Raw genomic sequence first — 121,896 nt, 5'->3', positions numbered from 1 at the left:
TCGGATGATTTGTGATGCTGGCACCCACGGGGAGAACGATGAGAGAGTGCGAATGCAAGAGTTGACTGTCAAGGGCCGCAAATTGCAGGACATTTTGGGGCTTAGTTAAGATGCATTTTGTGCAAAGATCAAAGCTCACCTCTTTTAATAAATATAGATATAAAAAGCCAAATGGAAACAAACAAAGACAGGTTAACAAAGAACGATTTATGTATTTCTGAAAAAGGGTGTAGATACATTTAACGCACACGCCCCTTTAAATCCAACGTTGGATAAAGGCCTCTCACCACAACGTGTCGATGATGGAGTTTGTTTGACCACTCTTTGTGACGCTGATCATTGCATGTTGGTGAAGGCGGGCGGGAGGGGTCGGAAAGGACTTGTTCAGATCACTCCCTGCTGACGTGAGCTATGGTTGGGAATAAAACCCAGGCCACTACGTTCGTAACGCAGTGCGATAACCACTGCGCCACCGCTCCGCGTACACGTGGGACAAATCTTCTTGGTTCTTTCGGTAAAGTCACGTAGAATGGAAATAATAAAATAATAAAAATAAAACATAATAAAATAATTCTCACGACGTTTCTATGTTTTGTTTTTATTATTTTATTATTTCCATTCTACATGACTTTACCGAAAGAACCAAGAAGATGAATCCCTGCAGTCACGAAAGCTTTACATCGAAACGTGGGGCAAAATCAATCCCATGGCTCCACTGCCACATTGGGCGACCTTTTTGCTTCACCCAACCAACTCCGCCGACGGCCGCCTTGCCTCTCAAGGTTGAACAATGCTTTCCCAGGCTCACGAGTTCATTCCACGCTGCTGCCTACGGGCCCTGCCGTGTTGGTGCTAGGCCTCGGCAAGGTAAGGTAAATTACCTTTATTACCGGGTAAAAGGGCTAAAGGTAAAGGGTAAAGGTTTCGACATGCCAAGGGGTAAGGTAAAGAGTAGGGTAAAGGTAGCTCAGAAGAATTACCCGGTAAATACAGTACCTTGTTTACCGCTAAAAGTTCCGTGGCGCAGTGACGCAGTCCGTGGCCTCCATTTTAAAGTGATGGCGGAGCACATGGAGACGGTCCACGTTCTTGAGGTCGAGGTACTAGAGGACGAGGATGCCAGCAACGGCTTTTTGGGGTTGCTGCGAACAGCAATCGAAAGAGGCAGCGGTATGCGTTCCCGTGGGAGCACACACACGATTGGATGGAGGGTGATCCGCATGTACAGCAAGGGAAGTGGCAGTGCGTGCACTGCCGCAAGTGGTTTTCCACCCACACGAACGCGTCGGGGTGGAAAGCCCACCTCAAGAAACACAACGTGCTCGCCCCAGGCAGCAAGGTCGGGACGTCGGCGTCGGCGAGCCGCCTAATACAGCAAACGCTGAGCCGGCCAGCAATCCCGGATCGCCTCCTGGTAAAGTTTGAGAACGCGGTGGTGTATTTTGTTATCAAAGGTGCAATCTCTTTGCGAGCCGCCGGCAGCGACAAGTTCAAGACCTTGGTCAACACATTGACGCAGGGATACGAGGGCCCATCGACCCGCACCATCATCCGCAGGATTGTCGAGCATCACGCCATCATGCTGCCCATCGTCGGGGCATTCTTCTCCAACCTGGACGTCGCCATCTCGATCACCATCGACGGGTGGTCGAACCGCAACCTGAAGGGATTTTGGATGGTCACGGTGCACTGGATCGACAGCAAATCTGGTGCGTCAAAATCCATGCTGCTGACAATCCTCGATGTGCAGTCCGGAAGGGGTGTCGACAAGCGCATTGGGGCCGCTCTGTTTGAGCACCTCCAAAGCCTCGGGCACAATATCTCGACCAAGCTGCTCGCTGTCACCAGCGACAATGGCTCCAATGCGAACAGTGCTGTCAAGACGTTGTTCGCCCTGGTCAACGTGGACGCCGGATATGAGCAGTTGCGGGCTTGCCACCATATTCGATGTGCGGATCATTCCGTCCAGATCGGTGTCGTCCAAGTTCTAAAACTTATCAAGTCAACAAATGCCGAACTGCGCAAGGCGCTCGTCAATATCAGGTGCAGCAAGGTCGTCCGGCAGTCGTACCGCCGCGAGGCTGAGATCGCCAAGCTCGCCAGCAAGGAGCCGACGCACCAGGACTCGCCGACCAGGTGGCATTCGACGTTTGACATGGGCGACGACGCCATCAAGAAGCGTGTCCCATTGGACATTATCATGGCGCGCTTCCAGGATGTGATCGGTGTCGGTGCTTTATCTGAACTGCAGTGGGCAAACATCGAGGGCGTGACAGCATTCCTGCGAATGCCGCGCCAGGTCATGGCCTCGTTGTCGGTGGACCACAATTCGACATTGGATCTCGTGCCGGTGACGATGGAGCACCTCGTCCGTCATTGCGATCATGGTGAAGCCGCCCTTAGAGCGATCGATGAGCCCTTGACTGCGACGGGGATGAAGGCCGAACTGGTGCGGTACCGCCACCTACTGGTTCAGGAACCCGCCATTGTGGCATCCTACTTGAATCCACAGCTGCCGAAAACGACAGACCAAGACGAGCTGGATACACTGAAGGCCACGATCCGCTCTGTCCTGCAGCAGCGCTACTCGGACGTGCTCACGATCTCGCCGACGGCAGTTGCTGCCCATATGGAGGAGCGGTCGCTGTTCAGCACCCTGTTCAGCAACGTCGGCAACTCCATAGACGACGGCGATGAAGTCGATCGTTTTCTGAGCCTGGGCATCACGACCGCCAGCGCCTTCATTGACGTAATGCAGTGGTGGTTTCTCCGCAAAGAGCTGCTCCCCGCCCACTACAAGATGGCCTGCGACTACTAGGGAGCGCCGGCGACGTCAACTCCCTGTGAACGTGTGTATAGTGGAGCCGGGCGGGAGTTCACATGTGTTCGCCAGTCGCTCATGGATCACGGCCGGCTGCCTGAAGGTTCCGTCTAACTGGGCTGGTGCGGCGCAGGATTTTATTGCCTGTCGTCCGTCCAAGGATGATGGCAATGACGAACTTGATCAGGTTGTTGATGAGATCGCCATCAACCAAGACGACTGGGACGAGGAGGTTATGGTTCTTTCGGTAAAGTCACGTAGAATGGAAATAATAAAATAAAAAAATAAAAAAAAAAATAAAATAATTCTCACGACGTTTCGGCCACAACGCAAGCAGCCGTCCTCAGGTGAAGCCCAGGTCTGTTGGGGAGACAGCGTCTGAATGAAACAGCACCATGCTTGGAGCGTATATTTAATCTGGGTTGGAAGGGGGGGAAAGGGCGCCTTGACAAAATAATTTGCATATCAAGAGGAATTTAGCATATTTATGGGAAATGCAGATATGTGATTAGTACTACTTATGCCCGTGCATTATGCAGGATTAGCAGCATCAAAGGGAGGGGATATGGGAAATGCAGGTATGTGATTAGTACTACTCATGCCCGTGCATTATGCAGGATTAGCAGCATCAAAGGGAGGGGATATGGGAAATGCAGGTATGTGATTAGTGCTACTTATGCCCTGCATTATGCAGGATTAGCAGCATCAAAGGGAGGGGATATGGGAAATGCAGGTATGTGATTAGTACTACTTATGCCCGTGCATTATGCAGGATTAGCAGCATCAAAAGGAGGGGATATGGGAAATGCAGGTATGTGATTAGTACTACTTATGCCCTGCATTATGCAGGATTAACAGCATCAAAGAGAGGGGATATGGGAAATGCAGGTATGTGATTAGTACTACTTATGCCCATGCATTATGCAGGATTAGCAGCATCAAAAGGAGGGGATAGGGGTAGCATTAATAAAGGGAAGGAGTGTTAATAGTATGTAGCTGCAGTAACTAAAACCACCACGTAAACAACTAAAGCATAAACTACATAGTATCATCAGTATACTAAATATACTCTACAATAAGCTGAGTTACTAACAGTAAGTAATACATTACAATTCTACGTCGTAAAACATATAATATGCTTCCATCTAAACTGTTTTCTCTTACATCACACGAGTCTACACCATACTATATACTGCCATAGACAAACCCAACATTAAATTATATACTGTATTGCTATAAACCAGACAAACTCCACACTACATCCTGGCACCAGACAAACTCCACTCTACATCCTGGCACCAGACAAACTCCACTCTACATCCTGGCACCATACAAACTCCACTCTACATCCTGGCACTAGACAAAGTCCACTCTACATCCTGGCCCCAGACAAACTCCACACTACATCCTGACACGAGACAAACTCCACTCAACATCCTGGCACCAGACAAACTCCACTCAACATCCTGGCACCAGACAAACTCCACTCTACATCCTGGCACCAGACAAACTCCACTCTACATCCTGGCACCAGACAAACTCCACTCTACATCCTGGCACCAGACAAACTCCACTCTACATCCTGGCACCAGACAAACTCCACTCTACATCCTGGCACCAGACAAACTCCACTCTACATCCTGGCACCAGACAAACTCCACTCTACATCCTGGCACCAGACAAACTCCATACTACATCCTGGCACCAGACAAACTCCACTCTACATCCTGGCACCAGACAAACTCCACTCTACATCCTGGCACCAGACAACCTCCACTCTACATCCTTCACTATACAATTACGATACTATATATTACTTTGTACATTGTATTAATCATATACATTTTATACTATTTGTTATTATACACTGTACCATATACAGCAGTGTGATATACAATAGGGTGTGTAGAATAATACATAGTGTAATATTACAATGTGGTTTATAGCAATACAGTATATCATTTAATGTTGGGTTTGTCTATGGCCGTATATAGTACAGTGTAGACTCGTGTGATGTAAAGAATAAAGTTTAGATGGAAGCATATTAAATTTTTTACGACGTAGAATTGTAATGTATTACTTACTGTTAGTAACTCAGCTTATTGTAGAGTATATTTAGTATACTGATGATACTATGTAGTTTATACTTTAGTTGTTTACATGGTGGTTTTAGTTACTGCAGCTACATACTATTAACACTCCTTCCCTTTATTAATGCTACCCGTATCCCCTCCTTTTGATGCTGTTAATCCTGCATAATGCACGGGCATAAGTAGTACTAATCACATACCTGCATTTCCCATATCCCCTCCCTTTGATGCTGCTAATCCTGCATAATGCACGGGCATAAGTAGTACTAATCACATACCTGCATTTCCCATATCCCCTCCCGTTAATGCTGCTAATCCTGCATAATGCACGGGCATAAGTAGTACTAATCACATACCTGCATTTCCCATATCCCCTCCCGTTAATGCTGCTAATCCTGCATAATGCACGGGCATAAGTAGTACTAATCACATACCTGCATTTCCCATATCCCCTCCCGTTAATGCTGCTAATCCTGCATAATGCACGGGCATAAGTAGTACTAATCACATACCTGCATTTCCCATATCCCCTCCCGTTAATGCTGCTAATCCTGCATAATGCACGGGCATAAGTAGTACTAATCACATACCTGCATTTCCCATAAATATGCTAAATTCCTCTTGATATGCAAAATCTTTTGTCAAGGCGCTCTTTCCCCCCCTTCCAACCCAGATTAAATATACTCTACAAGCATGGTGCTGTTTCATTCAGACGCTGTCTCCCCGACAGACCTGGTCTTCACCTGAGGACGGCTGCTTGCGTTGTGGCCGAAACGTCGTGAGAATTATTTTATTATGTTTTATTTTTATTATTTTATTATTTCCATTCTACGTGACTTTACCGAAAGAACCAAGAAGATGAATCCCTGCAGTCACGAAAGCTTTAAATCGAAAAATGAATAAAGCGCTCTAACTAGCATTTATCGTTTTAAAAAATTCCATGTTTTTTACCCCAGTAATTACCCTGTAATCGCGAAATTTGTATGGGATAAGGGTAAAAGGTAACGTAAAGGTAGGCTCGCTATTTTTTTACCTTTTACCTTACCTGCTAAAGGGTAAAAGGTAGGGTAGCGCGAATGTATTGTGGTAAGGTAAAAGGTAGGGTAAAGTTTCTCTTGTGTTTTTTTACCGTTTAACTTATACCTTACCTTGCCGAGGCCTAGTTAGTGCCATGGACCACAAAGGGCCCCTTCGAAGCTAGGGCTTGAACGATGAATCGATTTCAAATCGAAATCGCAATTTGAAACAATGCGATTAGCAAATCGCAAAGGCTGCGATTTTTTTGCGGTTTGAAAAGTCCCGTTACTTTCTTATTGGAATTGTTTTATTTTTTATTATTATAACTTAATTTATTTAACTGAACAATTGTTCTATGTCAATGAAAACATTTTAATAAATACATGTTGGAAGCGATTAATATCTTTTAAGTTCTCATCCTTGCATTAGAATATATAGAGCAGCTCATATTTTGATGGTATCATGTGGTAATGCTCCATCACATGTTTTAAATATATTACACAGTGAATATTGAACTGAAGCTTGATTTAATTTTAATCACAAATCGCAATATCTGTCAGAAAAGTCACAATTAGATATTTTCCCCAAATCGTTCAGCTCTACTTCGAACGAGGCAAGGCGGCGGTCGGGGCGGGGGGGGGGCTCGCGAGTTGTCGCCTTTTGGCTGTTGCTTGGCAGAGACTCAAAAGGCCCCAGACCCCGTGAGAGTTGCTCTTTTTTTTATTACACGCTTCTTAACACATTCCTGCGGAGGGAGCTGGTAGAAACGTTGGGTTGCTCGGTCAATGGCCAGGGTCAACGGCGGCGTGGTGTATTCCGCAAATATGCCCGACTGTGAGGGCGGGCACAAGCCGGCGTGAGTAGGTGAAACGTTGAGTTTTATAAGGGCACCACGGGGTGACCAGCCCCTCCCAACCCAACCCCTCCCCACCCAGCCCCTCCCCACCCAGCCCCTTCCCACCTAGCCCCTCCCCACCCTCCCCACCCTCCTCTCTCCACCCAGCCCCACCCATTTTTGGATGCACGACGGACGGACACAATAATCCCCTGTGGGCTGGTGTAACCAGGTTCCTACCAGTATTAACTCACTGTCTGTTGTATCCTCAAATCTTGCAACTCTATTTTTACCCACTTCCCAATGTGGTATCGACTGCAAACTTGGTATACTTATGTCATACTGATGACAATACTATATTCTATCATTAAAAAAATATATTTTTTTAAACTTTTTTTTTATCTGTTATGTTTCGGCTTGGGTCTAATTGTCCACGCTCAACTGACGTTGGCTGTAAATCACCACGGTCCCTTACGTTATGGCAAGCTTCGGGGCCACTTCCTGGAGTTTTTCCATTACTAGTACGGTACATTTCATGAAAGCGTGTTTTTAAAATAGTTTTTGTTAAATATTACTTATTAATGTGGGAGAAGCTTGAGGGGGTTCCCATCATTTTTCTCTCCCATACAATTCCTTCCAAATGTTTTTTTCTTAATATGACACCAATGCCGATTTTTTTATTGATGTTTGTTACCCGTGCTTTACGACAATAACCCGAGCTAGAATGCAATGGATCTCAACAAGATTTGGAATGTCTTAACCATGCCCTTGATTCGTTGTGCACGATTGACACGCTCTGAACAAGGGCGCGGACCGACTGTGGTGGATAATAATTTCGTGACACCAGAGTACGACAATCAATGCACGAATGTTCAATTAACCCCCCTCCCCCCCCATTATCACAACTTATATATAACTAGCTTTTTTGCCCGTCCATGGACGGGTGTATATTGCAGTAAATCTGAAATATTCAAGAGAAAAATTGTTCAGCTCATAATCATGAGCGGGTGACGTCACTCCACATGCCGCACCCCTCCCCAATAACCATTAGCACGTCACTCCACATGGGGCAACCACCCCCTCATTAATAATCATGAGCTGAACAATTTTTCTATTGAATATTTCAGATTTACTGCAATATACACCCGTCATTGTACGGGCAAAAAAAGCTGGTGAGGATATAATCTCGGCAGCGCACCAAGAAAACAGGAGGCTCGTGTAACGTATCGCCTTGCCAGCTGCTTAAAGAGCTGCAACACTGCGACTTTGATAAGGAGCGCCCCCGACCGGAGCAGCCACTTGATTTATGTTTAGATGGCAGTCTTTGTTTACAAATGGATTTATTACAACCCGAGCTCGTTGAAAAAGTATCGTCGTCTTATTTTTGCGCCCACCATGGTGTCAAAAAATAACTTGGGGCATTAACTAAAGAAATCCTTCTGTAGTAGTAGTCGTTTATGTATTCGTCATCATCAACCATGATCAATCCACTGCTGGATGAAGGCCTCCCCACAACGGTCAATGCGCACGATCCTGCGATGTAAGAATGCACTTGGCACCAACACGAGTTGATTTCATCTCCCCCCCCTCCTCGCCCCCGCCGCCGGATATCCCTTCTTTGAATTGATCGTACACGAATTTGACAACATGGGGTGCGACAACGGATTCGGGCTGCATCCCTATGCACCTAAAGAGGACCGGACCCTTCCCCCCCCCACCACGTAGCGTCGCAAGTCAAGACGACGCGTGTGTCACGCTACCAAAGATAGGGTAATTGATGGCAAGAACACATCCGGTCCTTGAGGAACGTGCAAGGAGGATGTGGTGGGATCGTGCGTTCCAAGGACTTCTTCCGGGAGAATGTCATCTCCCCGAGGAGGCGTTAAGGAAATAGAAGCGCCGAGGTCGGGTTCGAGACACCGCCGCGTGACCTGTTTCACCTCCCGATGAGGTTTGTGCTTCTGCCGTAAAGAATCGGTGGTTCTGTCAAAACAGGAATAATTTTTTTTCTTCTTCCTTTATTGTTTCTGGGTGGAGTAGCCAGGGGTTGACTGCGAGAGAACAGCGCGTTTCTTTGCACAATGTTATGCTAAGAATATAACGGTGTGTGAATTTGAAAACAAATGTTACGCACATATTTCGGTTCGCTTTTTTTGGCCACGTTGCCGGGACACAATGGACGGTTTGAGAATCGTCGTGGGACGCTTCACTTTTTTGTATGCCTCAAATCGCCGGGGGATGTTGAGACGGGACACTCGAGTTGATGAACTCTGACAAAACAAGGCCAGGAAAAGTGTGGAGCACGCCAACACCGCGCTTGATGGGGGCTGTGCTGAACACAAAACACACGGTCATATTTGCCTGTTTAAATCGTTGCAATTCAATACAACCCGAAATGCACGTGAGTTCTCCTTTGGCCAGACGAACCAAGCGCGACGCCTTCGATGCACCCAATTTTGTTCGATTTCCAAAGCTAAGGTTTGAGCTTCCATAGCACCTCTGATTCGCACGGTTGGCGACTTACGCACGGTGCCGAAAGGAGTTCAACAGTGTACGCACGCTATAAACTACGGAGGTTATTTCGTCAGCAGATGGCAGAGCAGCAACACCCACAGCTGCAACGTGCGTGGTATGACCGAATGGTACTGGTAGGAACCTCCTGGTTACACCAGCCCACAGGAGATTATTGTGTCCGTCCGTCGTGCAGGGGGGGGCTGGGTGGGGCTGGGTGAGGAGGGGCTGGTCACCCCGCGGTGCCCTGATAAAACTCAACGTTTAACCTACTCACGCCGGCTTGTGCCCGCCCTCAGTCGGGCATATTTGCGGAATACACCACGCCGCCGTTGACCCTGGCCATTGAGCGAGCAACCCAACGTTCCTACCAGCTCCCTCCGCAGGAATGTGTTGTAATGGTCCTCACCTTCAGATGTTAACTGCCTCGCCTAGTATACCGGTCGTGGGTTGGATCCCCACGCTGCTGATGCCTGGAAATTTGGAGTTTGCATGTTCACGTGGATTTTTGGGGCCGTCCACAAATGACGTCACGCGACTTTGGACGATTTTTGACCCCCCCCCCCCTTCGTCACACGGCGTCACAAAAAATCAGACCCCCCCCCCTCAAATATAAAAAACATGCTTCAAATTGCTTTAAACTATTGTCATTGTAGTGCGTATTTAATCTGTAGAAGAAAACATTAAAAAGTCTATTTAACTAAGTATAACGTGTTGTCTGTATTTATTTAAAGTTGCGCATTTTTACGTGACGTCACATTTCTCAAACCCCCCCCCCTCCCCATCGTCACAAATGTCTGACGCCCCCCCCCCCCCCCTAGGTGCGTGACGTCATTTATGGACGGCCCCTTTATGCGGATCCTCCAATTTTCCCCTCCACATATAGAATCAACGTGCGTTTAGAGCAACTTGGCCAAGATCAATTTCCACACGATGAACCACTCCCCGTTGAGCTGTCATGTGGCCAGGTCGCCTCTGAAAAAGAGCTCTACCAAGTCAGTGGGCCTTACCTGGTAAAATACAAAGTTTAGTTTAGGATTGATAGAGAGGGCTATGAATGTACATTTATCGGCCGAGCATTAGCCGCGTGAAGTGGCCGCAGTGTGTTTCAATCATCTTCAGGTAACACGCAAAGGTCGTCGCATTCACAACCTCCTTCTCATGAACGCTGAACACAAGGGAAGGGGGGGGAGGAGCAGCAGTCAGCAATACATGCATCTCTTTTATTGAAGCATGTTTCCAATAAATCTTCGCTAACACATCCAAGGTCTCCGTTTTAAATCAAATGTACAGTACACACAGTATGTATGCATTACATTGCTCGTCACAGCTATCAAAAACCTCTGCGTTGTGCACGCACAAATTGTACAACTACATACAGCCCAGAGAGAACCCAAGAGAAAGGAGGAAATGGATTGTTGGTGTACCGCGTGTGTGGTTAACGGGAGAAACCAAACGTAAAGCCGACAAAACGACGAGTGAGCACAGCAGTTGGATTAAATCGTACGTGCTTGCCATTTGGACGGTGTTTTAATAGGAAAGAGGGTGGATTCGTTTCCCATGCGTTACACAAGAGAGGTTTGCGTGACTCCGTAAAGTGTGCAGGAATTACATGTACGATCGGAGAACAGCGATGCATGGCTACAGACGTGGCCAAAGCGTTAAGTTAACTGGGCACTGCGATGTAGGGATTTAGTTAACATGGATGCTAAATCTTGACTTAAAGCTTTCGTGACTGCAGGAATTCATATTTTTGGGGTCTTTCGGTAAAAATAATAAAATTATTATTATTTTTCTATCTACGTGGCTTTACCAAAAGACCCAAATAATTTGGATGCTAAAGTACGCACCCAAAACACATTTTTTAAATGTTCTAATTTTGTTTCAAGTAAACTCAAACGTACAGGTTATATCAACCGTCCGTAGCATGCGCCAGTGTATGGTATCACAAAGAAATAAAAACGAAATCAGATCAACATTAAAAATTTTACGAACCTGAAATGATAAAACATCACACTGTATTCTTTCAAAATACAAAACGCGAACATGATACAAATGTAAAAAATAGATATCAAATGCTCAAATAAGTGTATTATTAATTTAAGTTTAAGAAGCACAGTGAAAACAAATCACGTGATGTAAACTATCTTAGCAAAAAAGCTTCTCACTTCCCGACTCCCAACCCCCCCCAATAAAAGATTACTGCAGAAGGCATCTCAAATGACAAGTGCCTGTGGCCAGAACCAGAACAGTTGAAGAGATGAGCGCGAGGTGGACAGGAGGAGCAAACACGTCGCCACATTGCCAGAAACTTGGCTCCAGGAGACCGCATGGGGCTCGACAAGTCATGTGATCACAGTCATGTGATCACAGTTGTGTTAACATGTTCCCCCATTGTCTTCGTAATCTCGGCAAGGGTGGAACGTTTTTAGTTTCTTATTTAGTCACAATGGTTAAATGATGAACAATTCTTAATGAGGTCATTTACTGAAGTTTTGCCTGCAGTGAGACCCAGTGCTGTAAGATATACAAACGTGCTGTTGAAACGAAAATGGTTGTTGTGGGCCAAAATTGTCTTCTTGGTTGACAGAAGAAATCCTTGACTGGTAGTAGCGGATTCATGTGCCAAAGTTATCTAATGTGTGATCTTCCCCATTCACACTTGACCTGCAGTAGTAATGCCTCACCATTGGTTAAATTTAAATTATTAAATAAACGGTCTTATATTAAACTACAGATATGTAAAACGATCAACAACATTTAATGACCGAAATCTGGTCTCATTTGAATGAAAACCAAAACTTTAAAACAACAACAGTAAAGCACCAACTATTTCAGTAAGAGCCCATGATTGACTTGATCAACATCCATATTTCCTTCGTCAAAATTGCCAATGATTTGCCTTGTTGATATTTTCCACCTCGGGAGGGTGATACCCGTGTAGATTTGTAACACACTCCCGAGCTGCTTGCGACAAATATTCTTTGACGTCAGGTCTACACTGCGGTCGTATCACAAGGGCCGTTCCAAAGATCTGCATGCCAAATTGGGCTCAACAACGACCATTAAGGAACGTGAGCACAAGATGCCCCCAACTACGCTCGAAGCGAAATCCATGATCCATAACTTTTGAGATTTTTTTTTTTTGGTAAAATATCGATGACATCCTTTCCTGTTATGAGCTGATCATAATTTACAAGACATTAAATATTTTAAAAAGTGAGCGATAACTTAAATACGTATAGACTGCAAATAAAAATACTTAAAAGGCATTTATGAACAACACAATCATCATGAAATGCTCGCAAGCAAACCTGGATTCTCGAACATTACATATAAAATAATTTCAATTTCCATTACATGGTAAACCAAGGCATGGACATGTAATTAAATTGTGCAGATATAACTATGTATATGAAATGTTTATCTTATAGTTACAGTAAATTGTTTGCATTGTACACGAAGTGGCTATATTTACTTTTTTTTTTAATCCGTCTCTATTCAATAATGTTAGCTCATAAAATATGACCCATCGAATAGACGATGCCCTCCCATCCGCATCGTCTACATATCGGCAATCTGGCACAGGCCTGCTTAGCTATACACAATGACCTTAAAAACACACACAGACTGCAAAAAAATATAAAATAAACATTCTTAAAATAAAAAAAGCTAAATAAATACATATATAATTTATTAAAGAATAGAGATAGTAGCTACTTTTGTGTATTCAAACAAAATAAGATTTTTCTGATGTAAAAATTGTGCAAACCACAACCTACTCCCTCTTCTTCCATTCGCGAAGTATATATTTTTTCTTTTTTTTTTGCGTTCCAGCAAGATAAAGGTTAAGATAATAACACAAGACAACTTCACATTATTGTCATGTAGCGGAACAAGCGACGATGCAGACTATGGCTGTAAATAAAGTGCTTGGAATATTTACAGGCGCTCCAATAGGGTTTTAGGGAAACTGGCGATCAGAAACTCCACGCACGTTTCTTGTTGAACAAAGTGCCTTTTTTGACGAAGCATATGCTTACATGTGCGCGAAAGTTCACACTCTTATCTTACCTTATTTTTAAGTGAAATTATCACGCCGAATTTGTCACGACATTTGTTTTTTGAAATACTCTACTATAAAATAACGTTGCTTTGAGTCACATTACGGGGAAACTTTTCCGAAACATGCCAAATAAATTGGTTACATATTGGGGAGTACAAAATAAATGTCATTATTTTCTTACCGAGTTGGATGCCGAATCGTTGCCGATCATCAGCAACGATTATGATCATCGTACATTGTCGATCATCATGTGACTGAACGTGATACTGCAAAGGCAGGACAGTTCACAAGCCCAACATCCACATGTTGCATTGGATAGGAAGAGTTCCACATCCAGTGAACCTCACAATTTCAACCTTTGCTCATCCCGATCCCAACATTGGGCTTAAGTCACCAGGAATCTAGGACATGTCGAGAGCAATCCTCCACGTCGGGGGAAGACTGCGGCCGACATTAAATCGGGACATTAACACACCGAGGCTACGTAGAACTGACTGCATGTATAGGATTGAATGTAAACAAAACTGCACGGAAAATAAACTCTAAAGGCTAAGTTATGTTTTTCCTTTTTAACAATGAAAACAAAAAATATTGCCTTATCTGACTTTTAAATACATTCATCCCAGACACCCACACATCATCGTCACTAGCACAATAAGCTTCCGACATGCATTTTTTTTTGCTACAGTTAGGAAATTTACAGAAAAAAATGTGAAGAAACTATAGGCTAGGTGCAAAGTGCAGTTAAATCACTAGTCCAATCTCCCTGTAAGTTTGACAACATTGACCTATACATAATTTATATATATTTTTTTAATATACTATCTTTAAATTAAACCTTTTTTTAAAGTTATTAAAGACATCTATGGCAGAAATAAAATAAAAACCCTGTTAATTATTGCATTAACTAAGTGAATGGAAATTAATGTACCATTACTTAAAGACCTCACTGAACACGTCACCTTAAATAAATATATAAAAATATCACCTGTGACTAAATCGCTGATAAACATGCTATCCATTTCCAGGATGCACTAGGTTATAAAAACAAAACAGAAATGATAACTCCCAACATTCATAAATATGTAACAGTGACATCATTGGGATATTGGACATCTGGACCCATACCACACTTTACACAGCCTAGAGACCACCCACTAGCAACTAAAAACCTCACGTAGCTTCAGATGATGTGGTCTGCTTTAGCCGAGCTGAGACTCGGTGGGTTGTTAATCGTGCCGGCTCTCCTGAGCCCCGTTTCCCGTCTTCGATTGACGGCCCTCACCTCCGGCCCCTGACCTCCGGTCCCATGACCCTTGCCCTCCCTCCCCTGCTCGACACACCAGTCCCAGGGCAGCAGAGCGGGGGAGCGCTGCGTGCGGTGGCGGTGCCTCTCCGTCTGCCGGCGAAGGGGCCATTCACTTGAAAGCCGCAAACTCTCCTGTGGAGGTTTTAGCGAACAGAACAGGGGGGAAGGAAGGAAAAGCGGTAATTTTAGATGGCGCAAGAATGCATAGATTAAAATCGACTACATAGGCTGGATCGTGCGAGTGAGAATCGACGCTTCTCTAATCATGTCATATTTTGTAAACGGTTCAATACGACCGCTGCTGCCACTAGAACTAGCTACGTTCCCCACAATGAAAAAATATTCTTCAAATCGAAGTTTAACCTCAAATCATAATTCAATTAATTGGAAAGGGGTAAAATGTTCAAAGATTATAACCAACTTTAATTACAAGCGCACAGTGAGTTGCTGTGACAACAAGACTTTTGGTGCCAGGACCTCAGATTATTGAGCTCCTGGCCACTTGAGCCGTTTGCTGCAATAACTGTAATGTCAGAGCATTACCAATGTGTAGGGTAGGAGGATATGCAATCGTAAAAAATCAGGTGGGGGAGGGGGCACAACAAGGCATGAAAATAGAGCTGGTGATTTTACTTATCGGCACAAACAGGAGCTGTTAAAATGTTATTTACATTTGGATCTTGTTAGTGTTTTAAATCCACATTCGATAAACATTAGAATCATCTTCACTTAACACAGCTTTAAAATATGACTCCTTTATTCAAATCACACAAAACTTTACTTCCATTGCGCTTGCCAAACCTGATTACGCGCGTGTTCGCTCACTGCAAAGAGTAAAATAAAAGGACGGGGAGAGAATTAATAACGCCAAGGCAACAGTTGGTCCCGTGTGCGAAAGCGGCGCAAGCAGAGGGGGTCGCTGCGGTGAGCGCGCAGACAGGGAAGCCAGGGCAGCGCCTATTGGCCACCGAGGCCTCCCGCAGGCCCCGTTGCGGCCCCAGCCGTAGAAGCTGAGGCCGAGGGGGCACTGCGGCACGAGTGTACGACTGCGCTGACCGTATCCGCCCGCCTGGATCGGGGTCCTCGGAGAAGCGCACGTGTAGGAGCTGAAGTCGTCCGTCTGGAAGCCGGCGCGGTTGAGCGACGGCTCCGACGCGCTGCGGTGGATCTTGGGCAGCGACCGTGCCAGCTGTTCGATGGATGCCAAAATCTGCGACGGTGGGAGAAAAAGTTGGGGGGGGTAGTTTTGGGTGAAGGCGGACCAGTTGTGGGGTCAAGGATGATAGTTCAAGTCAAGTTTGTCAGCAGGGCAGTCTGTCAGGGTCACTGCATGAGTACTGCCTGGTGCAAAACCACACATCGCAAAGCCAACGTAGATTTTTCTTTCCAAGAATAAACTAGGCCACGTCATCATGTGTATAAAAATAATAATAGCGCTTAGATGGTTGGAGATTGAGAGTAAAAATGGAGTGGTAGCCAGAGGAAGGAACTCGCTGGAGAGAATGTCCACCGACATGGGGCTACGGCATCAGACATGAAGAGCTCTCCTCTATGTGAACCACCGAAACTTGCCTCCAAGGCCCCGGATTACTGGCGTGTGTGTGCCACTACAAAACGCACCTGTGGGAAGAGCGGGCGGTCTTCGCGCTTCTTCTTCAAGCAGTCGATCATGAGCCGCTTCATCGTTTTGGGGCAGTTGCTGCGCACCTTGCTGAGGTCGGGCGAGAGGTATCCGCGCCCCACCATGAAGATGATCTGGTCACGGTTGTTGATGCTGCAGTAGGGCAGCTGGCAGGACATGAGCTCGAACAGGACGATGCCGAATGCATACACATCCGACTGGAAGCTGTAAGGATTCCGTTCCTTCATTCGTATCACCTCCGGTGCCTGCCAGGTGGGGATTATAGTGAATAATGTTGTTTATATTCAATGACGAATGCAATGACGATTCAATTGTTACTAGTGAAATGGGGTGCGGCGGAGGTGCAGTGGTTAATGCACTGCACCAAACTTCAGTGGTGAGTTATACATGATCCAATCCTGGGTACCCCCCCATCACCAGCCAGAATAGACAAGTGTGGTAAAGTATGGTGAAACCCCATGACCAAAAGGTGTGTGGGGAGGCATTCATCCAGCAGTGCATTGATACAGGGATAAACATTACATTACTCGTGAAGTTATGGTGATGAAACTGATGTGTACAGGAAAATAATCAAATTACATCGGCAAATTTACGGTGCTGTACTCACAGCAGTGCAGACTTGTGCATGCTATTGTGAATTATGATCTTGTGCTGTTTGACAAATTGGGAGCATTGTGCAGTGGTAAAGTGTGCGCTGTACACACTGTATGTGCAGTGGTGCGGTGTGTGAAGTCTTGTTGCATGGTGACACGCTACATGTGGTGGTTCCCCATATAATATTGCACTTTATTCGTGCGACACTGCGTGTTTGTACAACGTGATCGGAAGTGCAGGTGGTGATATCAGCCTCGTGTGTAGCTGATAGTGCGGGTTTTATTGGGGCTGCTGGTGCTTCTGGTGGTGGTATTATGGGGAGCGGTAGTGTGGTGATTAGGGCACTGCTCTATGAACCCAGCGGCCCGAGTTCGATTCTCGCTCACGGCCAACACCAGTGACGATTATCTGAACCGGTTCTGGGCCTCCCCTAGGTCGACTCGGTCTCAAATGAGTACCTGGTGTGGTGTGTAAACAAAGGCGGCCGGGCGTGTAGCTGGCCACCCACTGCCTCGTGTGCCGTTGCCAGCCTTCAGGAGTTGCTCGCTAACAGCACTTACCCCAGCAGCCTACTCGGACTATACGGGGGATTTTTGTCTTTTTGTTTGGTATAGGTGGTGCCAGTGGTGCTGGTAGTGAAGTAGTGCTACCATCCAAAGGATGGACCCAGACGGCTGCTCCAGTTGGTGAGAGCCGCTCCACCGAGCTTTCACTGTGGCCAGGCCAAAGTCTCCAATCTTCACCGTCAAGTCGTCGTGCAGGAAGATGTCTGTTCGGCAGCACATCATGGAAAAGTCCACTATTTTGCGACAGTGGGGAGTGTCAACACCACGTACTCATCCATCTACTCACTAACTCACCCAGCCGGGCACCTACTCACTCACCCACTTTCAGATCAACTTACCCTGCCACTAACTCAATTTATAACCCACCTACTCACCCACCCAACCACCCGCCGACTCCCTCAGCCACTCAGCCACTACCCACATTATTACTGACCCACCCACTAATTTAATCACCTACTAACGTAACCACCCACTAACTCAACCACTGAGTCACTCGAACTTACCCACTAACCAAGCCACCCACTAAATCTCAAATCCACACTCATGCACGCACCCACCCGCACACTCACCAACACCCTTAACTAAATCTAAATTATGTTTTTTTTCCCAGGTAAGGCCCACTGAGCTATATAGATTGTTTTGAGAAGCAGGGTTTGGATCGAACCTACGAACTTAAAAATACCAGGCAAGGTAGTTAACAATTTGCCAACATGGCACTCCACTTTCTGACTCTCCCACCCACGAACCCACACACTCAAAACACCCACCCACTAACTCAACCATCCATTCATTTCAACCACTCTTCTTCTTAAACGGTCACACCGGCAAAAGTGGCAACAGCAACTCTCGCGACTCTTTTGCAGCTGGCTGGTGTGACCCAGAAATATCCAATACCCATTTAAAATGTGTGCATTGTAAGAGGTGGCAGGTGGCTTCGAGGTCAGTCAGATGAGGGGACCCCACCGAGATCCTGGACTAAAATCTGGGCAGACACCCATTGCGCACCTCCGATTAGCACGGTTGGCTACATACGGTGCGAAAGAAGTTCAACATGACACGTACATACACTGTATTCTCATGCGTGGTTTGTTGATGGTCTCAAACATCACATTACATGTAATTTTGAACTTCATTTGATAAAGTTTAAGCTCTGGGAATTAAACATATCCGTTTGGCTGTCATGCGATGAACATTTCCGTGTAGCGTGGTGTGGCGGAACGTGCTGCCCCCCTAGGTCTGTGGATAAGAGGTCACCTGCATAATTCCGAAGCAGTTCTGACATCTCGTTCTGCGAACCGCTGTGCAACACGGCGTTAAGTACCGCTCTCCAAGCGTTCCGATTGGCTATTCGCGTCATGCCACCATTACGACTGAATAGGAATAAAATTGGTAAAAAAAAGACAAACTAAATATGTAAATGTGTGTATTACATCCTGTCCTCTATATTGCATACAACGTGCAAATTTGTTACATTCGTAGAAAAAATAAAACTTTGCCACTTAACCTACTACCACCACCTGCTGGCAAAACCCTCGCACAAACAAATATAACAAACTAGCTGTACTACCCGGCTTCGCCCGGGACTTGGATTCACCACACCCGGCCGCCTTTGTCTCCCCAGTGGCGATGTTCACACACCACACCAGTTACTCGTTTGTGGCTGAGTCGACCTAGGGGAGGCCCAAGACCGGTTAAAATAATCGTCACCGGTGGTGGCCGTGAGCGGGAATCGAACTCGGGTCGCCGGGTTCGTAGCGCAGCGCACTAACCACTACACTACAATGTGTTACGCTTCCACATGCGCGGGTCACGTGACAGATTTTACGTCACAGCTCACTTGCCATGCAAAAAATATATGCATTATTGAGTTCCCACCTCCCCCCCCAAAAAAAATAAAGTGTATTTTTATAATTTTTGCATGGTGTACAGTCTGGAAAGTACCCACATGGCAAATTTCCAGTTTGTTGCATGTCGGGAAGTACGTTAAACATTTTGAACAGACACATAATCACAACTTTGCCTTTTATATATATGGAGATGACACACATTTGCATTAACAAACCAGATTTCTTGTAGTGCAGGTTAAACAGTGACTGTCTGGTTTACTCGGTAACTGGTTAAAATAAAAAAATGTCTTGAGTCCAGCCTCAAAGGTCCACACCGTCAGTAAGTTCACATGACCTTTAAAGTGTCCAGCAAGGTCCCCGCTTAAACACAAATTCAGACTTAAATCAGTTATTAATGTTCATCTTGCGAGTACATAGATCCCTAATATGCAATGCATCATCGCAGAAAGGATACTATTCGACTTCAAATCTCGGTGGATGATGGATTTTGCGTGCAAATAACTGGGAAAAGAGAACACACGCACATAAGTATTACCATTCCAAAACAAGCATTCATATAAAATCCTTTTCAAGGACTTATTTAAGTTCATAACTAATAATTGGGACATTATTTCAAAAACGATAGAATAAGCCACACTCGATAGCTCGTGTGCAGGTGTCAGTTACATCGCAGGATGGTGAGAGATGGCACTTGCTGGGGAATGATGCCTTCATCAATTGATTGTGATCAATGCATGATGGTGATCACGATACAGCAGCTCAGTTACAATGTTATAGCAAGGCTTCGATTGTGCATTGCTATCAGCAAGTCTTTTATTTAAAGCCTTGCAGCTCGCTCCTCCATGAAGAGGATGAAAACAACGTTGCTGATTCTGAACGATTGTTCACTGCCGCCAAGCGTAACCCAATGTGTGGTTTTACGGCGAGTCCTCGCTTTACGCGTGGCGTTCACACAACGCGTTGTCGCTATAATGCGGTTCCTTCCCTTGGGGAACACTTTACGCACAATGCGGAAAGCGCACCGTTATAACGCGTATTCTGCGCGGTCGGCGATTAACTACTTTCGTGAGCTACACGGCCGAGTGGTGCGATACAGTACGCGGCGATGCACATTCAAACGAGTTCTCTGTCCCTCCATGGGATGACCGCAAAGGCTGATTTTATTGCGCAAATGTGACTACAAATTTTATTTATGCCCCGTAATGTATGTGCAGTAATTCCTCGCGTAATGTGGCACTTTGCAGGAATGCATCTAGGGTGTAAAAACGAGGAATAACTGTACGTGTGGCGAGATGTTAACTACCTCGCCTGGTATACAAGAGGTCGTGGATCCCCACCCTGACACCTGTATATCTGGAGTTAGCATATCCTCCCTGTGGTTGTGTGGATTTGTCTCCAAGTCCTCCGGTTTTTCCCTTCACGTTTAAAAACATACGTTCAGAGTATATGGCTGCTATAAATGTCCACATGATAAGCCACTTCGTTGGGCAATCTTTTGTGGCCAGGTCGCTTCTGAAAAAGAGCTATATAGCTCAGTGGGCCTTACCTGGTAAAATAAAAAGTGTATTATTTTATTTTAGTATCATATGTACAAGGCCATTTCCCCCCCACCCCGCCACTTTCCCCAACACGTCGCACTTACTCCATGCCCTGGGCCGTCTGGCGAGCGATGTCAATGAGCTGGAAGATCTCAAACTTGGTCTCGAGGATGTGCAGGTGGCGGTAGAGGCTTGAGCCCTCGCACCACTGCGTCACGATGGCCAGCTGTGGCTTGGTGGTATAGCCCATGAAGAGCAGAATGTTGACGTGGCGAGTTTTTCTGCCATTGGAACAACAACAACAATGTACGCATGCTGGGCTTCTTTTCCACCGTACGTAGCCAATAGTGCTAATCGGAGGGTGCAGAGGAAGAACACACTAAACACAAAAAGCAGTGGTAAAGAAATGAGTTTTCAATCGTGATCAATCGACGAAAGTCATTGCGGCATTCTGTCTCGCGATTGTAAGGTATTTTAGATGTAACAATGGCAACAATTAATCATTGAAATTGATTTGTAAGCTTGTGATAAATCATAAATGTAATAAGGGATTATGCTATTTGTAGTTGTATTTCATTTGTTTATATTAACCATGCAACCAATAGTAGAGGAAATACATTCACCACAATGAATATAAATAATCAGTTCTGGAATTCAATAGTGGTTAACCCCAAATGGTTATTTGCCAACATTTAAAAAAGTTTTTTCTTAAAAAATATTTCTGCACCACATTCCTACATTTGAAATAAATGTATCTGAATTTTCTGCAAAACAGCTCCAGATGTTGATCTGAAATAAAGCTAAGCTACAATTCAAGTGACACACGTTTTTATTACCAGCGAAATAGACGGGAATGTATGTATTTATGTTGAACATCTTTCGCAGCGTACGTAGCCAAACGTGCTAATCGTTTGGCTACGTACGTAAGGTGTGGGGGGGGGGGGAACAACAAAACTGTTTAACACGTAGTCGGCATTCGCGACCAAATATTATCCGTAAGTTTTTTTTGGATTAGATGGCGTCAACTCAACAAAAAACCTCTATTATGGACAACCAAGCAAACGTAAACAATCAGGGAAACAAATCCAATGCATCTTCTTGGTTCTTTTGGTAAAGTCACGTAGAAGGGAAATAATAAAATAATACAATTTCAACATAATAAAATACAATTCTCACGACGTTTCGGCCACAACGCAAGCAGCCGTCCTCAGGTGAAGAACAGGGATGCTGTCTTTCCGACAGCTCTGTTCTTCACCTGAGGACGGCTGCTTGTGTTGTAGCCGAAACGTCGTGAGAATTGTATTTTATTATGTTTTATTTTTATTATTTCCCTTCTACGTGACTTTACCGAAAGAACCAAGAAGATGAATCCCTGCAGTCGCGAAAGCTTTAAATCGTAATCCAATGCACACGTGCGCAAACTCTTAATTGGGCACGCTCACGACGTGTGATGGCACGTAACTCTCCAGCGAGCGACGGCGGTGCGTTTTATGCATTCCGCGGGAGACCCACCGGAGCACGCCGACCTCGTTCTTGAAGGCCTGAAGCTGCTGCGGGGTCGGGTCGGTGACGTTGAGCATCTTCACCGCGACGTCTCCTGCAAGCGCGGCACAACCACGGCACAGCGCACGGTTGCTTCCCCGTTTACCCCCAAGTTTCGCTCTTCCATCCTTAAAAATATTGATCGTAAAATTTACGTGCTGTGCCAAACCGATGCGAGCCAGTACTCGATGCCGACAGCAATGAAGATAGTGTGGATAAAGATACGATAAGGGTTGTCCTTCATGAACCTAGGTGCGACCTCAAAAAGATGTATCATCACGTTTGCCAAGGTCCTGGCTCATATAGAAGTAATTTAACTTTTGCACGTGGCTTTTGTAGGCAAATTCTAGTCAAAGAAGTTACTTTGTGGTTCTTGTCACACCTACTTTGCAGAAGGCACTTTGGATAATTCCCCACAATAAAATACCGACCCGACACGGGAATCGAAACTGCTGACCGTGTACAAATTGGCTTTGGGGAGGGGGATGGAAATGTTTTGAACCGCTGAGGCCATCCAGATTTTACCGTTACGACATTACATCGTCTCACCGTGCCACTTTCCCTTGTAGACCGTTCCAAAGGAGCCGGAGCCTATCCTTTGCCCAGCAGTGATCTGTCCCTCTGGGATCTCCCAGTCGTCGCTGGAGTCACGCCGCCCTATCTGTTTCTGTGGGGCCCCAAAGCAAAAGTGGAGGACAAAAAGAGTAGAGCACACTCCCAAGGTCAGCGACAAAAAACAACGCGTTCCCTCGCTGAACATTCGCGCGCACAATCGCACATCTAACGTTGGTGCCACGACAAAATCTTATTGTAAGGAAATCTATTTAAAAAATTCTGTATTTTTTTATTGAAACCGACTCCGCGAAACTTGCCCTGGCTGAGAAGGCACACATTAACAATAGAACAATAGTAAAATAATATCTATGTTAAAGAGTTGCCTGCTACACATTATTTTGTTTTCTTTATAAAAACCACAAGGTTGAGTTACCTGTAATGTGATGAGCTGCACGGCCTTATTCAGAGGCCAATGACCTTAGTCAAGTAAAACAGCCAATGCAATTCATGATTTCTAAATCAAAATCAAAATCTAAAATAAATACTTCAGAAGTATATCTTAAGAAAATGAACTTTATTAAATAAACTAAATGCAAAAAAAAAATACAAAATTATTCAACATCTTTTATGAAAAAAATTACTTTTGCTGGCACCAGCTAAGGTTAACATTTTTATCGTACAAACAATGGGAGCGCCGAGGGTCACTAACGACGCCAGCTCGTACCATCCTGGCTCGGTCCTCCGAGGACGCCGAGGGCTTCCTCTCTCGAGGTAGTGACTTGGAGGGGGGCTTGGTCATGGCGATGGTGCCGGGGAGCGTGGCAGGAGGGGTGGCAGACAAGCCTGCGTGCGCTGGCGAGGGAGTGCAGTATGGCAGGTGGGGGTAGGTACAGAGAGGCGTGTGAGGGCGGTAAGAGTCCTATTATTTACATGGGGGTCGGCTGCTCAGATTTTACTTTTCCAGTGCGATTCTATTTTGTGCTTCACATTCACTGTCCGTACAAAGGGACCCATACACTTACTGACCTACAAACTTGCACACACGTACATGATCCGTATATTTACATAAATAAACCATAGGTTTGCATAGAAACCCACCATAAGTCCAAATTATTGAATTGGGTCGGCTGCTCGGATTTTATCTCTCCATGCCCTTCTATTCTGCGCCTCTTCTACAATATTCACATCAACTATCCTCTCATCTCACCCCCGGTCTCCCTCTACTCCTTCCCTGCAGCAGCAGCATCTTTGGTAATCATGAGTGGGGTAATGTCACCGTTTTGAAACATCCGCACACTTGCGCCACCGACACCGTGTGTGGGTATTTCAGAAAGTCAATCTAGATCGAGGCAGGCCGCAAATCATACTGATTCACACACATTTCATTTGACACTACCTCTGTTTAATCCACTTCTATGGGCCGTTCTATCAGACTAAGGGCCGTACTGCTCTGCAAGTAATCTCAAATTGAAATCCATTTGTTTAATCTGTTTAATCAGGTGAGAAATCAAGAGACTACCAGGGAAGTCTAATTTACAAGAGTGACCTGGGTTAGCAAAATGCAAAAAAAAACAATAGTATGTACAGTCACTCCATCACGTGACATAACATCAATAGAGCACATGGGATATTGGTGAAAAAGACAAAAACTAAACAAATTAAAATTTAGCATCAGTTGAGTCCCACCAAAGAGGCAGACTTGTGAGGCGCGCATGTTTCACCTGAGCCAGTGCCTTGTGGTGCGTTCTGGCCCCTCCGCAGGTCCTAGGGTGAGGCACAACATCGGCTTAGCAAAACAACAACCAACGTGCAACCTGCTAGAACGGTCAAAGTTGGAAGCAAGAGCTTCAAGGTGACCAGGATATGGCAGGAAAGTAAATGGTTACACGAACGAGTGGTATCCGTTTTTATTCATGGGTATTTACAAATGTAAAAACTCTCCTTAAAATAGAATAACCCAAACACCCCAATGTGGAGCACTCATACGAAAAAGTCTGGAATCTCAGCAATGATTTACTGATTAAATTATACATTATGAGAAATTCTCTGCCACAATTCTAAACTTGGCATACATAGTGCGTGATGATGAAGTTGATGATGAAATGGCAAACAAGTTTTAGAAAACCATGCATGCATTTGTCTTTGTATTTACTCTGCAGAACGGGAGCTGACCTGTAAGCTAGACACAAATGCATTTGAACTTTTCCAAATAGTTTCTGTTTGCTCTGGTTTGCACCTCCAAAGTCTTGGGCAACCTTTTGATACATTTGGCGGTTTTCAAAAGGAAAAGTTCCCATTGACGACACAACTTTATCCCACGGGATATTTCATATTGAATAATTTTTACAAGCGTTTAGGTCCCACTCATTATGGGAAAAAACAAAACGAAAAACAGATGTAATGCATAAACACTTTCAACCTTAGTTGGAAAGTGTTAGAAACTACAAAATTAGTCTGCAAATTATAAAATGCTCCGGAAATAAAGATGCACGCAAACTTATAAAATTATACAAATCTGGTCACACATACAAACCTACCGGATTATAAAATCTAACCCAAACCTTTGTTTTAAATATACAGGGAAAGAGTATGCTTGATAATCTAGAGAATAAGGGTGTCCTTTTTGTTCTGGTTTGTGTCTCACGCATTGAAGGCAACATCAATTTGGCACCATTAGCAACAAAAAATAATCCCAAAGTTTCATCCATATTGAATCATCTTTACAAGAGTTACAGTGCCCCCCTCCCATTATGGTAAGGCAAACGAGTGGACAGATGGAGAGGTGGACGGAGCCGATGCATAAACCTTCGTTGGAAAGCTATAAAATATGATACTGCTCTATGTATGCATGTTTAACGTCTTCTTGGTTCTTTCGGTAAAGTCACGTAGAAGGGAAGTAATAAAATAATAAAAATAAAACACAATAAAATAATTCTCACGACGTTTCGGCCACAACGCAAGCAGCCGTCCTCAGGTGAAGACCAGGTCTGTTTAACGTCCTTTCGCACTTGACGTGCGGGGGAAGGAGAACAAACTAAACTCAAAAATCAGTTCGAAAGAAATGAGTTTTCAATTTAAAAGTGCATAGCTCCAGAGGCTTCCTAATACCGGAAGGAAGAGCTATCCAGACGGCCGCAGAAGCGCATCTGAAAGCGCGCGATGCGGTGACCGTCTTTGTTTGATGGTTTAGCAAAAGTGGCTGCTGTGACAATGACCGGAGTTTTGCGTGATGGCTTATGCTCCTTCACGAGATCAAGCAAGGTATCACAGTTCACTTGTGGCAAGCATCTTCTTGGTTCTTTCGGTAAGGTCACGTAGAAGAAAAGTAATAAAATAATAAAAATAAAACATAATAAAATAATTCTCACTATTATTTTATTATGTTTTTTTTTTATTATTTTATTACTTCCCTTCTACGTGACTTTACCGAAAGAACCAAGAAGATGAATCCCTGCAGTCACGAAAGCTTTAAATCGAAATTGTGGCAAGCACTTTATGTGTGTAACGAGCACGACCTCATTTCGCCACTGATTGCGTGCCCCACCTCGATGAGGCTGCTGTCGACGGGCCCGACCGTGCTGTTGATGTGCACGTTGGGTGCGGAGGTGGAGCGCTCGCGTGGGGTGAACTGGCCACGGTGGTCCTCCTCCCCGGCTGGCCGGCATGGCTGCGGGATCGGGATGGAGTGCGACGGCGACAATGGTGGCTTTGCCACGGGACTGCGGGACGAGATCGTGGCAAGGTGGGTGGGTGGGGGGAGTGGGGGGCGGGTTACGAAAAGGAAAGGGGACGTAAAACAATGACAGTGGTGGAAAGAGCACAGCAGTAAAGCGAGTAGGTTTGTAGACCCACCTGAAACGAGTTAAGGGCAATAGAGTTTGAAATGCATGAAATGTACACTACAGCCCTTTTGCTGCCCATTTACTGGGCATCTGGGAAAAAAGCTTCATAGCTCGTCAGATTCCTCCAGTCTAAATCAGAATTAAGACCTCCCAACGCCGTGTGGGTCGTGGTAGTTTGTTGGACAATACTTGACCATGCTGGTCAGTGCATATTGATGAAGTCATGGAGCATACATGTGGGAACTTAGCACAGTACAACATTAACTGGTGGCCCGCGGGCCAAGTGCAGGCTGCAAAGACAAGCTATGGCTCACGAAGAGCTATGGATCAGCGAGACATAACGAGCTCAACATAGTTATCCTCTGTAAAGATAAGAATTGGACTGTGGGATTCTGCATGTACGTATGTTGGAACTTCTTTCGCACCGTACGTAGCCAACTGTGCTCATCGGAGGTGTGGTGGAAGGACAAACTAAACACAAAAAGCAGTTCTAAAGAAATAATTTTTCAATTTAGATTTAAAAGTAGATAGCTACAATGGCCTCCTAATATCGGAACAGTGTTCCAGACCGCCACAGAAGCGTACCTGAAAGCAGACAATGCAGCGACTGTCTTCATTCCATGGTCGGCCAAAACCCACTGCTAGCGAGGATGACCGGAGTTCGCGTGATGATGGTTTATGCTCCTTGACAAGCGCTTTGTGTGTTTAATGAGCGCGACCTTACAGGTTGACAGTGGAGCAAGAGGAGAGGGGAAGGGGACAAGTACGAGGGAAGGCCGCCACCTTGTAGACGTCGCCGGAGCAGAGCTGGGCGCTGCCCCGGACGCAACGTGGTGGGGCGACACGGGTGTGGCGCTACCAGATGAGCCCTCTTCCGGAGCCACCGGCACAGTCTCCAAGAACCTGGGAAACAGCACGTGGGTACCCCGGTGAGACGACACCATCACTGATGAGTTACCCTTTACATAAACTAGGGGGTGTTCGAGTGGTAGCCCATGGGTCAGACGAATCTATGTAAGCCACCGAGGTCGTTACAGGTTTCTTTTATCATTCCTGTTTGCTCCGTGCCTCCTGTACCGTTCCTGTCCTGCTGTAATGTAAACCATTTTTTATTTTACCAGGTAAGGCCCACTTAGCTATATAGCTCTTTTTCAGAAGTGACCTGGCCATAAATGATAGCTCAAGATGTGGCTTATCAATGTGGAAATTTATACCAGCCAAATACTCTAAATACATGTTTCTAAAGGAGGGAAAAACCGAAGAATCTGGAAAAAGATCCATGCGACTGGAGAGAACATGCACACTCCAAATATACAAGCGTCAGTCGGGATCAAAGTGTAGTGATGCCTACTTTATTGAGAGTGATATTAGCAAATTACATAAAGATTGATTGATTGAAAGGCTCTTTAAATGGCCAGCTGTGATATTAAACTATACAGGTTTGTAAGATGAAAGATACATAAGGGATAGATATGAGTGAGCTGGAGATAAGCAATAACAATTAGTTAGTTGAAAGAGCTAAATAGAATCTGAATCTTTATTTACACTGAAGAATGAGCTCTACAGCTATTTTCACCGATGTCCAAGAGATGATAGACCTGGAGACAATAAATATAAATTATTTGCGGTTGGTAGATCCATCCCCTCTGCTATTCTCTCACCTCGGTAACCCAGCCCCGAGATCATAGCAGAGGATCTATACAGGAAAAACAATGTAAACAAACGGGCAAAACACTTATCACCGTGAAAACCTGGTACCAATGCGAGCGTTGAAAAGTGAACCCTGAAACAACTCACTCGAGGCGGTCGATGTTAACGCACATCATGGGCACCTCGGTGCTGCAGCGCTGGTGGAACTTGTAGCCACACGTTTGGCAGCGGAAACCTTGGAACAGCAGCTTCCGGCAGAAATCACAGAAGGCCAGCGTGAAGTAGGTCTTGCGTACCTAAGTGCACGACAATCGCAGCGGACAGGAAAACGATAACGATCACATCGATATTTTTCGTGCTTTCAATCAGGTCACGTGACATAATTGTCCGGTGTACAGACGTCATGACGGCTGTACGTGTGACCGCTAATCAGTACCTCTCCTCTATAGATCTTTTGTTTATCTTACTTTCATCTTAGCCATCTTTATCTCAAGTGTACAGCTATACTCTCTCTTGTTTATCTCTCATCTGACTAATCTGTTTCACCTTGTCGTTTGACAATCCATGTTTCTAGGTGGGCTATATATCCGGCAGCCGACTGCAAGAGTCTTACATGGGTCAGATGTGGCCTTGCGGATGTGGACAAGAGAAAAAAACACGTGGACGTGTGAGCTCACAGTCAACATTGCAGTGCTCGCAGAATGCGGAATATGCACCAAACAGACGGTGAATAAGCATGCTCGGCATGGGAATAAATGACCTCACGTGAGCCACTTGACATCAATGGTGGGTCGAGTTATTTGAGCAGCTGGCACACTGTAACCCTGTGCTACAAAAAGTCTCGTTCATAATGATAAATTATACACTACTCTTAATTGCACAAATAATATTATACTAATGATATAACACATATCTGCATGCTACTCTCCCACTTTTAATATCACAATGCTAACTAAACACGGCACCACAAATATTCCCTTACATGATATACTTTCCAACAATGGACACCAATTAAATATACGACCAAATATAAATATATGCATTTGTGTAAACGATATTACCACGACAAAGCATTGCAAAGGAGTAGAAGGGACGTTACTTTGTTACCGTAGACCGGGGATGGGAACCCATGACCCATGGCTGGATATGACCAAAGACTTCATTTCTTACGGTTCCGGCAACATACGGACAAGGCCTACCACTTCGGGAACGGCCTGCAAAAACGGCGTTTATCCACCACTCCGTGCATCTTAGCCACACTGATCGGGTAACTAGAGGGGAAAATATTGGACCCGGCGACACCGTTTTCCTAATACTCCTGCCTCGATGTTAAAAAGCGGCCCGCAAAAAAAGGTATTTCAAAGTCTTATTCGGCTCGGTCTGGAAAAAGGTTCCTTCATCCCTGGCGTAGACAGACGGGGCATCGCCATAACTCCATCCCACGTGGAGACCCGCAGTGACAGAGATGTGGGGGGGGGGGGCTCCGCACTTACGAAATTGTGTGTGGTCAGTGGCACGTGTTCCAGGACCTCCACGGTGAGCTCCTCCCCGATGAGCCACGACATGTCGGTGTTCCAATCTATGAGCAGCTTCTGGCTGCAGGAGGGCACAGCACAAGAAGGCAACGATGTGAGTCTCGCAACGTCTGCAGGGGTGGTAATATTTTTGAACGCTCGTCGACGCATTCCATCGGCCTGAAATGGCAGTCTGTACGTTGTCTGCGACGCTTAGGCTCGTTTGGAACAGGCAATGAGCAGGCACGTGCAGCTGACGAAGAGTGACGTGTGGGTAGGGAGAGCCGCTGAATCTCAGCGGGATTCCCAGGTGATAGTCAAGCGGGTTGATGACTTGTGAGTGGTGAATGTCTGACAAGGGTCAGTTGAGTGCCATGTGCCGTAAGACAGGCTGCCCACTCGTATAAAATAAAGCAATGAGAGTGCAATTTGTCAATAGCACAGAGGGATAGTTTGTAAATATCCCCACTGACTTTCTAACGACCATCTTAACAACAGGTGAGGGCTCTATGTCCTAGAGAAGAGTGATAAAGGATTGAATGGGTGTATTGAGATCTGCGCAAGACAGAGTTTTGAAATAAAATGTTGTTTTTCCACGTAATTTTTCTCTATTATTTTAGTGGGTGTCTTAACATGGATCATCTTGAATGTCTACTTTACAGTGGGGAAAATAAGGTGACGTAACCTGTGGGATAACCCTTGTACATCTGTATGTCACATACGCTATATATTTGTTGTAAAATAAGCTACAGCTCAATACCTGAACACGTAATCGCACACACGCATTTAGAGCATGCTCACGTCCACTTGGGACACAAAGGTGACGGGCGTGTCGTCCCCCGCAGTTTGGCCGAAGCATGAAAGCGGACGGCCGCATCAGTATCAAGCGCACACTCGGGAGATCCCCACTGAGGAGCAGCGGGCAGCGTTTCATCCCGCTGGGAGGAATACTGCGCTCCATACAACCGGGCAAACCAGCTCGCAACATTGAGAGACAGTCTATCCACTTTGTGAGCCATTGGTTACGGTCAGAATGTAACGTTCAGCCCTGTTGTCAATCCACCTGCTGTATAAAGACCTACCCATGCCGTGCGCGTCATACTAGCGATTGGACGCCGCTCAAAGTGGGTTTACTGAAACTGGAAAGCTAAGAAATGGTAGTATGGCAGTGCAGTACAACAATGTATTTTGCTGCCATTGCCCTCTGCTGACCACCCTGTAAGCACAACCCAGCAGCTACCTATAACAACCAAGTGTGCATGGTAGTCACCTACCCACTATTCAGGCACAACCGTGCTTAGCTTCTGATATCGCTGGAGACTGAGAGCATTCCAGGTGATTTAGTGGTAGGCTCTTACCTGCTATTAATTAAATGAATTTTATTATATTGCATTGTTAGTGTTGAATTGGAACAAGGTTTAGAAGCTGCACAAGATATTGGCTAAAGGTTATAAAAAATTCTATGGTTGTCATGCAACTTTTAATAAAGATAAGGTTTTTGAAATTACATTTTGAGGCCAACAACATCTGACTGCTAAAAACAAAATGAATGCTGCAAATTTACAGATATCGGGGGCGGGGGGGGGGGATGAAACGTTATTTTAAATTTGTTCATAAACAGCTTTGAAATAAAATGAACCCTGTTTGTACACTTGTGTAACGCAATGCATTAATAGCAACAATGGCATTTGAGTTATCTGAGCACATTGCTGCCCTAACAATGTGCTGAATTGAAGGACATTCTGTGAATATGCGTATACTGTTCTTTAGAGCTGTGCCAACATTACACCTACGGGTGGTCTGGAGCTTTTTTTTGTGCTGTACGTTGGAAACGTGCCAAAGTCGGGCAATTAAACGGGGCAATAACTCCGCATCGTGTTCTAGCATCAAACAGATGACGGAGCCGTCTGTAGTGAGACTCAAGTCTGCGCTGTATCATCACTCAAAATCCACTCAGAGGAAGACACAGGCATTATCAAGTTTGCATTGGAGTATAAGCATGTCACGCTTGGCGTTGGAACTAAACACCATTTAATACAAACATAAATAATTTAACAGATACTGGGAGGGGCACATCGAGCAATTTGCTCAACATAATTAACATATTAAAATACTTTATTGAGTGTCTGGTTTAAAGGTAGCATGGAACAAAATCATGATCAATACGTCGAGGGAAATCAAAAATGCCATCCTCAGTTCTAAAGTTGGTTTTAAAGGTAGCAGGGAACAAAATCATGATCAATACGTCGAGGGAAATCAAAAATGCCATCCTCAGTTCTAAAGTTGGTTTAAAGGTAGCAGGGAACAAAATCATGATCAATACGTCGAGGGAAATAAAAAATGCCATCCTCAGTTCTAAAGTTATGTGCTTTCACAAAGAATTTTATAAATTTTAAATATGCCATAAAATGAGGAAACGTGCGCAAGTTTTCCAACATTTACATTTCAAGGTTGACATCTACATTCTGTTCATACTTTTGTATTTCATCATGAAAATGTTGCTAACATTTCTTCAGGAACTTGTAAACCCTCAATTGTTATCTCTTTCTTATCCATTTTTTTACATTATTTCAAATGTCTTGACTTACATTTTTTACAATAAACTTTGAAAAATAACACCCATTTCAGACTGTTACCTTAATCTCATGACCCTTAAAGTCTACCAGAAACATTTGGACCACACACACTCGTGGTTTCTTTAGATTCATATTGTCTTCTCAGATGGTGCCTCATCTCCCACCAAATAACACATTTTGGACTACAGTGAGCATTTGTATTGAAAGAACTGGAAACACATCTGTGAGGAACAGCGTAGCAGTAGTTAGTGCACAGAACAATACACCTGGCAAACCTGTGTTTGATTTCTGGCCACGGCTCACACTAGTGGCGAGCGATATCTAAACCAGTCCCGTTCCACCAGCATAACACCCACCCATCTTCACCAACTCAACCGTCACAGCCTTCACCAACCAACACTGACCAATGTGGTAAAGTATGGTCAAACAACCCCAAATGACCTAACAACTGGAGGAGGCCTTGATCCAGCAATGGAATGACAAAGGGCCTGCATGTGTATAGATATATATGCATTTGTTTCCCCACATACATCACTTTCAAATCAAGGGACTTTCTTGTGAGTATATTTGGCACGCAAGCACATTTGCGTATGCCAGTAAACCGGTGGTCACAGGGTGCCTTATTAATCACCCTGTACGTGCTTTCAGCCTGGATGCTTCAGGCATCGTCTAAAAGTTTTCGCTTGGCGCGAGCGAGACATACTTCCCCTGCATGCGATGCACGGCGCAGCACTCTGCCGTGAGACCTCGCATCTTCAGCGCCTTGGCCAGGCTGTTCAGCACCGTCACGCCATTACGGGCAGGCACCTTCGCGATTAAACAAAAAACATTTTTTTAGCAACACGCGCAAACGCAAAAACACGACACACCGGCATGTATTATTACACGTGTTTAAAGACAGCGCTCATGTCGCCACACTTTAATTTTCGCTTTTGGCGACAACCATCTCGGTTTACGGTCAGCCCATGGTGGAAATTAGACATCCCATGGTCGGGACCAGTCTTTTCTTGGGAAAACTACTGCCGAGTTGCCACAAAGGAGTACATATTTTTTCAGACCCAGCAAAGATTTTGGGACCCACTCCACCCCCCAATCAGGATGTAAAGTTGTGACGTTCTGCTTTAATTTATACCTGTGCCATCGTCATATTTTGTTTTACATTAACAGGCATATAAGCTAATGAAGCTTAATGCATCTTAATGGTTCTTCTGTTTCATCATACAACGTGGTAAAGTCCTGCCAACAAATTGTGCAACGATGCCGCTACACTATGCGGTCGCGACGCACGACCCGTCCAGGCAAGCCGCGCTACCTGGTATGCATGCCATCCCATACAGGGCAACATGGCCTTTGTATAGTCTTCTTTGCAGAAAAATAATTAAGCTCTTCATTCTGGTGAGCAGAAATTCCTTTCTCTTACATTCTGGTGAAGAAAAAGGATCGAGGTTTCACGAAGCAGTAATAGTGGGCCAAATGAAGGAAACCTCGGCAGAAATTAATTCAGCCCCATCGACACCAATGGGCTGACGGACGGGAGAGATGATGATAGCAGTGATGGTCACATGGAAGTACTCGGAGTATCCACACTTTAATCCAACCACATGACCTATCAACCGAAAATAAACCTTGTACTTTTCAGCTTGGAACTGTAAAACTTTACTACCGCAAAGTAACTCTGCTTACTCGTGCAGGAGGCCTGCCCAGTCACGAGCGTCACGAGCATAGGCGCGTTTCATAATTTTACACCTTATTTAATTATTACCGTTACACAACCAATTTGGGCGTGGAGCGGTGACGCAGATGTAAATGCAATGCGCTATGAAACTAGCAACCTGAGCTTGACTCCCGCCCATGGCCAACATCAGTGGCATGTAACACATGAACTAGTCACCAAAACGCGATGACCAACACGCTGAGGACATTATCAAAGAACACCGATGACAAACAGCACGCAGAGGCCTTTATACAGTAGTTGACTGACAAATGGTGGTAGATAACGCGAAATCAAAGTCAAGCATAGGCATGAATAATGTAATGATGCATTTCTCCTCAAAAATATTTAATCAAACGATGATAATGGCAGCGCCGAAACCAGTACATCTGTAGGACACGGTGAGACAGTGGACTCGCAAAACTGCTCTGCCGGGGCAGGAGCGCGTAACTATATTATACATTTGGCAGGTTTTCTCGAATAACAGCGACACAACTTTATTATAAAGTTTCGTTCCATACTGGATGATAGTATAAAAGAGTTAGCATGCCACACCATTTTATAGATGGACGGACGGACAATCAGAAGGACAGAGCTAATGCAACACAATGCTTGAGATCGAAAGTCAGAAAGTGCACGCGCAAGCAAAAAAAGACACTAGTGGGACAAACCTACCACGGTCCTCTGCTTGTTTGGGAGAAACACGCGCACCACATGTCGTTGCGGGGACCTGGGCCCGGAACCCGAAGCCCCCTCGGGGTGGCCGGCGGACTGCCCGAATCCTTGCGACTGCGAGGAGGACAGCGACGGGTCGCCCGCCGAGACGGGGGTCTGCTGTTCCTCGGAGCAAATGCTCTCGGGTCGGCTGTTGCCCATGGACTCGAGCAGCTCTTGTTCCCGCTGCTGCAGCGCGTCCAGCTTGTTAGTGTACTCCTCGTACGCCTGCCACGCACGGGTGGGGAGGTATGTAAAGAACTCCAACTCGTTCCAACTCCGCCATGGTAGCAAGTAGCACCTTCAGTGTGGAGCCGGTAGTTGGAACTACAGTACTCTAGTGAGACACCATACGATGATCTAGCGTACAACTAAATCACCCTGAACAATCTCAATCGAACTCAGAGGCTACGCGGGGGTTAGTACTTTAGTAAGAGGCTGCCTGAGCTGCAAGGTGGTCAGGAGTTATCAGTATAGCAATGTATTTCTGAATCTGTCTATCTGTCCGTACAAACGAGAGATTCCACGTTGTTTAGCGAACGCAGTGCACGCTTTACAGACACGCCGCTCGTCTGGATATCACAAGCACGAGACAGCGGCAGCAAGGGGGAAATCACACACCTCGAGGTAGATCGACGGAGGATTGTGCTCGCCGCCAAACTTGTCCAGCAGAGCCGTCAGGTGCTCCTGCGTGAGCTTGATCATCTGTTGCAGGTTCCATACCTGGAAAAGGTAAACATCGATGCACCAACGTCAGCCACATTACAGGCCAGCTCAAACATTTTAACGAAATCCAAAATAAATGTATGTAGGTATGTGGAACTTCTTTCGCACAGTACGTAGCCAACCGTGCTAATCGGAGGTACAGGGGAAGGACAATAAACTAAACACAAAGAGCAGTTCTAAAGAAATTAGTTTTCAATCTAGATTTAAAAGTACATAGCTCCAGTGGCCTCCTAATATCGTGATACATTTTATAATTCTAAATTATGCTAAACCTGTTAAAGAAAAAAAAGCAAGCTTCTACGTCTCGTTCACTCTCACACCATAATGCGATTGAGCATGTAAATCCCCGACAAATCTGCTTTGCCGCGCGTGCTACAGCGATGCGTGCACAAGTCGGCCCGCAAGCCGCACTCCATTTGACAGAAGCAGATGGGAATTCATAATCCGCTTGCTCTCTTGGTGTACCAAAAACCGGACGGGCACTGCCCTCCAGACCTGGAACAAAATCGAATACAGCCAAACAAAACAGACAAATATAATCAACTCTTAAGCCCTCCCTCCCCCCGCTCCATGGAAATGAGATCAAACGACGCGGCCGGCAGCCAACTGATTACCATGAGCTTATCCAATTACTACAGACACAAAATGTTGCTATTTATAACGAAGCTGCACACAATTCAAGCTGGCATACAAGTTGGATGGTTGTCTCAACGGCGGCGTGCGACCTAATTTGTAACATAACTTCACAATAACTCAAACACGACTCCCAGTGTAAACACAGCAGCTTTGTTTATACAAATATAAATAAAGTGTTGCACATGCTGTATGTGGCATTTGTGTAAGTGTATAGAGAATTGAACACGTCGGTTTAAATATAAAGAACGTTTAAAAATGTATAACTGGCTGCGCACACACAGGTGGTGGATGTGTAATTGTGAAAAAAACATGTGCAACCTGCGCCTCGGGCACGTAACGACTCGTCAATCAGAATCGACTTGTTGCCTTCACGGCATATTCATCAAATAAAGCGTGCAATAAACGATTATTGATTAACCATGCAGATTTTGCGCAGATTTTTTTTCCGATTAGCTCGGTTGGCTACGTACGGTGCGAAAGAAGTGCAATGTATATACATACGTACAAATGATGGAATTATAAGGGCTATAGAGGCGTCACCGGTGCACAGCAGAAAGGTGTAAAGTGAAACCGAGGGTGAAACGGAAGAATGTGGTGGATCGAGGACACGATGAAGATAGTGGATGTAAACAAACTTGTAAGAAAGATGCACTATATTAAATTAAAGTACAGTGCACATTTCTATTGAGATGAGCTATGAATATCAATTTCAAAAAAAATTTTGTTTAATCATGCGAAACCTCAAAGAGAAAAAAAAAGTTTAGTTTTATTTGCATCTTTTTTGGTAATTTCTTTACCTTTCCTATACTTTTCACTCCTATCGTGAATTTGTATTGGTGTTGTTTTACGTTCTGACCCACCCCTCCTGGACACCTGTAAAAAAAAAGCTGTATATCTCACCATTCCTAAAGTAAAGAAAATATTCTAATTCAGATATGCAAGAGTTAGCGTGTTGCATTCGTATACCAGTAGGGGGCATTTGATTGCGACGTATCTCAATTGAGTCATTTGCGGTGTCACATTTATAATTTGCCCAAATTTTGACCCTCACGGCAGCACACGAACGAACTGTGCGAGATCTTTAATGCATTACAGTGATTACACACGCGGTCGTAATCAGGGTGGCCCTTGGAATCGAACCGTGAACCTCTGCAATATAGCGGCGAATATTAACTACCGATTCCCTTAAGAGATGTATGTGAAAACTTTAAGAGCTCGACTCTTCTTCATCTAACATATTCACGCGGAATGCTTTCGAAAAAAATATAACTCCGTATTAATGCTAGATATCTTGTTACATAATGTACGATGGAAATTCTTAATAAAGAAAAATACATAGGTTATGAACTGCGTAAATAAGCCAAACAAAATCAGGTTAATTTTATTTTATGCGAAAATCGCAGTCTAATTAAGAACCGACATTTACAACCCACTCACATTGTCCCACATCCATCAGCATTAGCCATGATCTACACACTGCTGAAGGAAGACCTCCCCACACCACCATCATCTTAAACAGAAATGTGATGTAACAATGCACCCAGCTTATTGCTCCTTCTCCACAGAATACATCTTGGGGTGTGTTTCCTCATTTGGCTGCTGCTCCATCGTTAGCCTCAACCACCGGATATCATCCCTTCTATGTCTGGCACAAGCCCACTTACATTTTTTAAGTCACTACGTCTCCGACTTACATATCTTCTCTAATCCACGTGTTGCTTTTTTCGCCTCTCAGTTTAATTTCTGCATGAACTTCTCTATGCTTTTTTGCGTGGACTTTTTAACTCGCACAAATATGTACACACACACAGACTTCAGGTGATTTTTTTTTGATGAGCCGCCCCATGCAGTCTTGCAGGCCTGAAGTCCAATCTCACACACACAGCTATTCAACATGCTATCCAAATTCTTCAACGCTACCCAAAAGAGCACCGTCACATTTTTAATGTAACATTTATAATTCCTGCACATTTATGGCAATAATTATCAAATGAGTCACACTGCATTACACCATGGATGCAGAAGCTAACATTTACTTACAACACTTAACTATGCAAATAAAAGCAATTACAGTACCCTACAATAAACAGCTGCACTTAATATATAGACTCAAATGAAAAATAGGTTTATGTTGAGTTTGTGGTGGAGTAGTGGTACAGTGGTTCACGCAACTTCGTTATGAACCTGGCAACCTGAGCCATGACTAACATCAGTGGCTGCTCCATCGTTAGCCTTGCTATATACCAATATAAATCCTGGGCCTCCCTTCATTCAACAGTGCATTGACATTGAATAATTATTTTACTCACTGTTGAGTTCATTTTAGTAGCATGTGAATGGATAAATGGCAATGTTAATACCTGATGTAAAAAAAAAATCACTTTATTTTATTTCAGCATCAAGGCAACAAGCCACAAGTGTGCCTACAGTGGTTAGGAACACATCACTTCACCGCTTGTGTCTTGGAATAAACAGCGAGCTGTATACCAAGTTGTAAGACAAGCAATGCACACACAATTCACAGGTAAAGGTGACACGGTGAGAATACATTTTGTCGAGCGACTTTACCAATGCAGGTTACTCACATTAATGCCTTCTGCCGGCGGTTTCCTTCACGGAACAATTTGAATAATGTTGTACTTGCAGTTGTCGTGGTTTGTTTTAAAATATTCTCACGGTTAAAAGATGTGCGTGAAAACAATTACAATTTCTCACACAAGACTAATTACCTGCATGCTACCTCGCAGACAATTTGAGAGAAACCTGTTCAAACATCTGTTCAACGTGTGGACTCGTTAAGTCATTTGCGGTGAAAGCAATCCTTTCTGATCCAACTACTTCCTCACACAATTGATCTGGATTACGCTGTGAAGTGCATACATTGTTCCTCAACAACTTTCAAGACAATGGTTGACTTGCATCCCCGATGCGGATTACATTTGCGTATTACAGGTGAGGGCATTAGATCAAATTCTGAATCTGCTTTTGTAAGACTATTACACAGTGGTACTGACGCTGAACATGAGCTCAATTTACTTCTCAATGGCAATACCGTTCCCTCGACTCCATTATGCACAGTGGCCTGTTTTGTTTTATGTGAGGAATAATGAAACTGGAAAATGAAATAATATAGTTGCAGACCAGGAATTAATCTGGGCCTCTATGGCAAAGCGATACACAATGTGTGCAGTGGTTTGCGTAGTGATAAAATATTATTATTGTTGGTTTAACTCCCTGCGAATGGTCAAAGATATTTGCAGTTAAAGAGGGGTCGCTCAACTCCGCTTCACCGATCATTCAAAAATAATTATCAAAATATGATATATAATGATATACAGTATATAGAATGTACAAGCCTATGCGTTGGCCATAATTTCAAGATCAACAAAGTGTCCCACGCATGTTACCGCACTGCTGTAACCTTTAGAATCAGGCCTGTAGCGGAACATCGCAAGAGGTATTCGCAGCACGCAAGGGAAAGGTGTCAATCATATTGGCCGACGTTAATGCAAACATCTCCTGCGGTAAGGATTGCAAGCCCCTGGTGCACGTCGTGCCTGCATGCGTATTTATGTATATGCTCATGTGTTTATGCGCGTATATAAGCGTGTATATTTGTGCACACGAGTACGTGTGTGTGAAGATGTGTATGTGCAGATGTGCGTGTGCGGGAGCAGTAGTGAAGTGGTTAGCGCGCTGCGCTACGAACCCGGCGACCCGAGTTCAATTTCCGTTCACGGTCAACACCGGTGACGGTTCATCTGAACCGGTCGTGGGCCTCCCCTAGGTCGACTCAGTCTTAAAATCAGTACCCGGTGCGGGGCGTAGTGAACATCGTCACTGGGGAGACAAAGGCGGTCGGGCGTGGTGTTGGCCACCCACCCCCTCGTGTGCCGTGCCGGCCTTCATAGGTGCTCGCTAACAGCACTTGCCCCTACAGTCTGTTGCAGGCTATACGGGGGATCTTTGTCTTTGTATGTTTGTGAAGATGTATGTGTGTACGTGCAGATGTGTGTGTGTACGTGCAGATGTATGTGTGTACGTGCAGATGTGTATGTGTATGTGCAGATGTGTGTGTGAAGATGTGTGTGTGAAGATGTGTGTGTGAAGATGTGTATGTGTGTACGTGCAGATGTTGTGTCCCCCCCCCCCTTGTGTGCGTATGCGTATGTATTGCAGATTTGTGTATGCGTGTGTACGTGTGCAGATGCGTTTGTGTATGCGTGTAGATGTGGTTACGTATGTGCATACGTGCACGCATATGTGAGTGCATGCATACGCGCGTGTGAGGTGCAATCCAAATGACAGCATTGCATAACTATAATTATACAAGAATATTGATAACCGTTGCAATCGCATTGGTTGTTATAAACAAAAACAGGAGCAACCATAAGATTGCCTCGCATAAACAAAAGCCCACAGAGCAGCGTCTGACAATCGCGTCTCATGAGGTAGCCGCAACGCTGTCTTTAAAAAAACAACAACACCCAAGACCAACACCTTTCGCGTGCAAACGTTTTAAAAATAACAACAAAAACAACACACAGCGACACGATTTAAGCGTGACCCCCCCCCCCCCGTTGAAGACCGACTAGGCCGCACGGAAGCCTACGGTCTTGCTTGAACGCTCAGCGGGGTCGAGTAAGCCAAGGGACGGGGGGGCCCGAGGGAGCCCGGGGGGGGGGGTGATGGTGGTAGGTGGTCACCTTGTACTGCGACCCGGCGTCGGGGGCCCTCGGAAGGGCGCCCGCCGGTTCGGGTCATCGTTACCGTGGGTGTTTATCGTTAGCATAGCGGCGGTCGTGCCTCACCTCCTCGGTGATCTGCGAGTCCTGCAGACCGCCGTTCCCGTTCACTCCAGCTTGCGGTATGGCTGTCGCCATTTTTTCGCCTCCAGCCCCCTTGGTCACGTGGGTCTTGGTGGAGGAGAGTGGTGGGCGAGGCGGGGCGGGGAGGGCAGTGGACCACGAGCTTCTGTTTGTGGTGGTGGTGGCGCGCGTGCGTTAAATGCACCCTAAACCCCAGCCGCCGAGAATCTTTGCAGACAGTGGTGATGATGATGGGCGCATGTCAATAGGCGTTGCGTTGGGGAGGCTTGGACGTTGAAAAGGCATACAGGTGTTGTTGATTACAAAGAGTCGACGAGGGTTTGGTTCTTCATCACGTGGGTGTCGTGCAAACGCGATATCGACGTTGATGCAACGGCCAATCGATTTTTAACGCTCACGACCCCGAGCGTGAATTTGAAGGGATAACAAACGATTGTTCCGCGTTGCGTTGAAAGTTAGCAAAGTGGACGTCGATAATAAAACAAATCAGGTTAATTTGTCGAACAGTAACGGAGACGATCCTAACGAGATGCGAAAAACAATACAAATCGATCGATCCGTGGAGCACGATTGCAACGCGAACCGTTGCATTTCGTCGAATCGCGTGGGTCAAATGCATCGTTGCGTGGCGACTGTTCCATACGAGCCGTGCACTAATGCAACGGTTCATAGATTATCTTGGAATCTTACACTCACAATGCACTCATTGTGCGACAACCGATTGACAACGGATGCAAATTGCATGTTAAAAGAAATACGCAATTTGCAGAAAGCAAAACGAGCAACGATTCTTTAATGGGACCGTACCCTTACAATTGCGATAATTCGGCTAATCGCTGAGTTGGTGGAAGGCTGCAATGTTTCGTTTAGAGCAGGGGTCGGCAACCAAAATAACAAGAAGAGCCATTTCTTTCCAATTCGGTACAAAATTCAGTATTTCAAGAGCCGCAATGCATCTGAGTACATACTGTACATACGTACATATCGTCAAGAAGCAGCCCGTAAAGAGCCGCATGCGGCTCCGGAGCCGTAGGTTGCCGACCCCTGGTTTAGAGTATTGGCTGCGACAATACATTTCCACGTGATAAGCCACATTTCGTGGAGCTATAATTTCTAACAACCAGGTAGGTGGCTTCTGAAAAGTAGCTAAATAGCGCAGTGAGCTTTACCTGGTAAAACAATCATACGTTTGAGTTTCCCTTACGATAAATTATCCATTCACCTTCATGCTGGTAGGTACAAGTCTGCAACTAAACTTCACCCTGCCATCCAATGCTGTCGATTTCTTGCTCATGGTTCGGGCTACTTTCTCCCCTCTGCATGACCGATTGCCTCGCTCAACAAAATAAATGTCCACCGGTTTCTGTTGAGTCTTGAGATGAGGTCACGGTTGCCGTGTTGTTGGTCTAGATAGGACACAGGCACTCACTGTTCGTTTTTTCACCCAGTGGTCCATCTTCACTCAAGTTGCTGCTGGTGCCAATGACCCCAAGCAGGGAGGTCGCCAGATGGCTCAAGACCCTGCCCGAGTTTGAATTCTGGCAGCTGCCCGCGATTAAACCCGGATTCTCAAGTGCAGTTCGCTGGGCCCTTGGCCAGTCACCGATGACTGCAAATAAATATCGCTTTTCATTTGGTGTTGAACTTGGTCTGGCTCAATTTGCTGCTCTGAGAATGATGAATATTTTGACAAAGAACACGGTTTCAGCTAAGAGGTCGCTTAAAAGAAGTAGCTCTCTTGGTATCTGCTTTCGTGGACATTAACATAAAGGGAAGCACTGTTGCGAGGAATCCAAAATGATAACTTCGTATCATGACTTAACACCAATAGCGGTGCAATGGGGTTAGACAACATGAACATTATTTACCCCAAAATGAGGGCGTGTTGTTGGAAGGGATCCTGAGCACGATTTAAAACAAAACTCTTTGAAGAGTGCTGTTGTTCCACTAACCAATCTGTATCCTGGGTAAAGACCATTTTAAAACACAATAATTAAACAGTGCTCGGCTCTATTGGTGGTCTCGAGTTTAGCGGCGTAACCTGTCATTTATCCAAAAGCGTTGCGCAGGAGACGGGGTGTCCCGTCTGCTGAGGAACTGCAGCCTCATCATGATACTCGAATAAGGTTCTGGATGGGGAAGGAGCTGAACCACAGGTCCACCAGGGAAAGCCAACCCGCATCAATAGGTTTGGATGGATACTAAGTTTTAATATTAAAAACAACACCGCACACACACTATTTTGTAATTTCAGGCATCATCATACCTAACCATGCAAGAGAAATGTGAAAACTGGGAACGGGGCAAGAGGCAATGACTGTACGGCACCGATAATTCCGAATAAGGGATAACACCGTTATGCATTCCTTTTGTGTCATTGCCCTGCTGCTGTCAAATAATGTGCACAAACTTGGGAAGTCCAAAACAGGACTGTGTAAATGACACATGCAATGCGGTGAGACCACGTGATACACAATGCACGATGAGAGTAAGGACTTTCATTTATCAAGCACTTAAATGCCCCTGAATTTCAGAGAACCTTCTATCAACATCTCAAAATGACAATGGCTATTGTTTTATTTTATCCGAGGTGATCCTCTGCCACTCAACAATGCATCGGAAAGTCTGTTCTCCTATGTCGAGTGTTTTCAGAACACAAATTGAATATAACACAATGTATTAGGGATTTTTTTATATATCGCAGATGCAAACTGTATATAACGCGATTGAATGAAAATCTAATGTCGCGCGAGTAGACAAATGGTTGTACGGCTGCCTTTGAGCAGCATCACAAGGCACCTCAGTCTTTGGTCAGCCTGCATATGCATCTGACGTGTTATCGCCAACTGCTTTACCCTATTTTATATAATTTATTATAACGCAATTTTTCCATAACATGGTGTTCTTCAGGAGCGCAACTACCGCGTAATAGAACAGACTGTTCTTGCAATGTGCCCTGTCCCCTACTACGACTGTTACACACCTCTTACCAATCTCTCCACGCATAAAACAGAAACAAAGGCCACTTGTTATTTACCTTTATTTACATGTTCACAGCCATTTTTTCCCCGCCACAGTGGCTTTTATTTACACAACACAGGTGGCTTGTGTCTTTAAAATAAAATCAACAAGTTCAATAAGTAAATTCGTACACCAGTTCGCTAAGCTACAGCTTAGGGGGCAAAAAAACCCTGCACAATGCATCTCCATTTGCAGCACTGAAACACACTTCTTCAAACGTGGTTAAACATTAAAGCACGCAAGTGTGTGGTTTATAAAAGTCTGTTATTTCAGGCTACCTCTCCATTTTACTTAGTCCTGATATTGCACTTGCTTGGCTAAACATACTTGAGACTACCTTTAAAGACTTGGCAACTTATCCGTCCAGTGACAGTGAAATTATTAGCTTTGCAACTCATCTTACAGTATGGTAACAATAGGGCTGTTAAGACAACACTGATAAGAAAAAAATTATTCCGCTCATTTACACAGGAAAACGTCACCCAGTCTCAATTATTTCTCAGGAGGGCCATGCCAAGTTTTCGCAGTAGACGCCAATGACTGCGATTTATATAATACAATGGGCCTACTCTTACAATCAACGATATGGGGATCTTTAACGTAAACTGTAAAAACGGCAAGTATTTCTACGGTTGATCCACCCGTACTTTTAATCAGGGGGACCTGCTGGATTCGAACCGTGACCCCTTCTGCAACACAAACGGCGAACGTGCTCACGCTACGCCATGTCCCCCCCCCCCCCCCCACAAATTTGGATTGACGCACATCGGATCGTTTAAACGCTGACTTGTACATGGTTGGCAGCATCGCTGTGATATTCCTATTAGTCTTGCGAACACTGCTGCGTCAGGAACCCTGTTGAAATGTGATATGCACCAGCCCCCCCACGCACGCGCACACACGCACACACACATACACGCGTGGACGCGCAACGGCTATTTCTCACGCAGGACACAGACGCCAGCGTCACAACGCTGGGTCCCCATGGAGGACACCACCTCCCAGGTGTCGATGATGGGGTCGTAGCACTCGATGCTGCTTAGCAGCGAGTTTCCATCGTAACTGCCGTGAAAAGTGGAAAGAGGTGTCAGCAACGTCTGGGTTTACAAATAAAAAATACCAATGCATACAAATTCATGTAGATCTTTTTTTTTTATGGAAACGCAATTTGAAATGGTCATTGATGTAGGGCACACAAATTTATATCGGAAATATTTGGAAGAGCCCATTGTGATCATTTTCCTACAATATTTTGAAACAAATACCTGTGACCAAAGTTCCATAGGGACAGTTACTTGTATTTTTATTTAGGGGTATTTTTTTTTACATTACACATACATCTCGATCCAATGCTGGATGAGGGTATCCCTGGGCCATGTGAGTCATAGGGATTATGTGACCATACTTCGCTAAACTGGTCAGTGTAGGTTGATGAGGAGGCAGGGTGGAGGTGGGTACGGACATAACTAGTTCAGATATCACTCCCCACTTACGTCAACTATGGCCAAGCTGAGGTCGCCAGGTTGAGGGCACAGTGCACTAACCACTCTAGTGACCGGTCAAAATAAAGGATTACTTGCTCTCGCTAAAGCTGGCGGAAGGACACCCACTAGCGGGGGGGGGGGGGAGTGTATCAAGAGCCCTCCTCAAGAAGGTATTTTTCGGCCTACTCTTCACAATGGGCAGACATTTTACAAAGAAGTGGGCATACCCCACTCTTTGCGCCACCACACGCGGACATGCCGATCGACTCAATGCCGTGTACCCATTTACACTGCGCATTGTTTTCAACGGTCGTGCCGCGAGATCGATTCGGGGACCTCTGGATACGCGCTAACAATTTCAGCACGGCAGCATCCACCGGTTAAAGTTTGCACAATTCATACACGGATAATACTTTTTTCACAGCGCGCTGTAGTGAAGCAATTTCCAAAAACGCAAAAAGGTTCGTGCCGTAAGCAGCGCGCGCGTCATCACCCGGCGATGGCGTAAAGGCGTCCGCGCAGCACGGCAGCGCCCACGTAGCAGCGCGGCGTGGTCATGCTCGTGATGCTGCTCCACGTGTCCGTGCGGATGTTGTACGACTCGACGGAGGCGAGGTGCGCGGCGCCGTCAAACCCCCCCACCACGTACACGTGGTCGTTCAGCAGTGCCACGCCAGCGCCTGCGTCGTCGCACACCGCCAGGCGGGGGGGGGGGGTGTCATTCGCGTAGCTTTTGTAAAAATAAAAAAGCAATGGATAAATCAGGAGCGAAATATGACGAGCTGTTCCATAAATGGCGAAATCGATGTGGGTTAATTTTAGGGGTGGGGTGCCCGGGTATATCCGATTTATGAACAAAACCCCATTAATTCTGCGAAGATCAAATTTAGCCCACCTAGAACTGGTCATGTTGTTTCTATCGATTTTTATATTATTATAAATATATTTTTGGTTATAAAAAACACCACACAAAAGTCACAAACAAATCCTATGCTACATTACTTACTGTAACATACAGTACTAAACCGTGACTGCCAAGAGCAGGACACTTATGCTCAGTGTGGAGACACACCACATAACAAGTGAGTATTACTTTGAACCTTTGGAGATTTTGACATTTCAGGAGTGATATTTTATATTTTTTCCGTTTAACATATAATGCACACTCTATTTTTATTTTTTTATTTTATTTAAAATAGAAAATCTAATTTTAGAGATCCCCCCCCCCCAAACTCCCCGTTATACGCAAATAATATCCTCAGGAAACACTATCTGGCCATGTTATTGAGGACAGACTGTGCTTGGAAGTGTTCAAGCAACACACATAACCTAAAAAAACTAGTATCTTTAATCTCATAGCTACACATAGGATGTGTTACTAGGCAGTGCAATGTGATTTGAAGCTTCATTAACAATATACTTTGGCAGTTATAGTCACGTATGACACTTTGGCACTTTAGTGATGTCATGCATATGCATTTCAATGCAACACCAATGCCTTCACATCCCGAGAGTTCTCTGGTAGCACATGTTCTTTTAATGTATTTTGTTTCTCTGATTAATGACTGTCATAACTCTTGTTTGGTGTTTGGGTTGCATCGACATTAAGAATTCCATCCTGGTTACGAGGCCACTTAGAGGAAATCATATTGCGTAAATTTACGTCAATTGTTTGAGTTCTGTCCCAGATCCTACATATTTTAAATTGGATATTTTTTTGGTGGACAAACTGAATACAAAGCGACATTGAAAGACAACTCGTCACTTACTCTAATTCTTATTTTGGTGGCCATTTTCTGTTAACATCTTACCGTGTCGTGGCAATTCTGACATGGATTTCGTCAAAGCTGTTGATGCCAAAACACCTTGCCAACACTTTCTACCTTCCGCCAGATCCCGCAGTGCTGCACAGTGACCTCCAAGATGTAATCTAATAATACCCATCACCTCATCTTAGGTCTTCCTCCCGGTCACCCCACACTCATGGAGACCACTCCACTGCCTAACTCAATAACCGACTCTCCGCCATCTTCCACACGTGCTCTATCCATAGAAAATGTTTTTCACCTAATTATAACTAGAACACTTACCAGCCATGTTACGTTCTCTTCTGGACTTATTCATAATTTCCTGTCTTGCCGTGAAATTCCTAGCATCTATCTCGGAAAATCAGTGCTCAAACAGCAACTTATTTTGAACTTCTAAGTTAGAGTGCAGCTCTCATGACCCATATTCACTCTGGATTTACACAGTGAATAATGCTCATTGTGACCTCACCACAAATCGCACACCTGAACATGCGGAGACCCCACTCCATACCTGCCTCGGTAACCTACCCCCCACCAACCCTGCACACGTCCTACCCAAAGAGGAAACGAGATGCCCCTGCATTCGCCACAATGTTTTAAACACCATTGTTGAATCCAGCTACGCGGCCAATAACCACTGTGCCTTATTTATAGAGTGAATTTTTGTCATCGCGACCTCGCCGTACGTCGCACCCCACGTGCGGCGAGTGTCATGGGAAAGCGGCGCTGGCATCGCTCCCACTGTGTTGCGTGCTCACCCGAGCGCTTCGTGGACATGGGGGAGACGTGCGACCAGTGGCCTGTGTGCGGGTCGAATCTCTCCACCGAGTTGAGGATGTTGATGCCGTCGTACCCTCCTGTTGCATCGTGCATGCGCACACACACCCCGCATTCCACATTAGCGGGCTGTTGGAAGCTTATGCCAGATGTAAATGTGTAAAGCCTTATTGCGAACTAAATTATGGAAACAAGAGGAAGGTAACGATCCATCCATTAAAATGGAGTCGCAAGATTGTGACACTTGAACTGCATCGAGTGTGGAGTAATCATTTATGAGTTACGGAAATTGTAGATAAATACCCTCTGACCATATCATCCAGAATCTGCCCGATTTATTCAGATGTCAGAAACTAAGAAAGATTGCGCCTGGATAGCACTTTGAAGGGTGACTACCAAGCATAAATCAGGTGTTGTAGGCTGCGGGGCTACGTCGTAGACAGCAGAGGCCATTGCAGCAAAATCCATTGCTATACTGTACAAACGTCCCACATCTATGCCCCACGCCTTCACCAAACCACCGACCAGCATGGTGAAGTATGTTTAACACGTAGGCTTTCGCGACCAATATTATTCATAATATAGGTTTTTGGGTCAGATTGCGTTATTTATAAATGTGTCGTAACCCTCTACCATCCGACAAGGCCAAACAGTAAAACATGTGTCACGTTTTTCAAAGGCTAAAGAAGTGAATTATTTTGTCCTTTGAAAAACGGACACATTTTTTACTGTTTGGCCGTGTCGGGTGGTGGAGGGTTACGACACATTTATAAATAACGCGATTTGACCCAAAAACCTATATTATGAATGGTGAAGTATGGTCAACGAACACTCACATCCCACACAGCATTGGGAGCTCCTCATCCAGCAGTGGATTGACAAGGGCTGTACATGTGCATGAACACGTAAGCAATATGCACGTAAAGTCATATTAAAATTTAGTATCACGTGCAGGATATGTGAATTGAATTTGCATAAAATAATCATATTTCACATTTGGAAATTATACATCAATATAACCCTGCAGACAATGGAAAGAATGATAGACCAAATGAGACAAGATAAGACAATACAAACAAGACAGTAGAAATTAGTAAAACAAAAATTACAGCTTGTTTAATTCAACGTGTAACCTTAAGTCATGACAATTCGTATCACAAACAACAATAATTCATTATGTGCCTAATACACAAACCGTAATATTCTACAACATCCAGCTCATAAGAAATAGCCACGTTCCATATGGAAAAATTACCATCATGAGGGACTTAAACAGTGCAGGTATAAGTAAGCCTTTGGTACATTTTATTGTAGCGCGGCAAGAAATTCGAAGCGAAAGGCACCTTTTTTTAAAGGCCTCGTAAGTGAGGGATGCCTCAAGTAATCAAGAGGTTGAATTCAAAGTGGAGACATAAGGATGATAATGCAACGAAGGCTGCTTTTGTGGTCACTACGCCTTCCCGACTCAACACCGACCTACGCAGAAGATGACGCCGTTGGCGACAACCAAGCCGGCGCCCTCACGTGCCGTGGCCATGTCTCCCAGCATGCTCCACTGGTCGATGTTGGGGTCGTACCGTTCCATGCTCGTGTGCCGCCGGCTGCCGTCGAACCCGCCTGCCACGTATATCATGTCTGCCCGCAGTCGCACAAGACGAACACGCATGGGGGGGAAAACATTTAGAAATGCTTTCCAACCAAGGTTGAGAGCGTTTTATGCATTATAGCTGTGCGTCCGGCCATCCCTCCGTTCGTAATGGGGGGCGGGGGGGGTGCTGTAACTCTCTTCAAGATGATCCAAAATTAATTAAGCTTTTGTTGCATTGTTATTAGGGACTCACCCGAAAAAAAGGCACCAAATCTAAGGGATTTTTTTCGTATGAAAACAAATATTTTTGGAGATGCAAACCTATTTGCAAATATGCAACACTGAATTTTGCCAGCTTATCTCATAGGGCTATCGTTTTGAAAATACGTCTGAGGACAAAACGTATGTTGGGGAGCGTTACATTTTCCAAGCATTTTCATGACTTGTTTGAATGAAGTTTGCTTGATTCCAAACGCAATGACAGTAATCATCCTTGGCCAAATCATTATATAGGACTGCCTTTATTTTGAAAAGAGAAAAAGGCCAAAACATGAAAAAGCCTCTAAAACACCGCTATCCTTTTTTAAAGTTACACAAAAGATTCTCAATGATAAAACTCTTTTTGCTGAAATGTTACACCTACATATCAACATACGTCACATTATTTCCACCAAATTGTCAAAATGCCTACTTTAAATTGCCAAACAATAATATATGGAAGACTGCGCTGGCTCCAGATCCTCATTTGGCATGGTTTTTGGGAATCCACCGGAAATTTTACAACTATTATTATTATCTTCTTGGTTCTTTCGGTAAAGTCACGTAGAAGGGAAATAATAAAATAATAAAAATAAAACATCGTACAATTATTTTATTATATTATTATGTTTTATTTTTATTATTTTATTACTTCCCTTCTACGTGACTTTACCGAAAGAACCAAGAAGATGAATCTCTGCAGTCACGAAAGCTTTAAATCGAAAAATATTATTATTATTTTACCATCACAAGCCCTCCAGGTTTTTCCCAATGGAGACCAGGGAAACAAAGAGCTGAAAAGGCAAATTAGCACTCCACAGGCATAGTCCCATGTTAATACAATCGGATAACGAGCAAATATGTTGATAAGCGCGATAGTCTTGACAGCAGTGCTGGCCAGGTTGTCATTCCTTTTTGCACAGCAACAAATAAATGGCTCTTAATTTATTTCTTAAAGGTCACTCTGCAATAGATCAGTTTGGTTTGAAATTTGACAATGATCACTGCGCAATTATGTGCAAGGGTGAGTTAATGTGTCTATATCTTAGCTAGAACCAAAGCCAAAATAATTAAGATTGCAGAAGCAAAATAAATGTATCAAACCCAAGTATGTGACAACAAGTGTCTTTCCGTGCACATCTAATGGAGAGTGGTGGTACAGTGAGTTGTGAAAGTGCTCCCCGCAGCCAGCAACCTGGGTCTGATTACCGGTAATGAATACGTCAGTGGTGTCCGAACATATCCTGGGACTCTTAATCGGTCAACTCAGCATTAACGAAGCACTCATTAATGCTGTACTCATCAGCGCAAGAGATAAACAAAGGCCGCTGGACGTGGTGCTAGCCACCCCACCCTCAATGGCCACGGACATGCCACAACAATTCCAGGGCATTGACTGCTAGTAATCGGTATCGGAAATGGCTTCTACAACATCGTCCATTGTGAAGCACTTCGTTTGCCCAAATTTGGAAATCTGATCGCTGCTCCCGATCACAGAGGGTCCCATGACTACCAAGGGTTGTGTGCTCTGTAAAAACCCAGAAAAGTTCAAAACACATTGTTTTCAGACAAACTCTGTTATCATTGGCTAAGGAGACTTCAGTAAGTCTATACCAGTGGGTTGGAAACCAAAATAGCAAGAGCAGCCTTTTTTTAATTCGGTAATAAAGTCAATATTTCAAGAGCCGCAATGCATGTGAATAACATCACAAAGTGGTACTTAAAAGAGCCGCAAGCGGCTCAGGAGCCGCAGGGTGCCGTCCCCTGGTCTTTACCATCGCAGTAAAGAGTTGTCATAGTTGCTCTCTGTAAACAAGTTGCTCATTACAATTCTTGGTAATGATTGCATTTCATTTGTCCCTTTTTCTTCCCTCCATTCTCTGGAGGTAGCCATTTACAAAGTAAACCTTTTTTTTACAATCACTTGTACACAATGCCCATCGTGTGAGCTCAACACATGTCATGAATACATCAGGGGTTGAGCGGTGTCCGAACCTGTACAGGCCCTCTTCTGTGTCAACTCAACTTTGATAAAGTACCTACTGCAGTGACCCAAAAGAGTAATTTTGCCGGCCAGGCAATTTCACACCTTCAGAAATCACGGTTGGACGCATGACGGCCTTAACAGCACTTGTGCGGACAGCACACGAGGATGAACGGTTGGAGGAACTTCTCTGCATTTTATCTCGTTGCAACGCATCTCAATGGGGCCCCCCCGTACCTCCGAGAGTCGTCGCCCCGGCCAGGCCGCGGCGCACGTTCATCGGCGCCACAGAGTACCAGACGCCGTCCTCGTCCGCCCCGTAGTCCAGGCACTCCACTGAGCTGAGGCGCGAGCGCCCATCATAGCCGCCCATCACGTACACGCGCTCGTTCAGGGACACCGTCGCCACGTAGCGCCGCTTGCGCGTGATGCTCTGAGGGCAGGCAGCAGAGGGGGATTAGCTCGAGCAAAGTAAGCGGGCATAAGCAGTGTGTTGCCTTACCATTGTGAGGGGCCAATTTAGGCCCTTGGGAGGCAGGAGTTTGCAGCACAGTGGAAGCTGTGCTTTTGGATAAACCATCAGGTCATGGTGCGTTATGTCAATGAATCATCATACAAACGGTGTTAGACCAGAGGACGCCTCTGTCGAAAGAAAGCTGTCTCTGGTGTGGACCAATCAGTTTCAAAGACAATGCAAATATTATCAGAGTATGTTTTTTTTGTTTCCATTCTGACCACAAGTATTGTGGTTAATGCAGACATGATTCCTTGTAAAAGATTTCAGTTTGTTGTTTTAACATCTTAACACCTTTTTTTGGTTGCCAGAAAAAAGGGGAAACCCTATTCTCATATTGTGATTCTAGTTTAGCAGCGAATTGGTTTATAGGGTTAGTTCATTTGTATTAGCACTGCAGAATTAGTGAAGATACATTGAAAAAATCCCCGTGACCCGAACGTTCTGGGGAGGCCCTCATCCAGCAGTGGATTAACGAAAAGGGCTGTACACGTACGTGCACCAGACCTGACAAGGAGCACTCACGGGCAGAAGACTCCAGTCTTGCGATTTAGGGTCGTATTTTTCCACCACGTCAATGGGAGACTGCTGGCTCCCAAAGCCCCCGATCACAAGCAGCACCTCGTTAGCCCCTGCGAGACCAGGCATCGGAAGCACTGTGTTAGTAAACACCAAAACGTCTGGAACGATGGCGTCTGTTATTATTGTTGTTGACATTGTAAGGATTAATTAGATATAAAATTTCGATTTAAAGCTTTCGTGACTGCAGGGATTCATCTTCTTGGTTCTTTCGGTAAAGTCACGTAGAAGGGAAATAATAAAATAATAAAAATAAAACATAATACAATTATTCTCACGACGTTTAGGCCACAACGCAAGCAGCCGTCCTCAGGTGAAAAACAGGTCTGTCGAGAAGACGGCCACAACGCAAGCAGCCGTCTGACCTGATTTTCACCTGAGGACGGCTGCTTGCGTTGTGGCCGAAACGTCGTGAGAATTATTTTATTATGTTTTATTTTTATTATTTTATTATTTCCCTTCTACATGACTTTACTGAAAGAACCAAGAAGATAGATATAAAATATTCAGCTGTGTACAAAACAACCGTTTTTTAATAAGCTTAACATCACTTTTCATTCCCCCTCTAAGATCTGTGCCATACAATTGTCACATCAGGCACATAAAGATTAAATGCATTATCAAGTATCATTTGATACTTATAATCACATGTGACATGCATCTAATTATGTAATAATTATTTAGTTTACAGGGTTATTTGACCAGATTTTAAATTGTCATTTGTTTATTACAGAAAAATAATCATGGATTTTGCTGCCCTCTATTGCTCACCACGTGGCCCCACAGCCGAATGACAAACGTGTGCATGGTGGCCAACCATCTATGCAGGCTCAAACTTGCTTAGCTTCAAATATCTGACAAGATCGGGCACATTCTTGATGATTTGGTCATGCAGGTGTCACGAACATTAAAAAAAACAAATAAAACCAATGAATCTCAGTCTTATTGTGCTCAGCATGAAGGAATGTCAACGCAATCTCAGCCCTCCTTTAGTCATCCAAACTGCTGCGTGTCACAGCCACAGCAGCACTCAATGTGCCAAAACACGCGGCGCGTCTCCATGGGCGCGATGCCAACTAAACTCTCAGCACTACCATGGAAAAGCAGCCTGTGTCTGTTCAAGATGTTTTTGTTTGAGAAATAATTAAATAAAGAAAAACAGTTGCGTTAAAAGTTATCAAGAGCCAAGATCAATGCCACAAGCACTCCACACCCATGAAAAACATTGCCTTTCAACTCAACTTTGGCACTTCATGGTACAGTGCAGGAGCAGTTGAGTCATTCTCATTGTGCATTTTGTCAAGCAAATACATTTTTAAATATATCTTTTGGGGAAGGGGGGTTATCAACATCTGTGCAAAGAACAATATTATTTCATGTTACTGGCCTTTAGGCAAACAAAAATGTATTTCCCATCATACGACTGTCAGGGAATCACTGGTCTTATTACTGAATGCATAAATATAACAGCACGGGCAATTTGCTGAATATCCTACAACAGGTCTACCAAACATTACACACTTATGTGGTTGTGCTGAATAACTTTCTCATTGCATATCTACCAATTAAGTAATCAGAGCTGGGAACTGAGTGACTTTGCAGAGACCATAAACTCACTAGGTTGAAAACCCCAGTTTTATGTTAGGTAACGTCCCAGGATTACAGCGGCACAGTTAGTGTGCAAGCAGTGCAAATTCACCAGGGCCCATTGGCCAGAGGTGCCAGGGTATGAAGAGGGGAAGAAATTGGATAGGGGCTCCCCATCTCATTTCTTTGACCAGGATGGGCCCATGTCAAACACGCTTTACCACTGCAGGATTCTAAACCGAGAGCTTGGCGGAGCTGGCTTAAGCTAAGTTAAAATGGCGCAACTTTCCTTGGCGTACATTCTGTTAGGTTTTTTTGTATAGTTGTGCAGAACCCTATACTGAATACGACAAGTTCCCTTTAATTTTGCAATACTGTTATACAATACCGTGCCAATATAGTCAATCACCGCCCCATTGTGTTAAGAGCACAGGCCTGGACAGTCAGCCCCCTAAGGAGCTCAATAACGCAAAGAAGATATCTAAGAATAAAAATATGCCCACGTGGGAAATGAAAAAAGGGGGAGTTTAGCATGTTAAATTAGTTAATGTGTGAAGAACTAAAGTGAGCATGACATGCACCTCCATAGACATCAATTCTGTTCTCCTATTCAGCATATTAATCCTGTTGTATATGAATATTCGTGTTCAATATGTGCTTCCTGTTTGCATTGACAACTCATTTGACCTTATCCAGCCAATCACAGATATGTTGCGAATTCAATAGGTTGCATGGTTAAGGCCGGCCATGCAATGATGTTTCTAAAATGTTGCAGTTCATAATAAACTGAGCAACGTTCACAAAAAAAACATCTTTGTCATCAACAACGCTGGAAAAATTTGTTGCACCACTAAAATTATCCTCTAGTCTTCTGACCTACCAGCACAGTATTATTCAAATTCAGCAGGCATCCCGAGTTAAGATCATTATTAAGCAAACGGATGCTATTTCCAATGCATTCACACTTTGCAACAGAAACATGTTGTTAACACTTAACAACCATATAACAATAGGGTTTACCCTTTCTGGCAAAAAAAAACAGGTGTCAGGATGTTAAAACACAAAACAGAATCCTTATTCAAGGAATCCTGTGTGCATTAACCACACGTACTTGTGGTGAACATGCAAACAGAAAACATGCTCTAATAATATATGCATTGTCCTTGAAACGGATTGGTCCACACCAGAGACAGCTTTCTTTAGTCTCAGTGTGAGATCTGAGAACGCCAAACGGCGAACAGCACAGAGACAATGCACTTAGGGCATTTACAAGCTCGGGGTGCACAGCTAAATAATGGGACAGAGCATGGTTTTGTTTGCATGTTCACCACAAGTACGTGTGGTTAATGCAGACAGGATTCCTGACACGTGTTTTATTGCAAGAAAGGGTAAAACCTATTGTCATATTTAATACTGGCAGCTGCTCACCCCGACTTAACAACCAACTTCTTCTTGGTTCTTTCGGTAAAGTCACGTAGATGGGAAATAATAAAATAATAAAAATAAAACATACAATATTATTTTATTATATTCATTTATTCTGGTTTACTTTTTTATTTTATTATTTCCCATCTACGTGACTTTACCGAAAGAACCAAGCAGATGAATCCCTGCAGTCACGAAATCTTTAAATCGAAATTTAACAACCAACTGTTGGTAAATGTGTGTTTGTGTGTTGTTGTTGTTGTTGTTGTTGTTTTGCAACCGACCCAGCCGGGGCTTCGTTCGTGGGCCCTGCATCTGTGCTCGGATCTCCGGCCGCAAGTGGAACTTCTTCGCTTCGTCTACGAGGTCTCTGCACTCCAGGCTCTTGTGAACGAGCGGCTGGAGACGAACACAAATGGCAGTGAAATTGTGGACGAGTTACGAGAAAGTGCAGAAGTAAACGTGAACATATACAGCCCCATTTGTCAATTAATTGACCATACCGCATCGCGATGGTCAGCACAGGTTGGTCAAAGTGCCGGACATTGACATGGCGGCATACAAGTACAACAGAAACATTTACTTTGCCCTCTGCCAGCTGCTGCATAGCACGGCCCAGCGGCTGCCTATAACAGCCTTGCGTGCATTGGTGATCAACCCTTCAGGCTCAACCGTGTCCGGCTTCCGATATCGGACGAGATCGGACGCATTGTGCTTGATTTGGTCAAATGAGGCATTAAGTAAATGCAATGGATATCCACGCTATCAAAAGTCCTGGAATGCATTTTTCTGTTTAATCACGCAATTCATAGTCACGTATTCAAGGGGTAAATTTTACATTGGCAAAAGTACACAATGTCACCCAAATTCCTTTCATCATCACTTTTTATTCATCAACACATCGTACGTGAAACCAAAGAGTCTGCGGAGATGGTACAAGGTGGGGCAAAAGGAGGTATAACCAAACAGTACTTAATTACATTTACCCACGTGATTACCTAGTCGGACCATGTGGTCACATACAGCAATCTCCGATTGAATAACCGTAAAGCCGGCCAATAATACTGTGTCGGCCAATACAATTCAACAAAAATTTAATTGGGTTCATGTATGTACTGTACGCAACCAACCGTGCAAATCGGAGGTGCGGGGGAAGGACAACAAACTAAACACTGTTAACAACGGGGCAGTTTCCCCACCTCGGTGTCGATGACGTCGGTGATGAAGCGAGGCGTGAGCAGTGGCATGCGCACATACTGCAGCAGCTCGGGCAGGAAGCGGCTGCGCACCGGCTCGTCGTACTTCACCCAGTTTATCACCGCCTCAAACACCGGCTCCTCCGAGTCCACCTGTCGAGCACAAACACACACGACATAGAGAGAGAGGATGCCGTTGCCAAAACGGGGGCCCCCCCAAAGGGGAACAATGCACCCAAGAGGATGACCACCGTGGAGCGATGAGACCAGCTGAAGTGTGAGAGTGCGATTCACAGAGGCAATCGCAAGACAATAAAGAACGATTAAATTAAGGAGAGGCCTTCAACTAGCAGTAGAGGTAACAGATGACGATGAATTTCATAGGATGTGCCACACCAACCAAATAACCACATACTACATGGCTCTAGGACAGTGGTTCTTAACCTGGGGTGCACACACCCCCTGGGAGTGCGAGATGCAGCACGTAAGTACAACTACTTTGTTTCATCAAACCTATTTATTAACATTATACATTTGTTAACTATTGGGAACCAAAGGGGTGCATGGCTGCAGTAATGGTTAAGAACCACTGCTCTTGGATAAGTGTGGAAATGGCGGCACTTAACTTTGACGTTGTTCTCCATCCAGTGGACAAACAAGGAATTGTATGGCACGGATATTTTTTTCATTATTAATTCATCGGCCAGTCGGCCTTTGTGATGACAGAAATTCCAGTCGCACGTCTAACAAGGACACTTTAAATGTCTTTACATACAGCAAGGTCTCTCACATATAACTTGATGTTGCTGCTGATGTGCAATGTGTGAATCTCGTGATCATCAGCCATGGTCAATCCACTGCTGGATAAAGGTATCCGCAAGCCGCCACAACCTGACACAATCCTGCGATGTAACAATCTGCCAGGCACCTCCAGATGAACTGATTTCATCGTTACATCTCTATGGTCTGTCAGACGCATTTGGGGTGCATGTGTTGTACATAGCGATGGTGAGAACAAGCTGTCCTGTCTGTCCCAATTATTCTTAGCACCCGCCTGCTCTCTGCCCTGACATCACAGTTGGTGGCTTCAGAGCGACCCGTAAAATATTCCTTGACCCCGGGACACATCAAAAGGTCACCTCTCGCTACAACTGTGGCTCGGAGTAGTCATCTGCTCCAGGTAGACCTCGGCAAGGTAAGGTAAAAGTTAAAAGGTAAAAACAACGAGCCTACCTTTACCCTCCCTTTTACCTTACCACAATACAATCACTCTACCCTACCTTTTACCCTTTAGCAGGTAAGGTAAAAGGTAAAAAGCAACGAGTCTACCTTTACCCTACCTTTTACCCTTACCCCATACAAATTACTTGATTACAGGGTAATTACTGGGGTACTACACATGAAAAGGTTTATAACGGTAAATGCTAGGTAGAGCGCTTCATTCATATAGAATACTCTCGATTATTACAATTTTACACGAACTCACTGTTTGTTGTTGTTGTTGTGTCCTCAAATTTTGTAACTCAAGTTTAACCCACTTCCCAATGTGGTATCGACTGCAAACTTGGTATACTTATGTCATAGTGATGACAATACTATATTCTATCATAAAAAATAGAAAACATATATTTTAAAACATTATTTTTTATGTTATGTTTCGGCTTGGCTCTAATTGTCCACGCTCAACTGACGTTGGCTGTAATTGGCCATGGTCCCTTACGTTATGGCAAGCTTCGGGGCCACTTCCTGGAGTCGTGGAGTTCTGCCATTACTAGTACATTTAATAAAAGCGTGTTAAAAAAAAGCTTTTTTTAAATATTACTTATTAAATGGAGGCCACGGACTGCGCCACGGAGCTTTTAGTGGTAAAGGTACCGTATTTACCGGGTAAATCTTCACGCTACCTTTACCCTACCGGGTAATTCTTCCGAGCTACCTTTACCCTACCCTTTACCTTACCCCTTGGCATGTCCACACCTTTACCCTTTTACCCGGTAAAAAGGGTAAATTACCTTACCTTGCCGAGGCCTAGCTCCAGGCTCGCCACGACCCGGGAAAATATTCATCATTGTCGTCGTCATCACCTGTATCTCGTCGCACTTGATGAGCTTCTGCACCTCGGGCTGGGGCAGCAGGCGGAACTCTTCGTTGTACACAACGTCGGGAAAGTGCTTGAGGCTGAAGAGCTCGGCCGCCTGCTGCAGATCCATGCAGCTGTGAGCCTCGGCAAACTCACGGATGCCGAGGCAGTTGGAAGGGTCCAGCTGGCTCTCCAGGAACTCGCAGCATGCCTGCTTCACGCCTGCGACGACGTGCGAGCGGTGCAGCGCAACAGTGGTGGGCGAGAGAAAATGTAATCGGTATTTATTGATTATAGAATACTTGTATGTACGTAGAACTTCTTTCGCAACGTAGGTAGCCACTCGTGCTAATCAGAGGTGCGGGAAAGGACAACAGAACACAAAATGCAAAACTAAAGAAAATAGTTTTCACTTCACGTGAATCAAGGTGTCTCAGAAAATTTAGCTTAAACTAAACCATTTTTATTTTACCAGGTAAGGCCCAGAAGAGATAAAAAGCTCTTTTTCAGAAGCAACCTGGCCACAAATTATATCCCAATGAAGTGGCTTATTACGTGGAAATTTATAGCAGCCAAATACTCTAAAAGCATGTTTCCAAATGTGGAGGGAAAAAAATCGGAGGAAGCAGAGAAAAACCCACACGACCATGGGGAAAACATACAAACTCCAAATATACAGGCATTAGGATCAGGATGGAACTTAGGACCTCCTGCATACCAGGCAAGGTAATTAACACATCTTGCCAAGAATGTATTGAATGAGACATTTATGTTAAAATAACAAAGGGAGGACGGAGAGGAAAACTACTATGTGGTCAAACGAGAAAAAGTGACGAAGTGAACATCAACCTAGGAGATGGAGCGATAAATTTAATTCACGTGCAGGTGCTATCTGGATTAATACATCACAGGATTGTGAGAGGTGGTGCCAACTTTGGACAGGCCTTCATCCAGAAGTAGATTGATCATGATAAGATGAAAGGAAATTCATCGGAGGTATATAAATATTTCTACCTCGGAGATGTACCAATGTGATTGGCTGGTGTGCAGGTCCTGGGGTGGGGATTGGTGCATCGCTGGACTGAAAGATTGGAGCAACTTTGGGAAGGCCTTTATCCAGCAGTGGATTGATCATGGCCAATGCTGACAATGACGCAGGAGAAAAACAGTGACATTGAGAGAATCGTATATTTTCAAGTGAAATTGATAATATAATAATTCACCCTTTAGCTGTAAAAGGCAGGCAGCCGGGAGCAGCTCCTGGACATTTTCCACCGTCACGTGAACGGTCTCCGTGTAGACAAAGTCCAGCAGAATTTCCATGGTGGCAGCTGTCAACCCTTGCAGGTCCACGCAAGGTTTGTCCTTCTCCGACAGCTGACAAACATACAGAGGACATGGCACAATTTTGGATTTGAAAATCTGCACATATTTATCACAACTCCCAAGTATTTAAACGGTCGCCAGAATAGATGTACACATCACACACTGAATCTTAGTTTTTGTATGGATATAATAAATTCACAGCATTTTTCAATCCACCAGTGGCTTAAGGCCTCCCCCCCATGCCGCGTCGGCCACAGCTGTCCATACTTCACCGTGCCGGTCATTGAGAATTGGTAAACAGGAGGACCCAAGACAAGTTCAGATATCACTCAGCACTAATGTTAGCCGTGGCCAGAATAGAAACCAAGTCGCAGAGTTCACAGCACAGGGTGTTAAGAACTCTGTCAGTACTTCACTTACACTTATTGACAAATGCACATCCCCAAATAATCTAAATACACAGCATATTCAAGTTAAAAAAAAAGGATTCATTCAAATAAACTTCAAAGCACATATCGATGAATCTATATGTACAGCATTTCAGATGTTGCTTGTACAGGCATTAATATAATTTTATCACGCTTTTCTATTTATTAGCATTTTATAAAACAACATAGGCCCATAACGCTCTAAATGACATAAAACCGGATGGGGACAAACTCGGGGCCCTCAGACCCGACCAGTCTATCCAAGTCGGGGGAATTGAACTGCGGGTGTAGGAAGGTGGGTAAACATCAATCCCTTCTTTCACACAAGGTAATCGCGGATGGTAAGGTAAAGAAGGGGTGGGGGTACATTCAACTTGTGGAGGGGTAGTCCCAGGCCTGCAGGGAAAGGAGGTGAGGGGGCCCAGGGGGAATTTGATCTCTCTTAACCAGGCCGAGCACGAACTCCACTCAGATAGCCTTACCAGTAGTAGAGCTGTTGTGTGGGTCACGATAGTAGTGATAAACCGCTAAACAGAATAAACTTGTGGCCTTGAGGGACATTTGGTGGTGCGGGGCCCATCCCAGCATCCTGCCCTCCCCTGACGCCAGCCCTGCTCTTAGAACTTTTGTTATCTCTTCATCGCTCACAACTACCATGGCCGTGAAATTCATGTCTCGATAACGACACCAATGTCAAGAACTCGCTCTATCAGATTGACCATTTCCTTTCATCCGTGCAGTGTTCAACTGAAATGATGCAGAACACAAAATTTCCCTTCCTCCTCCTTTCCTCACACTGCACAAACTGTGGACTTTCCCCCCTTCCTGTAACCTCATTCAACACAATACATGTACGAGTTATTATCTGCTATACTATCAGCAGTTGTCAGTTTCTGGTAGCTGCACATTATAGGACATTTGTTCTTTGCTTAGAAACTGCAATTATATAAATGTAATCCAGAATAAAATTGATACAATCATTCGAAGAGCTTATTTAATGGACATTGCACCGCACTGTCTCTGACGAAATCATGCAGAATACGCCAAATCTCTTCAGGTCTCAAGAGCAAGGTAGGCTTGAGCATGGTTAGTGCTTGAAATGGTGGCCATGCACCATGCATGGCAGGTCGTCAAAAGTACAGTAAAGCCTTGGATTGCGAGTAACTTGGTCTGCGAGTGTTTTGCAAGACGAGCAATTTTTTTTTATAAATATTAATTTGATAAACGAGCGAGGTCTTGCAATACGAGTAGTACGTGTATATGCTTTGTTTGCTGAACGTCACATGATCACAACTGATATACGAGTGGTTTGGATTACAAACACGTTTCCGGAACGAATTATGCTCGCAATCCAAGGTTTTACTGTAGTTGGTGGGTGGCAGTGGGCAGTGAGGAAAATTTATTATATTGCTCTATTATTTTCTAGAATCTCTGGTTCCCACCTACGCTAACTCGTGTTGACCAGCTCTGCACAGGCTGGTAAAACAACCACCACAAACCAAAGAGCCATGGGGATGCCCTCATCCAGTAGTGAATTGACGAAAGGCACTGCACACAACAAAAACCGCCATTCACCACGAAGTGGCGGTGACGTCACCACGCCACTTATGCCAGGGCTAGGTGCCCTTTGAGGTCACGTGAAACGTCCAAGGCAGGCAGTCACGGAACAGCCCCAGATGCCACAGGTTGCCCAACTGAGATGACTGGCAGATGCACACATTCAAAAGGTACCTCATTGGTGAACATGGCGCAGAAGTAGTCGCTGCAGGCGGCGAGGACGATCCGGTGAGCAGGGAAATCCATCTCGTCAACGCGGAGCGTCACGTCGCACAGCGTGTTGCTCTTGCGCAGTGCGTTCATGGCGTTCAAGATGGACTTGGCGTGCGAGTTGGTCATGATGTCTCGTGGGGCGATGCCGCCCGTCTTGCAGGTCGGCGGCTCTCCTTCACCAACCTGTGAGCGGGAAATTAGTTCAGTGGTGGCCGAAACATTTTTTTTATGTTTTACTATATTTGAAATCATTTGGCGAGAGACAATTCACGCATGTTATCTTGATGTGGTCTGGTACTGTCTTTGCTGTTGTTTTGATGCCTTGCCCAAGATTGGAATTTGGTGTACTTATGCAATTTGAACTTATATACTTTATCGAATTCATATATTTCATTTATAGTGATTTGCTTACCTTTCCCATACCTTGCGCTCCTATAGTTTTTTGTATCGTTTGTTGTTATAACTTTCCGACCAACTACAACTGAAAATCTGTGAAAAAGTGCTTCAAAGCTCATCGGATTTCTCCAAGATAAATAAAGCCTCTGATCATACTTAGACATGTATGCAAATTTACACATACAGTATAAACGACACTGGTGGAGTGCTATGAACCCAACCACCTGAGTTTCATTCCCTACCACAACTAACATCAATGGCGAGTAATATTCGAATCGGTCCTGGCCTCCCCCTTCACCAACCTGCACTGACCAGTGTTTTGATGTATGATCAAACAGCCCATATGACCAATATGATGTGTGCAGGCACCAGTGATTTGAAATAGGGCTGTACATATTGACATGTGCCTGTGACCAAATCACCCAGAATGCAGCCGATCCCTACAGATGTCATAAGTTGCACCTGGATAGTGCTCAAAACGGTGACCACCCTGCGTACCAGGTGTTATAGGCTTGCAGGGCTATATGATGGGCATCAAGTGGCAGAACAGATCATTAATTACCTATTGTTGTACTGTACTTCTATGCTTGAATCTATATGCTTCCCGTCATCAAACCACACAGGCTTGCTTGGTGAAGTTTGACAAAAAATTACCCCCACGAATGGCGCGAGGTGAGGAGTTCCCCACCCAGCATTGTATTGACGTCGGCTTGTACCAGTATTTAAAATCCATATTTATTACCCAACAGTCAAATGAAGAGGCATTTTAAAGGACATTTTTAAAAAACTCAAGCGCCACATACCTAAAATTATACTGTGTACTCAAATCTTTAAGTTAAATGTGCTCTTCCGTTTTCATCACAGCATTTAAATACTATACATCCTTTCCAGATGTTTATATATGCATGCTACGATTTAAAATGGCAATACCATTCATACTTGAGTGCAGACTTTGCACATCACGGAAATGGGGACAAGGTGGATCTCAGGGTTTACAAGACTTGATTGGGTGCATAATGAAGAGACGTGGAAGAAGACAAGAATACGACCCATCTCAGGCAAGCTCAAAGTCGGCTCGGATGGCTATAGGGCCTAAAAGAGTTGGTTTTGGAGTGGTGAATCAGGCTAAGAAGGAATGCGGAGTGGACATGGAGATGGCCCAGGCCTGATATGAGCGGTGGTGGACCAGGATGGCAGGGCCTCAAAAGTAGGGAAAGTAACAACATAAATGTACTGTAGTTCACATTGTGATCCTGGAGAAATTAATAAACATAGGACCATAATGTGATTCGCCAAACACAAGCGGGAAAGAGGTTTAACGTTTCATAACAATAATGTTTAGTCGAAAACTTTTAGTCATTACCCCGATTATAACAGGCCCAATTGTGACCTCTGTTGAAATGGTGGAACGAAATCAGCTCTTGTGCAGATGCTAGATTGTTACATTACAGGCCTCTGAAAGATACTGATGGCATGAAGGCCTTCATCAATCATATGAGGGGCAACTGCCAGTTTGATAAAACGTCGGACATAAATTTGACGAGCTTGTAATTCTCAAATTGAGAAACTATGTAAAAAAAAAGTCCACTTAAAAGTGTTTCTTGGCTATATGTTAAAGTCCCACATGTTTTCAAGTTGGGCATCACCGTGTCTCTAAAATATGGTTAAGTGTCCCACGTAGTTCAGCTCAAAAGCCCACGAAGCAAATTTCAGAGAAAGTTCATGACACTTGTATTTGCTCTATAAAAGTATACCCTACTGTAATACTTAATGTAATGTACAGTCATGTATTAATCCACTTAAATTCAGGCCTGCCAATAGCCAGCACCAACTGGCGTAAATTATAATTAAAACCTTTATTATTATATCTTAACTTGACCAAACGTCTCAATATATGACCTTCCTGGAAGTGTTCAGACTCGACTCTCGTGGTTAAATAAATGCTTTCATCAATAAACATGAAAATATTACTAAACTTGGCGTTGACCTGTCTCTTTACTGTATCGACTGTTAAAGCCCCCTTTTGTCACCCAAGGAAGAGTGTGTGTCCAGACCGTGCGGGTGGGTCGTGGGGGGGTTTTAACCATATTTGACCATACTTCACCAACGGTGGTGAGTGCGGGTTGAAGGCGGGGAGCATAGACGTGGGATGAGAGTACAACATAACAATTGAAGATTCTGCAATGACCCTCTGCTGCCCACGTATTTGTGTTACTACAGGAGGCATTTAAATTTCGATTTAAAGCTTTCGTGACTGCAGGGATTCATCTTCTTGGTTCTTTCGGTAAAGTCACGTAGAATGGAAATAATGAAATAAAAAAAATACTACATTATAAAAAAAATATAATAAAGTAATATAATATTATATAATATTGTTTTATTTTTATTATTTTATTATTTCCATTCTACGTGACTTTACCGAAAGAACCAAGAAGAGGAGGCATTTAATTCCTTTCCACAAACACGTGGGTTGTTATCCTTACCGCAAACACCGTGCATGGTCTAACAAAAGCACACGCAATCACGTGAATATCTCCCTACGAGGTATATCATCGCATTACGTTCAACCACGAAATTTACTTATAACAAGTATAAAAATAACACGCCCAATAATAACCATCATGCTCCTTAACACCACACGCAGCCACGTGGCGGGGTTCGGTATTGCGTCTCAGGCACAATCACCAACCCATTCCCATCGTGACTACCGTCACCTGCTTTCTCTGGGAAACATTAACAATGCATCTTAATAACTCAGACATTTAGCAAATCCACTGCTGGATGACCGGGCCCTATCCCCTCCTCTCCCACGTGGATCTTAGGGGTTATTTAACCATACTTCACCACGTTAGGTCAGGGCGAGGCTGGTGAAAGGGAGTCCATCTATGAAATTGAGATATCTCTGGCCACAGACGTTAACCGGCGGCCGAGATGGAATAGACCCGTGGTCTCCACGTCCATAGCTAACCGCTGCACCACCGCTCTACTAAACATACAAAAACCCGAACAAATCGCGCGTGTTGATAAGAGGCGACATTGGTAAATGGTACAACATCGCAGGGACGGCGAGAGACGGTGATGGCGATGGAATACAGCCGTGAGGAGTGGAGAGGGGGGCCCTCATCCAGCAGTCTGGCACGGCCACAGCTGACGAATTCCGACGACGACGATCATGATGGTAGCGGTAAAGAAACTTTACCGCCACCCACAACGATGGACTGTTTGACATTTACCGTGGCCTCTGCCATCGTCGAGGCCGCTGCTTGACGTCTCAGAACAACCCCATGAGGAGGAGGAGGAGGCAGGAGGTGGTGGTGGTGGTCGATGGGTCAAGGCCCTCTCCTCTCGGCGGCCCGCGGCCCTACTGGGAGGGGGGGGCCGAAGCGGTCCCCAGATTCCAAGTGGCCGGCACGGGATCCGGATCCCTGTAATGCGGAATGGAGTCGGCAGGGGGGGGGGTGGAGTCTGATCTCATTGGTTAACGCCCACTTTTCTCACCGCCCCGCCCTCTGCACCGCCCGTTTCGATTGGCCCCGCACGTGACCTTTAAACTCGTTATTGAACAGGCAAATGCAAAGCTTCTTCTTGGTTCTTTCGGTAAAGTCACGTAGAAGGGAAATAATAAAATAATAAAAATAAAACATTATAAAATAATTCTCACGACGTTTCGGCCACAACGCAAGCAGCCGTCCTCAGGTGACGAACAGGTCTGTCGGGAAAACAGCGTCTGAATGAAACACCCCAGGCTTGGAGCGTATATTTAAGCTGGGTTGGAGGGGGAAAAGAGCCTTGACAAAAGAATTTGCATATCAAGAGGAATTTAGCATATTTATGGGAAATGCAGATATGGGATTAGTCACTACTTGTGAAATGCGTAGGAGGTGGGCGGGGGGTTTCAAAGTCATATTATGCCCGTACATTATGCATCTGGTTATAAGCTCAGAGCTTCACTGGTACATCTCCAGGCTCACCCTTGCCAGGGATTCGGCTTTGCCCAGAGGGCTCTTCTCTTCAGGGCTCCAGGTTGTTCTTCAGTCTTCAGCCGGACGATACTGAGCTGAGGCGTTCAGGGCCCTGGCTTATACTGGTAGGAACCTCCTGGTTACACCAACCCACAGGGGATTATTGTGTCCGTCCGTCGTGCATCCAAAAATTGGAGGGGTGGGGCTGGGTGGAGAGGGGAGGGTGGGGAGGAGCTGGGTGGGGAGGGTGGGGCTGGGTGGGAGGGGTGGGGCTGGGTGGGGAGGGGTTGGTCACCCCGTGGTGCCCATATCAAACTCAACGTTTAACCTACTCACGCCGGCTTGTGCCCGCCCTCACAGTCGGTCATATTTGCAGGATACACCACGCTGCCGTTGACCCTGACCATTGGCCGAGCAACCCAACGTTCCTACCAGCTCCCTCCGCAGGACAATGTGTTTTACAGGGTCCCGGGCTCACTCCGCCCCTGACCACGCCTCCCTTCCAGAACCTTCGAAGGCCCTGGAGAATGACCTCATCCCCCAGCCCCCTTCCGGGCCCCTTGGGTCCCAACCGTTGGTCCCGATGCTTCTCCCCAGGGATTGCCTCGGGCCAACTGCCACTCATCATCACTCTTGGGCAGGTCCCGCCTCCCTTCTGCTCTCTACTGGCCTGAGCTAGTACTGCCGGCTATGAGTAGGCGATCGTGGCCAACCATGCCACGACATGTACGTTGAACTTCTTTCTCACCGTACACAGCGAACCGTGCTAATCAGAGGTCCAGGGGGGGGGGGGGCAACAAATGTTTTGTTACACGGAAAATCCCGTTCAGCCCCTTTTAGTGGCAACGGAGCCGCAACCACTTCAACAATAGACTCATTGTTGGGCTGGAGAGGAGCCCAGCCAGCAACCAGCCAGTAAACTCGAGGGAGATATTTGTTGTATTGTTACAAACTATTAGTGTGGTGTGTACGTCTTTAAAATTAAAATAAATTATTTTCTGGTGCTTGCTTTGACAGTGTGGTTGTGCACAAGATCAATTAAGAAAAAAAACACTAAACACGTCCCATCAAAAACAACACTGGCCTTAAATATATATAATAAGTGACGTTTCAGGTAAAAGCCCTTCTTACTAACAGAGAAACCAGAGCGTTGATAATAAGAGTTGGAGACTGCACTATACACTATGGGGCCTGAAAAGAATTGAAAAATCAGTTTTGACTGCACGATGTATATATTCTTTGGTTAATATTTTAAAGGTATTTATTTGTATGAAATATAATTTACATAGGCTCCGCCTATCCCTCCATGGTATTGCCCTATCTTATCCATACCTGTCAACCCCTTATCAGTGCCCTACCTTATTACAGACCAATTCAGACCTTATTGGTTACGCCGTGCCCTTATACATCTCAACGTTCATCCTACAAAGTTCCATCACAAAGGAGAAACACAAACAAATAGACAACATATTTTTTCTTGCCCGTATTTAAACGGCTGTTGGCCGTATGGGCCTGAAAACTCAATTTCCCTGTACAAAAATACGGGGTAAACCGTATGGGTTGACATGTATGCTTAGCTCGCTTCTCCTATTTCTGACTACTCTGTCCCATTCCGTGCCCCAACACTCCCAATCTCTACCCTCGCTCTCCGTGCCTCCCCAGCCCTGCGCCCAGTCGCTTCTTCGTACCTTTTCCCTTCTTGACCCCCTTCGCTTGAACCAACTTCCCACTGCACATGAAGAAATAATCTCCACAAACCTGCTTCCGATCCTCCCTTAAAACAACCCCCATCTTTTCTCCCCTTGCCTCTGTTGCAATGCTTCCCCTACCCCCCAGCTACGACCAGGCTTACCCCAACCCCTATCACTACCCCAACCCCTATCACTACCTCTATCACTACCCCAACCCCTATCACTACCCCAACCCCTATCACTACCTCTATCACTACCCCAACCCCTATCACTACCCCAACCTCTATCACTACCCCAACCCCTATCACTACCTCTATCACTACCCCAACCCCTATCACTACCCCAACCCCTATCACTACCTCTATCACTACCCCAACCACTATCACTACCCCAACCTCGATCACTACCCCAACCCCTATCACAACCTCTATCACTACCCATAACCCTACCCCTATCACTACCCCAACCCCTATCACAACCTCTATCACTACCCATAGCCCTAGCCCAACCCCTATCACTACCCCAACCCCTATCACAACCTCTATCACTACACATAACCCTACCCCTATCACTACCCCAACCCCTATCACTTCCCCTATCACTACCCATAACCCTACCCCAACCCATATCACTACCCCAACCCTTATCACTAGCCCAAACCTTGCATAACCACTTCCACCTATCCTAACTGTCATCGTAACTACACCACCACTTTAAATAAACCCACTCTTTATATCAAACACTATAATCTCATGTGCAATTGTATTATTTCTGTAATTCACCATGGAATAAGACGCTCAATAAATCTATATGAGATAGATAACTCAAGGACCGTCCCATCTTCCGTTCCTCTCTGCCTGAGCAAGCACGAAGTTACCAGCTGGAGTCACCAATAGGGGCGCTATTGACAAGTGCATGGCCGATACCATGCCTCGGTACGTGCGCTTTTAACAATTACTGTTCTAACAAAGATGCTGTGTCGTTAAACCCGCCACCACCCGACACAGCCAATTAGTAAGGTTTGTCACGTAAACAGAACATGCCGATTCATTCCTGGTACAGGACACCGGTGTGTTGGAGAGCAAATCCACAACATTTACAATCTGAGTACTACGTTTCGTCAGTAATTACAATTAGCATTATCAGGTGGACAGCCAGATTTGTGGGGGAAAACCCCCATATTATGGATGATTTTGGTCGCGAAAGTCTATGTGTTAAACGAACAAAGATGTTGTTCAATCATATTTAGTATCTAAATTGCAAAAAGGTATTTAAGCAAAGTCGTAGTAGATTTATTTTAGTGAAATGTAAAAAATAACTTACTCTGATATGTTTGATAGAATATTACATACAAAAAAACCTAGAAACTATATTTTTTATTTTACCAGCTAAGGCCCACTGAGCTATTTAGCTATTTTTCATCAGCCACCTGGCCACAATTGATAGATCAACGAAGTGGCTTATCACGTGGAAATGTATAGCGGCCAAATCATCTAAACGCTCGTTGATTTTAAATGTGGTGGGAAAAAATATGCAAACTCTAAATATACAGCAGGCGCCAGGGTCGGCATCGAACCCAGGACATCCTGTATACCAGGCGAGGTAATTAACATCTGACGCCCTAATATATTTTATATATTTTCGTGAAGAAAAAAAACGACGGTACTGTAAGTGAAGTATTCAAAATCTATGAAATAAATAAATAGGATGTGGTAGAAACACGAAGCTCCCCCCCCCCCATGGTAAATAATGCCTAAGGTGGACATTGTTCGTGGTAGACTCATCCCATGGTGAACACGGCGCTTAGGGGCCGTCCATAAATGACGTCACGCACCTAGGGGGGCGGGGAGTTCAGACATTTGTGACGATGTGTGACGAGGGGGGGGGGTTTGAGAAATCTGACGTCACGTGAAAATGCGCAACTTTAAATAAATATAGACAACACGTTCTACTTAATTAAATAGACTTTTAATAAATGTGTTCTCCTACAACATCAGAGTGCAGCGCCACATTAAATACGCACTACAATGACAATAATTGAAAGCGATTTTAAGCATGTTTTATTTTCTTTTTGGGGGGGGGGGGGGGCAGAGCGTTGTGACGTCATATTTGAAGGGGGGGTCTGACTTTTTGTGACACCGTGTGACGAGGGGGGGGGGGGTCAAAAATCGTCCAAAATCGCGTGACGTCATTTATGGACGGCCCCGTAATTGATTCTTCAGTGGATGGGGGTGTGCGTTTTACGTTATTTCTCTCTGAAGGGTGACTGGTGCGGTGTGCAGTTGGTTGCTATGTCCACTAGGGGGATGAATAGCAAATTCTTAGGATTTTTCGGTAAAGTGACGTAGGTAAAACATTTAAATTAATAGAAAGTACTTTAATTTTAATTTTTTACCTACGTGACTTTACCGAAAAAACCTAAGAATATGAATCCTTGCAGTCACGAAAGCTTCAAATCTAGGATGAATAGCAGACAGTTTCATGGGAGTACAACGTGGTCCAGATGTCTTGTGACCTCCAATGAATTGAACCCTGACATTTTTTCTCCTTTACTTATTCATTTTTGTTTTCACACCCATTGGTATGCAAACAAATATTAAGTTTCACAGAATGAAATGGGGGTGTCACAAGACCTCTGGATCACCATTTACAGTATTTATGCATATGTAGTGACGTTAAGCGTGTCACTGTGGTGTTAGCGCCAGGCACTGTCACAAGAATGCTACTGTGCGTCTGGAACCTCTCTCTGGGGCCAGAGTGAGGACTAAATGCAAGTGGGCCCTAGGGGGCATAGTCCTGGTGGCGGCCTGAGAGAGGGCAAGTGAGGACATGGTAGTCTGCGTGAACCCGAGAGGGCACGTGACCGGACAGGGTAGTGAGGTAGGCCTCGGCAAGGTAAGGTAATTTACCCTTTTTACCGGGTAAAAGGGTAAAGGTGAAGGGTAAAGGTGTCGACATGCCAAGGGGTAAGGTAAAGGTAAAGGTAGCTCGGAAGAATTACCCGGTAGGGTAAAGGTAGGCTCGTTGTTTTTACATTTGAACTTTTACCTTACCTTGCCGAGGCCTATAGTGAGGGGGTGCCCGAGGGGGGGGGGGGCTTGAGGGACACGTGACGCTCCGTCCAGATCCTTCGAGAAAGGTCTTGAAGGGGGCGTGGCCGAAGGCGGAGCGAGAGCGTTCTTGGCTGTTCTCTGGAATACATTTTGGCTCCACGTCTCTCCAGTCTTCGGTCTCCGCTCGGCATCGTGGGTCAGTCAGGTCGTTACTGACTGACCCAGTTATGTAGTTACCCAGTTAAAGTAGCGCCGTTACCCTGTTAGGGTCTAGAGTGTACGTTTATGTATTCTAGATTTGAAGCTTTCGTGACTGCAAGGATTCATACTCTTACCGAAAAAACCTAAGAGTACGTTTATGTAGTTAGCCCAGTTGGGCTGTGTAATAAACGTGTTGCCTCCAAGTCAAGTGTGTGCATCCGTGTTGAGCACTAGACATACATTACATTCAACTTGCGACAGCAGCGAGAGGCAGAACCATTCAATGCTGTGCATGATCTTGCAAAAGGCAACCTGCGACCTCAGAGATGTGCTTGCCACTGGAAGGACATTTGGCTTTGGTGGACGGACACGAAAATAAGAATTGGGGCTACCTTGAAGGGCGGCTCTCGGGCAGTTGGACGACCCATGGACACGCCGTTTCTCTGTTATAAACAGAGCCCTCTGCTGCACTTATTCTGATAGGGGGGCAAACTTTACGCCGATAAGACATCGTCAGTGTGAGGGCCGCCACACATTTGAAACCATTGGGTTTGACATCACGATGGGGTGTTTTCGCATTTGCGTGTTGTCGGGGGTCGCACGTCAGGTGCTGCACTAAAGGTTACCAGGAGCCGCCAGTGGCCCGTGGGCCTTGCAATGAAGAACGCTGCTCTGCTGGTATCATGAAGGCCTTTCTGCTGGATCTACGAATGCCAACATGTATTCGGGACAAGTGCCAGGTTGAATTCAACACAGAAGATGAGGAAGCTGAACACGACGAATTTTATAACAACCTCAGTTCCCCGAAATGTCTAACTCGGGCCCCTACCTTTCACAATTGATCCCAGGCCAGGAGGAAAGTCAGGGCTGACCCTTGTTACACAAACTTATTACATCGTTCCATATCTCTGGTTGACATCAACTCAGGCACGTTCCATCCCATGGATACCATTCAATCGCTATTCTTGACCAACGGTCACCATCCCTTGTAGTGACGGCATAACCCGCCCAGACAAATTTGGGTTTTTGTCTTTGCGTATGAACAAATAGCAAAAGTATCGTAAACTGGTAGGTTTACATGTGAACAAAGAGAAGGCCCATTTGGTGCAGTTCTCTTTTGACAGGTTGGTTGGTGAGCTGGTAGGTACGTGAGCTTTGTTTAAACAATTAATACAATAAAGTAGACCTGGGTAAATGCAGAGAGAATTAGAGGTACAGGACAATGCTTGTCATATTTTGGACAAACCGCATTGAAAGGTGTACAGTACATGTCTACAATATCTACCTTTAACGAAATCACCTGAAATGTACCCAATCCCATCAAATCTCAAAAGCTAATCAGCAATTTGAGCCTGGGTAATTCTTGGATTGGTGACCACCATACACACCGGTGCGAAATAAGTTCAACACAAAACATTTACAATAGAGAATTGATCAGTGATCGCTCCACTGTCGGATCAATCTCAAATAGCAAGCATCCCCCTACAGTCCTGCAATGCAAAAAAATACACTCGGCATCGACACAGGAGCCTATCCCTATGGCTCTATCTGCACGATGAACATCATCGGGTACTTTAGCTCCTGTGGCTGCCGTAGCAATATTTATTCGTCAACAATATTGCAACACAATCGCACCATTTCGCTTTGGACCACGATGTAAAGTCAAATATTTAATTTGCCGCACAGCTTCTGACACAGACGAGTCGTCGCAGTAAGAACACCACGCCACGTAATACAGACAGCATGGCCAACGGTGAATAATTCAGTGGAACTACGATATTATGTGAGCCGGCAAAGTGGCTGCCTGTCACACGAACAATCGCTCGAAGGGAAAAGATGCATTAGAGTATTTGTTCTGTCGTCATGCGCTTACATGCCCTGCCTCTGCCACGACTGTGGAGCAAAACGAATGCAGCACAAAGGACTGGAAGGTGTATCTCAGTGTTTATACTGGTAGGAACCTCCTGGTTATACCAGCCCACAGGGGATTATTGTGTCCGTCCGTCCGTCGTGCAGGGAGGGGCTGGGTGGGGAGGGAGGGGCTGGGTGGGGAGGGTGGGTGGGGCTGGGTGGGGAGGGAGGGGCTGGGTGGGAGGTGGGAGGGGTGGGGCTGGGTGGGGAGGGGCTGGTCACCCCGTGGTGCCCTTATAAACTCAACGTTTAACCTACTCACGCCGGTTTGTGCCCGCCCTCACAGTCGGGCATATTTGCGGAATACACCACGCCGCCGTTGACCCTGGCCATTGACTGAGCAACCCAACGTTCCTACTAGCTCCCTCCGCAGGAATTTGTTGTGTTACAGGTTCATCTCATACATCACCCAAATTAATCATTATGGTTAGTGGCTCTTTGTTAATCCACGGCTGGATAAAGGCCTCCCCATGTCATGTCGATCACTACTGGGGGTTGTTCAACCACGCTTTATGCTGATAAGCTTGGGTTAATAGAGGGGTTATAGAGGTGCATGATTGTTTGAGACGTAACTCGCCACTGATATTAGCCCTGGCTGGGAATAAAACTCTCGTCACTGGCTTTGTAGAGCAGTACATGAGATACTAGGCCACTGCTCCCACTCATAAAAAAATAATTGTACAAATCTTAAGCAACAGGGTAGTTTTTGGCAACGGTATACTCCACTCTACGTATTCTATCGGATAACTAGTTTCAGTACAGTATAATAAAGATGTGGTTTCTTGTTTTCAGTTTGCGATGGCAACCGGTGCACGAAAGATATAAAAGAGGAAGACTTAGAAGCAGGTGGGAAGACAGTAGACAGAGACTTGGCACAATTGTATCAAATAATTTATACAGTGAGTAACATGGCGAAAGCTTGAAAGAAATAGAGGGAACTCGTATCGACAGTATAATGCTACCTGATGATGATACCTTTACAATTTTTTATTTAAAAAATTTCGACGTTCATTATTTTTTGCTGTTTATTAAAAATGAAAAATATTCAATACTGTACATTCTTTCTTTTTTATAATAACATTGATTTCAAAAAACATAATGGACACACAAAATTAAATGCAGGAAGTACCCAAATACATATTGAAATAGGAGTCCGTTTTCGCCACGAAAAAACTTGCTGTGCTTGAAACATATCATTTTTTCCCATGGGGCAGCTTTCGAAATTTTCTGAAAATAAACCATTTTAAATATGATGTGTGAATTCAAAATCTGTTCCGATACAAATGTAGCAATTCATGTTGTGTGTTTCATCTCCACAGAAGTGCAGAAACACTTAACGGCTTATCTCACATTCCCATTAATAATGTATAAGAGGCTGTTTCAATCTAGGCAAACATCCAATGGAATAGCTGGTCAAAGGAATTTGTTAAATGTGAAATGTTTTGTATATTCCGCACGTATCACTGCAGCATCTTTTCCACAGATTAGTCAAATGTTGTATATGTGTGTGTGCAATCATTATTTCACAGAAGGCCACAAAGGAGATTAAAACTTTAATAGACCTGCCTGTGTTTCATTTTAAAGCCGAAAAAGAAATGTCTTATTTGACGATTTGCTCCATGTGCTTTGGCTGGCAGGGTTGTGGCACTGAGATACTGTAAATCCTTGTAGCATTGGTTTGAATATCAAAGTATTCGGAAACCTTTTGATACATTTTGGTCGATTTTCTAAAGGGGGTAAGTTCCTAATAGCAACACAACTTATATAATACAGTTTTGTTCGTATTGGATTATCTTTTTGCGAGAGTTATCATGCTCCCACGTTTTGTTATTTCTTCTATGGTTTGAAATGTGGTGAACACTCGTGCCTGGGTTTCCCTCTTCATCAACCCGCACTGATTTGCATGGTGAAATATGGTAAAACAAAAACATAACTGAAAGGACATGGGTTGGCCTTCATACAACAGTGCAGTGACAAAGGGCTCTAGATGAAAATAAATAATCACTCTTTGTTGGGCGATTAAAAGGTGGCCATGCGAAGTGACTTCATAACTATTCCTGAGGTCATCTTCAGGGGCCATTCTCTAACACACCTTGGTGCACTGCTCACTGAAAATGTTTCACATGGATGTCTTCAAATGATAACAAGCTGCTACCAAGCACAATTATAATTGAGTTGTAAAAGCGAGGACACTTTTAAACTCAGTACCTCAGGTAGCAGAAATGCATGTCCGCAGAGGTGCAAGAGTGTTATTTACAAACCATTTAATGTCTAAAGGGCCAACTTCGTTACACTAAAAGCATTACCTCTACATATGTCGTGTGCATAAATAAACGCGATGTAAAATTCCAGAGTTGGCGTCCCTTCGTTTGTAGGACATCTGAAGAGTTGTGAAGCCAAACACGCTTGTCCAAACAAGTGGACACAGACACGTTTTATACTCTTTGGTTCTTTCGGTAAAGTCACGTAGTTAGAAATAAAATAAAACGAATCACGACATTTCGATCGCAACACCGCTTGTGTGACTTTACCGAAAGAACCAAAAAGTATGGATTCCTGCAGTCACGAAAGCTTCAAATCAAGACAAGTTTTACGTTTTATTTTAATACGCTTTCATGCTAACAATAATCAACATAACATTCTCTGACATTTGCTGGCAAAGCGTTTAAGGAATGATGGATCTTGCTCCGCGTTGATTTGGTGTTCCTGTGAAAAGTTTAAAATATATACTACAACTTTACACTACTGCTTTTTTTTACTAAATTTCCAAACAGTTCCCCAAAGAGACAACAGGCTCGCGTAAATGTTCCAGTAAACTCAGCACTGTACAATAAAGTTTTTTTTTTAATGTAGGCAAGATATTAATGTGGAATGGACCTTGCTGGACAACCTAGTTTAACCTTCAAGCCTTAATCATTGGAAACCTTAACATCTGCCTGTGGTTTGTGTGGATGGGCTTTGCCATAGAGATCCCCTATTTTAATTTCTTGGGAACTTAATGAGCCCCCTTCATTTGGAACCCTAGTGAAACTAAAATAACCCTGATCCCGAATGATACCAAAATAACCCTTGGGGTCCAATGATCCCTAAGTTGAAACCACTGAGGTAAAGGATAATCCAAGCCTGTTTAATGTACAGTACTGTATACAGCAATCCATTTCACGTGGGTTACTTGAATGTGCCGTAGCACACTGCTTGGATATTACTGGTAGGAACCCACTGGTTCCGCCAGCCCACAGGGGATTATTGTGTCCGTCCGTCCGTCGTGCAGGAGGGGGCTGGGTGGGAAGGGGAGTGTGGGGAGGGTGGGGCTGGGTGGGGAGGGGAGGAGAGGGGCTGGGTGGGGAGGGGCTCGGTGGGAATGGTGGGGCTAGGTGGGGGGTGGGAGGGGTGGTGCTGGGTGGGGAGGGGCTGGTCACCCCGTGGTGCCCTTATAAAACTCAACGTTTAACCTACTCACGCCGGCTTGTGCCCGCCCTCACAGTCGGCCATATTTGCGGAATACACCACGCCGCCGTTGACCCTGGCCATTGACCGAGCAACTCAACGTTCCTACCAGCTCCCTCCGCAGGAATGTGTTTGACCATATTTCACCGCGTTTGTCAGTACGGATCAGTAAAGGTGGGCAGCATAAATGTGGAAGCCTAGTACTGTACAGCAATAGCAATGGATTTTATAGCACTTCCGTCTGTTGACAACGACGCCACGTAACAGCCTGTAACACCTGCACCCATGCAAGCACAATCCAGACTCCTACCTGCTTAGCTTTGGAGGTCTGATGAGATTGGGTGCACCAAGCGGGAGTTGCTAACACATTCCACATTGGGTTGGTTACAGGAAGAAGAAAAAATATGTTTTTACAAGATCCTGTAAAGTGCTTTAGCATTGTAATAAACGACCATCCAGACATTTTACTGCCATGCCATTAAGTAGCTCCAAGATATACGTTATTATTCCATGCAATTTATTTATGAACTTTAATGTTTCAATATTTTAGTCCAAATTGTCGAGTCATTATGGCCGTTTATGAACGCCTTTTTCAATCTACTGGTGGATGAAGGCCTCCCCATGGCCTTTCAGTTATGGAGGCTGTTTGACCATACTTCGCCATGCTGGTCAGTGTGGGTTGGTGAATGGGAACCCCAGTACCAGGTCAAACTTGCCATTCATGTTAGCCGTTGCTGGGAAACTGACTCAGGTCACAGGTTCATCGGGCAGTGCACAAATCGCTGCACCACAGCTCGAGTTGAAACTTTTATCCAGTTGAAACTTTTCACGGAATGTGAGGATGTATTTCACAAAGATGTCTCACATTGCAAGCCTTATTTTCATGTTTAAATCAGATTCCTCTTTTCACATCCTCAAAATATATATATTTTTTAAATGTGCGTGTGCAATAACTGGCCAAAGCAGAAATGTAAACGAACAAATATTTGTTTAAAGAGCGGATGTTTACGCGATACTACCCAAATAAATAACGTGCTGACTGAAATCCCTGGACAGTACATACGTGTACACAAAATAATCTCTGAATTTTGCATCAAACTAAATCTGTAACAATTACTACAGCTCTCCTGCACTCTAACACATTAGATATATTGCTTCTATAGGACATTTTTTATGCCAGTAGAGTATCAAAATAATGACGAGAATATGTTTTACCCTTTCTGGTAATGAAACAGGAGATATTAATGAGCCCAAACACCAAATAGATACATCTTGCAAGGCATCAAGTCTGCATTAACCACACGTACTTGTGGCAAAGCATGCAAACAAACATCCTCTGATATAGACAATCCATGATAGAGATTATTGGGTTAGATCACTTAATAAAAATGTGTCGTTAAACACGCCACCACCCGACACAGCCAATTAGTAAGGGTTGTCACGTTAACAGGAACATGCCAATTCGTTACTAGTGCAGCACACCGGTGTGTTGGAGAGTAAATGCACAACATTTGCAATTTGAGTACGACGTTTCGGCAGTAATTACAACCGGCATCATCAGGCGACAGCCAGATTTGTGGAGAAATCCTCCTGTTTCGTTCTTGAATAGAGGGATAGATGTGATGTCCTCACTTGTGAGCCTATGTGTTAAACATTCCGGTAAGGGTTGGGGTTGTGACAAGGTTTGTTTAACTTTATTGTTGTAACGGTCTGACCTGCCTCGACTGGACATCTGTGAAAAGAGCTTTATAGCTCATCCTCTGGTATAAATAAATATTCGTATTATTATTATTGACACCGGGAACAAGTTTGTGGTGCGTCTTCCCTGAACGTCAAATAATCTGGATTATACAATACAGTACATTTAAACATCGATCCTCACACGAGTTTCAAAGCATGTGTCATGAGTTTAAGGATCGGTGTGCGTTATTACACACTGCTGCTGTCACAAGATTTTCCAAACCTCCAGTCCTCGCGGCCCCACTGATGACCAACACCGACCGATCCGCTCGGATATGAAAGATACGAATCCTTAAGCCGTTACACGCCGCACGCGCCTGGGTGGCTGTAAGATCAGAAGTTGATCAGGATTGACTCTTGAAAGCCTTACTCTGCTGATGAGATGTGCATGTCGAAACTGGTCCAGAGTTTTGCTTCTATTTGAATAAATTCAACCACAGAAGGCCCGGCGGCTGATGGGTTGTCAAATATAAAACAAAAATTACAGTGTATTTTTGTGGAGACAGATGTGCAATATTGCGTATTTTGCAGCGAAGGACCATTGGCCGAAACGTCGCCTGTTAAATTCTTACATTTAACGCAGTGTTATTTGTTTCGTGCTTGAGCACCACTGCCAACACATCACCAAATGTCACGTTAAAACCGGTTTCCCGTGATCGAGGGCTTCATTGTACAAATGGTAGCACGGATTACTTTTTATTTTAAAATGCTCTGGTAAAATGTGTCAAGGTATACCACTAGGGCATGTATACGCAGAACCGGACACATATACATGCTTTAGTCCATTAGCCTTTAACTGCCAGACTAATATTATCAGCATAAATATAAATGCGTCGTTAAACCCGCCACCACCCGACAAAGCCAATTAGTAAGGTTTGTCACGTAAAAAAAATATGCCAATTCGTTACCAGTTCAGCACACCAATGTGTTGCAGAGTAAACCCAATTTCAATTTAAAATTGTTTTGTTTAAGTGACAAACATAAATAATTGTTCTGTGATCTAACCCAAAAACCTCTATTACGGATAACATTTGTCATGAAAACCGACGTGTTAAAATGCCCTGAAAATGTGTTGTCTTTGAAACTGAGTCAGCCTTCTTTGAAATACTTTATACAGATATGCTCACAATTCTCATCACCACTATAGGATCCTGTGCAAAAACTCGCCACTCTCTCTTCAACCTCCATCCCACAACTGAGACTCCTCCACAGTGGATATATGATCCTCTCATATCTATTTTCCACTATACGTACAACCGAGCTGCGTTGGGACTGTGCCAGGTCAGGAAGCTCCAAATAATGTTTTCCACTGCAAAAACCGAGCCGTGCCACTTACGGTCACATTAATAAGTTGATATGCAAGCAGATGGCAAGTTACGTGTGGCTAGGCTCTGTGAAATGACTCATAATCCTATGGTGTTAAAATGTACATCTTCCGGTAACTCTGCACATGTCCCAAACCAGGCTGTGGCCAGCACACATTGCAAGAGGTGGGAGTACGCAGATTTTACCTCACTACACTCGATCTGCCAATCAACAAACTGTAAGCAATTCATCATTGGACCTCCTTTGCCAGTACCACAATATAATAATATGGTTTTCCCCTTTTTTCTGGCAACAAAACTGAAACCTTTTTTACGAGGATTCATATCTGCATTAACCACAATACTTGCAGTCAAAATGCAAACAAAAATATATACAGTGTGTTTTTCATTTGCATTTTGACTGCAAATATTGTGGTTAATGCAGACATGAATCTTTGTAAAAAAAGGTTTCAGTTTTGTTGCCAGAAAAAAGGGGAAAACCCCCTATTATTGTAAGCACTTCATCACATCTTTCACGACAGTGGCGACTGGTACAGACCCACACAGATCACGACCCACCGCAATCCATTGAATTTGGACGAGCACACAAAGTTCAATAAATTCATGTTTAAATGCTAAACGCCGAGGAACGTTTGAGTTAATGGAAGGGCACGCCCAGACGAAAAGGTTAAGTTCCAGTCACAAGAGGACACATTTAGGCGGTTTTTCGGTTTGGCATTAACAGCAACTGAACTGCCCCATGTTAAAAATTAACATTTCCTAGCGACAGTCGCCGTGTTATTTTAAGTTGTGTTTATGGCCAGTTGAGCTTGTGCATTGATCATTCATTTCTTGTTAGTACAGAACAGTATAAAACGTTATACTGGTAGGAACCTCCTGGTTCCACCAGCTAACAGGGGATTATTGTGTCCGTCGTGCAGGGAGGGGCTGGGTGGGGAGGGTGGGGCTGGGTGGGAAGGGTGGGGAGAGGCTGGGTGGGAAGGGTGGGGCTGGGTGGGGAGGGGAGGGTGGGGAGGGGAGGGAGGGGAGGGGCTCGGTGGGGAGGGTGGGGCTGGGTGGGGAGGGGAGGGTGTGGAGGGACTGGGTGGGGAGGGTGGGGCTGGGTGTGGAGGGGAAGGTAGGGAGGGGCTGGGTGGGGAGGGGAGGGTGGGGCTGGGTGGGGAGGGTGGGCTGGGTGGGGAGGGGCTGGGTGGGGAGGGGCTGGGTGGGGAGGGGTTGGTCACCCCGTGGTGCCCTTATAAAACTCAACGTTTAACCTACTCACGCCGGCTTGTGCCCGCCCTCACAGTCGGGCATATTTGCGGAATACACCACGCCGCCGTTGACCCTGGCCATTGACCGCGCAACCCAACATTCCTACCAGCTCCCTCCGCAGGAATGTGTTATGTGATAAACATGATAGTGTGGTGTTTGTTGGTAAGTGGTGCACAAGCACAAATAACAAAAAGGCATCATCATCAGATGTTGGCAAGAGTTCACGTCTCTAGAATAGCTCTAATTGACACTATACCACCTCTTACAACTATCTTGCCCAAACCAATTCTGAAATCGAATTGGTCGTGAAAGCCTCCATACGAAATTGACAAAACTTAACACATTGTCAATAACACTGCCCTAAGATGAAAAAGATAACATGCCAAAGCAGAAATAGATCAGCAAGATTGAGTTGCTAAATGCAATTACGTGTAGTTGGAGACTGTTAGTGCAGCCTCTGCAGTATCCAAGTAAAGTATATTTGTCGTCGCATCGCAGGATCGCCATAGTGTCTCGACAGCTTGCGGGAGGCCTCCATCCAGCAGTGGATTGATCATGGCTGATGGTAATTATGCTAACCGCCACCCTGGGCCTGAGTGTATGGTGCAAGTGTCTAACTATTATTATTCTTCTTCACTTTTATTATTCTCTCTCGTCTCCCTGGCATCTCTCTGCTGTCACGTTCTTACCCGCCCCAAATGGACATCTGTGAAAAAGAGCTTGACAGCTTTTCGGATTCCTCCGGTATAAATAAACATTCTGATTCTGAATGTCCAGGAAAACCTGACACATTATATATTTGTTTCCTGTTTGGTGCAAGGATTGCTGACGAATATGTTGAGGAGGGATGGTGGGGGGGGGTATTGGTCTCGTTTCATCGGATCAATAATTGATTCATCAGAGTGGTGGGCGCGCCGGGCGCACTGCCCAACTTCGTTTAGTTTCCTTGGGGGGGGCGGCGGGGGTGGGTTGGTTTAGGTGGGGTGGGGGGGGCGGCGGGGGATGGGTAGGTGGGGTGGGGGGAGTGGTAGGTGGGGTGGGGGGGGGTGGCAGGGTGGGGCTGGTGGAGGGGCGGGGCCAGTTAACGGCTCCGCGCAGAATTCGTTAAACCCAGTTTCAAATTCGATGCGGCCAACCAGCGTCGGCTTACGATGTCACGTGGGGGTGAGGGGCGCGGGGGACAAGGTCGACCAATGGCAGCGCGGCTCGTGCTCAAGCCGCTGCGCATGACGTCACCGGCATCATATATAAGCGGCGCGCCGCGCAGGCCACGTCAGATGCTGTGTTGGCGAGACCCGTAGCGCGTCGGAGTCAACGTAGCAAGACTTGTTACTTTTCCCCATTCCTTTTTCCGCCGTCTGCTTTAGCTTAACCAAAAAACAAACTCAATCAAAATGGTAAGTGCACTTACGCGGTTTAGATACAGTGCCTGTATGTGCGTACGTGTTTTTTTTGGGAAAATTATATTGAAAGCGACGGTTGGAATGGTGTAAAGAAAGAAAACGCATGAACACACCAATGGCATTCTTAATTAAGTGTTACTAAAAGGTAAAGGTTGACTTTTAAAAAATGACTCTAAGTGTAAATGGGAGGTACGTGCGGTACTTTTTTTTAATTAAAGCGGCGATTCAATTAAAAAAATACGCGTTCCTTGAGTTTTCCCGCGAAAAAAATCTGCATTAGAAAGACGCCGTGAACTCGTTAAACTAAATTATCCCGTCGCGTAAACTATCGTCGGAATGCGGTTGTGCCAAGTTGCGTCGTTGTACTCGGTGAAACTTCGGAATTTTCGACATTAAACAAAAAAAAGATTGTAAAAGTGGTCGGGGGGGGGGCCCGGCGCGCCCAGCAATTAGAGGGCGCCATCTTAGCCATCCGCAGCACCACGCGAAATGGATGCGAAGTTGTCAATTATTGGCTTTAATCTTTGCTAAATCCATGACAAAGCCGATTTCATGGCGTGGGTGCCACCCTCCCCCAACCTTTGACTCGCTACGGCTGGCAACAGTACAGTACTGGAACAAATTAAAATGTTTTTTTGCATGGATTTTGTTTGCGAATACCCAAGTGCGCTCATTCTAGATTTGAAGCTTTCGTGACTGCAAGGATTCGTACTCTTAGGTTTTTTCGGTCAAGTCACGTAGGAAAAAAAGAATAGACAAATTATAGAAATAATATTATTTCTATAACTTTTATAAAAAATAATATTAATATTATTTCTATAAATTATTATTAAAAATAATGTTTAAAATAAAATTAATAGACAATATTTTTCTTTATTACCTACGTGACTTTACCGAAAAAAACCTAAGAGTATAAGCACTCATGCCACATTACAGAAACATGTGGTTTTCCAACCAATTGTGATGGCCTCTGTTGTAAAGTGTGATTTTAGTTTGCGCTTCTCCCAGCCTTAATCAAGCCTCGCAGTTAATCAGTGTGATGACAGTGTGGTTCAAGTGTCACCCCCCCCCCCCCATCATCATTCACGGAGCAGGCAGGCTGGCAAGTTCGCTCGTTCAGAAACGTGTGACAGGTAAACAACTAAATCTGAATATCAATAGTCCGTGGGTAAACTAACCCAGACATTTGTCTCTTTCACCCCCCCCCTTGCCCTTCCGCGCAGCGTGAGTGCATCTCCATCCACGTGGGCCAGGCCGGTGTCCAGATGGGCAACGCCTGCTGGGAGCTTTACTGCCTAGAGCACGGCATCCAGCCCGATGGGCAGATGCCGAGTGACAAGACCATCGGCGGCGGCGACGACTCGTTCAATACCTTCTTCAGCGAGACGGGCGCAGGCAAACACGTGCCCCGCGCCGTCTTTGTGGACCTGGAGCCGACCGTAGTGGGTGGGTGTGGAAAGGGGGGCTGGGTTCTAGTCTCCTTGTGGAATAGGGCGGGGTTAGTCCGTGGGGAGGGCCCCCAAATGCTGCACTGCGCAAATGTTGTTTAAACATGGTTTTCCCCTACCTTGAATGTGTAATTAATATTGGCTTTGCATGTTACATTGTACGTGGTGCATTTAACCCTCGTGCGTGAATTAATTAAACATCTCTTTTTTTTTGGGGGGGGGGGTGGTTTATAATAAAAAAGGATGTATACTTAAATAAACTCTTATCTAAGAGAAGAGGTCTTCCCCTTTTTCTGGCAACAAAACAGGTGTTAAGATTTTAAAACACCAAAATGAAACCTTTTACAGGAATCGTCTACATGAACCACAATACTTGTGGTCAGAATGCAAACAAAAAAAATAACTGATAATATATGCATTGTGTTTGAAACTGATTGGTCCACACCAGAGAAAGCTTTTTTTTGAGCTTGGTCTCAAACGATGTTAGACCAGAGGCGTCCTTTGGTCTAACACCGTTTGATGATTAATTGACAAAACGCCTTCTGGTGTGGACCAATCGGTTTCGAAGACGATGCATATATTATCTGAGTTTTTTTTATTTGCATTCTTACCACAAGTATCGTGGTTAATGCAGACATGAGTACTTGTAAAAGGTTTCAGTTTTGTGTTTAAACATCTTAACACCTGTTTTGTTGCCAGAAAAAAGGGGAAAACCTATTCTCAGATTTTAGTACTGGCAAAGGAGGTCCCATCATGAAACACTTATCTATGTTAAAAACTTTATATTTCGCATCAGTTCACTGCGATGGACATGGCGCATGACAAGGTTAACGTTGAGCACACTTTCTCAGAAAAAAAATGGCCCTTGGTTGATCACGTGGGCAGCAATGAGCTCATCGTGACGCAAGTGTGGTTTTGACACACCCGTTTGACTCATCGTATCCGTGACTGAACATAACAAGTGAAGAGGTCTTGAGGGTGGGGCTAAACTGCTTTTGAGCAATATCTTTATGGAGTTTAGATCTTCCCTGGGGCCACTGCTGAGAATCGTAGTTTTATTGGGAAAGGTTAGGTGTATTGATGTTTTGGATTTTGTTTTACAGATGAGGTGCGCACTGGCACGTACCGGCAGCTGTTCCACCCAGAGCAGCTCATCACGGGCAAGGAGGATGCCGCCAACAACTATGCTCGCGGCCACTACACCATCGGCAAGGAGATCGTTGACCTGGTGCTGGACCGCATTCGCAAGCTGGTATGTATGGTTTTCCCAATTTTTTAACACTCCTTGTGATGTAGTTTGTCGATGTTTCATGTTGTAAGTCTGGCTTACAACTAACATGATGTTCCCCCTCCCTCGTTTTCAGGCGGACCAGTGCACAGGCCTGCAGGGCTTCCTCGTGTTCCACAGCTTTGGTGGCGGCACAGGCTCTGGTTTCACTTCACTCCTCATGGAGCGCCTGTCCGTTGACTACGGAAAGAAGTCCAAGCTGGAGTTCGCCATCTACCCAGCGCCTCAGGTCTCCACGGCCGTGGTGGAGCCCTACAACTCGGTGCTCACCACCCACACCACCCTGGAGCACTCTGACTGCGCCTTCATGGTCGACAACGAGGCCATCTACGACATCTGCCGCCGCAACCTGGACATCGAGCGCCCCACCTACACCAACCTCAACCGCCTCATCGGCCAGATCGTGTCGTCCATCACGGCCTCGCTGCGCTTTGACGGCGCCCTCAACGTCGACCTCACCGAGTTCCAGACCAACTTGGTGCCCTACCCGCGCATCCACTTCCCGCTGGTCACCTACGCCCCGGTCATCTCTGCCGAGAAAGCATACCATGAGCAGCTGTCGGTGTCTGAGATCACCAATGCCTGCTTCGAGCCGGCCAACCAGATGGTGAAGTGCGACCCTCGCCACGGCAAATACATGGCGTGCTGTTTGCTGTACCGAGGAGACGTGGTGCCCAAGGACGTCAATGCTGCTATTGCGACAATCAAGACGAAGCGCACTATCCAGTTTGTGGACTGGTGTCCTACTGGTTTTAAGGTATGGCCTCTAAACACACTTTTCAAGTACTTGAATGCCATTGTACTTAAACATATCTGTTGCAGTGATGTATTATTTTTAATTTTCCCCTTAATTTGCAGGTTGGCATCAACTATCAACCACCAACGGTTGTACCAGGAGGTGACCTGGCCAAGGTGCAGCGTGCCGTCTGCATGCTGAGCAACACCACCGCTATTGCGGAGGCGTGGGCACGTCTTGACCACAAGTTTGACCTCATGTACGCCAAGCGTGCCTTTGTGCACTGGTACGTCGGGGAGGGCATGGAGGAGGGCGAGTTCTCCGAGGCTCGTGAAGATATGGCTGCCCTGGAGAAAGATTATGAAGAGGTTGGCGTCGACTCAGTCGAGGGAGAAGGAGAGGAAGGAGAGGAGTACTGAGGGCGGGGTTGGAGGCTGCTTTTCTGTTGCTCTTACCAAAATGTCTGCTGATTGTTCTTTTTTTCATTACTTCTATGCAAATTTTGACCTCTTGTGCTTTCTATGTGCACTTCAAACGTTTGGTTCGTTGAAATAAAATGTTATTGAGCATTGTGTTGTTTCATTGCTGGTTATTTCGGGAGCATGCTTTTTTTACACGACACCTTTTTGGATGGATGCTATTCATTTTTCTGACAGCAGGTGGTGCAAGTGGTAAACCCGTTTGAAAACTTAAAATCTGAAAAGAGACATTGACGCAAATAGTCGATGTCTGAATGCTGTAATGTAAACATATACAGGGAGTAATGGGTGGTGGAGACCACCTCATGTTATGTATGGAATGGTGAGTTCTGGTTTCCTACCACAATTTGCGGATGCCCAAGTAGTGGACTAGAAGTTGGATAATTGGTGCCAGCTGACCTGCGTGGCTGCTTTTGCAACCTGGTGCCACACATTGAGTCTCCGTCTTGAGTGAGTGCTGCTTTTCAAGTTTAAATTATGAAAGACGAGGTTTACTACCCGGCTTCGCCCGGATCTTGGATTCACGATGCCCCGGCCACCTTTGTCTCCCCAGTGGCGATGTTCACACCACACCAGTTACTCGTTTGAGGCCGAGTCGACCTAGGGGAGGCCCGGGACCGGTTCAAATAAGTCACCGGTGGTGGCCGTGAGCGGGAATCGATCTCGGGTGGCTGGGTTTGTAGCGCAGCGCGCCAAGCACTGCGCATGCGCGGGTGGCATGACGTGACGTCACAGCTCACTTTCCGTTCGTGCAAAAATATGCATTATTGCGCCCCCCCCCCCCCCCAAAATAGCAAAGTATTTTTTTTTTTGCATGGTGCACAGTCTGGAAAGTACCCACATGGCAAATTTCAAGTTTGTTGCATGTCGGGAAGTACGCTAAACATTTTGAACAGACAATCACAAATTTCCCTTTTTTATATATATAGATTCAAATGGGTTTTTCAAGTGGCACCAAAGTCCAAGTTGACAGAAGATGGGCAAGCTTTTTGGGGTTGTATGACAGGTTTGTGAAATACAGTTGGCCAGTGTAACTGGAATGACTCGTAGCTATCTGGACAGCTGTCAGTGGTTTCAATTACAGTAACGGGAATCATTGTTGCTAACCCATAAGGCAGCCTGGAAACCACAGCATTTTTGGGAGGTTGGACTCGCTGTTATGAAATTTAACCATGCTTGCCCAAGGTCTTCCAAGTCCTAGAATGCAACAATTGCATATGTTTGTATTTGGAGAAAGGGCTATCTTTCTGGGATTTGGAATTAGGTGGGAATGTGACGATTCATGTCCTTAATATCAATTATTTTCATATCGTGCATAAACCCGTGATGCTGTAATTACGAAATGGAAATTTCATTTTTAAAGGATGGGTTTATTGGGGTTTTTCGTATTGATAATTGCAAACAAATTTGTATACATGCCGATAAAACTGGCAATTGAGCTAACAATTTATATAGATGACTATATCTTCATTTCATGGAATTTTAAGCTTTTAATACTCTGCAGAAATAGACCCACACTGCTTCAATATGCAATCAGCTGTTGAGCAGAGGCTCATTAGCAATCGGCTTCTATAAATATATTATATGCACAAGAAGCATGTGCTGTACATGAACCAGTTTGTCGCAACACCCAGTCCTTAAAACCCACGTGGATATACTGTACTGTATAACCATCATCATGAGGCCCACAATACTGAAACAGATCTGGCGTTTGCTTTAAAAATGCTGATAATATTAGTCTGGAAGCTAAAGGCTAATGGACTAAAGTATTTGCTTCTGTCCGGTTCTGCTTATGCATGCCCTTGTGGTATACCTTTACACATTTTACCAGAGCACTTTAAAATGAAAAGTAATCCGTGTTACCATTTTCATAATGAAGCCCTCCACGGGAAACCGGTTTTAATGTGACATTTGGTGATGTGTTGGCAGTGGTGCTCAAGCACGAAACAAATAACACTGCGTGAAATGAAAGAATATAACAGGCGACGTTTCGGCCAATGTCCCTTCGCTGCAAAATAAGCAATGTTGCACATCCGTCTCCACAAAAATACACTGTAATTTTTGTTTTATATCTAACAACCCATCAGCCGCACAGCCTTCTGTGGTTGCAGCAGAATTGGTTCAAAAAGAATAATAAAAACTCTGGACCGGTTTCATCAGCAGAGTAAGGCTTTCAAGAGTCAATCCTGATCAACTTATGATCTTACAGCCACATGGTTGGTCCTAGTTCGACGCAAAATTGTATAATTCTACAACAATCACCAGCGTCCTTGTGGAAAATATAAAAGATACGCAGCCATAGCACATTGTTTTCACTTGAATCTGCGCCCGCCCCTGCGTTACGCAATCACGCGGCTCGTGCGGCGTGTAACGGCTTAAGGATTCGTATCTTTCATATCTGATCGGATCGGTCGGTGTTGGTCATCAGTGGGGCCGTGAGGATTGGCGGTTTGCAAAATTTCGTAACAACAGCAGTGTGTAATAACGCACACCGATCCTTAAACTCATGACACATGCGTTTCAGTTTTCATTTCAGTTTAATTTATTTTGTATAGCCCTGTGAGCCATTCGGCTATTGGATCGGGTGCAATCGCAACAAACAAAAACATGAACAAGAAAACATCTTAAAGTGACTATGCGCAAACAGAAAAATTCAGGAAAAACAGCAAAAAATCTTCCAGAAAAAAGCACCATTACACCAACTCTCTGGGCAAAAATCCCAGTGGGATGCAAGTCAAACAACAAACAACCACAATACAACTTAGATTAAAGCCATCATTCTAACTCCGTACTGAAACTCGTGTGAGGATCGATGTTTATCTGTACAGTATTGTATAATCCGGATTATTTCACGTTCAGGGAAGACGCACCACAGACTTGTTCCCGGTGTCAATATTTATTTATACCGAAGGATGAGCTATAAAACTATTTTTCACAGATGTTCAGTCGAGACAGGTCAGACCGTTACAACAATAAAGTTAAACAAACCTTGTCACAACCCCCAACCCTTACCGGAATGTTTAACACATAGGCTCACAAGTGATGACATCACATCTATCCCTCTATTTAAGAACGAAACAGGAGGATTTCTCCACAAATCTGGCTGTCGCCTGATAATTCCGATTGTAATTACTGGTGAATCGTCGTACTCAAATTGTAAATGTTGTGCATTTTCTCTCCAACACACCGGTGTGTTGAACTAATAACGAATTGGCATGTTCTGTTTACGTGACAAACCATCTAATTGGGTGTGTCGGGTGGTGGCGGATTTAACGACACATTTATATTTGCGCGATCTAACCCAAAACAATTCTATATTATGGACCTTGCGGGAATGAATATACAGTGCTACGCACCACCAATTTTTGATGTCAAATACAGGGAAGGGTGCGTCTTACAATCCGGAGAATAAGGTACGCAGCACAGTATTAGCTTCATGTGATCTCTCGGACACTCGATCAAGCAGATATCATCATGGCCAAAGCCATTGATGCCACCACACCTCACAAACATTGTCTACACATCCGTCAGATCCCGCGGATGCTGCACAGCAGCCATAGATCTGCCCTAACAGTATATCCCGCCATCTGCTCTCAAGGTCTTCCTTCCTCTTGGTCGCCAGACTTATGGCGAACAAGGGGCGAACCTAATGCATTGGTCTCGGTAACCACGGTTGACTACGTATGGTGCGAAAGAAGTTCAACATACAGTATACATGCATCCTCCATCCTCAAAACATCCAGCGTAACCAGTTTTTCCGAATTGTCTACAGTACAGGGTGGCCCAGATATTCATTAAATTTCCTAAAACTTTATTTGTTATAAATTACGGTTAATTAAAAACATTAATGAATATGTAAAGGAAAACATGTTTAGAGGTCAATTACATTTTGACTTAAAACTTTCGTAACTGCAGGAATTCATATTCTATGGTTCAATTAATTGCCAATTAATTCACATGTTCTCCTTCGCATTGCTTTTCCCTTTCCTGCTTTCCACCAAATGCCTAGCATCTGCCACAGATATTGTGCTCGAATGCCAACAACTACTTTTTAAACTGCTGACAATCAGCTCTCTCCTACTGTGTGTTACAAAGTGTATTTTGTTTATTGCAACCTCGCTGAAACTCACATTACTTTCCACTTTGAGGGACCATTCCTATGCCTTTATTGAACCTGCTGACCATCCTCCACACGTCCTACTCAATGCAACCAGAGGCCGATATATTCACAATATATATTAAAAAAACATTATTAATCGTAATTTCGGGTATTGTCGAAATTCACCACATCATCAAGCCACTGGCACATCTCATGATACTGTGATATGTAATATTCCACTTAGCACCTGCACACGATATATATTCACTGATCCATCTCCTCTAAGGATGTACTCTCACTGTCACTATTCATGACCGCTGGCCATGATCCCTTCGAGCGAAGTATCCTCCCCAACAATCGAATTTAACCTTTGCACGTTCTCCGATCCATGCGGCTGTTCCTACAGACATCGTAAACGTCTTCCCGGATGCCCTCTATTCCTTGACTTGAGCACAATTCTAAACAAATATATTATTAAATAGCTGCAAAAAACATCAGATCGCAGGAGATGGGGCGTTGGTGGTGAATAGTTGGGCGTAACTTGCAGTACCAACTGCGTTCCGTGAGCCTGTTGGATTTGCCGTGTTGCAGTGCCGCATGATACCAAAAATGCAGACAGGGGGAGGGTTTTTCGTGCTGCTGCTGCTGCCACGGGGCGTGATAGTGGCTCGGCCACTGCAGCCAATGGGGGTGTACAAACCAACGATGATGCTGCTGCTGGTGATTGCTGTTGGTCCCCGTTGAATGAGAGCGACGTGCCCTGGTGGTGGTTTTCTGGAAGGTTGGGGGCTGGGCACCGCGTGCGTGTGTACGTGCGTGTGTTACAACGGGGCTCATGGGTGCACGCCAGCCAATGGGGATGGCATCTGAGCCACGATGGTTGCTGTTGAATTGAGGGTCGGGCCTGGCATTGGTTGGTGGTGGGGTGGCATGTGTGAAATGATGATGGCTGTAGTAATAGGTTTTTACCCTTTCAACTGGTACAAAACTGACACCTCTATACATCTTTATACATGATGATGGTTGCTGTTGAATTGAGGGTCGGGCCTGGCATTGGTTGGTGGTGGGGTGGCATGTGTGAGCTGATGATGGTTGCTGTTGAATTAAGGGTCGGGCCTTGGCATTGGGTGGTGGTGGGGTGGCATGCGTGAGATGATGATGGTTGCTGTTGGATTGAGGGACGGGCTTGGAATTGGTTGGTGGTGGGGTGGCATGTGTGAGATGATGATGGTTGCTGTTGAATTGAGGGTCGGGCCTGGCATTGGTTGGTGGTGGGGTGGCATGTGTTAGATGATGATGGTTGCTGTTGAATTGAGGGACGGGCTTGGAATTGGTTGGTGGTGGGGTGGCATGTGTGAGCGTGTTTGTAACAGAGTTGGGGGGAGGAGGGAGGCATGTGCCCGCAAAAATGCCGCATCCTGTTGAGTGAAAGGGGGCAGTGTCTTAGCTGGGAGGGGGGAGGAGGATGGATCTCGGGCGGGGGTATAAATAGAGGCGTTCATTCCAGAGTGCGACACAGCCTCACTGTTTGAGAGACCCGTAACGCGTCTCAGGGCAGTCGACGTTCAGCAGCAGCAGTAGTAGTTTGCATTCAGAGGCTCAAGGCTTCTTTCTGGAAGCTCATCCCCACCCAACAAGTCAACGAAAATGGTGAGTTGTTGTGTGACGCAGCCTATTTTATTTTTTTTACCGCCAACCCGCTGTCGTGTTAATGTATTACCTAGAGAAAACAAATTTCAGTTGAGTTTTTTTTTAAAGACAAATTTTTTAAAATGTTAATTTAACATCCTAACGTTTTTGGGTGTCGAGTTTTCGCGAAAGAAATTTGAACCGGATTCATTTTGATGAATATCGGTCGTAAATTACGTATTAAGGTCGTGTTTTTGTGCTCGACGATGTGTAAAATTGTAGCTACCCGCGACGATTCCGTCGTAAAGTTCATAGTTAATTCAAAACTACGAATAACAAACCGTCGTGGAATTGTAACAAAACGATTTTGCCTTTTGTAACCGCGGAAATGCCGATTTTTTTTTTCTGAGTTGCCATTTTTTTCTCTCCGCCCATACAACTGCCAATGCTGCCGCCTCCCCGATTTAATAAAGATTCTTAGTTAAAAAATTTGAAACTAACAATGATAGCATAGAGTGCGACGAAAGGAACCGGTAAATAAAGAATTACGTTTCGTCTTTTGTCCTTTTGGGAGGGAAAGCGGCGATGTCCGTCGGCGCCGTTGGCCGCGCCCATGTTTTTTCGAACGTAATTTTTGTTATTTAGCTGTCGATTTTTAGCCCATACATGGCTTTACGTTTTTAGTTCGAGATATTTATATATACTGCGTGTTCGTAAGATCCTCCCTTGAAAAAAAACGTATCTGCTTGAAATAAGTTTTAAATCGGCTCGTAAAAGGTATAACGGGTGGGGGGGAAAAAAAATTCGGCGCCAAAATGAAAAAAGACGACTTAACGTTTTGACAATGGAGTTTTATCATCTCATGCTTTACACACTTTATTTGTAACGATGAATAGTTGTGCTTTCAGGTTATTTTTCGTTGCCGTCAAAATGTAAACGTCGCAAAGCTTTCTGCGGCAAACATTTTGTTAACTGCGGCCGGCGTTCGCTTAAAAAAAAGAATCGATGCGGTAATCGATTTTTTTTCTTCCCCTTGAAGCCGGTTGTAATATACTGTAATCTTAAGTTATTTCGGTAAAGTCACGTAGGTAAAATAATAAAATAATGCTAACAATAAATGAAAATAAAATGTTTAACCACGGGGAAGCTTCAAATCTAGAATATAATATACTGGACCGCTTTGTACGACTTTCAAACATCCATTGATAAATATAATTTTGAAATTGGTGTCAAAAAGCCGTTCGCGTTGTGGTCGCGTGACATGGCGGCGTCGGTTTGTCCATACTTCCCCACTCTGGTTCACGAGTTGCGTGGCGGTAAAAAAAAAAGTGCGGGCGCTGCTCTGTGGAATGCACCGCGCAAGAATCGCTTCAGGGTGTTGGTGTTCGTGTATCGCTCCCCCACTGATGATGTTAGCCTCGTGAATTGAAATAATCGGGTGGGTGGGGGTCTTGGTAGCGCATTGCGACTGCTGCGCCATATCTCCAACGTTCATACAAAACCATCTAAAAGTCGATTTTCGTGTTCGATTCCTGTGGGCTTCGCTCGCGAATCGTCTTGAATCGACTTGGACCCCCGCCCCAACTGCAACGTTTGTAAAAAAAAATCGCAGGTCGATTCCGTTGGTAAGTGTGAATCGCCCCGAATCGATCCGCGCTCAATTCCAACGTCGCCACACTGCCGCCATGCGCACGCGGTGTGGGGGGGGGGCTCTGCGGCGTGCTCTCATTGGCCGGCACTCCCGTCACGTGATTGGCCCACGCCCTTGAAACGATCACGCGGCCGGGGGGAGTGAAACGTTTCCGGGTCCGTCCCCACGTGATCTGCACGTGTCGTGGGGTTCTTGGGCTTCGGGGGCATTTGAGGCCGTTGTGTGTGTGTGTGTGGCATTCCCACGTTCCTATGGCCGGGTCTAATAAAAACATCGCTAACCGCCCCTCCACTATCACTAATCTTAAGCATTCAAATGAATATTGTTTAAAAAAAAAGTGCTGGCTGTGGCACTGGTTAATTTCTTGAAAAACATTGCTGCAGTTTTTGAAATATGCGGCAAGATTTGTGGACAGTAATATGCCCCTGTTGTAGCTACCATATACAATTTTCGCTTGATGCATTACACATGCGAGTCGTAACCAGTAGGTGCAACTATCGCGCAGTGCTTGAAGAATAAAAAAAACTTGCCCAACGGTTCTCGATCTTTCCGTGAGTGCTTTCGTCCGTCGCAACTCGAAAACGCTTTCACCAATGTAGCCCTGTCGCAGTGCGCACGTCACTGCTCATAATTAATCGCCCCTTCCCCGCCACAGCGAGACTTACCAGCCAACACCACTAGGGACGCCACATTTGCAAGTGACGCAGTACTTAAACCAACAAAGATTACGTCAAATGAAATGGTGTGCAACAGTGTCGGTCTGGGTAAATTGGGGGATAATTTTAGAAAGATATATACAATGTATCCATGACATTTTTACGTAGACTATTTTAGACATCAATTTAAACATTTCCATCGGGAACTCATTTTTACGTTACATAATGTTTGCAGTTGTGATGTCATTAGTACGGTTCTTGACTTGAAATTACATTTTCATTTACAGGCTCTTATTTTAGTATTTAGCTGCAAATCGGTGACCCCACAGTGCGTGTAAAATGTAGCGGCCCTCTTCATGCCTAATAAACCTGCCTTTCCGATCTTTTAACGTGCAAAAGCAATTGAGCTTTGTCTGCGCGGGCAAAAATTAGCAGGTGGCTGGGGGAGTACCCATGAGAGGCTGGAGTGAGGCTAGGGCAGAGCTATCCGGAGGCCCCAAGGGACTGTGCTGCCTGCGTTAAGTAGGACTCGACGGATGGAGTGTCGAGACAGCAGCTGGAGACCCCTAGCTATTGGCAAGGCAAAGGCTTATTCGCCCCAAGTAACTAGAGCCGCCCCCCCCCCCGCCATGGTCATGAAAATATTGGAAGTCTGAAATATAGGAATGCGCTAAATACTAGCATCTTGAGCTTAGATTCTAATAAACCGTCAAGTTCATTCTAAGAGTAACTAATTATGTTTAAATTGATGGTTTCACACGTTTTTAACCAATATGTGCCTTCACTCATCTGAAAGATTATTGATGGTATGAAAAAAGAGGTTCATTATTAATTCAGAGCCTCACTAAAACAAAGGCCACTGAGAAATGCACCTGGTGAGCCAGCGCTTTAATTTCCGTCTTTCATCTTCTTATTCCTTACCCCCCCCCCACCTCTGCGCAGCGTGAGTGCATCTCCATCCACGTGGGCCAGGCCGGTGTCCAGATGGGCAACGCCTGCTGGGAGCTCTACTGCCTGGAGCACGGCATCCAGCCCGACGGGCAGATGCCGTGCCATGACAACATCGGCGGTAGCGCCAGCTCCTTCAGCACGTTCTTCAGTGAGACCAGCGCCAGCAAGTACGTGCCCCGCGCGATATTTGTCGACCTGGAGCCAACCGTGGTTGGTAAGGACTGCTTCTTCAGCACACTACGATTTTGCAGCAAGCACAACATTTGTGGGAAAGGAATTAAATGCACAATGCTGTTTAACAAACTATATTGACTTGGCAAAATAAAAATTTGTTCTTGTAATATTGTATTGTGATTTCCCGAAATAAGGGCACGCACATTTTTTTTTGTCTCGTACATTGATTACATTTCTGCAATGGTGGAAAATCTGACATAGATGTGACACTCAAGTATCTTTCATAGACTGCATTAACCCACATCTAATGCTGAATTTCAGTCTTGTGCTACTACACCACTATCTGTGCGATTTTAATAAATCCAGCATTTCTAACAGTGCTTAATTTGGCATTTAACAGATGAAATTCGCACCGGCACGTACCGGCAGCTGTACCACCCGGAGCAGATGATCACCGGCAAAGAGGATGCTGCGAACAACTACGCTCGTGGTCACTACACCATCGGCAAAGAGATTGTCGACCTGGTGCTGGACCGTATCCGCAAGTTGGTATGTCAACGCCCACAAAAATCTCCGCATTGTTATCCTACCTAAACATGTATACCTGTTTTCTCTGGTTTAATATCACTGTCAATCTCCAGGAAGAGAAGCGATGCAAGTCTTGTGTGTGGGGGGGGAAATAAAAGGGCATTTTGGAGGCAGGAGTGGTTCTATGTTGCTGTATCGTTCAGAGAGCTGATTTTTTAACTAAGCAGTTTGAAAAGAACTTCTTGGCATTTGAGCACAGGTGTCCCGAGACGGATGCTAGGAATCTCGTGGCAAGATGGGATAAGCAATGTGGAAACCTGGTGGAAGAGAACATGATAGGTAAGTATACAGTAGACAGGATTAGGCCAAAAGTTGCGCTGGGTGGGACGTGTGCAGGATGGAGGTGGGCCGGTTACCCATAAAGGCATTGGAGTGGTCTCCACGAGTCCGGCGATCAAGGGGAAGACCTAAGACCAGATGGTTGGATACTGTTAGGGCAGATGTTGGAGGTCGCGTGTCTGCTGTGCAGCATCCGCGGGAGCTGACAGAAGGTATAAAGTGTTGCCGAAGTGTTGTGCCGTAATTGACTTTTGTTTGGCCATGATTGCATGTTGACCTATTGTTCTTTATCTCCAGGCGGATCAGTGCACAGGCTTGCAGGGCTTCCTCATCTTCCACAGCTTCGGTGGAGGCACGGGCTCTGGCTTTGCCGCCCTCCTCATGGAGCGCCTGTCCGTTGACTACGGAAAGAAGTCGAAGCTGGAGTTCGCCATCTACCCAGCGCCCCAGGTCTCCACTGCCGTGGTGGAACCCTACAACTCGGTGCTCACCACCCACACCACCCTGGAGCACTCTGACTGCGCCTTCATGGTCGACAACGAGGCCATCTACGACATCTGCCGCCGCAACCTGGACATCGAGCGCCCCACCTACACCAACCTCAACCGCCTCATCGGCCAGATCGTGTCGTCCATCACGGCCTCGCTGCGCTTCGACGGTGCCCTCAACGTCGACCTCACCGAGTTCCAGACCAACTTGGTGCCCTACCCGCGCATCCACTTCCCGCTGGTCACGTATGCACCCATTATTTCGGCAGAAAAAGCATACCATGAGCAGCTGTCGGTGTCTGAGATCACCAATGCCTGCTTTGAGCCGGCAAACCAGATGGTGAAGTGCGACCCCCGCCACGGCAAATACATGGCGTGCTGCATGCTGTACCGAGGAGACGTGGTGCCCAAGGACGTCAATGCTGCCATCGCAGCCATCAAAATGAAGCGTTCCATTCAGTTTGTTGACTGGTGTCCCACTGGCTTCAAGGTATGTGAAACAGGCCTGTGGCATTTTGCAGAAATGCATCTTGTTAATCATGGAATTTTGTTTTGCATGTTGCAATCATATTGCTGGTAATGAGAATATAGTGACATTACAAATTCTAGCCTTTAAAATTACGTAAGCAACCATTATCTCGCATATAATTAATATACAAGTTGTTTTTGCAGATGTCACTTCAATGTCTGACTGGTCATTTACTAATGTAAAATGTAAATATTTGAAGCACTAAACTTGGAAGCAATTTAACTATTTGACCCAATCTTAATAAAGAAACCAATCTACTTCCAGACTAATTTTGTGAGCACAATCTAAAACTATTTTGGGTTTTCTCTTTAGAAATATGAAAAACATCCTGAGAAGTCTTGACATTTTCCTTTTGGTTATTGAGCATTACAGTTTGCAATTGACATTGTGTAACAAGTACATTTAATTGCATTTTAGTGTCTTAAATGGAGATGATCATGCAACATTTTGTATTGAGTCCCATCTCTTTTTTTTTTTTCCTCTGCAGGTTGGCATCAACTACCAGCCACCAACCGTTGTGCCGGGAGGTGACCTGGCCAAGGTGCAGCGCGCCGTCTGCATGCTGAGCAACACCACTGCAATTGGGGAGGCATGGGCTCGACTTGACCACAAGTTCGACCTCATGTACGCCAAGCGTGCCTTTGTGCACTGGTACGTGGGGGAGGGCATGGAGGAGGGAGAGTTCTCCGAGGCCCGTGAAGACATGGCAGCCCTGGAGAAAGATTACGAGGAAGTTGGGATCGACTCGCTGGAAGGAGAGATGGAGGATGAAGACGAGTATTAAGAAGACTTAACGAAAAGCCCAAAGTTGTTGCCAGATGCCTCTTGATTGCGCCATCTGTTTATTCGTTTACTTCGTGCAATTTATTTTCTGATGCTTTTGTGTCGCAATTGAAATTGTATGTTGCCTAGATTTGTTTCAAAATAAAACCCACTGCAATGATACAGAATGTTGTTTCCCTGGAGTAATTTTTAAATACTTGCTGGACATTTGAGTGAGTTGAAAAATTGTTGGGTGAAATGGTGGAGTGTGAGTTATTTTTTGGGTTCAACTCCTGGTTGGTGTTCAGATGGCCCTTCATTGTTCTACCTGGATCAAAGAATCCTTGCCATAGTGAAAATTCCACAACTAGTTTTTCTGCAAGTAATAACTTTTTTTTTTAAACACGCTTTTATGAATGTATTAGTAATGGAAGAACTCCACGACTCCAGGAAGTGGCCCCGAAGCTTGCCACAACGCAAGGGACCGTGGCCAATTACAGCCAACGTGGGTTTACCGTGGACAATTGGACCCAAGCTACAAACATTTCTTACGATGGAATGTAGTATTGTCATTAGTATGACATAAGTATACCAAGTTTTCAGTCTTTGCCACATTGGGAAGTGGGTTAAAATTGAGTTAAAATATTTGAGGATATGAGAACAACACTGAGTTAAATAAAAGTGTGTAAAAATGAGTGCCCGATGCACTTTAGTGGGAGAGCAACGGCCTCTTTTAGAGTGGCGACTTATGCCTTGTGTTGGGCAGTTGCCTTTTAATGACAATTCACCTACGTGGTTTAAATTTGCCTTGGTATCCCCTCCATTTGCCATGTTTAAGACATTTTATTCATGGTTCGGAGGCTGATTTTTAACATTGGCTTTCCGTTTTTAAAATTGGCCAACTTAATTTCTAACTTCATTTTCAAGTTCCACACGTTGCATGTATGGGGTAGTAGGGTGCAGTGGTTTCTACACTGGAAAATGTCCCGAGTTTGACTTCAAGTCCTGGTATTACACAGTAATTTCAACCAACCCTTGGCACACCCCCTTCAAAACATTGGTCATCGTGGTGAGGTATCGTCAAAGCAACTGTGGCATGGAGCCTTTCGGTTTATTCTGTAACCAGGTAAATTCAAAATACCAGGATGGTCTAATTTGCAACTGATCTAGTACAGATTAGGGATCTACAGTTTTTCCTCAACGGCAATTCAATACGGGTGTACGTGGTGGGAAAACTAACACGTGGTAACCCTATTGCGTTGTAGCTTTTGGTTGCCGTCTTCTGGAGCCTTGAGGTGCAAGGCTACATGAGATTCTGCTTTATACATGTTGAACTTTTGCACCGTGTGTAGCCAACCATGCTAACTGGAGGTACGATATGAAACTTAAAGAGTTCGCAATTCCCCTTTTATTGCAAGCCTATTTCACTGGGACAATCCAAAGTACGATTTAGAATTGCAGTACTGTACTCCAGCAATTTTCATACATAATCTACCTATTTAGTGGAATGGTGGTGAAGCAGTTGGTGAGTGCTGTGCCTATGAGGCAGGTAACCTGAGTTTATTTCCCGGTCACGACTGACATCGGGTGGCGAGTAACTTGCATTAACCAGTGTGGCCAAGCAACCCGAATGACCCAAAGTGTTGGGAGAACTGGATTTACAAAGTGATGTAAAGTAGTGGGTTGTCAAAAGGGGGGCTGTAAATTATTTCTGCATTTTTAAATTAACTGACATTCTTCAATGATTGCCGTTCATTAACTGCAACGTGTGCGTTGGAGTCTATATTTTTTTCCGCTTGGCAAAATGTTCGTCAATGTGATGAGAATTATCAAGACTGGACTTGCCTTGTCAGATTCCCAAGGCTGACATTTTTTCCATTTATCGGTTCAAGGTACCAGCTCCGAGGCAATGCTGTTCTCACAATGTGCTAGCTCATGCAACACTAACTCTCTCGAGTCACAACACTAGTTGATTGATGTTGATTTCGCCAAAAATGAATTCCCTACTCGTTAAGGCTTGCTCTTTACGCACAAAACAGTTCCCTAATTAATTATTTGGCACTCAGCAAAGTTACTTCGGTGGGTGAGTCATCTTTACAAATGGTGCATCTGCCTCATTGTTTTGTGTGCCAGCTGGGAATGACACAATATCGTAAGACTACAATATACTGTAATATAATAAACGATAATCATTCCCGTTGCACAATATAATTTTGGGATTGTTTGCTCATACTAATTTTTTTCCGTCAAATATTTATGGAACAGGAATAAACATGAAAGTAAAAATGAAAAACGCGGTTACACATTAAATTAGTGCTTTCTAAAATGTTTTCTGAAAGCATCTGCATTATAAGCATTGACGTTGGAAAAGTTGTAACACTTATAGCAGGCTTATACTGGTAGGAACCCACTGGTTCCACCAGCCCACGGGATTATTGTGTCCGTCCGTCCTTTGTGCAGGGAGGGGCTGGGTGGGGAGGGAGGGGCTGGTTGGGGAGGGGAGGATGGGGCTGGGAGGGGAGGTGGGGAGGGGCTGGGTGGGGAGGGTGGGGTTGGGTGGGAGGGGTGGGGCTGGGTGGGGAGGGGTTGGTCACCCCGTGGTGCCCTTATAAAACTCAACGTTTAACCTACTCACGCCGGCTTGTGCCCGCCCTCACAGTCGGGCATATTTGCGGAATAAACCACGCCGCCGTTGTTGACCCTGGCCATTGACCGAGCAACCCAACGTTCCTACCAGCTCCCTCCGCAGGAATGTGTTATTGATTTACCTACAGTTGAATAACTTTTAAGCAATCTTTAATTGTACTCGTAACTGTACATCAAAGCACAAAAAACATGACAAATACTCTTGTGAAATACCATTACAGTGCAAAGTTCAATGATCATATCGTAAAATGTCATTCGTATTGTATTGTATATGGGCCAGTGTAGAAATTTGTACAGTGCCAATTTATTTACATACATTATTTGTTAACTCATTCCAAATGGTTGTCACAATTATCTGTTAATGGGACCAGTCTCGTGACAAAAAGAACATCTTGGAAACAACCATAGATCCAAAAACCTCTGGAAATGAGCCAGGAAAAATGTTTTTTGCAAACTAAGATTTTTTTTTACAAAGCTCACTGGCTTGTGAGGATAAATGTAGCGCTTTTGTTTTGATGAAAGGCAAAGTCGTTTTTGTTTATAGGGCACATTCATTTTCTAGCAAAAAAAAACCTCAGCTTTGGCTTTGTCAACAATTAGGTTTGCAAATTGAGTCAACATTTCCCGTTGCTTTATTTACATGAATTACTTGAGTAAAGTGAGGTAGGCAGTACATTTCAATGTTTTGAAAATAATTACAGTATTGCACTGTAACTAAAGCTACTGTTTTGCATGTCAAAGAGACGAGTGCAATTGTAAGGTGCGAAAGAAGTTCAACATAGTGTGTTTACCTCAGTTCAAGAGACTTACTCGGCTATTCTTAATTGGGAAATGACACGTACAATTTAGACTTGATAGTTCTGCTGGTTTTAAGAATTTTCAGGTTTTTAAAATTTTATATCTTTGTAATAATTCAAATCTATAATGAGCATTCCATCCTAGGATACCAATGCGCAATGCATGGAAAGCAGGAAACGAAAGCAGAGGGATCGACCAAACTAAAGAGGGAAGGCCACTTTGAAGAGCAGACTTAAACATATCTACAGACTCATTCTTATGTTCGCTGCTATTTTTTTGTAAACAAAAACTCGCATAATGGATTATTGCCTGGAATGTGACAAGCTGATAGTAGGGGAAAAATTCACAGTCGGTCAACTTCAAGATGAGGGCCCTCCCCATGGGCCATGCCATGCAGGCGGTGAGTTATTTGACCACAATATTCCATTCTAGATGTGAAGCTTTCGTGACTGCAAGGATTCATACTCTTTGGTTCTTTCAGTAAAGTCACGTAGGTGTAGGGGTGTCAGGGGAAGGATTCCCACCAATAGGAGGGTTAGTGGGAGGGGTAATCGAGGAGATATAAGGGGAGAACGGGCGGGAAGAAGGGGCCTTTTGGAACGAGATTGGGATGGCTGGGGACAGGTGTGGATGGGAGAAAAGGATTAAAGGACGAACCCCCTGCAATCTTGTGGAGGCTCCCCTTTACATAGGAATAAAATATAAAATCTCTAAAACACATGCTGCTGGAAAACATTGGTTCAGAAGGCCGATAGGATGCTGGACTGAGATGTTAGTGTAGCTGAGTGGCAAGATTGTTATGGGTGAGTCTGCAATTTAAGCCAAAGGTGGGTCGGTTATTGGGGCCTTCATGCCATCAAAGAGATATGTTGTATAGTTTTTTTCGGTAAAGTCACGTAGGTAAAAATAAATAAGAAAAATAATAGAAACAAAATAGAAATAAAATAATAAATCACGACGTTTCGGAGGCAACACAAGTCTCCGTCATCAGTATTCCAGTCATCACAATATTCCAGTTTAATTTATTTGCTAAAGCCCTGTGAGCCATTCGGCTCTTGAATCGGGTGCAACCGCAACAAACAATAAACATGAACAAGAAAACATCTTAAAGTGACAATGCGCAAACAGAAAAATCCAGGAAAAATTTGCAAAGTCTTCCACGCTAGTCAGCGCAGGATGGTGAAGGCGGGGAGCCATAGACGTGCCAAGAGTATGGCACAACACCGCACTGGCTACACGCAATTGGCTTGTAAGGAAAGTCAGGAGTGGGGAGGATTCAAGGAGACTTGAAATGAAATTGTAGGATGATTGACACGATCAAAGCCAATTTGTACAATGGTGTATTTACTGATAGTGCACTTAATTTAGTCGTGATCATCAAATTATTTGGGTTTCTGTGGAATTAAAGTCCTTGTTACATTTTATAGTCAGCAATGTCAGGTCACGTCTTTTAAAATCAGTGTTTTTCACTTTAACATTTTAGTTTCATTTCTGAATTTTTTTAAATATTGTTCTTTTAGATTCCCACACGGGTGTTGTTTTTTTGCTTCGATCTAAATCTACAACACACATGTATATATAAAAAAAAATTCTGACTTAATTTCAGTCAAATCCGTTTACAAACAAAAATAATTGAAGTCTTTTTTTATTTAAAGCTTTCGTGACTGCAGGGATTAATATTCTTGGTTCTTTCGGTAAAGTCACGTAGAAGAGAAATAATAAAAATAATAGAAATATAAAACAAAAAAATATATAAAAATAATATAAAGATAAAACAAAAAATTTATATATTTATATGTTTTTGTTTGTTTTCCTTCTACGTGACTTTACCGAAAGAACCAAGAACATAATTGAAGTCGTTGAGTTTCCAACCGTCAAATTCAAATTCAAACGGACCAATCGCGAGCGAGCGGGGGCGCGGCCTCCACGCGATTGGTCGACGCGACTGAGCCCGCGGCTATATAAGCGGGGGCGCGAGGCAACGTCGCTCCAAGTGTGCGGTTGGCGAGACCCGTGGCGCGTCTCAACGTCAACGGCTGCGACATCGACCACCCCCTCTACCACCACCTACCATCACCTACCACCACCTACCATCACCTCTCGTAATAACCACCAAGACTCCCTCTGCCCCCCACGTCAACCTCAACATGGTAAGAAGCCAAGACCCCCCCCATCCATGCCTTCCCTGTGCAGTGGTTTGCAATGCATTCCACGGTCGCCGTATTTGTTTGTCTTTGAGAGAGGCGCGGGGAGAAATGATTCAAATTGTTCAAAGTTATCGCCAATGATGAGGACTTTGTTATAATGTGCGTGTCCCCACCCCCGTGGTCAGTTGTTATTGGCAAAGAGTTGCAGTTGGCCGTTGTTATAAAATAACTGGCAGGAATTTTGCACGAATAAAATTATTTTCACGTCAAATTGTTTTGTTAGTTGCCAATCCACTGCTGGATGAGGTCCTTAAGCTGTAGCAGTCTTGTGTTAGTTATTTACCGAGTACTTAACGTGTTAATTGTATTTCATGAGCATAGAAGGCATCTTAATGAATTTTTTTACAAGTTAGCATTAACGCCCTGTGTAACTTCACGAGTCTGAAAAGGTAACTGCAATGTAATTCAATTCGACGAATAAAAACATGTTTACGTATTCACGGTTTCTTAAATGCATTAATTAGACAAGCTAGCGGTATTCCTTCATCAACCTGCAGCTTGACCAGTGTGGTGAAGTATGGTCAAACCACAACCCTCCATGACCAACACGGTGAGATGGGTGGCATTCCTCCAGCAGTAGATTGATGACAGCCTCTTAAAGGAATATTTTTTTCATCAAAGGATGTTTCTTTAGTTTGTTAAACTGTTGCCAGCCTCGAGTTGTGAATTGTATTTCCATGAACGTCATTTATTTTTAACGATTTTCCAACTCCTTTTTATCATTTCAACTTGACTATGTAATCGATCGAAACTCCTTAACTGTTCGGACAGTAGGTTGATGATGTATATGTTGGTCGGTTTAAACGATAACTAACTCGGTTTATTGTCACTTCCTTGCACAAAGGGTGAATACTTCAAATACATTCCTCTTTTATCTTGTGGTCTTTCACAATCTCTTGCCCATCTGGATAAAGGTCATTGTGTGTACCAGAGATAACGATTCTTAAATTGGTCCTGAACTTGGTAAAGTTAAGGGCAGTGCATATTTAGCGAGCCCAGTGTGTGTATGAGAGATGCAAGCAGGGACGTGAATGCACCACCTTGGTCTATCTTGCACAAATACTTATGCGTTTTCAAATGAACAATAAAATGGTCAATGCAAAAATGAATGTACTTGTAATCCAAAACATCGCCTTGTGGTACAACAGCTGTGGTGGGGGCGTGGAAAAACATCCCTGGGCTGGAATAATGTCTGCAATTGTTTTAGTTGTGCACAATGGGTTGTGTTTTTGGCGGGATAATAGCATCCTCCAGTTGCCTTGGGGGGGGGGGGGTGGAGGAAAACGTGGGCCCCACTTAGAGCCAGGGGTTAGGGGTCAGGGGTCAGACGGTGACGTGGAAAAATGGGTGTTAAGAGTGACGGGATATTATAAAATGGTCATTCACAATCTCTGTAAATCCAACCGCTGGATCAAAGCCATCTTGTCGATCTTGAGGCTTTGTTTGACCACACTTCAACCGTGCTGGTCAGTGAGGGAGATTCCCAGGACCGGTGGCACTGTTGATGTTCACATTTGCTGGGAATTGGATTCAGGGTACATTTTCGCTGACCGCTTAACCACTGCTGCACTCACTCCCACTCACGCTGCAAAAGTGGGAAAACAACGCATTGACGTGGACAGATCTTTTTGTCAGCCCACGGCTGGATGACGGCCTCCTCGTGCCTTGCGATGGTTATTTGACCATAATTAGCCGTGGCGATGAGTGGTGGGTTGCTTCAAGGGGTGGGTGAGGAGTCTGCAGCAGGACTGGTTCGGAGGTCACGGCCACCGAGGTTCGCCCGTTGCCGGGAAAGTGTGCGGCATTTGTCGGGGGTTGTTGGTGGGGGAAAATGAAGCCGGTCAGCTTTGTAAGTGGGTCTCCTTCCTATATATACAGTACTGTGTGACATTGAGCAGAAGAGACTGTCGACTTAACATGGCTGATCTGGCCTTACTCTGACAACACTCGGGTGCCTTATCAGCTTTCCGCTAGATTACTCGCTCCCGTCCTTATTTGAGGCTGAGTTTCTCGAAAGCCATTGGAGCGAGGGTTTAACAGCAGTGGGTGCAGAATGATGGGAGATAATTTTGTTATTTTATACATCAATGTATTGCCCCCTGAACGCGCAGATTATGTTTTTGTTATCAGTGTTTTGCGAATACATTCATTACATTTAACAAATAGGAATGGCGACGTAAAAAAGTAGCGGTTACACTATGAGACCTCCTTTACCAGTGGCAAAATATAGTAATAGGTTTTTACCCTTTCAACTGGTACAAAAACTGACACCTTTATACAAGGGATCATGTTTGCAATAACCACAACACAAGCAGTCAAAATGCAAACAAAGCATTTTGACTGCTTGTGTTGTGGTTATTGCAAACATGACCCCTTGTATAAAGGTGTCAGTTTTTGTACCAGTTGAAAGGGTAAAAACCTATTATTATAAGTAGCGGTTAATTTGCTCATGGATGGACTAGTCCCCACGAAGAGAACATGGATTTTCATATTCTTAGGTTTTTTCGGTAAAGTCACGTAGGTAAAACATCAAAATTAATGAAAATAAAATCAAAACAAAAATCACGACGTTTCGGAGGCAACACAAGTCTCCGTCATCAGGTGGGACCGTCACAGCCGAATTAGCTGCATCTGGATTTTCAATTTATGAATTATGACATAGTTAAACTTACTTATCTTAATACATTGTAATAATGCCCCTTGAGACATTAGTTGAAGGCGCCATACAAATAAATGTCAATTATAATGTTATCATGTTCGCTGTAATGTTTAGATATTGCAACATTTTTGACATTGTATTGTACGGGCAGACCTCGCTTTGAGCGACCCCGTAGAACACCGATTCGTTATTGCGCTCTTTATCCTGGAGAAAGATTTTCAACAACAAAAAATAATTCAAAATAATCTGGCTGTCCACCTTATGATGCTAGTTGTAATTACTCGTGAAACGTCGTACTCATTGTAGATGTTGTGGATTTGCTCTCCAACACACCGGTGTGCTGTACTCGTAATGAATTGGCATGTTCTGTTTATGTGACAAACCTTACTAATTGGCTGTGGCGGGTTTAACGACACATTTATATTTACGCGATCTAACCCTAAAAAAACGTATATTATGGATAATAAAAAATACTTGTATCTACAAAAAAGTGCTTATGAATAAACAGACAGCAGCGCCGGCCGAGGAAACGTACCCGCCCCCATCATTCGTTCGGCCAACGAGAGCGATATATTATTGTCATGATTTCGTGGTCAAGATCACATTCCAATGTTATTACAGTGCGTTTAGCCAGGTGATAACTCAAGAGACCAGTAGAGTCTCAGGCTCCACCTAAAATAAATCTCACCATAGAAATATTGACCATGGGGAGGGGATCACTAAGACCCAGATTGAGTGTGCAGCAGCAGATCCAACCTCGTATCCCACCACTGCCTTGTAGGAGTACAGTAGATTGCACTCCGTGAGTACAGTATAATGACCCCTTTTAGTGCCGACTCGCTTAGCACTCGTTTGTCCTGGAATGCATCTTGAGAACAAAGCAAGGGCCTGCCTGTATAGCCTTTGTAAGCCAGGTCTCTTGGAAAAAACACTATCAATTGGCTTTTAGTTGGTTTTAAATGAGTGATTTATCTTATTATCATTTATGCTTGTGCGTTTTGTGTGATATTTTCAAGTTATGTGCCCTGTTGACAATAACATTTAATTGTATTTCTTTCATTTGGTGGGGAGTTGGTGTTGAGATTCTTAGCAATCCAGTTGATACTTGAATAGCCAGCGAATTATCCCAGTGCACGGTCGAGTACAATGTGGTCGACATAGCTGTTGTCGTCTTAACCCACCCCCATTATCTCCTATCTCCCCCGCACAGCGCGAGTGCATCTCCATCCACGTGGGCCAGGCCGGTGTCCAGATCGGCAACGCCTGCTGGGAGCTCTACTGCCTAGAGCACGGCATCCAGCCCGATGGGCAGATGCCGAGCGACAAGACCATCGGCGGCGGCGACGACTCGTTCAACACCTTCTTCAGCGAGACGGGCGCTGGCAAACACGTGCCCCGCGCGGTCTTTGTGGACCTGGAGCCGACCGTAGTGGGTGAGAAAACGTGGACTTGTCAAAATACAAATGTCGACGAAAGTAATTTCTGTGTCTTTTTTTTAAGCCGGTCGATTCTCAAAGTTCTTGGCATTGCATTCTGAGGGCATGGATTGACGATATTTTTTATGTTTTTCTTTCTGCTGCAGATGAGGTGCGCTCTGGCATTTACCGGCAGCTGTTCCACCCAGAGCAGCTCATCACTGGCAAGGAGGATGCCGCCAACAACTATGCTCGTGGCCACTACACCATCGGCAAGGAGATTGTCGACCTGGTGTTGGACCGCATTCGTAAGCTGGTACGTTATATATACTCCAAAATATACTTGTTTTGCTTTACGCTTAGACTAAAACGGGAAGTTTTATGGACAAGAAAAAACGATCTTGGGCACTGCTGTCTGTCTACCCCAGGTGCATGGTGGGAAAAGCAAGCAGTCTTGGGCACTCCTTAACCTAACCATATAAACTCCGAAGTCTATTTCATCGATTGAATATTAAAAACTAGTGACAATTGGAAAGGACCATTTTGGGTAAGTGCAACCCAAGCAAAGGTGAATGGTGGAATAAAAAATATGCTTGATAATTTGGGTAAAAATCTGCGACGAAAGTATTGTCAGAGGTTCAGTTTGGAGTTCATCTGACTGTTATGCATCCCAATTCCAGGCGGATCAGTGCACAGGCTTGCAGGGCTTCCTCATCTTCCACAGCTTTGGTGGTGGCACGGGCTCTGGCTTTACCGCCCTCCTCATGGAGCGCCTGTCCGTTGACTACGGCAAGAAGTCCAAGCTGGAGTTCGCCGTCTACCCAGCGCCCCAGGTCTCCACGGCCGTGGTGGAGCCCTACAACTCGGTGCTCACCACCCACACCACCCTGGAGCACTCTGACTGCGCCTTCATGGTCGACAACGAGGCCATCTACGACATCTGCCGCCGCAACCTGGACATCGAGCGCCCCACCTACACCAACCTCAACCGCCTCATGGGCCAGATCGTGTCGTCCATCACGGCCTCGCTGCGCTTTGACGGCGCCCTCAACGTCGACCTCACCGAGTTCCAGACCAACTTGGTGCCCTACCCGCGCATCCACTTCCCGCTGGTCACCTACGCCCCGGTCATCTCTGCCGAGAAAGCATACCATGAGCAGTTGTCGGTGTCTGAGATCACCAATTCTTGCTTTGAGCCGGCCAACCAGATGGTGAAGTGCGACCCTCGCCACGGCAAATACATGGCGTGCTGCATGCTGTACCGAGGAGACGTGGTGCCCAAGGATGTAAATGCTGCAATCGCGGCCATTAAAACCAAACGTTCGATCCAGTTTGTGGACTGGTGTCCCACTGGCTTCAAGGTATGATTGGGATGCTGCTGTATCCTATAATCAGCTGTTGCCGTTTAATTTTTCAATACTTAAAATCGATTTGTTCAATAATTCCTGTGCATGTTCTGAAAACTGTTTTTTCTTCTCTCTGCAGGTTGGCATCAACTACCAGCCACCGACGGCTGTGCCAGGAGGTGACCTGGCAAAGGTGCAGCGCGCCGTCTGCATGCTGAGCAACACCACCGCTATTGCAGAGGCGTGGGCACGTCTCGACCACAAGTTCGACCTCATGTACGCCAAGCGTGCCTTTGTGCACTGGTACGTCGGAGAGGGCATGGAGGAGGGAGAGTTCTCCGAGGCTCGGGAGGATCTGGCCGCCCTGGAGAAAGATTACGAGGAGGTTGGCGTCGACTCGGTCGAGGGAGAAGGGGAGGAAGGAGAGGAGTACTGAGGGCCTCTGATGATGGCCACAACACATTTACACCGTAGCTCAATGAGGCACCTGTTGTGAGTGAATATCCAAACGTTGCACTGTTTTATTTGGATTCTGTGAAATAAAGTTTTTCATCACTAGATTTTCATTTGTTTATGTATTTTGTTGCACTTAATGACACGTACAAAGCAGTAAGTTGGTTAGTTTTCATTTCTCGACGCATTTACACGGGTGATTGGAATGGGTCGTTTCAGTTTGTAAACATTTTAACCACGCGTTTGGCACGAATATTGGCATGCTATCAACTACGTAAAACCACTTTAAGCTGTTGTCAAAGTCTGCCGAGTGGTCTGGCTGTTGAGCTGTTATTCATCAGCTTGTTCCTTGTTTATGGTGGGCTGGGGCCCATTCTAGCACTTTGAGGGACGATATAAGTTGGCTGCTTAGCTGAACTGCCCTTCACCCCTGTAATCCCAGCTCTGCCAACCCCACCTCGGAGATCTTTGAATAAGCTGAACAGTCTAGAAGCGTCGTGGCAAAAGGTTTGGCAATACAGTGCCGAAGCAGACTTGTGTATGGGGTGATGTTTACACGTTGGTTCTGTGTCTGGATTTGGAACTTCAGCACAAATTGTGCATCTTTGACATTCTAGTGTGCATTGAATTGGACCAGACTGCCGGTTGTATCTATAAAATAATTTAATGAAGCGCTTGACTATTGAAGGAGTTGGTGAGCGATGAACGACTTGTCCTTTGACCTATGTCAACAAATTATGACTGAAAATATGTATACCATCATTGGGGGGCAACACTTTTAACTGTGGTTGGTTAAGTCATGAGGTTTACGGTCACTCGTAGCCTTCATTAGATAAACTCAGGTCTATAGTTATCGAGCGGTGGAAGACTTGAGACCACTCATGCAGTGCACATATGGTCACAACTATTGACTTTCCATACCAATATCGAGCAACATTTGTTTAAGGAATTAAACTGGATAGGTTTTGACCTTTGGGTCTCAATCCATTTGGCACGAATTTTATGATTTAAACGAACAATGGCAAAGAATTTTACAAAATCTGAAAGTTCACATGAATAAAGATGTTATAGAAATGAGAGGAATACATGAATCAGGAATGTGCAAATTAGAGGCATTGACCTAAAAAAAAAAGTGGTCTTGGGTAGGACATTGCCAAGAAAAACACATTCCTGCGGAGGGAGCTGGTAGGAACGTTGGGTTGCTCGGTCAATGGCCAGGGTCAACGGCGGCGTGGTGTATTCCGCAAATATGCCCGACTGTGAGGGTGGGCACAAGCTGGCGTGAGTAGGTTAAACGTTGAGTTTTATAAGGGCACCACGGGGTGACCAGCCCCTCCCCACCCAGCCCCACCCCCCACCCAGCCCCACCCTCCCCACCCAGCCCCTCCCCATTCTCCCTTCACCCAGCCCACCCCTCCCATTTTTGGATGCACGACGGACGGACGGACACAATAATCCCCTGTGGGCTGGTGTAACCAGGAGGTTCCTACCAGTAAAAATCGAAACTGCCTGTCAGAACGACAAAAGAGATGGAGCTATGAGATCATCAGCTCGTGTGCACGAGTGATGAATTGTGGCATCGCAAGACCATGAGCGACAGTGACGGTGTGGGGGGGGTGCTTTTGTCTAAGGGCGAATAGAAAACGGTGAATGGTGTGAATTGACACGATCCAAGAATTGAATCGTTCGGTGGCATGTGCTAGTGACGTCGCCTTTGTGCGAACCGGTGTTTAACGCGACGTTATTTTAGTCGGTCTAGTCGACGACGACCTGCAGCTTTAGTCACCTCTTTGCCTGGTTCCCTACTAACGAGATTCGGACAAAAACATACCAAAATGCTGACCACATTAACGCTGCTTTCCACGCCAACCAAAGCAGCCAATTCCAATACGGGCTGACTCACGCGCCAACCGTTGCTGTTGGGAGGGAGTCGCGCTACGTGACCGTGATGTTGTGGGGTGGCGTGTGGGGCAGGCAGTTTTGGCCCCGTAGTCAAGCGACACGTCATGGCTGTGGATCGAGGAATGAAGGGGCCACAGAGGGTTACAGGAAGCTGACTGGCGCGTGTCGAGAATGCGACCACCGGGGGGGGGAGCTTTGTGATACGAAACATTTAAAGCAAATAACTTGGTTAATCATCTCGGCGTTTATCTACACAGCACTCTTTGCGAAATGTCAACGCTTAAGGCGAATGCGATGGATTGTAAAACAATGCTGTATACGCAGGACAATCTCACTGTTGTGCAGTGACTCATGCAGGGAGCTATGGCTGCAGAGTTTGGTAGTACATGTTGGTAACGTCGTTTATTGTGAAAATTCGGTCACAGTTCCTATGATCACTGTTTCATTGCTTTTATGGCTTTATTTTGGTGATTTTTGAAAAGTTTTTCGGTTTGGCCATGTTTGTTTGTTGTAGTACAGAGTTAGACTGATGGCCTTATTCTAAGTTGTCTTGTGGTTGTTGTTGTTGTTTGACTTGCATCCCACTGGGATTTTTGCACACAGTGTTGGTGTACGGTGCTTTTCTGCAATATTTTGCTGTCTTTTCTTGGATTTTCTGTTTGCACATAGTCACTTTAAGATGTTTTCTTGTTCATGTTTTTGTTTTTTTGTTTGTTGCGGTTGCACCCGATTCAAGAGCCGAATGGCTCACAGGGCTATACCTAATAAATGTAACTTGAAACTTGAACTCGAGGAGGCGTCTCTCTACATCGCGTTGCTTGCCAAATTGTTTAACGAGAGGAAACTGGAGCAGTGTACTCAGAATGAATAGTCCCCGTATGGTGTGGGGAAGGCCCTCATCCAGCAGTGGATTAACACAAGGCTATCCATGTACAGTGTTGCACAAACTTTCCCAACTGATGACGGACGCTTGTGTTGCGCCCGAAACGTCGTCATTTATTTTATACCTACGTGACTTTACCGAAAGAACCAAAGAGTATTTAAAGTTCCACCCGGATTTACTAATCCATTGCTTTCATGCCATCTGGCACAGCAAAGTGATGTTTGCATTTTGCTTCGGGCAAGTTAAGCAATGCAAACAAGTATTTTACGGCCACGAATCAGGTGTTGTGTTCTCTACAAGGGATTCTTGTGTTGCTCAATTTCTACATTTGCACTCGTCAGTGTCCCAGTATTGTTGACCCAACTTGCCAATACAGTACAGGGTGATCCAGATGTCTTGTGACCCCCCCCCCTCCCCAATGAATTTACCCCTAACATATTCTTGGTTCTTTCGGTAAAGTCACGTAGGAGGGAAAGAACCAAGTATATGAATCCCTGCAGTCACGAAAGCTTTACATCGAAATTTACCCCTAACAATGTTTTTCCTTTGCATATTCATTTGTTTTAAATAAACTTTCCTTCGAAAAATATCTGCTTTAGAGAATCAAATGGGGTGGGGTCACAAGACATGGACCACCCTGTACTTTAACACATCAACCCAAAAACCTGTAGCAAATACGGCAAGCATATGTTGCATTGTACGTAACATCAGATTGTAACCTGTGAAGTACATTTAACTTGACACGAATAAAAAAGCAAGCACATGGGTGACTCCGACTCGCTTACAATGCTGTTGCGGGCACATTACTTGAAAGTCGGTGACAGCAAATGGTTTGAGTATAAACTTATCCTTTGGACGGAGATCTCTGTGACCTCGACTTGTCGCGCCTTTTAAACTGCGGCGTAAGCTGTAAAATTGATTCGATGCGTTAATGCGTCGGATGGTCTCAAGGTGCAGTGCGCCGTCTCAAAGTCCATGAGTCAACCCAATGTCCCATAACTTCGCCAGGTGATTTATCGAAGTTAATACGGGTAGGAACCTGGTTACACCAGCCCACAGGGGATTATTGTGTCCGTCCGTCCGTCGTGCAGGGAGGGGCTGGGTGGGGGGTGGGAGGGGAGGGGCTGGGTGGGAGGGGTGGGGCTAGGTGGGGAGGGGCTGGTCACCCCGTGGTGCCCTTATAAAATTCAACGTCTAACCTAGTCACGCCGGCTTGTGCCCGCCCTCACAGTCGGGCATATTTCCGGAATACACCACGCCGCCGTTGACCTTGGCCATTGACCGAGCAACCCAACGTTCCTACCAGCTCCCTCCGCAAGAATGTGTTTGTAAGAAATCCCAGGTCTCGACTAGCTAGGGAGGGGATCATACACATTTTTGAAATGGCTAATGCTCGAATGTGGGATTTAGCCATGGATATCGGTACAGTGAGTACTCTTATCCCAAGACGAGGCTAAATATTGGGTGACAGCGAACACACCCAGGGGTATGTCCATCGTGGACATGAAGCGATATAATCAATAACTTTCATGTGGCAGGGAGTTTTTTTTTTTACATGCCATTTAAAATGCCACTACACAAGATGACATGTCCAGTACTCCATGACACGCTGTGCGGCTCTTCAGGGTTATTTGACCTTACTTCATACTGATCGTAGCGGGTTGGTGATTGTTGGGAAGTACAGATGCAGGGTCACATTGGTAGCAATGAATTGTCATGAATTGCCCTCTGCTGACCATAATGCTGCCCCAAAACAGCTTAAAATAACATCTCTTGCTATGCAGAAGATGCCACACAGTTGATACATTTCACAGCATAAGTTACCGGCCGATGTCGTGAATCATGGGTCGACCCCATGCAAATTTAGTGCATGCAGCTGCTGGCTTCAAAATTAGATGCAAAGACACTCAATGAGGTGGTACAGTGACAAATGACAGGCACCGCCAGCAGCTGTTTGACGTGACTTCCGCGATTACACAAGGTTCACGTTGCATTTTGAAAATGACATCGTTGCTTGAATAATTAGAATACCAAACCAACATGACATTCAATTCCACCCCGCATACAGTACAGCCCTTTGTCTATACAGGACTCGAGACCCTGCTGGATGAAATCCAAACCAACGCCTTTCATTCGTCCGAGGGTTTGACCATATCTAGATTTGAAGTTTTCGTGACTGTAGGGATCCATACACACTCTTTGGTTCTTTCGGTAAAGTCACGTAGGTATCAAACAAATCAAATCAAGACGTTTCGATTGCAACACAAGCAATCATCATCAAGTGGGAAAACCACAACAAGACATTTTTTTTTCTGAAGTGGGGACAATATTTCACCATATTCCGGGTTGGATGAAGTGGAGGCGGGAGCGTCCAGGAAATGGCTGGTTCGTGATATCGCTCGTCACTGACGTTAGTCCGTGGTTGGGAATCGAACTCAGGTCGTCGGCTTCGTAGAGCAGTGCTCCACCCCTCCACGCATTCTAAAGAACGGGCAGCAACACTCGGCGCGTGGAATTCTACGGCCTATGTTCTCCATGCACTGCTGAACATGAGGGATCCTGGCCGCGCAGGTCATCGTATGACACCGATCTGGCCAGTGCGAGTTGGTGGAGGTGGGAAGTGAAGACGCGGCAGAAGAGAATGGCTACTGCCCAGCACGTAGCCCCGAGAGCCCGACAACAACCTGTGTGTGTGTCACCTATAACAACCTGTGTGTGTGTGTGCATGGATGTCGTCTAACACATTCCTGCGGAGGGAGCTGGTAGGCACGTTGGATTGCTCGGTCAATGGCCAGGGTCAACGGCGGCGTGGTGTATTCCGCAAATATGCCCGACTGTGAGGGTGGGCACAAGCCGGCGTGAGTAGGTTAAACGTTGAGTTTTATAAGGGCACCACGGGGTGACCAGCCCCTCCCCACCCAGCCCCACCCCTCCCACCCCCCACCCAGCCCCTCCCCACCCTCCCCACCCAGCCCCTCCCCTCTCCACCCAGCCCCACCCCTCCCCACCCAGCCCCACCCAGCCCCACTCTCCCCACCCTCCCCACCCTCCCCACCCAGCCCCACTCTCCCCACCCTCCCTCCCCACCCAGCCCCTCCCCACCCTCCCCACCCAGCCCCTCCCCTCTCCACCCAGCCCCACCCCTCCCATTTTTGGATGCACGACGGACGGACGGACGGACGGACACAATAATCCCCTGTGGGCTGATGGAACCAGGTGATTCCTACCAGTATAACAACTTGTGTGTGTGTCACCTATAACAACCTGTGTGTGTGTATGGAGGTCACCTATAACAACCTGTGTGTGTGTGTGTCACCTATAACAAGCACCGTACAGGCGCAACACTGCTTAGCTTCCGATATCCGACAAGGCACCCACAACATCACGTGGGCCAAGTTTTTAGTTCGTTTTCCTTCACCCGCACCTCCGATTAGCACGGTTTCACTCCGTACGGTGTGACATAAGCTCAGCACACATACGTACACGTACAAGAATCGTCCTGTGCCGGGCTATGCTGGTTGAGATGTCATGCAGGAGGATTGGTGCCCCCTCCTGCATGTGCAATATGAAGCCACGTTGACAGGTTGAGTGGGTGGGGTGCTGGAGACAGCACGGGGCATTTGAGACGGGACGCATTCTTGGGAGTCTGGGATTTTATTGCAATGGGACAAACTCGCACAGCTGTTTACACTCGAAATTCTAGAGGCACGGCTTCTCTACTCCTGTGTACAGGGTGTTGCAAAAAGATGGAGCCATTTATAAAATGGTTAGTAAAAGTTGATAACTCATTAATCCGTTTGTAACTTTTTGTGTAATTGTAACGTGTTGCCATCGTGAAATATCGCGCTTTGAAATCTGGTCCATCTTTTTGAAACACGCTGTATAATCATATCAGGAGTGTAATAAACTTTGCCCATAAATGCCTCACTTGACTGAGTCCAGGCCAACTTTGAGCACTTTGGAATGTTTGATCAGTTTCTTTTTAAAGTATTGTACCGTTCGGTGTTTTGTGTGTATGTGTGGGGGGGGGGGATATATGGGAGCGTGCAAATACTCCCATAAACCCATTTGCTGCCCTGCCGTTACAAGTGCCATCGTGTTGCCCTGCGGAATGTGTGAGCATAACCCTTCGTCAGTCCACTGCTGGATGAAAGCTTCGCGAACCTCTGCGCCGTTCAAGTAATAGGAGCCGGAGATTGTTTTGACCGTAGCAGCTCCACAACTCACCATCAACACCCCGGGCACTGAGCAACAGTGGTGAAGTATGGTCAAACAAACGGCCGTGATCAACACGGCGTGGCGGGGGGTCTTTAACCAGCAGTGTATTGCCAATAAAGAGATGTAAACAAGGATGACGATGATGATGCATTGGTTACGTTCCGAATTGTGCAACAATGCTGTTGAACTGTTGTCATGAGTGCAGGGTTGTCCGTCCGTAGGGGGGTGGGGGGGGGGGTGTTGGTGTGTGTGTGTTGAACTTCTTTCACACCGCATGCATCCAACCGTGCTCATCGGAGGTGCGGGGGAAGGACAACAAACTAAACACAAAAAGGAGTTCTAAAGAAATGAGTTTTCAATTCAGAGGATGTAAAAGAGCATAGCTACAATGATGTCGGAAGGAAGGGCGTTCCAGACGACCGCAGAACAGCGCGCGTTGCAGTGACCGCCTTTGTTCGACGGAACAGCCAAAAGCTCGCCGCTGATGCTTGCGAGGATGGCCGGAGTTCGCGTGACGATGGTTGATGCTTTCTGACGAGATCAGCAAGTTATTGTGCTTCATTTGCGGCGAGCACTTTGTGTGTGTGTCTGTGTGATGAGTTGTGACCTTATAAGGAATTCGTTCGGCAACCCCATGCCAACGTAGGTCGGTGAGCACTGCTCCCATGCCTTCAAACTAAACTGGAAGTACTAACAGGGTTTGTCCCCTTTTTTTCTGGCAACAAAACTGACACCTTTTGCAAGGAATCATGCTTACATTAACCACAATACTTGCAGTCAAATGCACACAAAAAACAATACTCTGATAATTTTGCGCCTTTTGGCGTCATCTGGTCGAACACCATATGCAACTAGGCTCCAAAGAAAGCTGTCTCTGGTGTGGACCAATCAGTTTCAAAGACAATGCATAAATTATCAGAGTATTGTTTTTGTTTGCATTTGACTGCAAGTATTGTGGTTAATGTAAGCATGATTCCTTGCAAAAGGTGTCAGTTTTGTTGCCATAAAAAGGGGAAAAACCCTATTAGTATATTTTGGTACTGGCAAAGGTGGTCCCATGATGTAAACTGGAAGTATTACATCTGAGACTGTGACGACGAAGCGCCCCCCCCTCCCCCCAAAGCGCGGGGCCCGGGGCGGTTGCTCCGATTCGCCCTGACCCTCGGGACGTCATCTGGCCATGACCCAACAAGACCTTGCCACAATCTGTTTTATTTGAAGAAGAATTTCAAGCGGTGATGATTATTCCTTTGTGCCAGATGATGCTGGGATTAAGGGAGAGACAAATCCGGATTACTGGAGACTTTGTGGACGTACTGTACTGTACATTCTAAACTCGTAGCACTTTAAGTGATTTTGACACTTCAATTGAATTAGCAGCTCCGTCTTTTATGCTTAATTCATTACAAACCCGTCAGGTTAAATCAGCTTTGACGAGGCTGAGAGCAGAGTATGCCTAGCACATTATTATAAAGAAGTGTGATTGCCCGAAACGTCAGCTGTTATATCTCTTTCTCCTTTTAAGATCAAATGTTTTATTGACGAATTTGTTAAGGTTTTAATAATAATTATTATTATTTGTACTTGTGTACCACTGCCAACGAAAGCAGCATCACCACATCACTTCAGCAGTGCTGAGTTGTATTTAGTAACTAAGTAGACTGCCAGTGATCCCCAACCTTTCTGTGGCTACTCTAACCCATGGTTGAATTTCGTTTCAACCGAGCACCTGAGCCAACCATCGTTCTGAGAAATACATCTATGAATAATGAACATCAATAACACTGGTCAACAAAAAAAAACATTTTTTTTCTGGCCTGGACGTTTGCAGCTGTTTTAGACTAATTTCAGAGTGCTGATTCCAAATCTGATCTCAGATTTGCTCTATCACATATCATTTTTATGCTATCGGCATACCCCATTTTAATTGATTTTACCCGAAATTAACTCTGTCACTTATGATTGCAAGTTGTTGCGAGTCAGTGACTGCTTTAGTGTTATAATATGGTGCTGTATTTTTAGGATAGTGTGTTTATAATATAATTTTATCTAGATATCTACATTTATTTAATATTTTTCTTCTGCAGTTTTAATTGAAAATGCAATATTTGATATCTCAAAAACCTGATGTGATAGACAAACACTGATGCCAGATTTGGAATCAGCACCCCAAAATTACCTTAAAACCGTTGGAATACCTTATGCCAGAAAAAGTGTGTTGACCAGTGTAATTGAACCAATTGTCCATTTTGGGAGGTATCGTAACTTATGAAAAATAAGAATAGCTTTGACCCTTTCTGGCAATAAAACAGTTTGTTAAGATGTTCAAACGCCAAATCAAGTACTGCATTAATCAGCCACACGTCCAGCAGTGGATAGGGAACCATGGTTGACAATGCCCCTGAGCACGGTGGGTTTGGTCCACAGTCGACTGCATTGTTCATTGCGTTGCTATCCGCGGGCTTGTTTGGGGATGCGGTTGAATGTTTCGAGAACGATTTAGTCGATCGGTCAGTCAAAGCGATTCTTAGGCTCACGATGGAGTCCGCTGCGTTCGCCACAATTTGATGAAAATAAATTGATTATTGAATGAAACCGATATTGAATGGCGACGAGTAATCGAATCTATCGTTCCTTTAATTATTTATAGAATAGCGACATCTAGCGGCTGGACTGTGGGTCAGTACGAATTATAGCAATAAGGTAAACTCTTAAACTTTATAACTGAAACTTTGAAAAAGTTTTTTCCAAACTTATATTTTATTTTACCAGGTAAGGCCCACTGGACTATTCAGCTCTTTTTCAGAAGCAACCTATTCAGCTCTTTTTCAGAAGCAACCTGGCCACATATGATAAATAGCTCAACGAAGTGGCTTATCGCGTGGACATTTATAGCAGCCAAAAACTCTAAACGCGTGATGTTCATTCTAAATGTGGAGGGGGGAAAACCAGAGGACCCGGAGAAAAATCCACGGGGAGAGAGAGAGAGAGACACTACCTCCTGTGTACCAAGCGAGGTGGTTAACGTTTCGCCACTGTAGCCGGGGAAACCCAGGATTGGTTCAGGTGTTTGGTTTATACCACGTCAATAGAACAACCCGCACTTTGGAAAACACACGTCACGACGAATGTTCGAGGTCTGACACAAGGGCTCAAGGTTTCGAAATGCCCCCTTCGCATTGTGCTATCATTGCATCACAAATTAGGCTAGAATTGGTTTTATACGACATCATCCTGCACCGTTACGTGGGAGTTTTATAACTTCACAATTCTTAAATGTAGAGATAATTAATCCTCCATCCGAGGATTACAGAAGCCTCGAGGCGAGCACCAAAACCCATCTTAATTTTCAATGACATCAAAATGAAGGAATCTTCTTGGTTCTTTCGGTAAAGTCACGTAGAAGGGAAGTAATAAAATAATAAAAATAAAAAAATATGATTTTATGATGTTTTATTTTTAATAAAATATTATTTTATTATGTTTTATTTTTATTATTTTATTACTTCCCTTCTACGTGACTTTACCGAAAGAACCAAGAAGATGAATCCCTGCAGTCACGAAAGCTTTAAATCGAAATTTAAAATGAAGGAAATAAATGTGGTCGTTTGTGGTAATAAAATAAAAGCAACTATTTAACCAAATTTCGTGAGAATTGGTAGTCGGACTCATATCCCGACAGACAACTGACCTGCCAACTTTCAAAGAGATACAAGTGATAACCCGATTTACGTCTCCCCCTTTCTGCGTCGTTTCGCAAATACGTCGTCACTTTATTAATCCCAATACATGTTTTGCGTCACCTCAACCCATAGTTAGGTCACTGACAGCATCGTTCGTCCTTTCTCGTTATCTATCGCCTATCAGCCTTCGCCTCCACCCACCTTATGGCTGTAAATGGCTTCGATTTACGTCGTGTCGATATTCGTCGTCGCACCTTTCAGGAACGCATCCCCGACGTCAACCCGGGTATTACTATACGACACATCTCATTGATTGCATGAAGGCCCCAATAACCGACCCACCTTTGGCTTCAATTGCAGACTCACCCATAACAAGCTTGCCGCTCAGCTACACTAACATCTCAGTCCAGCATCCTATCGGCCAACTGAACCAATGTTTTAGAGCAGCATTTGCTTAAGAAGGAAATGTATGGACCGGTTTTGACTTCACGGAGTCTCATCAGCCCGGGTATGGGCCTATCTAGATTTGAAGTTTTCGTGACTGTAGGGATCCATCCTCTTTGGTTCTTTCGGTAAAGTCATGTACGTAA

The 121,896-nt window shown here is 45.0% G+C and overlaps 5 protein-coding genes across 8 annotated transcripts; 3 read left to right on the top strand and 2 right to left on the bottom strand.

The window, feature by feature from the left end:
• Positions 1-10,483: 10,483 nt before the first annotated feature.
• On the bottom strand, positions 10,484-41,233 carry LOC144729395 (serine/threonine-protein kinase B-raf-like). Of its 2 annotated transcripts, none has more exons than XM_078609653.1 (18): positions 41,114-41,233; positions 35,562-35,663; positions 34,902-35,168; positions 33,219-33,322; positions 29,919-30,021; positions 28,573-28,721; positions 27,559-27,678; positions 26,478-26,652; positions 24,655-24,697; positions 23,658-23,785; positions 22,928-23,045; positions 22,349-22,433; positions 20,941-21,117; positions 19,753-19,799; positions 17,536-17,654; positions 16,270-16,536; positions 15,706-15,859; positions 10,484-14,781 (listed from the first exon to the last, which is right to left on the bottom strand). In XM_078609653.1, exons 1-18 carry the CDS (start codon positions 41,183-41,185, stop codon positions 14,759-14,761), a joined length of 2,253 nt encoding a protein of 750 aa, XP_078465779.1. In that variant the 5' UTR covers positions 41,186-41,233; the 3' UTR covers positions 10,484-14,758. The 2 variants fall into 2 exon arrangements, with proteins under 2 accessions (XP_078465779.1, XP_078465781.1); XM_078609655.1 differs by having other exon boundaries at positions 15,719-15,859.
• A 2,921-nt stretch (positions 41,234-44,154) lies between these two features.
• KLHL12 (kelch like family member 12) lies at positions 44,155-66,792 on the bottom strand. Of its 3 annotated transcripts, none has more exons than XR_013587700.1 (12): positions 66,586-66,792; positions 62,918-63,139; positions 60,656-60,818; positions 59,437-59,654; positions 57,356-57,505; positions 56,441-56,555; positions 53,091-53,197; positions 52,289-52,484; positions 49,702-49,856; positions 48,203-48,301; positions 46,130-46,316; positions 44,155-45,214 (listed from the first exon to the last, which is right to left on the bottom strand). XR_013587700.1 is itself a non-coding variant. In XM_078609648.1 (12 exons), exons 1-12 carry the CDS (start codon positions 66,598-66,600, stop codon positions 45,088-45,090), a joined length of 1,758 nt encoding a protein of 585 aa, XP_078465774.1. In that variant the 5' UTR covers positions 66,601-66,792; the 3' UTR covers positions 44,155-45,087. The 3 variants fall into 3 exon arrangements, 2 of the variants coding, with proteins under 2 accessions (XP_078465774.1, XP_078465775.1); XM_078609648.1 differs by having other exon boundaries at positions 49,698-49,856; XM_078609649.1 differs by having other exon boundaries at positions 49,698-49,856; positions 60,656-60,809; positions 66,586-66,791.
• A 16,256-nt stretch (positions 66,793-83,048) lies between these two features.
• Positions 83,049-87,383, top strand: LOC144729394 (tubulin alpha-1A chain-like). The gene is made up of 5 exons (XM_078609652.1): positions 83,049-83,333; positions 84,563-84,785; positions 85,891-86,039; positions 86,152-86,832; positions 86,934-87,383. The coding sequence occupies exons 1-5, from the start codon at positions 83,331-83,333 to the stop codon at positions 87,228-87,230; spliced, it is 1,353 nt and encodes a 450-aa protein (XP_078465778.1). The 5' UTR covers positions 83,049-83,330; the 3' UTR covers positions 87,231-87,383.
• Positions 87,384-92,875: 5,492 nt separating this feature from the next.
• Positions 92,876-99,284, top strand: LOC144729393 (tubulin alpha chain, testis-specific-like). Its single transcript, XM_078609651.1, has 5 exons — positions 92,876-93,039; positions 96,268-96,490; positions 96,851-96,999; positions 97,615-98,295; positions 98,822-99,284. The coding sequence occupies exons 1-5, from the start codon at positions 93,037-93,039 to the stop codon at positions 99,116-99,118; spliced, it is 1,353 nt and encodes a 450-aa protein (XP_078465777.1). The 5' UTR covers positions 92,876-93,036; the 3' UTR covers positions 99,119-99,284.
• Positions 99,285-104,522: 5,238 nt separating this feature from the next.
• Positions 104,523-110,727, top strand: LOC144729392 (tubulin alpha chain, testis-specific-like). The gene is made up of 5 exons (XM_078609650.1): positions 104,523-104,690; positions 108,617-108,839; positions 108,989-109,137; positions 109,502-110,182; positions 110,307-110,727. The coding sequence occupies exons 1-5, from the start codon at positions 104,688-104,690 to the stop codon at positions 110,601-110,603; spliced, it is 1,353 nt and encodes a 450-aa protein (XP_078465776.1). The 5' UTR covers positions 104,523-104,687; the 3' UTR covers positions 110,604-110,727.
• Positions 110,728-121,896: the final 11,169 nt, after the last annotated feature.

The sequence above is a fragment of the Lampetra planeri genome, chromosome 32 (genome assembly GCF_965212315.1).
Source record: "Lampetra planeri chromosome 32, kcLamPlan1.2.h2, whole genome shotgun sequence".
NCBI lineage: Eukaryota > Metazoa > Chordata > Hyperoartia > Petromyzontiformes > Petromyzontidae > Lampetra > Lampetra planeri.
Note: the sequence above shows the minus strand (reverse complement) of the source record. Positions and strands in the feature narration are given on the sequence as shown.

Bases quoted from the DNA above. Each gene is read 5' to 3' on its own strand.
- LOC144729394 (XM_078609652.1), top strand. The intron at 84,786-85,890 runs GTGGGTGTGGAA...TTTGTTTTACAG, and splicing joins CCTGGAGCCGACCGTAGTGG to ATGAGGTGCGCACTGGCACG. The intron at 86,833-86,933 runs GTATGGCCTCTA...CTTAATTTGCAG, and splicing joins GGTGTCCTACTGGTTTTAAG to GTTGGCATCAACTATCAACC.
- LOC144729393 (XM_078609651.1), top strand. The intron at 97,000-97,614 runs GTATGTCAACGC...CTTTATCTCCAG, and splicing joins TGGACCGTATCCGCAAGTTG to GCGGATCAGTGCACAGGCTT. The intron at 98,296-98,821 runs GTATGTGAAACA...TTTCCTCTGCAG, and splicing joins GGTGTCCCACTGGCTTCAAG to GTTGGCATCAACTACCAGCC.
- KLHL12 (XM_078609648.1), bottom strand. The intron at 52,485-53,090 runs GTGAGTGCTCCT...GCCTGCCCTCAG, and splicing joins AAGACTGGAGTCTTCTGCCC to AGCATCACGCGCAAGCGGCG. The intron at 45,215-46,129 runs GTGATGACGCGC...TTTTCACGGCAG, and splicing joins CGCCTTTACGCCATCGCCGG to TTACGATGGAAACTCGCTGC.
- LOC144729392 (XM_078609650.1), top strand. The intron at 109,138-109,501 runs GTACGTTATATA...TCCCAATTCCAG, and splicing joins TGGACCGCATTCGTAAGCTG to GCGGATCAGTGCACAGGCTT. The intron at 110,183-110,306 runs GTATGATTGGGA...TTCTCTCTGCAG, and splicing joins GGTGTCCCACTGGCTTCAAG to GTTGGCATCAACTACCAGCC.
- LOC144729395 (XM_078609655.1), bottom strand. From the start codon at position 41,185: ATGGCGACAGCCATACCGCAAGCTGGAGTGAACGGGAACGGCGGTCTG. The intron at 23,046-23,657 runs GTACGAGCTGGC...GGGGCCCCACAG, and splicing joins CGGAGGACCGAGCCAGGATG to AAACAGATAGGGCGGCGTGA. The intron at 22,434-22,927 runs GTGAGACGATGT...CCGCGCTTGCAG, and splicing joins CTACAAGGGAAAGTGGCACG to GAGACGTCGCGGTGAAGATG.